This window comes from Mesoplodon densirostris, chromosome 4 (assembly GCF_025265405.1).
Source record: "Mesoplodon densirostris isolate mMesDen1 chromosome 4, mMesDen1 primary haplotype, whole genome shotgun sequence".
Lineage (NCBI taxonomy): Eukaryota > Metazoa > Chordata > Mammalia > Artiodactyla > Ziphiidae > Mesoplodon > Mesoplodon densirostris.
Window position 1 is genome coordinate 61,768,138 of NC_082664.1, and position 144,179 is coordinate 61,912,316.

At 37.4% G+C, this 144,179-nt stretch overlaps 2 protein-coding genes across 3 annotated transcripts; one reads left to right on the forward strand and one right to left on the reverse strand.

Moving 5' to 3' along the window:
* Positions 1–3,679: 3,679 nt before the first annotated feature.
* GEMIN2 (gem nuclear organelle associated protein 2) lies at positions 3,680–23,696 on the reverse strand. Of its 2 annotated transcripts, none has more exons than XM_060096292.1 (10): positions 23,508–23,696; positions 23,009–23,093; positions 21,529–21,618; positions 21,200–21,259; positions 18,668–18,781; positions 16,951–16,995; positions 15,740–15,808; positions 12,324–12,434; positions 10,527–10,585; positions 3,680–4,098 (listed from the first exon to the last, which is right to left on the reverse strand). In XM_060096292.1, exons 1-10 carry the CDS (start codon positions 23,666–23,668, stop codon positions 4,059–4,061), a joined length of 834 nt encoding a protein of 277 aa, XP_059952275.1. In that variant the 5' UTR covers positions 23,669–23,696; the 3' UTR covers positions 3,680–4,058. The 2 variants fall into 2 exon arrangements, with proteins under 2 accessions (XP_059952275.1, XP_059952274.1); XM_060096291.1 differs by having other exon boundaries at positions 23,499–23,692.
* A 10,980-nt stretch (positions 23,697–34,676) lies between these two features.
* SEC23A (SEC23 homolog A, COPII coat complex component) lies at positions 34,677–97,302 on the forward strand. Its single transcript, XM_060096293.1, has 20 exons — positions 34,677–34,851; positions 39,729–39,970; positions 41,731–41,788; positions 41,999–42,085; positions 43,333–43,569; positions 46,914–46,993; positions 47,771–47,915; positions 54,361–54,519; positions 55,621–55,736; positions 59,937–60,060; positions 64,886–64,966; positions 65,984–66,073; positions 67,732–67,838; positions 72,093–72,246; positions 78,512–78,589; positions 81,279–81,440; positions 83,865–83,951; positions 85,574–85,729; positions 87,408–87,473; positions 95,819–97,302. Exons 2-20 carry the CDS (start codon positions 39,750–39,752, stop codon positions 95,906–95,908), a joined length of 2,298 nt encoding a protein of 765 aa, XP_059952276.1. The 5' UTR covers positions 34,677–34,851; positions 39,729–39,749; the 3' UTR covers positions 95,909–97,302.
* Positions 97,303–144,179: the final 46,877 nt, after the last annotated feature.

Here is a 144,179-nt window from a genome sequence, read left to right on the forward strand (position 1 = left end):
CAAAATCCTAGAGCCAAGGTTACATGGTGAATTGTTTTCCGAGTCCTACTAGAATATAGCTGTAGGATGGGAGTTCAACTCAGGCCTGGGTAAGCACCAAACTGATTACAGAAACTGGGATTGGCACAAATTTTGGGGTCAGCAAAGTTAAGAAAGAAACTGGATAGAACCTACTAAAGTTTTTCAAAGCGCTCTTTGAAAAATGAGTACTGTGATCAGATACATTTTATTCATCCTCTTTTGTCAACTTTATTTAATGCACATGAATGGCATGTTACAAGTTCTGAAAAATCAATAATCAGCTTAATTTTGTTTAATCTAGTATTTGATTAGAGTACCATTTTTTTCAAAAACACTAAAGTTCACATAAATCAATATTCTAAGGCATATTATTTAGGAAACATTATTTTTAAAAATCTGGTGGGAATTTGGTAATATGTATAAGAAAATATAATCTTAAAATGGACACAGGTCAACTTGATCTTTCTCAATAATTTCTAACACGTTTTTATATCTTTGTCCCCAGGTGGCAAAACCGATAACCGGAACCACTTTTCATCTAATTTGGCCTCTAACTGGCTTATTCTGCTAAGAGACACAGATGAAATAATCTTATTTCATTTTAAAAAGAAGAAATGAATATAACTTTAATAAAAGTATTACTGCAAGTTAATAAATGCATAATGTCCTCCTGCCCAAAAGAAGTAATGAATCCTTTACGTGAAAACAAATACAGGTGCAATCTAATTTACTTGGTCCATGCTCGCGTGGACCTGATTAAATTACCATTTGGTAGCTATTATTTTCAAAATAACTACCTCTAAATTCTGTATTTAAAGTGTGTAATTTCTCAGTGAACTTAAAGATTTCTACCTGTGATAAGAGTTGGAAAAGATTTTCCTCTTCAATTTCTCATTAAAATCAGAAGATACTTTTAATTGTGAAAGGCTCGATAAACCCTAAAGCTACTGATATATTGGTAGTCTGCATATTTACGATTACATTAGTGGTTTATAATATCTTTTATTTGTTTCTACATTCCTGAAAAATATCCTTATGCCAAGTTGAGTTACTAGAAAAATAAGTTCTCAGTTAAATATTAGAGATCCTACAGCTTGCTGGAAAATACAGATGTAACTGCATTCAAATAATTTCTTATACCACTGGTCTTCTGTACATGCAAAATTGCCTTCTTTTTTATGTTTCTAGTCCTCAGGAATGTTAATTCTTCTGTGTGAGTAGTGAACATGCTCAGCCACTAGCTATGGAAGAGTTATACATAAGTTAAAACAATAAATTGACACTTTACCTTTATTAAATCAGTCCCTAGCCCCACACCCTAAAGATCAAATCGGCAAAGAATACGAGGCTATAACAAGGCTACTTGTGGTACTGGTTGGAAATCTAAACTCTTTATGGTAGACGCTGGCTGCCTACCCAATAGCCCCTCTCCCCTGTTTTCTAACAGAACCATCTTTGGTAGGAGTGCTCACCTAAAAAATTACATTTTCCAGCTTTCTTTATAAGTAGAAAATGTCGTAACTCTGGTAAATGAAATATAAGTTGAGGGTTTCTTGTAACACTTTTCTCCCCTGTTAGGACAACAAGAAGTGGTGGTACCTTTTTATCCTCCCTGGAATGTAGGTTCGAAGTAAGAGATAAAGCAACCAGATCATGACTAAAAAGATGAAAGCTATACACTAACATTGATGAAGGAGAAATCTGGATGCAGCCTAGGATATTTAAGGTATTGGACAGCTGCTGCACCAGCCCTGAATTTCTCAAACCAGAATCAGTTTATGAGAAACAAAAATAAATCCCTAATTTTTAATACCTCACTTAAGTCAAGTTTCAAATGCAATATTAACTGATAGACTCATGACTTGCAACCCAACTCCTGGGAACTTACGGTCAAAGTAAGGAAAGAGTTATGTACGTACAGGTATTCACGGTAGCATTTTCTATATTGAATTAACACTGAAAACAGATTAGATATCCAACAATGAGAGAATGTTTAAATTATGGTAAAATACAACTTAGACTACTAGGCTACCATTTAAAAATCAGCTTTTTGAGGACATAATAGTAGAAAAGATTCAAATATAAAATTACATCTGTTCCTTTCATAAATAGTGGAAAAACTATTGGTTGCCTGATCAACAGTTATTCCCAATCCCCTTTTCCTTTTCCATCTCCCATTAGAAAGACTGGAAAAGCTTACAATTTCATTTCCCCACTTTTCTTGGGGCTAGAGGTAATAATTGTATACACTCATGGCCAACAGGTGAACATATCCACAGTGGATATGTACGAATGACTGTGGATATCTGGAGAAGGTTTTGCTTTTATGAGAACAGGAACAGATGTGGAAGGCTCTGCCTCCTTCCCCGCTTTTCCTGTCTTGAATACAGACACATTGCTCTGCACTGCAGTGGCCATCTTACCATGAGGGAAAAGCTAAAAGACTCTTAGAGAACTTAGTATCGTGGAGTCACTGAACCAACGCCAACTCCCCTAGACTTCTTGTTATGAGATAAAAATAAATTCCTATTTGAAAAATCATTGCTACTTGGATCTTCTGTTGCTTAAAGTAGGAAACATTCCTACCTGATATAGAAATAGGTAAACTGGGACTTCCCTGGTGGTGCAGTGATTAGGAATCCACTTGTCAATGTAGGGGACACGGGTTCAATCCCTGAACCGGAAAGATCTCACATGCCGCGGAGCAACTAAGCCCATGTGCCACAACTACTGAGCCTGTGCTCTAGAGCCTGCGGTCCACAACTACTGAAGCACGCGCACCCTACAGCCTGTGCGCTGCAACTACTGAGCCCACATGCTGCAACTACTAAAGCCTGTGCACACTAGGGCCCATGTGCCGCAACTACTAAGCCTGTGTACTGCAACTACTGAAGCCGTGCATCTAGAGCCCATGCTCCGCAACAAGAGAAGCCATTGCAACGAGAAGCCTGAGCACCGCCGCAACTAGAGAAAGCCTGTGCGCAACAATGGAAACCCAACACAGCCAAAAAAAAAAAAAAAAAAGAAAGGAATAGATAAATTGTAAGTGATATGAATAAAAGATGTGACAGGAAAATTAAAACAGTCGACCTTTTAGGGTACTACTGAAAATTACTTGTAAAGAAAAAGTTTTGTTTATACAAGAAAACATTTAGGGGCTTCCCTGGTGGTGCAATGGTTAAGAATCCACCTGCCTATGCAGGGGACATAGGTTCAAGCCCTGGTCCAGGAAGATCCCACATACAGCGGAGCAACTAAGCCCGTGCGCCGCAACTACTTAGCCTGCACTCTAGAGCCCGCGAGCCACAACTACTGAAGCCTGCGCACCTAGAGCCTGTGCTCCACAACAAAAGAAGCCACTGCAATGAGAAGCCTGCGCACCGCAATGAAGAGTAGCCCCTGCTCGCCGCAACTAGAGAAAGCCCACGTGCAGCAATGAAGACCCAACGCAGCCAAAAAGAAACAAAAAATTTATAAAAAAAAAGCATTTAAAAATAAAAGTATAGAGCTTAAAGGGAAAATGTTAAGACTAATTTGTTGCTGACTATGAATATACATGCCATAGAATCTAGATTACCTTAATTCTAATGCTAAGGACATTTATCCATTGTCTTTTGTTATGTTAAATAGTCAAACAAAATTTAGTAACCAAAACACATTTTCAATAAAATTTTATATGTGTATATGTGAATAAACAATGAAACAGCACCAACGACCTCTGTACAATTTCGTCATACAGTTTCTGTGCAGGATGCTTCACCAATAAATCATTCAATTTGTTTTAAAAGCATGTGATTACAGAAAACTATTTAAACTGTTCAGCAAAAACTGGGTAACATCTTTCAAAGAAACCTCAGATACTCATACCAACACAATCTATCTTCTGAATATCAACTTGAGTTGCACAGGTTAAGATGAAGACGCTTCACATAGTGCTGAAGATGTGATGCAATCTGTACTTGAACTGGCATTGCACTTCCTCAGACTTAGGCTGTCTTCATTACAAATATCTTCTATCCCTGAGAAATCAGCTATTATCAGGATGGCTCATCAGCTAAGTCACGTTGGTCAAAATACCTGGTGAAAAAAAGAATTTACACAACAAAGGAAACAATAAGCAAAACAAAAAACCTATGGACTGGGAGAAAATATTTGCAAATGATACGACCAACAAGGGTTTAATTTCCAAAACATACAAACAGCTCATACAAGTCAATAACAAAAAAAAAAACAACCCAATCAAAAAATAAGCAGAAAACCTATATAGACATTTCTCCAAAGAAGACATACAGATGGCCAAAAGACACATGAAAAGATGCTCTGGGCCTCCCTGGTGGTGCAGTGGTTGAGAGTCCGCCTGCCGATGCAGGGGATACGGGTTCGTGCCCCGATCTGGGAGGATCCCATATGCCGCGGAGCGGCTGGGCCCGTGAGCCATGGCCGCTGGGCCTGCGCATCCGGAGCCTGTGCTCCGCAACGGGAGAGGCCACGACAGTGAGAGGCCCGCATACCGCAAAAAGAAAAAAAAAAAAAAAAGAAAAGATGCTCAACATTGTTAATTATTAGAGAAATGCAAATCAAAACTAAATGTGGTATCACCTCACACCAAGCAGAATAACCATCATCAAAAAGTCTACAAATAACAAATGCTGGAGAGGGTGTGGAGAAAAGGGAACCCTCCTTCATTGTTGGTGGGAATGTAAATTGGTGCAGCCACTATGGAAAACAGTATGGAGGTTTCTTAAAAAACTAAAAATAGAATTACCATATGATCTAGCAATCCTGCTCCTGGGCACATATCCAGAGAAAACTCTAATTTGAAAAGATACACATACCCCAGTGTTCATAGCAGCACTATTTACAATAACCAAGACATGGAAGCAACCTAAATGTCCATCAACAGATGAATGGATAAAGAAGAGGTCGTGTACACACACACACACACACACACACACACACACACACACACACGCACACACAAATGGAATATTAGCCATAAAAAAGAATGAAATATTGCCATCTGCAGCAACATGGATGTACCTAGAGATCATCATACTAGATGAAGTCAGACAGAGAAAGACAAATACCATATGATATCACTTATATGTGGAATCTAAAAAATGATACAGGGCTTCCCTGGTGGCGAAGTGGTTAAGAATCCACCTGCCAATTCAGGGGACACGGGTTTGAGCTCTGGTCCGGGAAGACCCCACAAGCTGCAGAGCAACTAAGCCCATGCGCCACAGCTACTGAGCCTGTGCTCTAGAGACCGTGAGCCACAACTACTGAAGCCCGCGCACCTAGAACCCATGCTCTGCAACAAGAGAAGCCATTGCAATGAGAAGCCTGTGCACCGCAACGAAGAGTAGTCCCTGCTCGCCACAACTAGAGAAAAGCCCGTGCACAGCAACAAAGACCCAACGCAGCCAAAAATAATAAATAAATAAATTAATTAATTATAAAAATTTAAAAATGATACAAATGAACTTATTTACAAAACAGAAACAGACTCACAAATATAGAAAACAAACATAGCTACCAAAGGGGAAAGGCGGGGGAGAATAAACTAGTAGGAGTTTGGGATTAGCAGATACCAACTACTATATACAAAATAGATAAACAAGGTCCTACTGTATAGCACTGTGAATTATATTCAATATCCTGTAATAAACTATAGGGGAAAAAATCTGTAAAAGAATATATATATGGATAACTGAATCATGCTGTTGTACACCAGAAACTAACACAACATTGTAAATCAACTATACTCCAATTTAAAAAAATTTAATGTATACTTAAAAATATTAACTGCAGCACTACTTGTAATAGCAAAAGACCACAAACAACCCAAATATCCATCAATAAATGGACTGACTGAATGAACTATGATACATCTACACAGGGGAAGACTATGAGGCTTTTTATTAAAAAAAAAAAAATGAGGAAAATATCTGCACTGCTACCATGTGATTTCCAGGATCTATTAAGTGAAGAAACAAGGTACAGAATGGAATGCTTAGTATGTTATGTTTTGTAAGCATGTGCAGAAATGCAGATATATTTATATATATTTGCTTATATTTTTTAAAAGAACAGTGAATGGAAGGATAAATCAAAAATTAACAATAAAATGGATAACTACAAAAGGGAGAAAAGATGCTACAGAGGATAAAGGTGGATGCTAAAATGCTCCAAAATGTACCTTGAATTATAATTTTAACTTTGGAACAATGTAAATATTTTATGAAATTATAAAACAAGATTAAATAAAAACAGAAAATCACCAAATGAACTTTCTCCTATACTAGGTTGGTGGCATAACCACACAGAGGAGGATAATTTCAAGTGATCTTAAACATGATGTTCTGATATCCCTAGTGAGATATAGCAGTGACAAAGAGAACTGCAAAGAATTTTTTAAATGTACAGAGTGAAGTCAGAAAAACAAATATCATATATTGATGCATATATGTGGAATCTGAAAAAACTGGTATAGATGATCTTATTTACAAAGCAGAAATAGAGACACAGATGTAGAGAACAAACGTATGGATACCAAGGGGGGTAGTATGAATTGGGAGATTGGGATTCATATATATACACTATTGATACTATGTATAAAATAGATAACTAATGAGAACCTACTGTATAGCACAGGGAACTCTACTCAGTGCTCTGTGGTGACCTAAATGGAAAGGAAATCCAAAAAAAGAGGGGATATGTATATATATATACATATAGCTGATTCACTTTGCTGTACAATAGAAACTAACACAACATTGTAAAGCAACCAAGAAAAAAAAAGAATTCTTAAACTGATTTCAATAGTTTTATTATCAGTAATATTGTTAGTATTATTCTGAAACTATTATGTGAATATTACAGGATAAAGCCAAAAATTATGTTAATATTATTAGAAACCAGAATTTTGAGCACAGAAGAACAGAAATAAAACATTAAATAAAAATCAAGTAGTCTTAACTTAGAACTGAAATATTAATTTGAACTCATGATTTTATTTTTCTCTTTCTAAAAACTACATAACTTCCTAGCTCTGTTCAGTGAAAAGGTCTAAATGCAATGACCAAACGAATAACAACTAGCTTCCCTAATGTCCAAATTGTGGACTCTAGACACCATTTTCTACTTTAAAACAGGAACCAGCACTCCCAGGAGAAAAGAAAAGACTGATTCCAGATCTGGAGCCAAGTGTCCAAGATACATCTGAGTCATTCTGGCATACTAGAAAGGAAGAAAGCCGTAAAATAAAAAAGACCACTAAGGTTATATAACAAAAAGCATAGAAATTGATCTGAGGGGCTCCCACTGTCCAAAGATGGAACAATTTGAGCATCAAAAAGAATAATGACTGCAATATTCCTTTACCTGAATGCAATGGTCAACTTTATCACCACTAAAAGTGGGACAATTAGACATTATATGCTTCCTGATGTGACACAATAGCACGCACACATAGAGTCTTGTCAAACAAACAAACATACACATTACATATAATCAAGCCTCTAGACCTACCTACCAGTTTACAGAAAATATAGAGGATAGATGAACCATTAAATACCATCATGAAGTTAGCTGTCAAAACCAGAATGTGGGAAATTTTATAAGTCAAAGGACCCGGCTTCTTTAACAAGAAAATGGCAAGAAAAACCCAAGAGGTTGATGGGGATACTTAAGAGACATATTAGACAAATGTAATGAGTGCATTGCACTTGGATCCTGATTTGAACAATTCAAATGTAAAAAGACATTCTTGGGACAATTAGGGAACATGAAACATGGACTGGACATCAGACGATACTATGGAGTTATTCTTAAATTTATTAGTTATTCAATAAATTTGTGATACAAATACTACAGTCATGTGTTTTAAAAGCCCTTATCGGGCTTCCCTGGTGGCGCAGGGGTTGAGAGTACACCTGCCGATGCAGGGGACACGGGTTCGTGCCCCGGTCCGGGAGGATCTCACGTGCCGTGGAGCGGCTGGGCCCATGAGCATGGCCGCTGGGCCTGCGCATCCGGAGCCTGTGCTCCGCAACGGGAGAGGCCACAACAGTGAACGGCCCGCGTACCGCAAGAAAAAAAAAAAAAAAAGCTCTTATCAGTTAGATACACTAAAACAGGAGAAATGACATGTCCAAGATTTGTTTAAAATACAATAACAAAACAGTTGAAGCTGGGTTATGGATTTATCTTGGGGGTTTATTCTACATTTTTATGGTTTAAACAACTCCATAATAAGAAGCTTAAAAAAATAATTACCATTGGTAAAACAATTAAGGCAGCTAACAGTTACTGGATCCTTTCTGAATGGGATCCCACTCAACTAACGAGGTATTTCTATGAATTAGCAGTTCTTGCCTTAAAGATACACAAACAAACAAAACCAACAATAAAAAACCCTCTTGGGTTTTCTGTCATAACAATGACAGATACTTACATTGAAGCTGTTACTGCAAAGAGTCAAGGCCTACGTTATCTTTTTTCCAAGCTTGCTATAACCTTCTATAAGTTTTCCTAAGTGAAGTCTATAGAACTGTCCTAGAACTTTTCTGTCCTAGAACTTTTTTCCATTTTTACCTTTCTGAGGAAAAAAAAAAAAATCATGACCCAATACACTTGGACATTTCTTCTCTCATAATTGTATAATATTATAAAATATCAGTCAGATGATTTTTTTTTTTTTTTTTTTTTTTTTTTGCGGTATGCGGGCCTCTCACTGTTGTGGCCTCTCCCGCTGCGGAGCACAGGCTCCGGACGCGCAGGCCCAGCAGCCATGGCTCACGGGCCCAGCCGCTCCGCGGCATATGGGATCCTCCCAGACCGGGGCACGAACCCGTATCCCCTGCATCGGCAGGCGGACTCTCAACCACTGCGCCACCAGGGAGGCCCCAGATGATATATTTAAGTTTCTGGTTCCATTAAGTACTAGCTTACTGAACCATCAATTATCGATACTTAATCTTTATGAACTGGTGTCCACATCTGTAAAGGAAAAAAACCCTGAGTTGTTTTAAGAATTAGAGATACAGTATATTTGCGCCTAGGGCAACACTGTATCCTCTCATTTAATCCTTACTACCAACAGATGAGGTAGGTATTAATTTTGTTTGTGATCAGCATAGTTAAGGGCTTAGTTCTGGAGTCTGGATCTTAGCTCTGCCATTTACTAGTTCTGTGATGGTAAGAAAGTAGTTTAACCTCCCTCTGCCATGGTTTCCTCATCTGTAAACTGATAATAGTACCTACCTTCTAAGGATTAAATGAGTTCCTATTTTGAAGCACTAAGAAAAATGCCTGGCACAAATTGCCAAGTAAGTGTTATTTATCATCATTAGCATAATTACTGTAGATAAAGAAATTACATGCTGAATGTGTGTACACTCTAAAAAAGTGTCTTGTCTGGGGGAGGGAAAAATGAACACAGGATTACTTACCCTCCCAATATTAAAAATACTATAAAGCTTTGAAAAGTTATTGGCATTGGAATAAAAACACTGACAAATGAACAAAAATATCAAGTCCAGAAAGAGACCTAAAATAAATATGTGTGTGTGTATATATACACACACACAAGAATTTAGAATATGAAGACATTTTCAAATAAATTCCACGTGAAATTTTAATGTAAGAAATAAAATCAAATGTATACTAAATAAAAACATGCCCTGACTGAAAATGAACAAAGGACAGTAGCAATTAAAAAAAACTGCAATAAAACATATTCTACCCTTACTGATAATCATACAAAAGCAAATAAAAATAATTTGTATCTTTTTATTATCAGAATGGAAATATTTATATCAACTGAAAACGCCCAGTGCTGAATAGGAGATGGGCACTCTCATTGACACTTCAGTGGGAACACAGAGTGGTATGATCTTTCTGGAAGGCAAACTGGCAATAAATATATCGGTTTTAGAAGTACATGCAAGCCCTTGGGACTTCCCTGGTGGCAGAGTGGTTAAGAATCTGCCTGCCAATGCAGGGCACACGGGTTCGAGCTCTGGTCTTGGAGGATCCCACATGTGGCGGAGCAACTAGGCCCGTGTGCCACAATGACTGAGCCTGCACTCTAGAGCCCGCAAGCGACAACTGAGCCTGTGTGCCACAACTACTGAAGCTCATGCGCCTAGAGCCCATGCTCCACAACAAAGAGTAGCCCCCGCTTGCCGCAACTAGAGAAAGCCCTCGCGCAGCAATGAAGACCCAACACAGCCAAAAATAAATAAATAAATATAAATTAAAAAAAAAAAAATAGAAGAAGTACATGCAAGCCCTTTAACTTATTTCTAGGAATTTATCCTTTGGAAAATACAGAGCTGTATGTACAAGGATCTTCAATGCAGCATTATTTATAGAAAAAAACTAGAAATAAAGGGAATTGTGATAACACAATACTGTTTCCTTATACCTCAACTTCCTCATTGTAAAATGGAAACAATACTCTCTACGTATCATAAAGCAAGAAGCCAAGGATTACTTACCTGCTAACCAAGCAGATTAACAAATTCAAAGCAGGAACCCTCTCATCATCTTTGCTGTCCTAAAAAAAAAAAGAAAAGAAAAGAAAAAAGAAAAAGTTTAAAATGTAGTCTGTTATCCCTTAATATTTTTGAAACAAGTTTCAAGATGGAAAACATGAGCATTTTATTACAGGATAGTAATAATCACAAGGAATAGAAAATGTCAAAGAAAAAGGAGAAACTGTAGAGTTAATGATTCCTTGGGAAACATCTAAGATCATCTTTTAAAGAAAGGTCCTGAATAGGTCCTGAAAAGAAATAAGAGTTGAGGGCTCTAAGGAGGATAACTTGGGAGAGATCTTCTTCCTGGTTCCAAGTAAAGGAGCAAAAAAACCCTGTGTCCTAACTGGGCACGAAGGGAAAAAAATTATATAAAAATACTTTAAAGAAAATATCCCAGATGAGAGTTCTCAATTACGATGGAAGTAGTTCCTGAACTATACATTTTATAAAGTTCACTTTAAATATCTGTTAAAATGACAGACCTAAGACACATGGAAGGTAGTCTTACAGAGTATGAAATTTATTTTTATACATTTCAAGGAATAGCCACAATAACTCACTGAGTAATGTTATAACAGACATGTCATACATTATTCAAACTTGGGATACACTTCAATGATGTCAGCATATTCAATTCCTTTATGTGCCAAGAACTTAACAATATAAATAAAACATATTTCCTGCTGATAGCACAGAAGAGGAAATATCCATATCAGCTTTAATTAAAGGAAAAATGTGTTAAGTGTCATAAAAAAGATACAAAGCATACTGGAAAAACAGAGGATTGAAGAGATTCTTTTTAATTGTGAGGATTAGGGAAAGTATCACAGAAAGTGATAGGATATGAGCCAGACTGTGAAAAGTAAATGGTATATAGATGCAGATTAGAAGAGAGTGAAAAGGCACTTCTGGAGAGGGAATAAAGTCTAGGAACATAGCTTAGGGAATATTTAATGAGTAACAAGTACATTTTGCTCAGAGTACAGGCCATATAAGTTAGTTTGTGCCATATCATGGATATTTAATGAAAATATTTTGTAGTAGTCAATGAAGAACAAGTATACATTTTTGTGGAGGAGTAAAGAGGAATACAAAAAACTCAGAAGTGGACTTAGTCTGGCATCAAATTAATTTATATTGTAATGCTGCAGGTATGAGTTAGAGGAAGGGTCTGACTGGAGAAATTCAAAATAATTATTATGCCAGACTGTTAGCTGACCACTTTGGCTTCTTGACTCCCCTTATTATTTAGCTAATGAATCTCATTTTTAGCTGGGCACACTGCCACCCAACTAAAGTAAACATTTCCCATAGCTCTTTATGGCCATGTGACTAAATTCTGGCCAATGAGCTATTTTGGCCAGATGTGTTTGTAGAACCTCTAGGAAGGCTCTTTGGAGGGGATGACCTTCTTCTCTTCTTTCCAGCTTCCTATAGTGAAATAAAATGGCTGAAGCTCCAGCAGCCATCCTGGATTATGAGGTGAGCTTGAGGATGGAAGCCACATGTGGCAGAACTCAAAGGCCTGGGTCGCTGCCACCTTAGATCTAATCTGCCTACCTTCAGACTCCCTTTGTCTGAGAAAAGCACTTATATTTTATTTAAGCTACTGTTATTTTGGACTCTTCTATTATGTAACTAAATCTAATCCTGACTAATCAAATATTCCATGTTTTCCTGTTTCATTGAAATCATTCTTTACCATTACATAAATTGGTGAGCGCTTCTGATTTGAAATATTAAGTTTGAACTTACCACTGAAAGCCTCACTTCAGAGCACCTTCTTGCAAGCTGCCGAATCAGTGAATGAGCCTCCGGTAATAAAGGTTTTTCAAGACAAGCCAATAAAGCATAAAGCCATCTTCCCTATATAGAATTTAAAAAGTAATAAGTAAGCAAACTGCATCATAAGTTTAACTTATAATCACTGAACTGTACCTCAGAAAGGTCATATCAAATTATGTTTCCACCAGCAGTATATATGACTGAGTTTATTCTGAGCAACACATCACTTTAGGGGAAACCTGAAGAATATTAGAACAAAGTTTAAATAGCAATTTGTGTAACACACTAAGTTAGCTCCTCAAGCAACCCCAAATCAACAAGACTTTTTCTTAAACAAAAAGATTCACATCTGGGGGTGGGTGGGATAAATTGGAAGATTGGGATTGATATATATATATATACATATACTATTGATACTATGTATAAAACAGATAATGAGAACCTACTGTATAGCACAGGGAACTCTACTCAATGCTCTGTGGTGAAGTAACGGGAAGGAAATCCAAAAAACTAACACAATATTGTAAAGCAACTATACTCCAATAAAAATTAATAAAAAAAATAAAATAACATTAAAAAAACGATTCACATCCAGGTTTCTTTTATAAAGAGTGAGCGGGACTCTCTCCTACATGAAAAAAGCTGGTATACATTTAAACTTGACTCAAACTTTCTGGGATAAATTTACAATATAAAGCTGGCATTCAGGTATTCAAATGGCCTCTACACTTAGAAGGTGCTTAAATCTCTACTGATTGTCTAAGATGTATCTATACTGAAAGATTCCTTTTCTCAAAGTCAGCGAGCACACTGTGACAATACTAAAAAATAAAAGCAAAACTAAACAGCTGAAAACCTTCTTCAATAACATCACACTTAGTTGGCAAAATAAGGTGGTATTTCTCAAAAAATATTAGACAAGTAATCCCAAGAAATAATTAAAAGGTCCCTTTTTCTTTTTGCTAGTTTATGATAAGCAAACTTCCTGTGACACAAGTTTTTTTTTTAAACATTGGTATTCTCAGTACTAGAGTTCTAATGGTATGGTTACTTAGAGGAATTGAACACTGGTTGATTTAAAAGACAGATTACTCAAAATAAAACTCAAAAGGATTAATCAGGTTAAAATTTAGTAAATCAGCTATCACTGGTTCAGAAACACTTTAAGGGTTCCTCTGGCAAATATAGCCACACTTTTCGGCAATACATTTTCATTAAATTAACATGGAAAGCCAAAATTATCACCCTCTTGAGTGGGTAACCTTTAAAAGCTAAAAAAAAAAAAAGTCCCAAAAATCTTACAATAGAGTTAAAAAAATAAAGACTAAAGGAAGAGAAGGAAAATACGTCAGATAAATAATACTGCTAAAAGGTCGCTGCTATCAGACAGGAAGAACTGATATAGAATTTAAAACTCAATATCTAGATTCCAATGAAAAAGTAGCCTAAGAATATGAACCAAGTTATCTAATGAAGATGTAGCTAATATATCAACCCATGGAAAAAGTTTTGCTTCACTGATAACGAAAGAAACATAAATTATATTTACTTTGAAGTACTACTATATATTTACTAAATTTGAAAAACCAAAACAAATTATAAAGTGATAGCTTGAACCACATGGAATTGTTGAAAATCAAAAGTTTCTAACCTACAAAAAGGGCAATTTCATATGGTTCAACTTAAAGTAGGGTTGTAGGGAAGAGAAATTTAAGAATCCATTGCTGATGTCATTATATACAGGTTCAATTCTTCTGTAAAGCAAGCAGGATGTAACAAAAGCTTACAAAACCTTGATCCAATAATTCTATTCTAGAAATATCCTGAGAAGTAATAAAAAAGAAAATCAGTATAAATGTTTATAATTTAGTCATGACTGTAAAATATAAGGAAGAATCCAAATGGTCAATAATGAGAATCAAAGTAAACCACAGACATTTAGACAACAGCAATTATGTGAATTACATTATCATATAGAAATATATATGTGAAATGTGAGCTAACAAACCAGAATATAAGGGCTTCCCTGGTGGCGCAGTGGTTGAGAGCCCGCCTGCCGATGCAGGGGACATGGGTTCGTGCCCCGGTCTGGGAGGATCCCGCGTGCCGCAGAGCGGCTGAGCCCACGGGCCATGGCTGCTGGGCCTGCGCGTCCGGAGCCTGTGCTCCGCAACGGGAGAGGCCACAGCAGTGAGAGGCCCGTGTACCGCAAAAAAAAAAACCAAACCCCCCCCGCCCCCAGAATATATACATTAGTAACAACTATGTAAAAGATATGTCTGACCACTCAATCGAAAACAGTGACTTAAGCACGGATTTTTTTCCCCTTCAAAATTACATGTTATATCGTAGAGACTTAAAAGAATGAAAATATAAAAATAAAAAATGAAAATCCAGTGATAAAGAATATAATCATTACACTTATGGAAGAGACTTATCTAAGCCACCTGGCTGAATGGCAGGCTGGGAAACTTATACACTGTACTGTAATGTTGCTTTATCTGTCTCTCCCAGCAGACTATAAGCTTCCGGAGGGCAAAGATTTTATCACCTATTTTGACAGGAAGTTTTGGAGCCTCAGATACACTCTTTTGCAAATATCCTCAATTGTGAAAAATATTTTTAAATTAAATCTAACTCCAAAGGATTATAAAATTTCTTATTAGGGGATTAAGTGGGTAATTCATTTATATAATGTCTACCAAATTTACCCAATTTTGAAGGTGAAAAGTAAGCTGTGAGTGTAAAGCAATAAAATAGAGGGGTAATACAGCACAGTTGTTGAGAGTATAGCCTGACTGCCAGGGCATGAGTCTCAGTTCTGCCAGTTATAATCTGTGTAACCTCAAGCAAGTTACTGAATTCCCATGTGCTCCAGTTTCCTCATCTGTAAAATGGAAATAACAGCTCATAGGTTATCAAAGGATTCAAGGAGTTATTATATATAAAATCCTTAGAACAATGCCTGGCACATATATTTGCCATTATTGGTATTTCTGATATTCTTTTGTGAACTGGATTTCAAAGCCATTTTAGAAAATGCATTTCAAAGTTCTTTAGGTCAGTGCTATTTGAAATGGGGTCTGCAGACTGGCCAGTCTGTTTGTTACTGATCTGTGACAAGATAAGCAGCTTCTCCCAGGATATAAATCAACATTTAGTTGACTTTTTTTCCCCAATGCAAGACTATCTCAATGAAGGAAGTAGTATGTTGATTTACATTCTAGTGTAATTTCCTTATTTTACTGCAAATAACCATTGCTTGCGTTACACATATAGTTGTATGTATATGTATAATACATATATATAAATAATGTAGAGCCATATCTTATATATAAGTATATAAATTTTGTCTGCATTATGAAAAGAAAAAGATGCAGTACTACCAATTCTGGAGTAAAGTCTCTTTCTCCAAACCAATTTATCAGATATTCCAAGACACTAGTTACTGTTGCCTAAAAAAGGGGGGAAGAGATGAAAGAACAGTATTAGTAACACAACACTGACAAGTTCAACCTGAGTTTCATTAAGTTCAGTTAGAAAGCAACTCTTATGTTTAAAATGGCCTCTTCTTTAGGCTTCCAGAGAAACCTGTGACTCTAGTAATTTGATTAGATGGCACACTCAGTGAGAAGAGGCTTTGTAGACAAATATTCTTATATACTTTCAATTATCAATACCTTGGTTTAAATCCTAGGATTTAGTTTGTAACTACTAATTTAGTTCGGAACTACTTAAAAAAAATTCCACATACTCTTAAAAAAAACCTTTGCATAAATACCTTCAGCTTGTTTTCATTAAATCAGAGTACAAATCTAAAGACAAAGTTAGCTAGAGAAAGATCAGTTTTAAGCTATATAGATAGAATTATCAAACTGTTGAAAATATTCGTGGGCTTATTCAAATATAAATGGACACTTACAAAAATCACTCTCATCAAATTTAGTATAACTACTACAGCACCTTAATGTAAATGATCAAGTAAGTAAAACTGTCAGCCAGTATATGATTTACAACAGAGTATGACTGTTATCTTCCAAGAGTACCCAATGCTATGTGAATGCAAAACAATCAAAGTTTTTATTTGCTCCTTAAATGGATAACAGAGTTCCTAGTTCTGAAAGACTGAAGAACCAAAATCCATATTTCTCCCCTTTTGATCCAAGAAATTCAAATTTCATTCTTAATGAAGTGTGTAGGACATCTGGAACTAAAAATAGCAATCTAACCTTAGTATTTATTTCAAATCCCAGAATCTAAGACTTATAACTGAAATGTATACATGTGAATAGTTTAGCACCATGATCAAGAGCATGAGTTCTGAAATTAGATCAACCTGGGATTGAATTCTAGTGTTGCCATTAAAACTTGCTGAAAAACCACCTGCAAGTAACTTAATCTCCAATTTTGTTTCCTCCTCTAGTAAAAAATGGATATTAATAATAATTTCCCATATAGGGTTGTAGTGAGGATTAAATAAGAAATGTTAAAGAGTTTAGGACAGGGTCTCGCATACTGTAAATATTTAGTAAATGTATTCAAATACCTTAACAAACATTGCAAACAAAAGAATGCATAAATTCTTATTAGATTTTACCTGATTCATTCTGCTAACAATACTAAGCAAGGGAGGAAAACCAATCTGAAAGAAAAATGAGACTGAAATTTACTAAATGGTATTATGGAGGCAGGGGGTGCATTTTTTTCAAACTGGTGAATTTCTCAACACACTGTTTTTTAAAAACAAAAAACAGATAAAAGTAAATTCTTTCATTATCCATTACAATAAAACATTCCATGAACTATTATGTTGGTAATGCCCAAGAAAATAATGTCTTGAAATTTGAATATGTAAATTTAAAAATAATTATTTTAGTAATTAGGATGTTAAAGCATGAAATTGAAAAAAATGATACTAGGATATTAATATGTTGTACACACTTAAATCTTTAGCTAAAGCTAACATTTTTAGGAATTAAGGGCACTTGAATGAGTTCTTTCAAACCTAATCTGCTTCAATTAAAAAGTCCTTTGGAGTTTAATGTTGGGAGCCTTGATTATGAAAACAGTACTGACTTGTGAGAAACTTAAGAGGACATGCATTAAACTCTTGTGTCCTTAAATGGTTCTTTCATGTGGTATATATTTCACTTGTATGTATTTTGAAATAACAAACTAAATAAATATATATTCATTCTTTGTCAAATTAAAACATTTTGAAATGTAACATACGTTAGGGATATTATACAAAAGAACGTATGTTGTATAAGAAATAGTGTTAAACTAGCTCCCTCAGAGATCTGAATCTGTCTACACTCCCACCACCATGTGTAGGAGGGCCTGTTTTCCCAGCCCTTGTTAACACAGTGTGTCAAACTTTCTTTACCAGTATGTTATCTGAAAAATGCCAGCTCAGTGGAGTTACAAGCAATATTTTTATTATAAGTGAGTTTGGGCATCTTCTCATATAAGAATAATTTGTATTTCCTTCTTGTGAGATGTCTCTTTATATCCATTGCCTTTTTTTTTTTTAACTGGGGTCTTGGTCTTTTTTAGTGATTTTTGGAGGTTTTACATTTGCAGGATAAACTAATTTTAAATGGGAAAAACACAATGTAGCACCACATAGAAAACAATAAATACCTATTCAACAGAACAACATAGTATAGGGAGTTACCAGTAATGCAGATGTGTTCAGTGGGTTCCATAAGAACATCTGCAAACTTGAGGGCAGGTGAATCCTGAAGGACAAGAAGCAGCTGGCCACATAATTTATGATTAAAATAAAGCCATGTGAAATTTAAATATACCCTCAACATTTTACCTCCAGAATATGCAATTTACTAAGCATTTTTAAATACCTAGTTGTGTCATATGTTTTCCTTTGTTTCCCTGACTACTCATAACTCATTGTTTGACCCACATCTACTCATTAAAAAAAAAGAATCCTAACTCACAAAATTATTAAACAGCTAAAACATACACTGTTTTAGAAACTAGGCTGCCAATTTTTAAGTCAAAAAGACAATAAACTAAGAGAAAATATTGGCAAATATTTTCTGTAGAGAGCCAGAAAGTAAGTATTTTAGGCTTTGTAGGGTACACACTGTCTCAGTCACATATTATTTATTTATTTATTTTTAACAACCTTTTAAAAACATAAAAACAATTATGTTTTTATGTTTAGCTCATGACTATACAAAAAAAATCTGCAGACTGGATTTGCCCCAGGTTGTAGTTTGCTGAGTCTTTATACTAAATCATGAACCAAAATTATGACCTTTGTTTGTTTGTTTAGCCACATTATCACCTACTTGTACATAATCGATTCCAGGACTTTCACTTGCAGCTGGTCCAACAGCCCCTTCAGCACATAACCTCTCACCCAGACAAAATTTTTTCCAGCCTTCTTCATCTTCAGATTTTGGCTAAAAGAAAAAAAAAAAAGAACTTATTTACTCCTATGTATTTTTTTTTTTATACTGAGCAGTGAAAAAAGAAGTGAGGATTCCTCCATATTCTCACCACCTCAACACAAAGATATAGTGCCTGTTATGGAGTGAACTGTGTGCCCCCCAAATCTGTATGTTGAAGCCCTAACCTCCAGAATGGGATTATTAGGAGACTGAGCCTTTATAGCAGAGACTAAGTTAAAATGAGGTGGTTAGGGTGGGTCCGAAGCCAATCTGACCAGCGTCCCTGTAAGAAGAGGAAGTCTGGACACAGAGACATCAGGGATGGGCGTGCACACAGAAGACCACGTGAGGGCACAGCAAGGAGACGGCCACCTGCAAGCCGAAGAGAGAGGCCTTGAGAGAGACCCACTGACACCTTGATCTTAGACTTCTAGCCCACAAAGCAGTGAGAAAATAAATTACTGTTTGTTAAGCCACCCAGTCTGTGGTGTTTTGTTATGGCAGCCCTAGGAAACCAATACAGCACCCAAGTGGTCACACCATAGATGGGACATGTTTAGTTTGGATCATACTTTAATGGACACTGACAAGCAAGAATGTGTTCAAAGGAGGGTGATAAAGATGGAAATTGGTATGGAAAAAAAATACACTAAGAATGCTTACAAGAATGAAGGATGTTCATGCCCTGGAAGGAGACATGATTACATACCCCACATACTGAAAGGGCTGTCCAATTAAAGGAGTAGATTTATTCTACATTGTCAGATGAAAAAAAGTAGGACCATTCAGCTCAATATGGCTACCTTAACAGAACAATTAAAAATTCTTTTTCTGAAAAAATTTATTAATTAATTTATTTAAGTACAGTTAATTTACAATATTGTATTAGTGTCAGGTGTACAGCAAAGTGATTCAGTTAACAGAACAATGGGTTTATTTGGGCACATCACCTTGCAAATTATTTTACATATATGTGCAGTTTTTCCCCCACCCCGAGGATAAACAGCTTTCATTAGATTCTCAGAATGAATATGAGACCCCTAAAACATAAAAACCCATTGTCCTGGAACAATTCATCTTTTCCCATTACTCCACTGGTCAGAGACTGTTTCTGCTTCAGGTAGCATTGAAAACCCTAATTATTAAATATAGTGGGTGCTTAATAAATGATTGGATCAATTGATCAATCAATGTTCATATTTACATAGTTACTATCACCGCATGCTTTAAAAATTCATTTTATTATTTACATAATGTTTACATCTGCCATGATGAACATATGTTATTGCTACGTAATAGTCTACTGTTTTGATGGATGATCTTCATTTATTGAATCAATTATGTTCAGTCATTTCTTTCTTGACAAAATTATATTGTCATAATGTTACTAATGAGCTTCGTTTTGAATTAGTAAGTATGTACCCAAAAGTCCTTAGACTGAGCAAGAAAAAATATATCTACCTACCTACTGCCCTCTCTCTCTTCTTACTAGGAGGCCTCACAGCACAGTGAAAGGCTTTAGAGTCAGACAAAGTTCAGTCTGAATCTCAGTTATACCTTTTATGAGTTAAATGATCTTGGGCAAGTGATGTTAGTGCCTACCACACTTTTCCTAGAGCAGAGCTTCCAACTGGTATACAGAAACATATAGAGAGGTTACACTGAATCTCTTAGCTTTCAGCTGGTAGTTTAGGCTATGGGAGCAGCCTCCTCCATTTATCCCAATGTGTCATCACGTAAAAGATGTCAGGAAGCACTGCCTAGAAGAAGCTTCTAAAATCTGAAATCTATGAACCACCTGAAACAGTAAGCAAAATTGTATGCGTAGGTACATTTTTTCCCTCTGAAAATAAATACCTTTCATTTGATTCTCAGAAAAACTATAAGACTCCCTAAAAGGTTAAAAGGACTATCCTGGAACAATGTGTCCACCTCTTTCCCAACACCCTTTTTTACCCAGTAGTCCACACATAGCATATTTACTAAAAAGATTAAAATTATATCTAGGATGATAAAGTAAGAAATACTACTTTCCAGTAAGCATGGCCAGCTTTACTGAAATGTCACTCACTGATACTGGCACCATTACCTCATGAGGCAAATCCAATAAGCCTTTATTCAATCTTTTTGTAAATACTGAAAATGTATTTAATTTCCTAAAAAGCAAATGTCTAGAAGAACCTTTAAAAACTTGTTAAGACCGATCCAAAGTGTCTCAAGATGTAGATTAAAACTGTCATAAAAATAACTTGCATTACTGACTCTATCCTTTTCAGGCTACTAAGATAATGGAACTGTTACTATTAATGATACATGGGAGAGAATGAAAATAATATGGATTAAACAAGTGAACCTTTAAGAACTGGAAGTAAATATGGACTATATTAAATAGTTATATACTGTACAATCTAAACAGAGAAACTTACATACCATGGTCACATTACTATCCAACTGCTGTGATTTCCAGTGACTTCTATGTCTGTTCACACTCTAAAGGAAGATAAGGTAGACAAATGATCTTCAGAGAATGGATAACTCAAAAGAAAGCAATTGCTGCACAACATTCTAACAATTCTAAAACTTGGAAAATATGTTCAACTGTATTATGTCTAATGATTATAATAATTTGGTAATTGATTCATGAATATTCTTATCTTTATACACTAGAAACCCCAGTTTTTCCAACTACAGTCTAAGAACAGAAATAAGTCTGAGGGAGGGAGGGGTTTAATTTGATTAAATGATTAAAGTACACCTACCTGCCGAACAGTTGAAAACTGTGCCACTTGCTGCTGTTGCCACTGAAGAGTGGGGGAATACCCTTCAGGAGCAGGCTGGCATCCTGAAAGCTAGAGATCAGTTCATAAATGTTAGAATCAATGTTAGTGTTATAACTAGAATCTCATACCCCTGCAAAGTAAAAGCAGAATCAAGATGAAAAGCGGATAATAAAGCAAATAAGACGATACAAGAAAGAGTATTTTTTGCAGATGTAAAAAAGGAGGCAACTCACTTTACTATTTACGTCTGAGTTTAAAACATTAGGAAAAGACTCTTATATAGTCACTTTAGTAAGAGCAATCTGGAATGGTTTAGAGTTGGAGTTTCTAAGAAATCCACATGACGTGAGACTCGAAGATATAATCTAGTCCTACCTTTCTACTGAATATAATAGCAAAACAGTTTGAAACAAAGAGAGATATAAACCAAATAAACAATTTTGGTATAAGCAGAATGTACTCAAATAACTTCAGATGCTTGACTTTATAAGGGCTACTTCTACTTTCCAAAACAGCACAGAGGTCACAACTGATCACATAATGCCTTGAAATAAAACTTAATGTGGTCACTTTTTAAAAGCCAGGTATACAAGATATCATCTTCCATCAACTAAAAACTTCTGAAAAGGAATTATATGAAACATTATAGTGTCTGAATTTAAATCTCCTGATTATAAACATCAGATAAAGGAATTACTTAGAACATAAAAGAAAAAGGAATTATCACAATTTAAAAATTGCTGCTCTCCTTCCACCTTTGGTTAAATAGCACCTCCTAAAACAGACCTTCTGTGGCTACTCTATCTAAAGTAGTTCTCCCAGTTACTTATTGGTCATTATATGTTACTTTTTTTCACGACAATGGTCGCAGTATGTAATTAATTTGTTTTTTTTTTTACTGTCTTCCTCAGGAGAATGTAAACTCTACAAGGGTAGGGACATTTTCTGTCTCATCCTCTGTTGTATTCCCAGTGCCTGGCACAATATAGTTGTTTAGTAAAATATGTGTTGGATAAATAAATGAATGAAAAGGTTCACAGTGGGCAAGTAGGTAGAAAAGTGTGATATTTGGGTTTCTATTTTTAAAAAACAAAACCCAGTCAAATTCAAAACATGCAAACTACACTAAGATTAAACATCAGCCTGATAATAATTATGAACTGGAAAAAGGTACCTTAAAAATAAAGGATAGCATAAGTAACCTATTGAAAGGCTCCTTTAGGATTGGATCATGTTCCTGAAGTATTATGAGCAAATCTCCACGAATTCCAGGGTTACTGAAAGCCTCTCTGGAGGCAGTAAATGCCAGCTGTCCGTTTGGGGGGAAAAGTACAACTTAGTACGGAGTAGTCAAATCTTACCTACATCGTAACTGATACTGTCTGACACTATAGGAGAGCCTTGGTCTTTTAATTTGTGGGAGGGAAAAAAAAATCCCCTGACGGGTAATAAAACTCACAGAAACATTCACACTTTGCTTCCTTTTCAACTTCTTTGGGTCAATTTGAGCTACCACAACATCTGGACATTGAGCTGCTTCGATCCTACAAATAAGAAATAAGTACAAAAAACGTGATTACTATTGTTCATGTGTAGTAAAACAAGCAATCCACTTCTACGGTTCATTATAAAATCAGAAAAAAAGTTCAGAATTGCAATCGAGGTACTAAACAATGTATTTCTGAAATTATGTTGACTGAAAGCAAGATTTCTTATGTGGAAGAAATCTAAGAGCACCTATATTGTCACAAGTAATCAGATTTAACAAAATTAAGTTCATAGAAACTCGCTCACGCAAAGATGTAATCAAGGAATTTTGTTCCGACAGTGGATGGGGGACGGGAACAGAGGTGGGGCTTTATCACACTTAAGGATCGAGCGGGGCACTGGGCGCTATGCCCAGGGGCGGAAGGACAACCAGCCCACCCGCACAAGGTCAAATCACTCACTGGACCCGCCTTAGGTATTCTTGGGGAGTCCTCGGAGGTACGTTTGGATCAAAACTGTCTGTCAAGTCGCAGGGCTCCACTGGCAACAGCCGGGGCATCAACTCTTCCACTGCAGACTCCGCAGGTACCCACGCCATAGTTTTCAATCCAGCCTGTCCCACCCAGCGCATGCGCCAGGTCTGGGTCACAGCGCAGGCGCACATGTTGTCACCTTTGGCGCTGAGTTGAGCAAGAGGCTGGGCTTAGGGAGCGTAACTGCGCATGAGCGAACCTGCTGATTGTCGTAAGGTTAAGGCTCCGGTTGGGTAATGAAGACTGCGAGGCTGGTTCCTAGTAAAAGTAGTTCGGAAGTTTTTCTGGGTATTACGCTCTATACTCTTCTAAGACTGAGGGTTATTAACTTTTATGCATCCCTAGTAGTGAGGGAACTTCAAATGTTTTTTAAATTAATGACCAGGTTACTGTGATTATCATTTATTCAGCTCTAAATTCTTAAACCGCTGATAGACGCATCACATGCATTTCCTCATTTAAGTTTTACAACCTTTTGACGTAAGTTGTATTATCCAGGTTTTGTAGGGAAGGAAATCGACCGAAAGAGGGGTTAAGTACTACAATCGTAACTTTCTCCGAAAAAGGAAAACCAATTCAAACCCAGATTTATCTGACGCCAAATGAATGTAAAATTAATTTCCCAGAGTAATTTCTTGTGCTTGGCTGAGCCAAAGATCACTTTATATTTATCTGAAGTGAATATTACTACTAGAGTAGCCATCACTTTTTCAGAAATATCTCTTTCCTTAGTGCAAAGAATAAAGTTAATGCCAACACCTAGAAGTTATCATTATTTATCTTAGGGCCAATCTTGTGAGGGGGTACTTTATTTCCATTTTGCAGGTGAGGAAACAAGGCAGAAACGGATTAAGTTAACTTGTGCTGGGTCACAAATTGCAAGAAACAGTCACAGTACTATATCTCAGTTTTTCTAAACAAGCTGTGAGTGAATACAATTGACTTGTTTTCTAAGGTTTGTTTGTTTTTAAGGCTTTTTTTTTTCTTTTCTTTAAAGCACTGTCTTTAGCTTGCAAGCAATCGATTTCAAAACCAGAATGTAACTTTCTAAATTGGAGACAAACTAAGGACAGTCCTTAGGTTAAGAGCGAAAGAACTAGAGCTTATGAATGGTAACTAAACAATTGGGAGACCTGGAAAGAAACTGCTTGGCTTCAAACTAGAAAATTATTTGATTAAAAATTTTACTAATTTTGGAAGAAACAAACTTATAAGAAATATGGAGAAATGCTCCTGTCACCAAACGTTTGGGAAATGATCAAGAACAAATTAGAAAAAAAACAGTGTGTCATTTCTGGACTTTCCTACAAATATATATACAAATATATATATATATATATATTTGAAACTATCTTATTAGCAAGAAATATGGAGAAATACTGTCACCAAACGTTTTGGTAATGATTAAGAACAAATGGAACAAATTAGAAAAACTAAACTGTCATTTCTGGATTTTCATACAAATACTCTTTTTTTTTTTTGAAACTAGCTTATTAGCAATTTATCCCCATTTTTCTGGAGAAAAGGACCTAGTAGACCAGCCACAAGGGAACAATTCTTAATACTGGACTCCATGTATAAGTGCGTGGCAGAACTACACAGGGATGAAGGGAACAAGGAGAGGAATAGCAGAATGGAACAAAGGTTGTCCTGGGAAATATTAAGAAATTTTTTTCAAAAGAAAATGTGAGTTATAAAGTACATCAGTGATTCTGAAATGGTGCTAAAAATTTAAGTACACAGGAATAAATTCATTCAAGAGAGAGGAAAGTAAAAATTTATAAGGGTTACTTTCTACTCATTAAAACTAATCTGACTTAAAAGAATTAAGGAATGAACATTGGGACACATTTTAAATATGCTTATAATTTGGAAATTGCACTAAGTATTTTTGAATGTTTCAGTGAGATATGGGACAGTTGAGAAGAAACTATATTTGGTTGATGAAGTTATTCTGAAAAAAACTTAATTTTTAGAAAGCTGAACTTCTAAAACTATAATAACCATTTCATTTAGCCTCTTTCTAGGAAGAACTATTCCTAAGATACCAAACTGCTTCTGGTGCCCCATTTTCAAAGATTTCCAGTCACTTCTTAGTTTACAGTGGAAAGACTTTTCTGTTTCAGTGTTTCTCACATTGGTGGTTGGCTGTAGGAGTAGTATGAAGGTTGTGAGAATAGAGCTCAATGGCTATTTATTGACGATGATGGCATCTGCTAAGTCAAAATTACAGAGCTATATGCAAAATTTGTCCCTGTATTTTATATCCCTTTAAGCAGCTCAGTTATTTTCAAATGTTAGTGTATATAAGAATTATCTGGAAGAAATTATTTAAAATACAGACTCCTGTGTCCTATAACTCTCTTCCTCCAGTTTCTGAGTCTGCTTATTGGTTGTAGGACTCTGAAATTGAGATTTTTAAGAAGCATTCCAAGTGAGAAACATAGCTTAGCCTATCTGTTTAATCTTTTCCCTCCCTATTCTTTAAGATTTACTACCCTAGAATTTCTCCTACGTTACCATACTTTGTCAGTTCTTTTCTCCTTGGCTACAGTCTAAAATTTCACTTGCCTCTTTATGCCGTTGAACTTTAATAAATTCAGTCATTCAATTAATGTTTATCAGTTTTCTATTATGTGTCAGGCACTGTGGTAAGCATTGGGCTTTATTAGGTGATCTGGGGACAGTGGAGCTTTGCTGTCAGGAAATGGGGATAATTCTGAGGAGTCCAGCTCCTGGTTAAAAACCTATGTGTGGGGGCTTCCCTGGTGGCGCAGTGGTTGAGAATCTGCCTGCCAATGCAGGGGACACGGGTTTGAGCCCTGGTCTGGGAGGATCCCACATGCCGCGGAGCAACTAGGCCTGTGAGCCACAACTACTGAGCCTGCACGTCTGGAGCCTGTGCTCCGCAGCAAGAGAGGCCGCGATAGTGAGAGGTCCGCGCACCGCGATGAAGAGTGGCCCCTGCTTGCCACAACTAGAGAAAGCCCTCACACAGAAACGAAGACCCAACACAGCAAAAATAAATAAATAAGTTAATAAACTCCTACCCCCAACATCTTCTAAAACAAAAAAAACCTATGTGTGTTTTTTTTTTAGGCCTGACTATACGCAATTACAAAGGCTTTACCTGGCAGGATTCACAGGGAAACCTGCCCTCTCCACACCAGACTTGATGCTCCCATTCAATACATTGCAGTCTCTGAAGGGAATTGCAGTCAACAACCCAGCCCTTCCTAGCCAGCCATGCTCTAATGCACTGCTGCATTCCTAGCTCAGGTGTTTCCACTTGGAGGTCTGCTTCTTGGGAAACTTCACCTCTCTGGGTCAGTACCCAGTACTTTTCCACTCCTAGGGCTGCCCCCATCCCCACCCCCAGTTCCATAAATCTGCAGGAGTCTTTTGCTTGGGACCCCCTCAACAGTAATATGACCCTGAACCAGTCATGCCATTCCATGGGGGTAACGGAACAGGGGGAGTCTGTGCTTTCACCAGGTTTAGACTCTTGCTTATACAATCACAGTAAGTGATTACGGGCTTCACTTTTGCATTCATTTTGGCTCATTGTTCCTTTGATTGGCTTCTCTGACACCTGGGAGCTCAGTTCTCTCTTCAGCTCGTCTGAACACTTGACAAATTCTGTGATTAGGTATTTTAATCACTCTTATCTAGAAAATAGAAGAAAGAAGGGAAGCTAATGGTGTAATTGGTAAAGAAGCAGCAGTCACTCATATTAGCCAGATTAGGGAGGTATTCGGTCATTTTGTGGTTTGGACAATCTTCTTGATTTTGTCAGACTTCAGAGACACGATTACAGAGTGGTCTTGTTTTTGTCATGATCCTTCAGGGTTCCTGAGTATTCTTGTCTGATGTTGGTGTGCTGTGATATGGTTTAGGTTCAACAAAAGAATAATGTGGCCTGGCTGTGAGTGCCTGGGCAGCTCCTAACAACAGCTGGGGCCCACTGATAGAGCCAGGCCAATTTCAGGCTCTCAGAAGCTGCTTTTTTCTTTCTTAGGGCTATATGGGGCCAAATGTTTTATATAGATTATCACATTCAATCCTCACAATGTATTGTTATTCTAAGTGGTAAGTATGATTGTTATCTTTATTTTCAGATGAAGAAACTGGCTCAGAAAATGTTACATACCATGCCCAGGTCATACAAGTAGGAAGTAGATGGAGCTGAGATTCTATCTTGGGTGGTCAGACTTATGAACCATTGCTCTAAAAATTACTATGCTCCACAAGATACAGCTCAGCACAAATGAGAGGCTTTATGGCCCACTGGTTGTAGATTAGAGAGAGGCAATTAAGTTAGAAGCAAGGGGATCCTAGTCACACCCTCTGGGCATGAGCAGAGTCAGTCTCTTTATCTCTGTCTGAGAATGCTGTTCTTAGGCTTTGGAGTCCAGATCCAACAAAGCTCACTGATGCCAGAAAATTAAGGTGAAGTCTAGTTTAATTATGGAACACAAAACCCAAAACTTTACTCCTCTTTTAAAGTAAAAATACAAATCTAGCTCCTTCCTTTTAAAGTAGGAGTTCCGTTCTTTGCTACATGGTTTTAATAATTCTTATGTTCTTTACAAATCAAATAAACATTAGATAAAAAGAAAAGGAAAAAAACGTCTGTAGATAACCATGTTTTGTTTCTCTAGCTATAAATGGTTTAAGAGCAGATCATAGGATTTCATTTGTTTAGTTCAATTAAATGAACTCAGTAATAATTCTGGAGTTGGTCAGAGTGGCAGAATGAAATGGTATTGGAGTATAATACTGGTGGGGCACTCCGTGGAATAGAAGCAATTGCTGTTTGAACAAGAGCTAGAAATTTTTTAAAATTTATTTATTTTATTTATTTATTTTTGGCTGTGTTGGGTCTTCATTGCTGCGTGCGGGCTTTCTCTAGTTGCCGCGAGTGGGGGCTACTCTTCATTGCAGTGCGCAGGCTTCTCATTGCGTTGGCTTCTCTTGTTGCAGAGCACGGGCTCTAGGCATGCAGACTTCAGTAGTTGTGGCGTGCGGGCACAGTAGTTATGGCTTGCGGGCTCTAGAGCACAGGCTCAGTAGTTGTGGCGCATGGGCTTCGTTGCTCTGCAGCATGTGGGATCTTCCCGGACCAGGGCTCGAACCTGTGTCCCCTGCATTGGCAAGTGGATTCTTAACCTCTGAGCCACCAGGGAAGTCCCTACATTATTTATTTTTGGCTGCGTTGGGTCTTCGTTGCTGCACGTGGGCTTTCTTTAGCTGCGGCGAGTGGGGACTGCTCTTCATTGTGGTTCATGGGCTTCTCATTGCGATGGCTTCTCTTGTTGTGGAGCACAGACTCTAGGCGCATGGGATTGGTAGTTGTGGCACATGGGATTGGTAGTTGTGGCACATGGGATTAGTTGCTCCACAGCACATGGGATCTTCCCAGAGCAGGGCTTGAACCAGCGTCCCCTGCATTGGCAGGCGGATTCTTAACCACTACACCACCAGGGAAGTCCCTTCTGCCCATTTTTTGATTGGGTTTTTTTGTTTTGTTTTGTTTTGTTTGTTGTTGTTGAACTTATGTGTAATTTATTAGTCTTATTTACTATTATTATACCTGATATGATTGTAGTCATTGTGTGTGCAGACTACAACACCAGACAGATATCATATATATGGACTTGACACTTTGTCGATGCTGAGTATTACTCTTTGTAGTGAGTAGTCCAAAAATAGTTGGCTAGTGCCTTACAATGTCACTACCTGAACAAATGGAAGAGAATCCATCTTAGAAAAAACTGCAAATGCTTTATTTATTCCCTGGTGGTCTAGTGGTTAGGATTTGGCGCTTTCACTGTCATGGCGGGAGGGGGGGGGGTCAGTCCCTGGGCGGGGACAAAAACAAAAGCGAACAAAAAAACCCAAAACCAGAAACTGGATTAAACCAAAAAGTAGAGGCAAAAGCTCCATCTGGTGTTGACCATATAAAATTCCAAGGAATTTGCATTATCATACTTCACCTGACTGTGTAATACTAGAATCTCCAGTTTAGAAACATCTGTGGATTGAAAAGTAGGAAGGAAAATACTGGCTGTTACACATTAACTAGTGATTAAGATGATTAATGACTGAAGAAAAAGTCATAGGTTGTTCAGAATACTTGCCCCCAGATAGTCCCTGAAAAAAGTCCCAAGGTCAAATATCTTTGGGAAATGTATGCAAATGCCACTCTTAAATATTCACAGTGAATATTAGCATATTAAAACTCTTGACAAGTCAAGAGTCCTATTTTACATAATTTAACTGGTATTTGACCACAGGACCTCTCCCTCTCTCTCTCTTTTTAACATTCTCTGGCATTTTCAAGAATACCAGTTTGAAGAAGTAATTATCTTAGGAGTATTTGCTTTAACAAAAAAAGACTTTTTCGGCAGGGGGGAACTTACGTCAGATTTTATAGTTTTACCATCCAAATACATCAAAATGATGATGATAAAAACAATGTTCTGGCTTCCCTGGTGGCGCAGTGGTTGAGAGTCCGCCTGCCGATGCAGGGGACGCGGGTTCGTGCCCCAGTCTGGGAAGATCCCACATGCTGCAGAGCGGCTGGGCCCATGAGCCATGGCCACTGAGCCTGCGCATCCAGAGCCTGTGCTCCGCAATGGGAGAGGCCACAACAGTGAGAGGCCCGCGTACTGCAAAAAAAAAAAACCAAAAACAAACCAATGTTTTATAATTGTTTAGGTTTTCATGCTCAATTCAAGAATACTTAGGGAACAATCATTTTGTGCCAGGACCTGCACAAGGTGGTGTAACTGAAAGCAAACAATTATAATCAGTTGCATGTTGGCAAATGTTTAACAATAATCCTTCAGGTTCACAGATTGATCTAAAATGCCTTGGTCCAGGGATGTCTATAATTAAGTTAGAAAGCCAGTAAAGGGACTTCCCTGGTGGTCCAACGGTTAAGACTCTGCGCTCTCAATGCAGGGGGCCCGGGTTCGATCCCTGGTCAAGGAACTAGATCCCACATGCTGCAACTAAAGATCCCACACAAGGCAACTAAGATCCCGTGTGCCTCAACTAAGATCGGGCACAGCCAAATAAATAAATTAATTAATTAAAAAAAAGAAAGCCAATAAATACTGTTTTTGGAGGTTCTCCTTTTTTCCAATTCATAGTCTGACTCCTTTCTCAGGAGCTCAAGAAATTTTCCATTCTCTAAAATGGCCATACTACCTAAAGCAATCTACAGATTTAATGCAATACCTATCAAATTACCAATTACATTTTCCACAGAACTACAACAAATAATTCTAAAATTTATATGGAACTGTAAAAGACCAGCAATCCTGGCAAAAGAACAAAGCTTCAGGCATAACCCTCTCAGACTTCAGACAATACTACAAAGCTATAGTAATCAAAACAGTGTGGTATTAGCACAAAAACAGACATGTGGATCAATGGAACAGAATAGAGAACCCAGAAATAAACCCACACATCTATGGTTAATTGATCTTTGACAAAGGAGGCAAGACTAATATACAATGGGGAAAAGACAGTCTCTTAAGCAAGTGGTGTTGGGAAGGCTGGACAGCAGCATGTAAATCAATGAAGTTAGAACACACCCTCACACCATACACAAAAATAAACTCAAAATGGCTTCAAGACTTAAATATAAGACAAGACACCATTAAAATCCTAGAAGAGAACATAGGCAAAACATTCTCTGACATAAATCTTACCATTTTTTTCTTAGGTCAGACTGACCTAATCAAAAGAATACATATACATATACATATATATGGTATATATTGTATATATTATATATATATGTGAATCATTTTGCTTGACAATAAACCAGAAACTAACATAACATTGTAAATCAACTATACTTCAATTAAAAAAAAAAAGAAAATTTCCATTCTCTCTCTATTCTTCCTCAGATGAAAACCTCTTAACTTTCAGTATACTTGAAAAACTAGTCTTCACCATTTACCATCTGGGTCCAATGGATCCTTTCTAATTTTTATATCTTTAAGTCATTTCATGGATAATTTATATACATTAGAGTAAAGGGATATTTAATAAAGCTGTTATAAAAAAGAGTAAAGGGATAATGAAAAACAACTTTATTGGACATTTAAGTATCTAAACATAGAAAACCCTAGTTTTTATTCCACATTTTCCTGGTTTTGAAGATATATCCAAAATGGGCAATGTCCTCTAAATGCAACTACCTACACATTAGCCATGATGCTGAGTCTGGAGCATATTCATCTTGTAAATAGTGACTGCAGATGCCAAATACATCACTACTACATACTAGCTTATTGTTGCTTCTGGTTCATTTTGCAGTTGCATTATCAAAACACAAGACTTGAAGAATTTTTTGAAACCTTTAAAGGCTCATCATTTTGTTGAAGAGAGGACAGCCATCTTCTTTGCTACTTAGTTGCAAAACATTTGTATTTTTAGTTTTATAAAAGAGCAACTCAAAGAATTTTTAATTTCTAGATTATCTATTTCCTTCTTATTATCTTTGTATACACAACTGCCACTAGCATTTGTGCACTTAAGAATCATATCAAGTAAATGTATCCGTATAAACATCATAAAAGATGAAAGAATACTATCATATGTGCTCTTAGCAAAATGAGATTATCCAGATGTTTGCTGCAAAATCTTGTGGAATGGAGTTATTCCTTTTGAATGAGAAAGTAGATGAGAATACCACATTTTCTTTTTGTCCTTAGAAATATATTGTTAACTAATTAATTCTTGAGTTTGAAAAATTCATTTAGGAGGTGGTCATCTAAAGATTCTTAGTTTAAGGTTATTAGGGTCTAGAGTGCTGTTCTCTATCTCTGCATTAATCTTCTGAATTCTGAATTCTCAACTATATTCAATGAGAGCTAAAGCATAGTACAAAGATCTAGAAAGATGATGCAGTACTTTGAGCATTGCAAAAAGAAAACTGAAGGATATTGCAGTAGTGATGACTTACTTCACTATTCTATCATCTTAGGTAATTCTATCATTTTCCATTTTCTTATTATTTTAGTATATTTTGAAGCATGGTTTGGAACAATTAATGAGTAATGATGAAATAATTCCATGGATGATGAAGTAGGTGAATGTTGCAAGACATAGGAAAAATAAGATCAGTAAGATTCCATGATGTATCCTAGATTTACAAGAGTCCAAAGGACCCATATGACCACTGCAAATAGAGAAACTTTTATCCTATTTTTTTAAAATAAGTTTTCTCTTTGTTTTTTGGAAGACCTTTAAGAAAGAATAAAAGTCATGAAAAAAATCAATCCTTACAAATAGCACTCCCAAAAGAGGAAATCTCAGAAAACTAAAGTTTGGGTCTAATAGATCCTGATGATATGTACAAGGGTTAAATTCTTAAACTCATTCACCTTTAAGCACATAAAGACAGATATGAATGAATTTGTTACCCATCATAACATTTATTTCATTGTAACAGGAAACAAAAGCCTTTTGTTCAGCTGAAAACATAGGCATTATGACTTCTTAGACTTCATTGAGCTGGATGGCAAAGATCCCTTTCTGCGGACCATAAGATAATGAAATTACCGAAGGTGCTATACTTTGGTGTATTCCTCACTGAATTCCAGGATCCTGGTGGATCCTCGCATCTATGTCTATTTACCCTACTCATTCCTAGATCTTGTTTCTTTTTGCGAATGTCCTTATTCCACCTTTATATCATTGTCTACAGCTATTTACTTGCTGTACTTTCAGCCAAGAAACATTGTTAAGGTAGTATCCTGAGCCCACTTTATTTGCAGGCCTATACAGAATTTTGGATTTTGATTCCCATTTCCTCTTCAGGATTGTATTAAAATTTGATAAGCAAACTAATACTCTTTTACCTTACAAAACAAGCTTAGAGGAAGTAAAATATATGTTTGTTGCATATCTTATTTCTTGTGAATATAAGCTTGAAAGAACAAAAAATTGATCTTTTTCTCTATTCCATAAAATGCTTATAGGGCTAAGCTTTGCAGGATTTTAGGTGTTGTCTTATCTGGAAATAATTCCGTGAGCAACCCCTCACTGAAGGGTGGGGTTGCCTGAGACCACCAAGCTCGAATGCCTTTCCAGCCAGTTTCTGTCTGTCCCATTTTGCTCAGTTTTTTTCTTGGAAAGAGAAGCAGAAAACACATCAAGATTAATCAGCCAAAGATTGTAGTGTGTATGTATGTGTGTGTGCGCGTGTGTGTGTGTAGGGGGAGAGGTGGCAGAGGCAGTGTAGGAGGAAAGAGGTAAACTGACTAGGAATACATGAATAGTGTATAAATAGTATATAAATTCTTCCAGACCAGACGTTTGGCTGTTTTGCCTACATCGTATCACAGCATCGCTACTGTGCCTGGCACAAAGTAGATAGATGTTCAGTAAATGTTTGTTGCACTAAGTGAAAGAACGAACTTCTCACTTTGCTTTTTCAGGGGCGATGCAGCCTGTGTTTCTTGGAATCAACCCGGGCCCTAGAGGATGTCCTAGAGCAGGGGTCCCCAAGCCCCCACCCTCACCTGTCTGCGGCCCGTTAGGAACCCGGCTGCACAGCAGGAGGTGAGCAGCGCGGAGTAATGGACGCTTAATCTGCCGCTCCCCATCGCTCACATTACCGCCTGAACCATTCCCCCTCCACCCCTTATCTTCCACAGAACCGGTCCCTGGTGCCAGAAAGTTTGGGGACCAATCTCCTAGAGGACACCTCCATTTCTCTCAGCAAGCTGAGGAGTCTGGCGACAGAAGGTCACACATCATGAGACCCACGGGGAGTGGGAGCCGCCATGGCTCCGGGGAGAGGGAACCGGAGCGCCATGGCGCACCCCACCCTCGCGCTCCAGTTCCACCAGGTCCCGCGCCCCTCCCCGCCCCTCCTGAGTACCCCTGTTAGGTTTGTCATTGTCACCCCGCCCCTCCAGCTCTGGTCCCCGCCTCTTCCCCTCCCTTTTCCCCTCCCTATCCCCTCCCCCCGCCCCGCCCTGGTCCCGCACCCTCCCCTTCAGTTCCCTGGCCCGGTCGCCCCGCCCCCAGAACCGTCCCCTCCCCCTCACGCCCCCTCACGCCCCGCCCCTCCCCCCCTTGACGTGGCAGAAGCGGCACCAGCCATGTTAGTCCCGCAGAGTTCTGCGCCGAGGCCGGGGGCGGGGCGGTGCCGGCCCTGATTGCGGTGCCACGGCTGCTCTGGCTCGGCGGAGAGGGCGGATTTTGTAAGGCCGAGGCTGAGACAGTCGCGGATCTCGTACGTGGTGGCACTGTGGTAAGGATCCACTTCAGGGCTGCCTCCTCTCAGCTCCCTTGGGGGTCCGCGGGCGCTCAGTGGGAAGCGGGGGAGGGGAGGCTGTGTGGCGGCGGGTCCGTGGGCAGGGGTCTCAAGGGTGGTGCCTGCTCTGCCGTCTTGGTGCCCCGGGGCAGGCGGGGTGCGCCGGGGCTGCGAGCCGGCCCGGCGGGGCCGCCTGGAACCCTGAACTTGTCACCCTCTCACCCACCACCCTCTGCTTAGTTCTCTCTGGGCCTGGGAACCTGGCCCCCTCACCCACCTGCCCTGTATCAGGTGCGAAAGATGGGAGTCGGGTGAAAAACAGCAGTTTGGGCATCTCCCCCAGCACCCCACCCTCCGCTCCCGGCCGATCTGCCTTCCCCACCCCACCCCATCACCACTTCTGGGTACTTTGACTTCTTGGTTCATTCCCTCCCTGAGCTGAAGAGCCCTAGACTTTGAACCGAGGTGACTTCGTCACCCGTAGTTCGGCCTTGGGAGTTAAAGGGGATAAGGAGAAAAGTGCCAGGTATAGCTAACACCTTGGGCCTTGATTACAAATAGACTTCAGTTATCAGATTAGACCAATTGTACCTACTTCATTCAGCCCTAAGTGTTTTCCCGTTTTGGTGGGAAGGGAAAAGTCATAGTTAAATCTGCATGTAATCACTGGATTGAGTAAGTTGAATTCGTGTTTTCACGTGAACTTCCTCAAGTTACACCTCTCAAAGTCGTGGATAACTAGCCAAGTTAACTTGGTTAGAAGAAGTTTTAGATTTAAATATAGATTTAAATATAAATGCGTGTTAAGTCTTCCTTCTCTCCCTTCTCCAGTAGTCTAATGGACATCATTTTGGAAGTTCAGTCATTTTTAATAGGCTCAGAATTTTAGATTTAGAAGGGGTCTTGTAGTTTTCTAACCCAAACCCCTGATCTTACAGATGAGAAATTGAGGATCAGAGGGGTTAAGCTATTTTTCCAATATAATAAATCTAGTCATGGGAAGTAGTTGAAGACACTTCATTGAAGATTTTAGGACAGAAAAGTGGGAGAGGCACATATAATTGTTAACAAATATATCTGATTGGAAGGAACTCAAATTTTACTTGCAATTTACAATGTTTTGCACTTAGTTATCTATAAATGGGCTAAAATCGGAATATTTAAAAACTTTTAATTATTATTGAATAGGTAAAGCCTTTTAAAATACTGTGGGCACATATCTGATGTTCTAGGTCAAAGTGACTTAATGCTTCTTTGCTTTTAGTTATACCATGAGAAAGTATTTAACTAAAGTAACTCCCAATGATTATAAGTTGTGCTGAAAAATGAGACATTTCTTTAGAATGGTCTTTTGTGTTTGTGCCACTTAAAAAAAATATAACGACTAGTATATTAAGTCTGCATCCTAATATAGTGTTTGAATCGTATTTATTTAGTTTTATGATTTTAGACAAACATAATATCAGGGGAGAGAATGCTTATCAAATAATGTCATTTTATAAAAAGCTGGTTTATAAAAGGACTTTATTTCAAATATGCTATTGTTGAATCTGGGACCAAACCTGGCAAAATTTGTACTAGAATGAGTGATTTTAAGATTGAGTAATTTCTCCCTTGGAAAGGTGAGGGAAGTTGGGGGGGTGTTTTGCATGCCTATGTAATTGGACCAGTTAAGAAGCAGCAGGTGGGACTTTTGCAAACCACTGCTGGAAAGTGAGAAGGTAAGAAATAATTGTGATTTAGTGAACAAATATGATCTTAGAGCAGAGAGACTGAGAAGAAAAAGAGTGAGGAAGAGGAGGGGAATTGTACTCAAATATCACTCAGGTGATATTTAGTATGTCTCAATAAAAAGTAAGGATGTGGAGTTACAATCCAGGTTTGTTACCTGTTGTAGAAATTTAAATCTGGCTATTGCCTGTGTGTAGATGTCTCCATGCTAAGTTTCATAGAGCCTTTCTCTACTAGGCTCCCAGATTTTAAATTAAGCCCTAGAGTCCTAAGGAAGTGATTCTCAAGACCTCATTATACTCTTTTTGTTTTTTTTAAAGAATGGATGCACTTATAAATTTATTTATTTTATTTATTTATTTTTGGCTGTGTTGGGTCTTCGTTGCTGCGTGGGCTTTCTCTAGTTGTGGTGAGCAGGGGCTGCTCTTCGTTGCGGTGCACAGGCTTCTTATTGCAGTGGCTTCGCTTGTTGCGGAGCACGGGCTCTAAGTGCATGGGCTTCAGTAGTTGCAGCATGCGGGCTCAGTCGTTGTGGCTCACAGGCACGGCCTGTGGGATCTTCCTGGACCAGGGCTTGAACCCACGTCCCCTGCATTGGCAGGAGGATTCTTAACCACTGCACCACCAGGGAAGTGCCAAGACCTCTTTATACTCTTAAGCATTATAAAGCATATAATACTTAAGAGTATTAGAGGATCCAGAAAAAAAAGAAAAACCTGGCTTAATAGAAGACAGGTAGATTTTTATATCTACTGCTTTGCAGTCTATTGTAATATGTTGTTTTGGTTGAATTGTGTGAAGGAAGTCTGGCTTCACATAGGTACGTAGTTGGAAAAAGGAGAGATACTATTAATAGCTTTTTCGTATTAAAAAATGTGCATATTCTTGGATACTATACCCAAACTCGACAGTTTTAATTAAGAAATCAAGGGTTAATTGCAGCGTGGAGTCTGAAACCTTAAAAATGAACTTTTTGTACTTATTGCGTTATAACCCATTGGTCTGTCCTACACTTTGAATGGATTATTTACCCATGCATGATTTTGTAACATCATGAAAAGATCATTTGGGAGCTCTTGCTTCACTGAATAATGTGTATCTTCCAAATGTTGGCATGTTTCATTATACAATATATAAAAAAATCATATTATTATCACTACTGGTCTCATCAGCAAAATCTTTACATATTAGGAAGTTGTGAAGCTCATGGTATTAGATACAAGTTTTAAAATTTTTTAATTTTTTAATTTAAATTTGAGAAAGCTCAGATTTTATCATTGGCAACAAATACTGTGAATGGTTTTGCAGGTGACAGGCTCACTTCATCCATTTTTAAGAAAATATATAACAAATACCTAAGTACTATATACTGTTCTTGGAGAATTGAGAAAATAGTCACTCAAAACATTTTTTGTGTTTTGTCGTTCAAATGAACAACCCTGATTGGTTGAGTATATTTTAATAGTCTTTTGATGCTTTTTGGTGATGCATTTTAGATGTATCTCAGATTATAGATGCAATTAAGTAATAAACAGAAAACTTCATTTGCTTTATGTTCTGTAGAAATAATGGGAGGGATTGCATACTCCTAGAATTTATACTCACATCTGTAGCATGGAAGCTGTTGCTAAAAACCATTTCTCTCCCAGAGGAGGTTGTTTCTCCTCTTACTGTTGCCTGTGTTAAAACTGAGGTTGGCATCTTCTAACTCCTCTCTGATTATCCCAGACCTTTATTTTATCATTATCTTTCAACAGCCACTTTTTCTTGAAAGCTCATATTATCTTTCTCAAAGCTGTCTTCTGTATTTAGCTTTAAGATAATCTTTTCTAAACAAATCTAGATATCTTAAGATTTCTCTCTACCCTTTATCAATCTTTGAAAAATACATGATCGCTTTTGAATAGCATAAAATTCCTTAGCTGTCTCTGAAATTCTGATGGGAGGAAATACAGTGTTTAATTTTTATTTTATTATTTTTTAATTGAGATATAATTGACATATAACATTTCTTTTAGAGAAGGGAAAGGTCTTAGCTGCTTAAGATACTTCAGATTTGTTAAGCTTCACTTTCTGTAATTTGTATTACTAAAATATATTTGGACATTTTTCTAAAATTAAAATTGTTATTATATCTAATAATACCTTTTCTTCCCTTACTTACATTTTAGAATCAGTTCCTCATCCCATTGTTGTTCTTAGCTACTTCAGCATCCATGTTGCCTCTGTTGGCACCCTACCTTCATAATTCTTCGGTTCTTGATGCCATTCATCTCTCCCACAAGTCTTTTAGCCAGCCACATGGTACTTGAAATGCTATCTTCTCAGACCTTTAAATTTTACAGTTTCCTTCCATCACTAACCACCGTTGCATTTTGAGAGCATGAGATAGATAGAACTGCTTCCCAGGTAGGAAAGCTGGCATTCTAGTCTGGAAGCTAAAGAATAACAAGATGGAGATGTCTCTTGATACTGGGCACTAACCATAGTGGCATCTCCCTCTTCCAGTGGTAAAGTTAAATGATTATATTGAAATTATATATCTCAAATTAGAGTTGAAATGCTCTCAAGTTGGAATGTTAAAAGTATTCTGAATTAAGTTTCTGCAAGAGAAGTTAAATGATGCATGATAAAAAATTACCTGTCTAAAATAGAAGTACCTAGTTTTAGAAAAATATTTTTGTTTTGCACCTTTAAATATTCTCTTCTAGCAAGTTTAGTGGACACTTACTACTTTCTGGGTAGAAAAGCATGTGAGTTTTAGAATTTAATGTTTTTGACAATCTACTTATTAGAATAATGTAAGGCTGATACGGAAAACTTAGGATCTAGATTTTCCCCCATTTTTGCCTTAAATCAATAGGACATCTATTTTATTATTTATTATTTTTTGCCATAGTTTTTTTGGGAGTGAATAAAAAACGATAAAATACCTCTCATTGGGCCTAATAGGCATTGGGTTCTGTTGAGCCGTTCACTATTTTGTTATAATTGTGGTCATTGTTGTCTGCTAATTTTTTTTGAGATAAATATTTTCATTTGGTTATGATTTCTAATGGATTAATATTGCTGGAAGTGGTAAAAACATACTTATTTTGAATTTTCTTAAGAGGATTTAAAAATATCCTTTAATTTTGTTGCAGAAATAAGAATCAAGCTCTACAATGACAACCTATTTGGAGTTCATCCAACAAAATGAAGAACGAGATGGAGTCCGATTTAGTTGGAATGTTTGGCCATCAAGTCGACTGGAAGCTACAAGAATGGTCGTTCCAGTAGCAGCCTTATTTACACCACTGAAGGAGAGACCAGATTTGCCACCCATTCAATATGAACCTGTTCTGTGTAGTAGGACCACTTGCCGTGCAGTTTTGAATCCTTTATGGTAATTAAAGTATACGGAAAAAACTAATGTGTCACTATGATTTAAAAAAATGTAGTTTCTTTCTTGCTCATTTATATAAGAATATCTTTGTTTTTGTTTATAGTTATTTTTTCAAATTAAGGTAGTCAGATCCAAAGAGCTATAAAATTTTAGGATCATTCTAGTTATAGAGAGTTGATAAGAAACCAAATGCAAAGTTGTGACTGTGTAAACTGTTAGATTCTATCAGTATTCTCTAGATACTGATGTTGGCAATCAACCCATCTTGTGTCATTTGAAAAGTCATAATTGAGTGGTATGGTGTTTGAAAAATGTTATGATTTCTTGTTACATAAGCCAGACTCTCAAGAATTAACTTTTATTACTCTTTCTGCTCCCTCTCTCTCCACTCAGTCCACTAGCAAATCTGGTCGATTCCATCTCCAGAACAATCAGGATTCTGTCTCTTACTCCCTCCTAGAACATGGTACTTCAAAATATACCATCTTTTTTCCTGGATGGTTTCATTATCCTCCTAACTGGTCTTCCTGTTTCCGTTCTTGCTTTTCAGCAGTCTCTTCTCCACTCAGAAGCTAGAGTTTTATAAATGGATATCAGATTATTAAAATTGTTCAATAGCTACTTATTACGGAATGAAAAATCCATAGTCCTTATCAAAACCTATAAAGCCCTATATGATCTATCCTCTGTGTATTTCTGCCTTCATCTTGTATCATCCATTTTCTTTATTTTCATTTGCATTATACCTTACCCTCTCTCTTATCCTTGGATATACCTAACTTACTTCTACCACAGACTTTGTGCAATAGCTATATGTGCTGTCTGGATTGCTTTGCCCCCAGATTTTCCTGTGACTGGTTTCTTTTCATTCTGATTACATGTCAGTTTATTTTTTTATTTTTATTTTTTTTGGCTGCGTTTGGGTCTTCCTTGCTGTGCGCAGGCTTTCTCTAGTTGCGGCGAAAGGGCTTTTTGTTGTGGTGCGCAGGCTTCTCATTACTGTGGCTTCTCTTGTTGTGGCACGCGGGCCCTGGGGTGTGTGGGCTTTAGTAGTTGTGGTTCACGGGCTCTAGAGCACAGGCTTAGTAGCTGTGGTGCACGGGCTTAGTTGCTCCACAGCATGTGGGATCTTCCCGGACCAGGGATCAAACCTGTGACCTCTGCATTGGCAGGCGGGTTCTTAACCACTGCACCACCAGGGAAGTCCCTCATTTGTTTATTAATGAAGGCTTTCCTTTAAAGTAACCCTCCCAAATACATTCTCATGTCCTGCTTTGTTAGCTTTAATCTTTATTATCACTATCTAAAAGTATCTTCTGTGTTTATGCATTTACTTGTTTATTGTCTTTCTCTTCTACAATATAAACTCTGTAATAGCAGGGACCTTTGATCTTGTTTACTTCTTTATCATCAGCACCTAGAATAATGGCATTCAATAAATATATTTTTATTGAATAAATGCTTTCTAGGTCTGAGTTTAGAAGTTACTGAGCCATTTGGAGAAAAAAAATAGGATTATCTTACTTTTATTGTTGACATTTGCTATATATTAGAAGTTACAATATATTCATTTTGGTGAACTTGGATGTGTTAAAAGTATGAATTAAGTATTGGCAACACCTAAAAATACATGGCTTTTAAAGATTGCTTTGATATCAATTTGAATGTATTCATTTTCAGAAAGAAATTAATTTTATTGAAATTAGGATTATTGTACAATTTAACTGAACCATGCGCTATTGTATCTTTTCTTAAAACAGTCAAGTGGATTATCGAGCAAAACTCTGGGCTTGCAACTTTTGTTATCAAAGGAATCAGGTAAGAAAACCCCTGTTACAGATGTTAATGCTATAATACTGCTCTAAATATGCAGAAAGATGCATACTTAAAAATAATGATGAAATAACTTTATATATGATGAAACTATCTTTTTAAATAATTAAATGATCAGGAAATAATTATTTTCAGTTTAAAATTTCATTACTCACAAATAATTTGTTAAAAAAAATTTTGTTTTTCTACCTGCAGTTTCCACCTACTTACGCTGGTATATCTGAACTGAATCAACCTGCTGAACTTTTACCTCAGTTTTCTAGCATTGAATATGTAGTTCTGGTAAGAACATAAGAGTAACTCTTTAAGAAATTTAAAATATCCAGTAATTTATACCAAAATAACTGTTAAATTGAGCTGACTTAAAAGGCATCATTCTTTTTTTTTTTTTTTTTAAGAAGATGTTGGGGGTAGGAGTTTATTAATTAATTTATTTTTGCTGTGTTGGGTCTTCGTTTCTGTGCGAGGGCTTTCTCTAGTTGTGGCAAGCGGGGGCCACTCTTCGTCGCAGTGCGTGGGCCTCTCACTATCGCAGCCACTTTTGCGGAGCACAGGCTCCAGACGCGCAGGCTCAGTAGTTGTGGCTCACGGGCCTAGTTGCTCTGCGGCATGTGGGATCCTCCCAGACCAGGGCTCGAACCCGTGTCCCCTGCATTAGCAGGCAGATTCTCAATGACTGCGCCACCAGGGAAGCCCAAAAGGCATCATTCTTGATTCTCACATTGAATTGATTGAGAATTTCAAAGGTAACAACTGTCAAGGTCAGTTTGAGTAAGGTAATTTCTGTTGTAGTTATTTGAAAGGTGGCCAAGGTATTGGGTGGGGTGGGGTGGTTTGCTATACCGAATAGATCAATAAACAGTAAAGTATCAATTTTGCTTTGTTGTTGGAAGATCAATTACAAATACTTGGTCAATATGATGCTAGAGGCTAATGATATATTCCCAAGTCTAATAATGAAATTACTCTTGCATTGGCCCTTGTTAGGAAAATCATTTTTCTTCCCTTTCTGAACAGCTTTACATAGTTATTTACATATTTAAGTATTAAGGTAATATTTTTTATGAATGTTGTAGAGAAACCAGATATGGTTCACTGAGCCAGTCAGTAATTTGTCCACTCTGGCTAGTTTCCAGTTCTCTTATAATCCAATTCAGGGTTAGATAATTATTTTATAAAAATCACCTAATTTTGCTTTTAAGCTTTATAGTTTCTATTTTCTTATTTTAAAAGAAATAAGTGCTTATTATAAGAAATGAAACCTCATGCAGTTAAGTAAAATTGAAAGTGAAAATCTCCTTCATGTAACTATAAATAATGTTTTTAAACTGAATTTTTCACTTGATGATGTCTTGTATATCTCTCCATGCATATATAACCTGTTTCATTTCTGAAATGGCTTTATTAGGATTCCATTACGTAAATGTATTGTAAATTATTTAATTAGTCCTCTATTAATTATCCTGTGTATTGTGCTGAAGTGTTAATACTTTTAAAACATTTTTTTTTATTGCAACATTTTTTAAAAGCGTGGTCCTCAGATGCCTTTGATATTCCTCTATGTGGTTGATACTTGCATGGAAGATGAAGACTTACAAGCCCTGAAAGAATCTATGCAGATGTCATTAAGTCTTTTACCACCTACGGCTTTGGTTGGCCTAATTACTTTTGGGAGAATGGTGCAGGTTCATGAACTTGGATGTGAGGGCATTTCAAAAAGCTATGTCTTCAGAGGAACAAAAGATCTGTCTGCCAAACAACTGCAGGTAAACAACAAGAATGGTAGTTTTAGCCTGTTTGTGCACATCACTCTATGTATGTCTATAAATGCCTTCTAGATACAAGTTTCTAGAAAATATTATGAATGACTAATATAATTGTATTATAACAAAGCCTTTAAATTTAGTGTTGGCCTCAGCGTTCTTTCATTTGCCTTAAATTGTTATTGTAGAGATTGAAGACTCTTCACTTTTGAAGTATCTTTAAAATTTAGAGTGAAACTGAAGCTATTTTACTAGAGATTTGAAGGGCTTATAGAAGAGTCATGCTGAAGACTGAGAGAAGGCAACCACAGAATTTTAGCTTTTGTTTCTTTACATCTCACTTAGGAACTAAACACTGTGTTTGGCAAGGGGACATATTTTAAGGCTTGAGAGTTAATAGGTGAACCATGAGTATATATATTTTTTCACACACTAGGATATTTTTATCTTTGGGGCAAATTGAAGCTTTGTCTTCCAAGGCAGGGAGTTATGTGTAACATACTAGGATCATCTTGGTGTATTTTTCAAAATCTTTTTCTGTCCAGAGATTTTGATAGATCATAAGAGAGTGAGTGAATATGTGCTTCAACTGGAAGATAGTTGAGAGGGTAGAGATTGTTCATGTAAGAGTTTTGAAAAACTTTCTAAGTGATTCTTTTTTTAAAATTAATTAATTAATTTTTGGCTGCATTGGGTCTTCATTGCTGCGCGTGGGCTTTCTCGAGTTGCGGCGAGTGGGGGCTACTCTTCGCTGCGGTGCGTGGGCTTCTCATTCAGTGGCTTCTCTTGTTGCCGAGCATGGCCTCTAGGTGCACGGGCTTCAGTAGTTGTGGCACGTGGGCTCAGTAGTTGTGGCTCACGGGCTCTAGAGTGCAGGCTCAGTAGTTGTGGTGCACGGGCTTAGCTGTTCCGAGGCATGTGGGATCATCCCGGACCAGGGATCGAACGCATGTTCCCTGCATTGGCAGGCGGATTCTTTTTTAATAAATTTATTTATTTATTTATGGCTGCGTTGGGTCTTCATTGCAGTGCACAGGCTTCTCATTGCGTTGGCTTCTCTTGTTGTGGAGCACGGGCTCTAGGCCTGCGGGCTCAGCAGTTGTGGCTCGTGGCTCTACAGCGCAGACTCAGTAGTTGTGGCGCACGGGTTTAGTTGCTCCATGGCATGTGGGATCTTCCCGGACCAGGACTCAAACCTGTGTCCCCTGCATTTCCAGGCGGATTCTTAACCACTGTGCCACCAGGGAAGTCCCTCTAAGTGATTCTTGTACAACCCCCAGTTGAGAAATTACCCTGATTGATAAGCCTGGTATAAAGTAGACAGATATGAAATCAGACTTTGGAGGCATCCAGGTAGCCCAAAATGAAAAAAAAAAAAAAGATTTTGAGGATGACTAATTTGAAGCTTAGCAGACTAGGATAGTGGTGCTGCAGTTAACCGAGACAGAAAATACTGGAGGAATATGCAGGTTTGGAGGGGGAGGATATATGAACAGTGAATATGATAGTGAATCATAGTAGTGATTAAGATTTGAGGAAGTGGGGAGAATTAGAGTCTGTGTTCTTTCAAGAGGTTTGTTGTTGAAGGTAGGGAAGGAGATAGTGTGAAAGTTTGAGAGAGAGAGGACAGAGTTAAAGAGGTTTACTTTAGGAGGGACACTTCCATGTGTTTATACACAAAAAGAAAGAGACCAAAGACGGTGAGTGAAAGCAAGAGTGAGATAAGGAGAGTGAGGTTTCACAAAACATGACAGGGATTCCTTCAGGAGCATAAGAAGCAGAGTACCTTGAAGGGGAGGATCACTTGTTTCCATGAGACAAGAGAGAGTGAGCAAGTTTTAACCTCTGTGTACCTTAGTTTTTTCATGTGTAAAGGGAGATAATAATAGTATGTATCTTACAGGGCAGTCATGAAAATTAAATGGATTGTGCTTTTAGATGTTTGCTATTACTGTTATTTTTAAACTGTAAATTTATTTAAAGTAGTTTATTTCTAGTTCTGAATGTAGAATACATTTTACTTAAATTATGTAATATATATGTGATACATAAAACATCTGCCTTTTTGAAAGAATGAATGCATGCAAACTAAATTTTTTTCTTCATCATAATGTTTTTATCTTCCTTCTCTACCCATCTTGTTGAAGAGAGCCTGGTCTTTGTTCCCCAAATAGTTCTGGATTCAAATCTTAAACTCTTATAGTTGTGTGATCTTGGGCTGATCTCTTTGCTTGTTTTCTCCTCTTCTATGGAAAGGAATAAACAATACCTATTTTACCAGATTATTTTATTTTAATACTAAATGAAATAATGTAAGTGAGAACACTCAGTGTAGTGTAAACTCTTTCAGGACTTTATAGCAAAATCTGGATTAATATCTTGCTTTGCTACTTACTAGTTTTGTAACCTTAGGCAAGTTACTTAGCCCTTCCGAGTGTCAGTTTTCATTTGCAAAGCAGGAATTTAAAAATCTACTTCATTATATTTTGTGAGGAAATAGTATATACAAAAAGTTTAGCACAGAATCTGGCATGTAAGTCCTCAGTAAAAAGTTGCTGTTCCTTCTAGCAGTGTAGGAAATACTGCAGGATTGGTTCAATTTTTTTTTTTTTTTTTTGCAAATCTTTAGACTTTCTGATTTTCTGTTATATACTTTTATTCTATTACTTTATGACTAAGCATTTCTAGATTCAAGAAAATTTTAGTAAAATAACATTATTTTTATGTGTCTAGAGAGGAATTCTGCACACATCTAAAATTCAGAACAAAACTGGCAGTTTGGTTAGGCATTAAGTCAGAAAATTAAGAATAGATGTATAAGGTATGTGTACCTTATAAACCCCATTAATACAATTCCTTGTATCTCTCCTTTATATTTATTACAGTTGCAATTTTACACTTATTTAGCTAATGATTTAAGTCTTGTCTGTTTCATCAGATATAAATTTCCATACGGTCAGGGACTATATATTTTTTTCAACATTAGATGCCTGGCACATTGAGATATAGTTGCTGAAAGGAATGAATGAAGACAAGTTAAGAAATATAGACATTCAAGTTACACAGTAACTTATTTTTACTTAATTAGAAATAAAGTATTTCTGAGCTAGTATCCCTCTTTTTTGCTCACATAACACCTTGTACTTTGCTGTCTTATGATGATCATTTCATTGTATTACTGTTTACCTGACAGTCTCCCCAACTAGAACTTTTGCTTTCTGAGGGAAGAGACTGTGTTCTTTATTTCTGTGTTCCTAATGCCTACAGAAGCACCTTGCATGTCATAAATATTTGATACATCTTTGTAGGAGTAATTAAATGGATATCACAAAAATAATCTCTTTTAGGAAATGCTGGGGCTCTCTAAAGTACCAGTTACTCAAGCAACACGTGGTCCTCAGGTACAGCAGCCACCTCCTTCCAACAGGTAATAAATACGGCAAAGAGAATTTTACAATTCATGTGGCTATTTTAAGCATCCTATATCATTAACTTGAATGTAGGGATTCAGTGATACTATATTGTTAAACATTTTTAGGAATATAAATATTGCATTAGTATACTTTTTAAAGAGTTGAGGTAGAATCACGTCGCTGAAAAGGTTGGTTTTTCATTATTACAATGTAAGGAGTTTCTTTAGTTTTGATATATTCTTGATTTTCTAAGTTCAGAAAAACTTAATTTTTGTGGTTGAGGGCAGCCAAGCAAAAATAGTGCCCGCACAAGCTTTTCATTTTGCCTCCTTAACCTTGTAGTAGCTTTTTCCACTAAACTTACTAATCAGAGGTGGTCCTACTAAAACTGAGTTGATGTTATCTTCTCATAATTAATTCAGTAACCTTAAAACTTACTAGATTGGTAAATGGAAGATGCAGTCTCAAAGTAATACTTGGTTTGAGTGTTTTATTTATAGTAGTTGTACTCAGTGTGGTTCCTCACCAGTGGGCAGCATCACCTGGGAACTTATTTGAAATGCAAATTTTTGGTCACCACCCCAGACTTACTGAAACAAAACTCTGGAACCAGCAATCTATGTTAAAACAAGCCCTCCCACCAATTTTGATGTACACAAAAGTTTGCGAACCATTCGTCTACCGTGTATTCAAATTATTTTTCTCTATTTTTAAGAAAGTGGACAATTTGTTTCTTAAACCCTCACCCACAAACATTTATAAATGGCTTTTTATTTAATTTTGTTTTACAGGTTCTTACAGCCAGTACAGAAAATAGACATGAATCTCACAGATCTTCTGGGAGAACTGCAGCGAGACCCGTGGCCTGTACCACAGGGAAAGAGACCTTTGCGTTCCTCTGGGGTGGCACTTTCCATAGCTGTAGGACTACTTGAGGTAATGACAATAGCTTTCTTTTGGAATGTAAATGTGTATGTGTGTGTGTATGGAATGATATGTACAAGATAATGTTGGGTGGAAAAATCAGGTCATAGGACAGCACATATGTGATTATATTTAAAGTTTGAGCTGTGGTACATCCTTTTGTGTATAGAGAGGCTTCTGGAAGGATATTTACCCAATTGTTAATGGTGGGTTAAGGAGAGTTTTACTTTTAAGTAGAATTTGAAAATTTTACACTTGACGTATCTTAGCTTTGTAATTAGAAGAGTTTTTTTTTTTAATGTTTTTTAAAATTTGAAATGTTATTAAATTTATAGAAAAGCTGCAAAGGACTTTTTTTCTTAACTATTTGAGATTAAGTTGCTGAAGTGATGTTACCAACCCCTTGAATACTTTAGTTGTATTTCCTATAATCCAGGATATTCTCCTACATAACCATAATACAACTTTCAAAGTCAGGTTTTGAAATATATGATACATACACTTATGTACTATACAATACATAACACTGATACATTACTACCATCTAATTCTCAAAACTCATTCAATTTTCGCTGGTTATCTCAATAATTTCTTTTACTGAAAGGATTTAATTCAGAGGCATGTATGTAGTGGTCATGTCCGTTTAGTCTCCTTTAGTCTGGTATAGGTCCTCAGCCTTTCCTTACTTTCATGACCTTGGCACTAGGCCAGTATATAGAATGTCTCTCAAATTAGGTTTGCCTTGATGTAGCCTCACAATTAGATTGAGGTCTTGCATCATTGGCAGGAATATCACAGAAGTAATGGTCTGTTCTTATTGTATCCTCTCAGGTGGCACATGATTTTCATTTGCCCATTATTGATGATTATGACTTTGATCACTCATTTGATCACTCAGGGTGTGTCTGCCAGGTTTCTCCACTGTAAAATTACTCTTATTTCCCCTCCTTTTGTAATTAATAAACATTAGATGATGAGGATCTTTGAAACCATGCAAATATCCTATTCCTCATCAAACTTTCAATTTATTCATTTATTAATATCACTGTGGATTCATGGTTTCCTATTTTTTACAGTGAGTTATCTGTTACTATCATTTTTTATTCTTTTTTTTTTTTTTTTTTTTGCGGTACACGGGCCTCTCACTGTTGTGGCCTCTCCCGCTGTGGAGCACAGGCTCCAGATGCGCAGGCTCAGCGGCCATGGCTCATGGGCCCAGCCGCTCTGCGGCATGTGGGATCTTCCCGGACCAGGGCATGAACCCGTGTCCCCGGCATCAGCAGGTGGACTCCCAACCACTGCACCACCAGGGAAGGTTCATTTTTTATTCTTCTAACTTTCTACTTTGACATAATTCCAAACACATGGAAAAGTTACAAGAATGGTTCAAAGAATTCCTTTAAACCTTTCACCCAGATTCCTCAAATGTTAACATTTTATTACATTTGCTTTATCCTTCTCTCTCCAGATATTTATATAGATAGTGTGCTCTCTCTATAAATATAGATGTAGCTATATATAGCTATCTATTTATATGTTACACACATATAAATTTTAAAAAAACATTTGAAAGTCGTTACAAACGTGATGTCCCTTTACTTCTGAGTTCTTTAGTGCGCATTTCTTAATTACATAAGAACATTCCTTTGTATAACCGCAGTTCATTTAACAATCATGAAACTAACATTGATATAACACTGTTTTCTAATCTTTAAACTTTATTCAGATTTCACCAGTTATCCTAATAGTACTGTGTATTGTATTCAGTTGTCATGTCTCTCTGGTGTCCTTTATTCTGGAACAGTTCCACAGTTTTTGTTTGTGTTTCATGACAATACTTTTTAGGAGTATAGGCTAGTTATTTTGTAGAAGGACTCTCAATTTGGGTTTATCTGATCTTTAATCATGAGTAGATTGAGCTTATGCACTTTTGGCAGGAATATTGCAAAACTGATTTGTGTTCTGCTTAGTGCAACATATCAGGAAGTTTTATTATTACTGTTGTTACTTAGCTTTGATCACTTGGATAAGGTGGTTTCTGCCAGGTTTCTTCACTGTACAGTTACATTTTTTTCACTGTAGAGTTAAGTATCTAATGGGGAGATACCTTGTATATTCATCAAACTTTTACCCAATAGTTTTAGCATCCATTCCTGACTCTTGCCTGGTCAATTATTATTGTGATGGGTGCTAAATAGTGACTTTCTAATTCCATAACTTCTACATTTATTAGTTGGCTTTCTACTTGAGGAAGAGCATTCTGTTCTTCCCCATTTATATATTTATATTGGTGTGGATTCTTATTTCATCCAATGGATTATATTCCTTTACTATCATTATTTATTTTGATACTCAAATTGTCCCAGTGGGAGCCCCTTCAAGCTGGCTCCTGGGTCCTTATTATATGTCCTTATTATATGTCATCATTGTTTGAACATTTGCTTGCTTTCTAGTACAATAAGATGTTCAAGGCTCATCTTACACCTGCCCTGGACCTGATATCAGCCATTTTGAAGCCCTGGTTTCTTTTAGCTTTGGTTCTACCAGGCTGATCTAGATGCTTCATGTGCTCACTGTTACTGGAATGTCATTGTTTGTATGTCCTAGTGGATGGAGCTAAGAAATATATGTATGTGCATATGTATATGCATGTATATATGTTTCTATAAATGTATATATACACACATACCTATATAATTATGTATGTGTGCATATATACACATATATCTAAGTACCCCTGCATACATCTATGTCTGTCTCTATTAAAACCACAAACACTATATATTAAAAACCAAGAGTTCTTTCAGATATATCTAATTCCAATTCAGTACCACAGGGTTTATTCTATCCTTCCCATATTTGTAACTTCCTTCTCTGACCACAGGAAGCTGGTTCAGACTATTCAAAATATGTTTACTTATTTGCTCAGTCCTAGAATACACATAGAATAGTTTTAGAATTTCTAGCTCGGACCCCTGAAAAAGAAGCCTAGGAGTTAGAGCTCAGTATTTTTTAACATTCTGAGGATATACAGGACAAAATATACTGTACTCAAAAGTGAATGGGGTTAGTTATCCACAACCTCCCTCCTGTTAGTGTGGTTATGTTTTTCATTTGCTGTACATTCTGTGCATTTCTTTTTTTAAAATCCCATTCTTGTTTTGCATGTGTATATATGTGTAGGGAAACATTAACATGATTCCAAATCAGAGTTGTACAAAAAGATATACTCAGAGTAGTCTCAGTCCCTTTGTTGGGTGAAACTTGTCTTCTAATAAGTTTCTTAAGAAGACTTAAGGGTACAGAATTTCCTAACCTGTCGAATGTTTAAACTGTTTTTCTGTGGCCTTTTTATACTTGAAGGATAGCTTGGTTGGATATAAAAAGCCTTGGTTCTCACTTTCTTTCCTATAGTTTTTGAAAATGATGCTTCATTGTTTTCTTGCTTTGATGTTGTTTTCGAGAAGACTGATGCCAGCCTAATTCTCTTGCCCTTGTAAATTATTTGATCATTTGCTTGGAGTATTACTAGTATGTCTTGTGGGTTAATTTTCTCTAGTGCCTGGTGATCCTTTTCTATATGTGTATTCAAGTATTTTGTTTCTATAAAGTTTTCTTGTATTACAGTTTTAAGTGTTAGTTTTTTCATTGTTTTGTTTATCTTCTTTAAGAACTCCAATTATACATAAATTGGATCTTTGCTTGTTTTCTATTTCAACCACTTTATCTCTGATCTTTTATTCTTATTTATTTCGTTTTCATGCTCTTGATTATTTTCTAGCTGTTCTTTAGTGCCCCTTAATAAGTTTTCATTTGAATCTGGCAGTTGTTCTGTGCTGGCTGCTAGCTTCCTTCTTTCTTCCATGTACTTTTCCCCAAACTGCCCTTGCTTGTGTGAAGGCTTGCATGGGAGATAGCTCACTGGGACTTAGTGTTGTTTTTTTTTTTACTTATAAGTAACTTGAAGTTTGAATGCTTTTTGAGTTCTAGGTATGAAGGTGTGTGGTTTGTGTACTTTAATTTGTTCTTGTTCTTTACTGATGTTTCAGCTTTACATGACTGCTGTTACCTCAGCAGTATGATACCCAGTATGAAAACAGTATTTTTATTTGTTTATTAATCTAGTTTAAGAATGTTATAGAACTAATAAGTATACCTGATAAAAACATTCAAACAGGGCTTCCCTGGTGGCGCAGTGGTTGAGAGTCTGCCTGCCGATGCAGGGGACACGGGTTCGTGCCCTGGTCTGGGAGGATCCCACATGCTGCGGAGCGGCTGGGCCCGTGAGCCACGGCCGCTGAGCCTGCGCATCCAGAGCCTGTGCTCCGCAGCGGGAGAGGCCAGAACAGTGAGAGGCCCGTGTACCACACAAAAAAAACAAAAAACAAAACAAAACAGAAAAACCATTCAAACAATATGCAAGGATGTATAAAAATGAAAAGTAAAAGGCAGTTTTCCTTGCTCTTGCCTAGATTTGTTAATCACGGATTTTTTAAATTAGCCTCAAAGTATATATCATTGACATTCTTTTCTGAAGCTATAATGTAGCTTGAAAATGCACTGTGTATTTTTGTTCAATAACTGCTTATAGAAATTAGAAATAAAAGCATTTCAAATATGATATATAAATATTGTTAATTGTGGAATAGAGTGGTTATACACATAGAGAAGGAGATGTAATTCTTTGTCATTGCAGTTTTGCTGCTTGCTGGGGAATCTTTCATGTATTAAAGTCATAGGATACCTTTAATTTTTTTTTTCTAGATTCCCTGTTTCTTTTGGATTGTACTCAGTTCTTTTGTTTATTATAAATCTTCTGAGTTCTTGCATGTCTAAAAACGTTTTTTAATTTTTCCCTCTCACTTCATTTGTACTTTGGGTCCCTGTCTTCAATAGGATCTTTTTTTTTTTTTTTTTTTGCGGTACGTGGGCCTCTCGCTGTTGTGGCTTCTCCCGTAGTGGAGCACAGGTTCCGGACGCGCAGGCTCAGCAGCCATGGCTCACGGGCCTGGCCGCTCCACGGCATGTGGGATCTTCCCAGACCGGGGCACGAACCCGTGTCCCCTGCATCAGCAGGCGGACTCTCAACCACTGCGCCACCAGGGAAGCCCTTCAATAGGATCTTTGAGCCATTCCTCGCTAGTATTCTAACAGATAGTTTATTGGATAATTTGATGTAGTCTCATTCTTAGTCCTTTTCAGGAAACTTATTTTTCCCACTGAACATTTTTAGAATGTTCTCTTTAATTTTAGAGTTCTGAAATTTCATTAGGCTGTGTTTAGGTTTGATTATTTTTCATTAATTACATTTGGTTTTTGGTAGGTCCTTTCATTAAGACTCCTGTCATTCTTCAGCTTACTTTATTTTTTTCTTTTTTATTCTATATTCATTAGATTGATGTTGGACTTCTGTATTTCTTCATATCTTTATTTTTTTTCCTCATATTTTCCTTCTTTGCTCCTATTTCTTAGAGGTTTCTTCAAGTTTATTTTCCATATCTCTAACTTGGTCTTCAGACATGCTTTTTAGCCCATTCCTTGAGGTATTTTTACTTTTGCCATGATTTTCATTCTAGAAACTCTTGAGAGTTGTCATATTTATTTTGATATTCATTGTAACATGTGTTCTGTTCTGTATCTTTCAGCCCCCAATTTCTATGCTAAGAACCTTCTCTGGGAAGATTGCCTACTTTTCTCAGAGAGCTGTTCTTAGGAATTGCTAAAATCTGTTGTCATTAGCTGCTGTTTCTGGATCTGACTGCACTTCTTTGGCCCATTGCTGCTTTTTGTGTTTTTTCGACTCTAAATGTAGAGTTTTTAAGATATTCCCTTGGGAAGATCTGGCTTACTTTTGGTATATATATATATGTACATATATATTTTAAATTATACATAATATATATAGTTAAAATTCTTTTGTCAATCCAGTACAATCTGTTGTTAGGATTCCTCAAAATTTCTAGTCTGCTGATAGTACTCTTTCTCGTTTATTTTTTAAACAGTACCATTTATATCATTTCACTGGCATCTTGGGAAGAAGGGGGAGGTAGATTGAAGTACTCAATCCATCAGTTTGAATTAGAAATATAAGTTGTACATGTATTTTAAGCATAGAAAACAAAAATAACAACCAAACAGAAAAAGATACCCTCTTTTCTTCTTCTTTTCCTACTCTTCCCTATCTAGTACTAGTTAAGCAGGAGGAACATCCTTGCTTATAGGGATCAGGTTTATAGATTATTTTAAAATTAGGAAGGCATTGCTATTAGAATAGGATTTCAAAAGAAAGATATTCACACAAACATCTTGTTTTAAATTTTGTTTTAAACAGTTGATTATTCTTGGAAAATGTATGCTTCCCTGTTTTCTAGAAAGAATATATCAAAATTCACTATCATAAATGTATATCAATATGTTTTCCTTTAAACTCTTCTCATGAGTTACTTTTTCCTGATAGTGTACTTTTCCCAACACTGGTGCTCGTATCATGATGTTCATTGGTGGTCCAGCCACTCAGGGGCCTGGAATGGTGGTTGGAGACGAATTGAAGACACCCATAAGATCATGGCATGACATTGAAAAAGACAATGCCAAATATGTTAAAAAGGGAACTAAGGTAATTTTGGTTTTTAAGTCTTTTTGCCTTATTAAAAAAATTCATTTGATGGAAGAGGAAGAATATAATTACTTTATGATAAATCTGATATTGTGATGATCCTGCAACTGCTCCTCAGAATTAGAGAAATAGTCTTTTTCTTCCTTGATAATTTGTTATATTTTTTCTGGTTTTAAATAGTTAAAAACTTAATAGGGGGCACCAATAGGTGTCTCTTTAAAAACTACTCCTGAGAGAAAACCTGTGTGTCTTTTTTAATATTCATGTTAAAGAATGTCTTTCCCATCAGGAAGAATTTCTTGAATTTTCCAATTTCTCATTTCCAGGAGGCTGCCCTTTAGATATGTATATTGTTCATAGCTTGAATAGTCCGTCATTTTCTCATAAGTTGTTCTCTGTTCATGTAACTTCAATTTTATCTGGGTTTGTGTCAGTACCTTTTCACTACTGTTGACTCTTGATACCCTTGTATTGGTTCTGCTTGTTAATGTCCCATCCCTCTCCCCCTTTTTAAAAAAATTGTCTGGAGTTTACAATTTTAGTTTAGTTGTCCTGTATTATCTCATATTTCTTTTTGGTAGTCATTATTATATTTTTAGGGTGTAATTAATAACAGATAATTTTTGTCACTATTAATGGATGCTTTTTTCCTGTCACCTAACTTCCCTTTTGAATTTGGAGTATTTCTTAGAGCTTCAAAAAAAGTTTTATATTTGTTTATCTTAATGCTTTTGCTATTGTCTATTTTTCATGTTACTTGAGTATAGATTTATCCAGGAAAAAGAGTTCTGTGTTGTTCTTCCATCATGTGTATGTATGAAGAGCAACATGCCTTTCTTCAAGGTTAGCTCGAAATTTAGGAGTTCATTTAGAATGAATGGCGTTTAAAGAAAAGAATGTGAAAGTGTCAGACTCATTAGAAGTTATCGTATCATTTTATGAGACGTTATAGAAAATTAAATTAGAACAAATCACATTTAAATTATTATGGATTATTCTTTTAGTATTTCTTAGATCATTTTGATTTATTAATGGCAAAAGATTTATAGGATGATTAAGTTTGTACATTACTTTGATTTGATCTTAAAAAATCTGTTGTAGCATTTTGAAGCATTGGCTAATCGCGCTGCTACGACTGGTCATGTTATTGATATCTATGCATGTGCATTAGATCAGACAGGTCTCCTGGAGATGAAATGCTGTCCTAACCTTACTGGGTATGTATATACATTTTTACAAGTATGGCAGTTATAAACTAATAACGACACTTTACAAATATAAACCGATAATGGAAAAAAAAATAGTCATGATCCTGCCACTCCAGGGCAACAGCTATTAACAGTTTTTGATACTCCTTTCAGTAAAGCTTACTTTAAATTTTTTCTAAAATACAGTTAAAAAGGCACAAGTTCTGTTTGAAAAGATCATCTTCATACCCTTCAGTCATTGTTTTATATTATTATTTTGGTAGCTTTTTTGAGATATAACTCACATACTATAAAATTTACTCATTTAAAGCATGTAATTCAATGTTTTTTCTTTTTTTTTTTTAGTACATTCTACCCATCACCATAGTTTTATTTTAGGACATTTACATTATCCCAGCAAGAAACTCTGTACCTATTAGCAGTCACTTCCCATTTCTCCTTCCTCCCCCTCCCCCTTTCAGCCTAGACAACCACTGAACTACTTTCTGTCCCTATATATTTGCCTGTTCTTGATATTAGGGGGAAACCATTTTATCCTTCACCATTAAGTATAATGTTAGCTGTGGATTTTTGTAGATGCCTTTATCAGGTTGAATATTTTCCTATTCCTAGTTTGTTGGATTTTTCTTTTTTCTTTCTTTTTTTTTTTTTTTTGCTGTACGTGGGCCTCTCACTGTTGTGGCCTCTCCCATTGTGGAGCACAGGCTCCGGACACGCAGGCTCAGCGGCCATGGCTCACGGGCCCAGCTGCTCCGCGGCATGTGGGATCTTCCCAGACCGGGGCACGAACCCGTGTCCCCTGCATTGGCAGGCGGACTCAACCGCTGCGCCACCAGGGAAGCCCTGGATTTTTCTTTGAGTGAGATGGGAAGTCATTAGAGAGTTTTCAGGAGAGGGGTGATATGATCTGACTTAATGCTTTAAAAGGATCATTTGACTTTAGTTGTCTTTAGTACGTAGAGGGACACAGGAATATCAAGTGGTGGCATCACAGCTGGTGAGAAGTAGTTGGATTTGGGGTATATTTAGAAGACAGAGAATTTGCTAGGAGGTTGGATCTGGTGTTTGAGAAAACCAAATGAGCCTAGAAGGATTGAGTTGTCCTTTATTGAAATGGGTAAGACTGGGAGGAAGAACATTTGGGGAGAAGATTAGGAGCTCAGTTTTGAACATGTTTGGTTTAAGATAACAGTAGACATCCATGGGGAGAGGTTGAGTAGGCAGTTGGATATTAGAACCTACAATGCAGAAGATAGGTCTGAATTTATATCTAGAGATATAAATGCGGGAGTTGTCAGAATATTGCTGTGTTTTTTGTTGTTGTTGTTGTTGTTGTTGTTGTGTTGGGTTGCTGTGCACAGGCTTTCTCTAGTTGCAGCAAGTGGGGGCTACTCTTCATTGTGGTGCGCAGGCTTCTCTTTGCAGTGGCTTCTCTTGTTACAGAGCATGGGCCCTAGAGTACATGGGCTTCAGTAGTTGTGGCACACGGGCTTAGTTGCTCCGCGACATGTGGGATCTTCCCAGACCAGGGATTGAACCTGTGTCCCCTGCATTGGCAGGCGGATTCTTAAGCACTGCGCCTCCAGGGAAGTCCCTATTGTTGGTTTTTTAAAGCAATAAAAATGGATGAGATTGTAAGATTGTGTAATTTAACACTACGAAGGTCATTGGTGACTTTTCCTAAGAGCACTGAAAGTTGACTTAGAGTGAATAAGAAAAGGAACAGGAAGAGGGGATCGGAAGCAGCTAACATAGACCAGAGCTCCTCAGACTTTCATTTCACATGTACAAGTCAGTTGGATATCTTGTTAAAATATAGATTCTGGATTTAGTATGCATAGGATGGGACTTGAAATTCTGCTTTTCAAACAAGACCCTTGGTGATGCTAATGTTGTGGGACCAAAGGCAACACTGAGTAGTAAAGGTATAGACAGCTATTTCATAGAGGTTTGCTGTAAAAGGGAGTGGATAAGTAGGGTATGGTATACGTTGCCATTAATTTAGGATGTTTTACTAGGTTTAGTGATAACATAGATCATTCTAGATGACATGTTTGCAAAAGTAGAAAATCTGAAAAAAATCTACATGCAAACTATTAGAATTAGTATGTTAAGTTCTCAAGACTTCTAAATCAAGGTCAGTGTACAAAATTCAACTATATTTTTGTATAACAGTAACAAATACAGTAGACCCTGGAACACCATGGGTTTGAACTGCACAGGTCCACTTATATGTGGATTTTTATCAATATATACATACTATAGTACTACATGATCCTTGGTTGGTTGAATCCAAGGAAGTGGAACCATGGATACAGAGGGCTGACTATAAAGTTTTACACAGGGCTTCCCTGGTGGCGCAGTGGTTGAGAGTCCGCCTGCCAATGCAGGGGACACGGGTTCGTGCCCCGGTCCGGGAGGATCCCACATGCCGCGGAGCGGCTAGGCCCGTGAGCCATGGCCGCTGGGCCTGCGCGTCTGGAGCCTGTGCTCCGCAATGGGAGAGGCCACAACAGTGAGAGGCCCGTGTACCGCAAAAAACAAACAAACAAAAAAAGTTTTACACAGATTTTTGACTGCACATAAGGGTCTGTGCCCTAAACTCCGCATTGTTCAAGGGTCAACTATAAAGAGCAAACAAAATTTAACAGCATACTATCTATAATAGCATCAGAGATAACATAAATTAGGACTTTAGCAGTATCAAAAATAAAATTTCCATTGATTAATTATACCACATCAGTTTTTTTCTTTTGCCTAATGTAATTTTTGATTGTTTTATTGTTGTTTTAAAAACTATTTAAAATATTTTAAAAATATGATGAGGAAATACATGTAAATGTTTGTACTCAGGTTGTATATGGATATATGTATCCGCCTTTTAATTTAAACAGTAGAAAGTTTTACATAGCTTCCCCTACTTTGCATTTTTTACTGATATCTTGGAAATGGGTTTATAGTAGTACAGTTGACCCTTGAACAATTTGAGGATTGGGGGAACTGACCCTTTGCATAGTGGAAAGTCTGAATATAATTTTTAGTTGGCCCTCCATATCTGTGGTTCCTCTATATTTGCAGTTCTGCATCCTCAGATTCAACCATCAGTGGATAGTGTAGTTCTGTAATATTTACTACTGAAAAAAATCCGCTCATAAGTGGACGCACGCAGTTCGAAACCTGTGGTTTTCAAGGATCAACTGTATATTACTCCATTGTGTGGTTGTACCGTATTTTATTCAGCTAGTCTAATAGATGGTCATCTGGATTGTTTCCAATCTTTTATTATTATAAATAGTACTTCAGTGAATAGACTTGTGCCTATATTTTGCTTTTTGGTTTTTGTTTGCCCGATTATCTTTGGGATAGATTCCTAATAGTGGTGTGGCTGGATTACAGAGAAAATACATATGTAATTTTGTTAGATACTGTCAAGTTTCCTTGCATTGGATTTGCACCATTTTCCATTCCCATAAGCAATTATGAGCATGCCCGTTTTTCCACAGCCTCATCAACAGAATATGTTGTCAGACTGGTTTGCTGATTTATTAGGGTGGAAATGGCATCTCAGAATAGTTTTTATTTGACAGTTAGTGTTTTTTAAAACTTAAAAAAATTTATAAAGGTACATGGTTCCTGAAAAAAATTTATAAAAGTACATGGTTACTGAAAAAAATTTAACAGTACTTAGGTGCATAAAGTGAAAATACTCCCAAAATATGCCTGTATTCTCATTCACTGGGTATAACACTGTTAAGTTCAGTGTGACACACAGAGACAATATATGCATATACACGCACTACACATGGAGATATTTATTTTTAAGAATGAGAATGAATGCTGTGAACTGTCAGATGTCTTCACCAGTAGGGAGAACTGGGTAACTGGGATGGGAGAGACACATATATTACTATGTACCCTTTTGTACGTTTTGAATTTTGTAATGTATAGATGTATTACCTATTTAAAAAAGAATTTTTAAAAATTACTGAGGACAGATACAAGTGTTAGGGGCACTCAGGTACCCTCAGAATTGAGATTATTTGTGGCGTGGGGATATTTTCATAGAATTGAGTTTTTAAAATTAATGTTACTATCACACATTTTGGGAAATATCTTTAAAATTTTGTTGGTAGTGTTGAAAAATAATTTACTTTTCTGGTTTTACACATGGACCCTTGTGTCACATTGTTTTTTGCTCTTTCCATGCAGAGGATACATGGTAATGGGTGACTCTTTCAACACTTCCTTATTCAAGCAAACTTTTCAAAGAGTTTTTACCAAAGATATGCATGGACAGTTTAAAATGGGCTTTGGTGGTACATTAGAAATAAAGGTAAGAACCAAAACTTGACATGTATGGTATGTTACCAAGAGAGAAATTTGTAGGCTTGATCATAATTTTAAAACATCATCAATCAAATTCAAGATATGCTTTAAAAATAGTGGTTATTTTGTATTGAAACCTGGAGTTAGAGATTTGTTACCAGAAGAATGTTCATCGTTAAATGTACAATGAAATTTTACTTGAGTATCCCTAAATAATTGTTAAAACAAGAGGAAATTATATAAGTAAAATTTCCTTTAACTCTATTTTTTGTTTATATAAGGTTTAACTTTTTAAGTATAGGCATACCTCATTTTATTGTGCTTCGCAGATACTGCATTTTTTTACAAATTGAAGGTTGTGGCAACCCTGTGTGGAGCAAGTCTGCTGGCACCATTTTTTCAACAGCATTTGCTCACTTCATGTCTCTGTGTCACATTTTGGTAATTCTCACAATATTTCTAACTTTTTCATTATTATTATATTTGTTATGGTGATCTGTGGTCCGTGATCTTTGATGTTACTATTGTAATTGTTTTGGGGCGCCATGAACCGTGCCCATTTAAGACAGTGAACTTAATCAGTAAATGTGTGTGTTCTGATTGCTCCACCTGCTGGCCGTTTCCTGGTCTCTCTCTCCCTTTTCTCAGGCCCCTCTATTCCCTGAGACACAGCAATATTGAAATTAGGCCAATTAATAACCCTACAATGGTCTCTAAGTGTTCAAGTGAAAGGAAGAGTCCCACATCTCTGACTTTAAATCAAAAGCTTTGTGAGGAAGACATGTCAAAAACCAAGACAGGCCAAAGCTAAGTCTCTTGGTGCCAAACAGTTGGTCAAGTTGTGAATGCAAAGGAGGAGATCTTAAAAGAAATTAAAAGTGCTACTCCAGTGAACACACAAAGGATAAGAAAAAAAAACAGCCTGATTGCTGATATGGAGAAAGTTTTAGTGGTCTGGATAGAGGATCAAACCTGCTACGATGTTCCCTTAAGCCAAAGCCTAATCCAGAGCAAGGCCTCTCCTCCCTTCAATTCTAGGAAGGCTGAGAGAGGTGAAGAAGCTGCAGAAGAAAAGTTTGAAGCTAGCAGAGTTGGTTCATGTGGTTTAAGGAAAGAAGCCAGCTTTGTAACATACAAGGGGAAGCATCGAGTGCTGATGTAGTAGCTGCAGCAAGTTATGCAGAAGATCTAGCTAAGATAATGAAAGAAGGTGGTGGCTACATAAAACAACAGATTTTCAATGTAGATGAAACAACCTTCTACTGGAAGAAGATGCCATTGGGAACTTTCATAGCTAGAGAGAAGTCAGTGGTGGGCTTCAAAGGACAGTCTGACTCTCTCATGAGGGACTAATGCGGTCGGTGAGTTTAAGTTGACCTAATACTCATTTACCATTTCTCGAGATCCTTGGGCCATTAAGAATCTACTCTGCCTATGTTCTATAAATGGAACAACATAGCCTGGATGACAACATATCTGTTTACCACATGGTTTACTGAATATTTTAAACCCACTGTTGAGACCTACCACTCAGAAAAAAAAGATTCTTTTCTAAATATTACTGCTCATTGACAATGAACCTGGTCACCTAAGAGCTCTGTTGGAGAGGGACAATGAGATTCAAGTTGTTTCTATGCCTGCTAACACAGCATCCATTATGCAGTCCATGGATCAAGGAGTAATTTCAACTTTCAAGTCTTATTTTTTAAGAAATACATTTCATAAGGCTATAGCTACCATAGATAGTGATTCCTCTGATGAATCTTGGCAAAGTAGATTGAAAACCTTCTGGAAAGAATTCACCATTCAGATGCCATTAAGAACATTTGTGATTCATGGGAAGAGGTCAAAATATCAGTCTTAACAAGAGCTTGGAAGAAGTTGATTCCAACCCTCATGGATGAATGTGAGGGGTTCAAGACTTCAGTGGAAGAAGTAACTGCAGATGTAGTGGAAACAGCTAGAGAACTAGAATTGGAAGTAGAGCCTGAAGATGTGATTGAATTGCTGCAATCTCATGATAAAACTTGAATGGAGAGGAGTTGCTTCTTATGGATGAGCAAAGAAAGTGGTTTCTTGAAATGGAATCTATTGATGAAGATGCTGTACAGATTGTTGAAATGACAACAAAGGATTTAAAATATTAAATAAACTTAGTTGATAAAGCAGTGACAGGGTTTGAGAGGACTGACTCCAATTTTGAAAGAAGTTCAACTGTGGGTATATCAAACAGCATTGCATGCTACAGAGAAACTGTGAAAGGAAGAGTCATTCGGTGCAGCAAACTTCATTGTTGTCTTATTTTAAGAAATTGCCACATATATCCAGACAAAAGTCTAATTCAAAAAGATACATGCACCCCTATGTTCATAGCAGCACTATTCATGATAGCCAAGACATGGAAACAACCCAAGTGTCCATCGACAGATGAATGGATAAAGAAGATGTGGTACATATACACAATGGAATACTATTCAACTATAAGAAAGAAAGAAAGAATGCCCTTTGCAGCAACATGGATGCAACTAGAGATTATCATACTAAGTGAAGTAAGTAAGAAAGAGAAAGACAAATACCGTGTGATATCACTTATATGTGGAATCTAAAATATGACACAAAGGAACCTATCTACAAAACAGAAACAGACTCACTGACATAGAGAACAGACCTGTGGTTGCCAAGGGGCAGGGGGCTGGGAGAGGAATGGAGTGGGAAGTTGGGGTTAGCAGATGTAAGCTATTATATATGGAATGGGTAAACAACAAGGTCCTACTGTATAGCACAGAGAGCTGTATTCAATATCCTATGATAAACCATAATGGAAAAGAATATGTAAAAAAGAATGTGTATATTTGTGTAACTGAATCACTTTGCTGTACAGAGAAATTAACACAACATTGTAAATCAACTATACTTCAAAAAACAGAAACAGAAAAAAGAAATTGCCACAGTCACCCCAACCTTCAGCAACCACCATCACCCTGATCAGTCAGCAGCCATCAACATCGAGGCGAGACCCTCCACCAGCAAAAAGATTATGACTCACTGAAGGCTCAGATGATAGTTAGCATTTCTTAGCAATAAAGCATTTTAAAATTAAGCTATGTATATTGTTTTTTAAGACATAATGCTATTGCACACTTAATAGACTACAGTGTAGTATAAACATAACTTTATGTAACGTAAAGTTATATAGCATAACTTTGTGGGAAATAAAAAATTGGTTTGATTCTCTTTATTCTCAATATTTGCTTTATTGTGGTGGTCTGGAACCAAAACCACAATATCTCCAAGGTATGCCTGTATGTTTTTTTTAGTGCTAAATTTGCTTATGTTAGTGCTAGATTCTTTAATTGCAGGAGTTGGTATCTAACTTAAGAGAAACATTTTCTGTTCTATTTGGATAATCAGTAATTGTTTTTGGTAAGTTGTTGATATTATTCAATTCTATCATTCATTTCAAATTTGGGATTCAAGAAACCCAAAGGCTTAGTGTTATTTATAAGTGTCTTACAAGCACATTGATTTTGAATTATTAAATATTTCTTGTTAATCTTCTTATTTCATCAAATGCTTGCTATATGTCCAGCATTAAGCTAGGAAATTGTAGAGATCTCAGGGAATATCTAAGGCACAGGTATTCTTATAAAGAACTTATTCTTGATAGAAAGACAAGATTAACACATGTGATTGAATGAAACAATAGTAGATTATAAAAGAGCTGTAAAGGTTTAGGGAAGAAAAATGAATGTATGCAGGATACAATTTATCCTAGATGGTTTTACAGTGACTTAGAGTGGTTTTTGAAACATGGCAGAGTTTAACTTGGTTGAGGAGAATGATTTTAGTTGGGAGCCCAGTGTGAAGAGAGGCACAGAGGTGAGAATCAGCATGGTATGTTTGGGAAAACTGCCCAGTGAGAGTGGATGTTTTGTATTGGAATGTAAGTGAAATAGTTTTAATTGTGTGGTTTGGTTGTAGTTTGAAGATGCATGTGTAGGCAGAAGAAGCCCTTATAGGTTAATGAAGACCAGTGCTTGGGGTAAAATTTGTCTTGATAGTGGTATTCAGGATTTGTCAGGAAAAAGAATCTCATGTTAAGAAAACTTGAGTTGGGCTTCCAAATTTTTAGATAGAAGATAACATTAGCTTAAATTTTGGGGTTAGTGGAGATTGGAAAGAAACCAGTCTTGGTGACAGATTTTCAATGAGAGTTAAAATAGAAGATGGTACACCAAAGTGTACTAGAGTCATTCCTTGGTATTTGTAGGGGGACTGGTTCCAGGACACCTCCCCCACACCACCACTGCAGATGCTCAAGTCCTCTATAAAATGGTGTAATATTCTTATGTAACCTATACACATCCTCCCACATACTTTATTTTTATTTATTTTTTTTCTTTATTTTTTTTTTTTCTTTTTGCGGTATGCGGGCCTCTCACTGTTGTGGCCTCTCCCGTTGCGGAGCACAGGCTCCGGACGCGCAGGCCCAGCGGCCATGGCTCACGGGCCCAGCCGCTCCACGGCATGTGGGATCCTCCCAGACCGGGGCACGAACCCGTATCCCCTGCACCGGCAGGCGGACTCCCAACCACTGCGCCACCAGGGAGGCCCCGTCTCCCACATACTTTAAATCATCTCTAGATTACTTATAATACCTAATAAAATGTAAATGCTATGTAAATAGTTGCCTGTGCACGGCAAATTCTAGTTTTGCTTTTTGGAACTTTCTGAAAAACTTTTTTTCAAGTATTTTCAATCCGAGGTTGGTCGAACCTGCAGCTGTGGAACCTGCTGATATGGAGGGCTGACAGTATATTCTTATTTTGCAGACCTCAAGGGAAATAAAGATTTCAGGAGCTATTGGGCCCTGTGTGTCTCTCAATTCTAAAGGACCCTGTGTGTCTGAAAATGTAAGTCATCTTTATTCTAGAAAGAAAATACAGTTAATTCTCAGGACAGATCCAAGAGAGACCTGGGGTGGCAGTCTATAGCATTCCTTTCACAATTATTGTGTGGGCTGTTTTTCAGTAGAATGTGGCTCAGCTTCCATTGGTATACCTCTATTTGTTGTTGTTCTTTCCACATACCCCTTTTCCCATCCACCCCTAAATTAAAACTTTTGTACTGTCACCAGTCTTCTATTTTTTATGCCTAAGTTATTCCTTGCCCAGCGTGCCTGAAAAAACAACAACAACTATGATTTGGAAATTTGGAGACTCATGAAAGTCAAAATTAATTCTGAAATCTTTTTCGTTAGTAGAATTTCCGTCAAAGTAGCCAGCAGATTTAAGCTTTTAAGCTTCAATTCCTTTCTTTTCTTTTATCACATCTAGTGGACATATAAGGCACTTTGAAATGGTAGAATCATGTAGCTGTGGAGAGGATGATGGGACAAATAACAAAGTGTGCAATCATCTTTACAATGACAGAGTTTAAAAATTAATTTTAAGCAGTTTGCATGGAAAAATTTATATCTAAGAAGTTTTCTTGGGAATTAGACTGCTTAAATTACACAGTTCTGATCCAGAGAACCTATATTCATATATGCGTATGTTATATGTTAAATCACTATCTCTTTACACAGATTAAATAGTTGGATAGAAGGATAATGTTAGTTGTAATTACTTCATTAAGTGGTGTATATTTTTAAAGTCTACAATATGAAGAACTTGTATCAATATTTTTGTAATTTACTTAGCAAGAATTTGAATTAATTATAATTTTATTTGTGTAAAAATTGCTTAAGTTTATTTCATGGTATATTTATATGAGCTTAAAAAAATCTTAAACCTCTGACATTTATTGAATTAGAAACCTGAAATAGATTTTTTCTTATTGGTATTTTTTTCCACTTTTTCACCTTAATATATATATAGTAATAAACTATATTCTCTGGTTTTCAAACATACTATGTTTTATTTTTACAGGAGATAGGAACAGGTGGCACTTGTCAATGGAAGATATGTGGACTCAGTCCCACTACAACCTTAGCCATATATTTTGAAGTTGTCAATCAGGTATGACTTTTTATATTTGAATATTGAAATGTATATTTGAAAAAAATACTTAGTTTAGGCCATGAATATTTCCAGAGCTTATGACCCAAAGCTTATTCTGTTTTGGAGTTTTTGTTTGTCATTTTCAGTTTCTCAAGGCTACACTCCTTGGTGAGAGCACACACTGTAATAGAGATGTCAGGGAAACCTGCAAATGCCCAACCTTGGGCAACCCAACTTTTAGTCTTAGTTTTCTTTTGTTTTTAATAAACAATTGAAGCATAAATAGAATCTTAAATTCTGTTCTAGTTATGCATTTTTGTAATTAGGTATCTAGTTCCTCCTAGGTGTCTCAAGGTATATAATATTTGAGTACTCCTACGAGAAAGTTTAGTATATCAAAACTTATAGAAAAAGATTGGAAGGTAAAGATGCCAGTATTTGGAAAGATTTTTTTCTGCTGCTGCAGGAAAAAGTTATCATATTAAAGAATGATATAATGGATAAATTATTGACTTATATACCAATAGTTATTAGGCATAAAATGAACCACAAAGTATTAGTAGTCAGCCTTCCTAAGACAGGTGCAGGAATTTGTTTTTACAATTAAAATTTGTGAAAAAGATAGTGGCTCTTATTGACAAACAGTTACAACAACAACAAAGCAAGAATGCTGTCAAAGGGCATGAAGAAAGTTTCCCTATTGACCACCCCACTATTTCTTTCTGAGGATCATTATCATATATTACTATTGGTCTCTTCTCATTAATGGTTTTCTGTTAGTCATCTGTTCATCATGTGATTATCTTCCTCAAAGCTCTGTTTTCATCTTATATACCTAGGGGAGGAGAACTTAGCTCAATTTCTTTTTTTTTTTTTAATTGAATTGTAGTTTATTTACCATGTTGTGTTAGTTTCAGTTGTACAGCAGAGTGATTCAGTTATACATGTATATTTTTCTATTGTTTTTTCAGATTCTCTTCCCTTATAGGTTATTATAAAATATTGAGTATAGTTCCCTGTGCTATACAGTAGGTCCTTGTTGGTTATCTGTTTTATATATAGTAGTGTGTGTATGTTAATCCCAAAGTCCTAATTTTTCCCCTGCCCTTTCCCCTTTGGTAACCATAAGTTTGTTTTCTATGTCTGTGGGTCTATTTCCATTTTGTATATAAGTTCATTTGTATCATTGTTTTTTTAGATTCCACATATAAACCATATCATATGATATATGTCTTTTTCTGTCTGGCTTACTTCACTTAGTGTGATTATCTCTAGGTCCATCCATTGTTGCTGCAGAAGACATTATTTCATTATTTTTTATGTTAGCTCAATGTCTTTTTATCCAGTTACTATTAGGCAAAATTGCCTCACTTATGCCTTTTCATATCTGTTAATTTCTTTACACTTCTCCCTTCATTTTGTTTTTTCATGTTTCTCTGAATTATATATTACTTGAAATTGATTTCCTAGCTTGACTCACTCCATAATTTTTCTCCTCTCCCAAATCCATTTCTTTTTCACGTGGCAGATCACCACTGTTTTGTATGCACTGGAAATAAGCATCCTTCTGATAGATTTTAGAATGAATTTTGTTAGTGCTAGGATATGCAGTCCATGACTATATGACAACAATGTAATAGATCTTGCTTAGATTCTACTCTTTTATATTTATACAGCATAATGCTCCAATTCCTCAAGGAGGACGTGGTGCAATCCAGTTTGTGACTCAGTATCAGCATTCAAGTGGGCAGAGACGTATCCGAGTGACCACCATTGCTAGGAAGTAAGTTGTATTTGTTAGAGATTTGATTTACATATCAAAACTATTCTGGGTCGTGCTCCCAAACTGGCTTCCTATTTTGAGTGATGTTTTGGAATGAAGTTAGTCTGGAAAGGATTCTTAGATAAGGTGAGTCTAGAAGTGAGCAGGCTTTTGGTCTTTTTCTGTTTGTTTTGGACTTGATTGTCTGGGTAGGAAAAGTGCTGGTCAGTATAAACTTAACCTGATTTAGGCATAGCCTAGAAAATGGACACTGAAGGCATCGTAACTCTCATTTTATTGAACTGTATTTAAACTCTAGCTTCATTTCTGAAACCATGAGACTATTCTGGTGAGTGACGGACATGGCCTAATGAAACAGTGTTGTGTTGGATGGTCTGTTACTTAGCAGAGGGTAGTATGTAGAGAGATTTATTGTCCTGCTGTAACTTTGCTTTGGCTTAAAATCCTAGATGAATGTTAAGGGAATACATTATTCCTTTGAAGAAAAAGTGCCCCCTGAGCTTTCCTTTAGATCTGTTCATTTGCACATCTTGAACTTGGAAGTATTGATTCTTGGCGAACATGTCAATTTATTTATGGCCCCTCAGCACACACCCCCAACCCCATATGCACGTATAACTTAACTTGGAATTCAAAACATTTACTTAAGGAAACAACTGGACATACCAATTTGAGGGATATTTTATAAAGCCACTGGCTTAGACTCTTCAAAAATGTCTTAGAAGGCAAAGAAAGTGTTAGTAACCAGTTCAGATTAAAGGAGACTAAAGAGAATTACAACTAAAGCCAATATATGATCCTGGATAAAATCCTGTCAGGAAAATTTTTGCTATAGAGGACCTTATTGAGACAACTGGGGGAATTTGAATATGGTCTACATATAGGATAATAGTATTTTATCAATGTTTAATTTCATTAATTTAGTAATTAATTGGGTCTATATAAGAGATTTTTTTTGTTCTTAGGATACACACTGAAGAATTTAGGGGAAAGGGTGATGTATCTGTAACTTACTCTCAAAAAGTTTGGCAAAAGAAAAAGTGTGTGTGTGTGTGAAGGAAAAAAGAACGATAAAGCAGAATGTTACAGTGCTAAAAATTGATAAATCTAGGTGATGGATTTATAGGAGATTATTCTACTTATAGCTTTATGTTTGAAATATTCTTAAAGTGAAAAGTTCTAAAAAGAGTTAAGTTAATCATTCAAGAGAAAGGGAACTTTTGTCATGAGAAATTTTTCATGGGTTTATATATTTTCAGTTTTTTACACAGAATTTATGAGGCTATTTGTAGAGAGATACTATGTGTGTTATGGTGCCATTTATATCATTTTGTCTCACCAAAGCACCCACTCTTTCAAATTAACTTATCCTGACCATTTTCAATAATCAAGGCTTATTTTTTTTCTTTATTTATTAGAAATATGACTTTAGGGGCCTAGGCAAGTGCATTTGTTAAGTGAATAAGCCATATGAAAATAAAGGACTCAAGTTCCTGAGATACAGTCAAAAGTTATCCTATATTTATAGAGAAAATAACTTCGATCTGGAAAGTTTGGTTTGAAACTAGTTGTAAGAATCACAGTGAAGGGGTACTGAAAATACAAAAGACAGATTTTACAATGTGAACAAACCCTTTAAACTTTAAGAGCAAAATTTTAAATTTATGGCTAAACAACTTTTAAGTAGTAAATTTTTATGTGCTTACTTACTAATTTATTTTCACTACTGAACCATTATATTGATATTTTCAGAAGAAAAATGTCACCTTTATGTTTCAGTTTGAAGCAAGCGAATACCATGGTCATACAAGTTGGGAAAATACCAATTTAAAACAATTTTGTTTTTGGGAATTCACTGGTGGTCCAGTGGTTAGGCCTCGGCACTTTCACTGCCATGGGCCCGGGTTCAATCCCTGGTCGGGGAACTAAGATCCCACAAGCCGTGCAGCGTGACCAAAGCAAACAAACAAAACCCAGCTTTGTTTTTAGCTCTATGATATTTTTTTAAATAAAAAATTAAAAAATAGGGACTTCCCTGGTGGTCCAGTGATAAAGAATCTGCCTTCCAATGCAGGGGACGCAGGTTCGATCCCTGGTTAGGGAACTAAGGTCCCACATGCCGCTGGGCAACTAAGCCCACGTACCACAACTACTGAGCTCGTGCGCCTCAACTAGAGAGCCCGTGGGCTGCAAGCTGCAGAGCCCACGCGCTCTGAAGCCTGCACGCCACACTAGAGAGAGAAAACCCACACGCCACAACTAGAGAGAAGCTCATGCACCGCAATGAACAGCCTGTGTGCGACAACGGAAGATGCTGCATGCCTCAATGAAGATTCCACGTGCTGCGTCTAAGACCCGATGCAGCCAAAAAAATTTTTAAAAAATAAAAAAATAACTAAACTAAACTATTAGTATAATCACTAAGTGTTCAAATTGCACTAAAAATAACTTTTGAAATTACCAGCTCTTGGGTCTTCCATGGTGGTCCAGTGGTTAAGAATCCACCTTCCAATGCAGGGGATGCGAGTTCAACCCCTGGTCGGGGAACCAAGATCCCACGTGCTGTGGGGCAACTAAGCCCATGCACCACGACTACTGAGCTCGCACACCTCAACTAGAGAGCCCGTATGTGCAAACTACAGAGCCTATGTGTTCTGGATCCTGTGTGCCACAACTAGAGAAGCCTGCATGCCGCAATGCAGACCCAGTGCAACCAAAAAATATATATATATATATATATATTGTGCTTTTCATGGTGTATCTTTTTAAAAAATAATTACCAGCTCTTATTCCTTTATTTATTCTCATTCTTTTATGCCTCTTGGTATTTCGTTAGACTGAGATAATTCATGGGTTTCAGTCATCTGGAAAATATTTTAAAATTTTTCGTCTATTTGAAAAAAATTAAAAATAGAGGAAGAAAGGAGAAGAATTTTGAATGTTGCTGCCGGGATTTTCTTGGGATCACGTCTTACATCTTTTTTTTTGTTTGCGGTACGCGGGCCTTTCACTGTTGTGGCCTCTCCCGTTGCGGGCACAGGCTCCGGACGCACAGGCTCAGCGGCCATGGCTCACGGGCCTAGCCGCTCTGCGGCATGTGGGATCTTCCTGGACCGGGGCATGAACCCGTGTCCCCTGCATCGGCAGGCAGACTCTCAACCACTGCGCCACCAGGGAAGCCCAATGTCTTTCATCTCTGAGTCATGTAAAAGGGGTTCAGCTTTTCACGAAGTCTGTAACTATGCCAGAATTGCTTAAAGTGAGGTACTGTAGAACTAAGATCAGCTGAAGTATTACAAAACTCTGTGAAATGTTAAACAAACAAACAAAAGTTATTGCTGGGTCTACCCAGGATCAGTTTGGATTAGATTTATAGAACATGTGAATTTAATAAATTACTGCTATTTTGTATGTAATTTCAAATTTATCCCTTAGACTAAAATTTTTGCTTATTAATTTTTGATTGGCTTTAGTGTGTTAATGTGGAGAGAAAAGAATACATAATAATTTTAATTATGTAATATTTATCACTAATAATTGAATTAAAGACCAATGAGAAAATATTCTGATACTTTATTCATTTTCCAGTTTAGTAAATGACAATTACTTAGTCTGGGAGAAAACTTTATTTTTCTATTTCCATATTTTTGCTTTTATAAAATTGAAGAAGTGAATTTTTAAAGTATCTATGTGCATACTTTAAAAGTATCTATGTGCATATGCACACACATTTTTACATGTAAAAATCTTAATGTTTTAAGGAATATGTTTGGAAATAGACCTTTACAGTTATTTTAGAGAATTTTATTAGGTTTGGATATATTTTTCTGAAAAACAGTGAGTACTATACTGAAACTACTACTAGTGATTTTTTTTTTTTTTTGCGGTATGTGGGCCTCTCACTGTTGTGGCCTCCCCCGTTGCGGAGCACAGGCTCCGGACGCGCAGGCTCCGGACGCGCAGGCTCAGCGGCCATGGCTCACGGGCCCAGCCGCTCCGTGGCATATGGGATCCTCCCAGACCGGGGCACGAACCCGTATCCCCTGCATCGGCAGGCGGACTCTCAACCACTTGCGCCACCAGGGAGGCCCTAGTGATTTTTTTTAAAGCTAATTTTTCTAGGTAATATTGGAATTTTGAAATATTGAAGTAATTTTCTGTATCTTTTAAATTTAAATCTGTGTGACAGCCAACTATGATATCATGAATATAATAATTTAGCAGCACTTCTTGTTTTCTTCTTCTTGACTTTAGCTGGGCAGATGCTCAAACTCAAATCCAAAACATTGCTGCATCTTTTGACCAGGAGGCAGCTGCCATTCTTATGGCTCGGCTGGCAATATATAGAGCAGAAACAGAAGAAGGTCCAGATGTGCTTAGATGGCTAGACAGACAGCTCATTCGACTGGTAAGAAGTAAACATCATACTTTTCTAAATCCGTATGCATTTATTCGTAGTCAATTATTTTCTGATAATCTCTTTCAAGGTACTTGACAGTGTAACTGAAAGTCCATATGAGGGACTCCTAATAAAGTTGCTGAGAAAGGCATAGTAATGAATAGCAGAGTTAATTTATCTCTTCCAGTAAATGAAAATGCCTTTTTTCCTTAAAATAAAAGAGTGACAATTATATAACCTATTATTGTTATTATTTTGGGGGGCTGATATGAAATTAATTCCCAATTTAATCCTAAATTACTATATCTGTTTTTACTGCTTTTTTGCATATTTTCCTTCATTGCTGTGGTTTAAATTTTCTATTTTCATTTTAATGGAAATTTTAAGAGAAATTAATTAGGATATAAAAGTTATACACATTAACATATAAAAATATAGGCAAGTCTTTTTTATCTGGATCTAGATTACCAAAGTGTATGTTAGTAAAGTTATTGATAATGATGATTTACTTGAGCTTTTAACATGTCAGGGGCCCATTACTTTCATTATGACCTAGAATGCTTAGTTCTGTTCTTTTTTTTTTTTTTTAATATTTATTTATTTATTTATTTATTTGGTTGCACCAGGTCTTAGTTGCAGCACGTGGGCTTCTTAGTTGTGGCATGCGAACTCTTAGTTGTGGCATGCATGTGGGATCTCATTCCCTGACCAGGGATTGAACCCAGGCCCCCTGCGTTGGGAGCTCAGAGTCTTATGCACTGTGCCACCAGGGAAGTCCCAAGTTCTGTTCTTAATGCTTCATTTTCACTCAGCAAATTCTGGCCTATAATTTCCTTAAAAGTACTTCTTCAGTTCAACCTTCAGCTCAAACAGCCTGTTGAGAACTCTCTCTGCTAAGCTATCAAATTTCTGTTTGTAATGGGAGGTTTTTGCGCCCTTTGTCTAGATTTTCACACAGTTTTTAAAACATTATCGAGGGAACTAGTCTTTAATAAAGTTAGCCATTTTTTGTAGCATCATCCAGAGCTTTTATTCTTTCATTTCTGAGGGTGTTTTTACACTAGCACCTCTTTGTGAATAAAGCAGTCTTATGACGACATCAGCCTGTCTTTTTTTAACAATAGGCATAAAACCTCTCTTGGAGTCAACCACTGATTGGACACCATCAGTACGAATGTCAACATAATTCCTCCAAGGTGGATTTTTGTTTCCATATAAGAAGATGAAAACATTAAATATATTTTGACCTTTGCTTGTTTAGGGCAGCAGAAGAGTTCTCTTGAATTTCACTATTATTTAGCAACTTGACATGACATTGGTGAAATCCGTTGACTCATCAACCTGAATAGAGAAGCTGTTATTTTTCAGCTAATTACACAAAACTCTTCAGCATCATGTAACATGTCATGAATGCATCCACTTGTTATATTGTTTTAAGATGGAACCTTTTCAATTTCTCAGACTTCATCTTGTCCTAGCATTTTACTTACTGTAATTTTACATGTCATTGTTAGCACTCATCAACTATATGACTTTTCCTTTTCTAGATAATAAATTTTGCTCTGAAGTATCTTGCTTCCTGAGCCTTTTCACTGATTGTGACTTTGTTTTAACAAACACTTTATTGTTTTGAGAGTATAAAAGCTGTTTGAAGTAATCAGTACCTTTATTTGTCAAATGGTTATGATTTGTAGTAAAGTACTTTTTCCATTTTGCTGGAGCTATTACTACATTTGTAGGTTATGACATGACACAAAATTGGATAGTACAACTTGGCTTATCATCCCCACATAAAACCCACTGATAAGTAGCTTTCAGTGTGAAGATGGACTTTTTCTGTGTTCTGTTTTATGGGTTTAGTGAAATGACTCAGAAGATTGTAATTCTTCAGAATTCTCTGTAGGCTTCTGTCTAGAATCTTTCTCTTCTCACACCTCAGCTTCAAAAATTGCCATATTGTTTGACATGCCTGTAAACAAATGCTAATAAAATATAACATAGACTGGTCTTGTAAATAACTGAATGAGACAGTTGCAAAAAGTATAAAATGATAAAAATCTCACAATATAATTCAATTCTAAGCTACATATCCTGCAGTTTGCACCATTTACAACAGCAGCAAGTTGAGGGTAGAGGACAGGCAAGTCATGACATAATGAAAATTATACTCTGATCGTCTGTCACAGCAGTATAGCTTGTCTGTTCCCATGAGTCAGTTGGCAACTGTGTGTAAGAGGGGATTGGTGGAGGTAGTTTCCGAGGGAAAGGCTGACATCATCAGACTATTGCCATGCTTTCTTTGCAAAACAGCTTTCATCAATTATCCATGACCCGCCCTTGTCTTGTGTCAAAAACTGAGAATGGAGTTATCCAAATGAATATAGTCCTACTGCCACGTGAGACTAAAAGATCTGCAGTGAAACTGCTAACAGGATAACTTGGAAACTGCATCACTGTGGCTGGCATCATATGGTGTGCAAAGTTCAAAAAATAATTTTTAAAAAATCACAGTTTCTTATAGAAACCCTAGTGGCTAATATATGGTAAAAGTGGTGGGAATATGGTTTTTACATTCTTTAATTGGTTGAATCAAATTAGTGTACAATTGAAGTAAAGTTTCAGGTGATGACAGATGAACCTTAGTTATAGAAGCTATTCTAAGTAGCTAACATAGTGTAGCCTCATTTTTTAATTTTTTAAAATTTTATTTATTTTTGGCTGTGTTGGGTCTTCGTTGCTGTGCGCGGGCTTTCTCTAGTCGCGGAGAGCGGGGGCTACTCTTCATTGTGGGGTGCGATCTTCTCATTGTGGTGGCTTCTCTCATTGCGTAGCATGGGCTCTAGAGTGCGTGGGCTTCAGTAGTTGCAGCTCGTGGGCTCAGTAGTTGTGGCCTCGCGGGCTCTAGAGTGCAGGCTCAGTAGTTGTGGTGCACAGGCTTAGTTGTTCCACGGCATGTGGGAACTTCCCGGACCAGAGATCGAACCCATGTCCCCTGCATTGGCAGCCGGATTCCCAACCACTGCGCCACCAAGGAAGTCCCTAGCCTCATATTTTGTACTGATTCCCTATTGCTGAATTTTCAGCTATAACAATGATAGCAACACAAACAGAGAAAAGATTAATACCTCTTAGGTACTACACTTTTCTAATTTTTTTCCTAATGAAAAACCTGTGAAATTATGCTAACAAACTTCTTTGCCTCAATTTGGTATAGTGAATATAACTGTTTTCTTTTTTTCTTGATGACTAAGAGTCATTTTAATTAAAAATAAGCTAGTGGGAACCTGCTGTATAGCGCAGGGAGCTCAGCTCGATGCTCTGTGGTGACCTAGATGGGTGGGATGGCGGCAGCGTGGTCGGGAGATCTAAGAGGGAGGGGATATATGTATACATATAGCTGATTAACTTTGTTGTACAGCAGAAACTAACACAACATTGTAAAGCCACTATATCCCAATTAAAATAGATAAAATAGAAGGAAAAAAACAAATAAACATCTTTTTAAAAACCATTTTGTAGCTAATGGGCATCATATGGCCAGATTGGTGCTGGTACCTCATTTGCTTCTGACAGCTTTAATACAAGCTTTCATTCTCCTTGGTCAGAATCACTTAAGATATCGGTATCAACACATGATATATGCTGCTTCCATTCTCAGACTCTTGTTTGGGTCCATCTTGTGTCTGGCTTCATGGATCTGTTCCTTACCTTTTTGGCTCCTGACCTTTTCTACTGAATGACATCTTTGTATAACTTAAAATTACTATTTGATTTTTTTCATCTTTGACCTTTGGTTTACCCACTAACTACTCCCTTCAGCTGTGCTGCTAGCTATGATGGATAAACAATTCATCTCTCAGGAAATCATTTCTCAGGAAATTTCATTCCCAGGAAATCTCTCTTGTTTAAGACTCTTGGGGCTTTCCTTGCAAATTTTATCACAGCTAGGTTTTCTTCTTGCTATACCAGTGGGACCAGGCACTTCAGTTGTGCTGTTTTTAAGGAGGACCACTTTTGTCATTACCATTTTCTTATAGAGGTTATGCTTTGACCCTTAGGGCCCATTTATGTGGATGGCTTTATGCATAACTAATTGCTGAATTGAAGACATGACTAAACTTCTTGCAAGTGTTGTTATTTTCCTCAAGTAAATGGTATTACTGATGCTTTATCTGCCCAATCTTATTACTTCTAAATAACTCGAACCGTGGATCTTTGATATACCTCCTTTATGCTTCAATCTTTTTTCTCATTTGTATTAGTGTTTTGGTTGGGTTGTAAGTAAGGACTACTCATGATTCCAGTAATTAATGCTGGGGCATTTGATAAGTGTTCAAAAAAATTTTAAGAAGTAACCCAAAGATTAGGAATTTATGTATGTTTATATTATACAAAATTTATATTGTTATCTTTGGTAGAGTATAGATGATATTTATCAAAAAATAGGTTAATATGTGTTTAACCTCTGGATGCAGAGGATTTAAAACATGAAAGGTAAAATCAGGAGCCATTAAATAAAAATATTAAAAGATTTTATTGCATTAAAATGAGACAAAAGTCTGTGTGGTAAAAACACTATTAGCAGAATTTCATGCCAACATTTGTTATATGTATGACAGAATGTGAAAATTTTCATGTACAAGAGCTGTTACAAATCAGTAGTATTTGGGCAAAAGATGAGCAAAGGTGATGAGCAAGGAATTAGCAAAAGAAGGAATGCAAGTGACGAATAAACATATGAAAAAGTTACCAATCTTATTTATAATCAAATCAGATAATCCACAAAATCTTTTCAATGTGTTTGATATTCTAGATCTCAAGTGTATTTGATATTCTAGATCAGCACTGTCCAAGAGAACTTTCTACAGTGGTGGAAATGTTCTGTGTTCGGCACTGTCCGTTATGGAACTACTACTCACATGTGGCTCTTGAGCACTTGAAATATGGCTAGTGCAACTGAGGAACTGGATTTTAATACAATTTAATTAATTTAAATTGCATCATGGCTTTCATACTGGACAGTGAAGATTATTATCCAAATCTATAAGTTTCGTCAGTGAAGTGTTATTAGGGGGCTTTGAAGACAGAAACATTCTTATTCCCACATACCAAGATCTATTTTCTGAGGATTAGTGCTACTACTATAGCTTTTCTATCCTTTGGATAACTGTGGTTCTGAAATGATTTTTCCTGGAAGCCAAAAAATGTGATCAAACCAATTAGGCCTTTGTATGTGCTCTTTAAGGCACAGATAACTACATAAATTATTTAGTTGAACATTTTAGGCTGTAAAAGTCCTGTACTACTTGCAGCAGTGAATCTTTTGTTATTTTTTGCTTATTATTTTTGCCCTTGATCATATTCAAGTACTGATAAATGTTGCCAGGAAGTAGACCAGTTACATAAGTACTATAAACACTTTTCAGGTCAGAGACTTTGCTCAAGAACAAGAGGAAGCTAACATTTATTGAGTGCTTAGTGTCAGTCATTGTGCTAAGCACTTTCTCATGTGGATTATCTCAGTTATTTAGGTGCCTTTTGTCACATTATCATAGAGGGTTTACTTCTCTGTTGCTAGAGTATGTGTCTCCTTGATTTCCTTCCCCTTTCTGCCTTTGCATTTCTTCTTTACCGGTTTACCTGTTGATCTTGATTTTCTTCAACAGTTCTTTCTTTTTGGTCTTGTTTCTAGTGTACCCAATTTTATACCATCAATTTGCCTTTGGAGCCACTATGGTATTTTGATAGTGCATCTTTCTGTCAGTAGACTATTGTCTTTTTTAAGTAGAGTCTTAGGGGGTGCCTGTTGAGCTCTTCTGGCCATCATCCAAGAGCTCCTTTATTTGCTATCAGAGACACTTAGTTTAAAAAAATTCAAACATTTTAAGATGAGTTGTTTTGCATTGGAGCAATGTATTATTTGTTTCCAAAATTCAAGTTTATGTCTTTGGTTGTAATCATTCTCTTGGTAAGTCTATAAGTAATATTCCAGTTATATCCTATATCAAGTATATTACCTCCTAAAGAGTAATAACTTTAAAAATAGAGTATGCAGCTGATGGGACATATTTGCTCTGTTTAATTTGTGTCCCAAGCAATTTTGTGTGTTATCATACAGAACAGATTTGGAAATTCTTTTTTTAAACAGAATTGTTTATGATTGTTCATAGTTGCTGAATTAAAAATGACAAACATTCAAAAAATAGAGTATGCATAGACAAAGTTTTAGCTCTGTGTCAGGGAATATATTACTAACATGTTTTATTTTATTCAGTGTCAGAAATTTGGAGAGTATCACAAAGATGATCCAAGTTCCTTCAGATTTTCAGAAACTTTCTCCCTTTATCCACAGGTAAGTAGATAAAAGGTCCGTGTTCTTAGTGTTGACATTAGCATTGGGTTTCACTTTTCCTGTTGTCTTTTATTACTCATTTTATAGGGTCATTCTTTTGGTTAGGTTTTAAGTTTTGAGATAGTTAAGAAATTAGTATTATGCTTGAATAGCTAGTGAAAAGTCTGTAGTATTTTTATGATGGCCTTGCAGATAGCATTTATTTGTGTTGAGTAGAAATTTACACTGGAACCCTACTGTGGAGTAGAATTAGGTATGAAGCAGATTAGCTTTCCATCTGATATAAGGAATCTAACTAATTACAGTAGTACCAAAAGGAAGTAATTTTACAAATCAGCTAGTCTTATAGCATGGTCTCATTGCCTGAGAACAACTTTATGGGGACATCCCAGATAAATAGAAAAGAAGCTAATTTGATTTATCTTACAGAACCTTTTCCACTTGGGTAGTGGAGTCTATCTGTTGTTTTGTTAAATATTTTTAAAAGTCTAGGTTGTTTATATGATGAGTAATAGAGATAATATTTATTCAACTGAGTATATACTATGTGCAAGGAATTTAGGAGAATAAAGATGGCTGACATGGATCCCACTTTCAAGGAGCTTTCATTCTGAAGGGTGAGATATGAAATATACATGAACAACACAGAAAAGAAAGTGAGAAATACTATGAGAGATATATAATATTTAAAGGAAACTTTAAAGAATCCTTCCAAATGGATGATTTGATACATCTTTATAGAAGAGGTAGTGTTTTGTTTTAGCTCAGTCTGGAAGGATGATTAATATTGAGATGTGGAAATTCAAATTTTGGCTCATAAAAAATTTGTTTAAAGCTTCAACTTTATTAAGTTGAAGTATAAGAGCTATACTTATTTTTTGAAAATCTTTTAGTGATCTGTAACCTAGAAGCTCCATGTTTATAGGGGGAGACTTTCCTAAATCTCTGGTTGAGGTTTTGGGGAGCTAGGAACAGGCAGGGTCTATCTGTCTTAAGGGAGGCAACCCTTTGTGTTTTGGGAATTCTCAGGCCTCATCTTCATAGAGAAACTAATAGGAAAGGGAATTGAGGGCATTAGTCTAAGTATTTGACTAAATTCTCCACACTTTCCTTACTTTCTCTTCTCTCCCTCTCCAAGCCTTCTCTTTGGGCTTTTGGATCTTTCAAGAGATCTGGGCATCCCATCTTTTCCTCTCATTGAAAGTAGAGAGCTAGAGGACCCAGAAGTTCTTTTTTCTTTGGGTTTTCAAAGCCTTATGATCTTCTAAAAGGTGACATAAACTAAATCTAAGGGAGGTCTTCATTTATAAAATATTTACCCCCAGATTTACCAATTATACATTTTTGTAAGTAAACAAGAATGATTGAAGTGGTAGGGGATGAGAGAGCCTCTCAATGAATTATGGATCACCGAAAAAAGGAACAGGAGGGCTTCCCTGGTGGCGCAGTGGTTGAGAGTCTGCCTGCCTATGCAGGGGACACGGGTTTGTGCCCCAGTCCGAGAGGATCCCGCATGCCATGGAGCGGCTGGGCCCGTGAGCCATGGCCGCTGGGCCTGCGCATCTGGAGCCTGTGCTCCGCAATGGGAGAGGCCACAACAGTGAGAGGCCCCTGTACCGCAAAAAAAAAAAAAAAAAAAAAGTACAGGAATAAGAATTTCAATGAGTGACATGTGTTGGGAGAGAGCTGTGGAATGAGTCCCAGGCAGGGCAGCATGTAGGCACTTGAGACCTGAGGGCTGAAGGAAGTTGAGAGAAGTAACTAAAAGACAAATGGGAGTATTTTGGAGCTGATCCTATTGATTATATCAAAGACCCCTGGTGTCAAAGGACAGTGTAGCTGTCCTTCATTCAGGCCTGATTCACCCCCTTTTTGATCTCTTTCACATGAGGATACGTAGAAGGGGAGAAAATGAAAGGAGAAAGAAATTATGAAACAAAGTCTAGAGAATGTTTCTTAAGGATAAAGGAGACCTTAAACATTAAGAAATAAGTGGGGGGCTTCCCTGGTGGCGCAGTGGTTGAGAGTTCACCTGCCGATGCAGGGGACGTGGGTTCGTGCCCCGGTCCGGGAAGATCCCATATGCCGTGGAGCGGCTAGGCCCATGAGCCATGGCCGCTGAGCCTACGCGTCCGGAGACTGTGCTCCGCAACGGGAGAGGCCACAACAGTGAGAGGCCCGCATACCACACACACACAAAAAAAGAAGAAAGAAATAAGTGGATATATATAAGTCCTTTTTTTTTTAAACCAGTGCAGTTTTGGGAATCTATCTGTTAATCTATTTTTATGTTCTCTTAGAGTTTTTTGGTGGTGGTAATGAATAGAAATAAAAAAGCTCAGAGATGTGGACAGAGAGATGAAGAATAAAAACAAAGGTTGCTGCTAATGCATCACCTAGCATCAGTCTCTAATAACTTAGTTCTGAGCAAGGGGTTTTTGTCCCTATTCTTATTTTCCTTTTGAGTCACCTTTTTTGCTTTAATTTTTAAGTTGTTGTTGAATTACATTTTTAAGTAACTGATAAATATCATGAGTAAGATTCTTTCTGAGAAATACAATTTAGAATGTTCTTATTGTAAGGTGCTGTTTTATTGTGTTAATGGTTGTAATCAAATGCTTTTGTAGTTGTAAACTTCTGTTGTAATATTAAAATCAGTAAAAGCTATCTCACATGTTTTATCTTGTAGTTTATGTTTCATTTAAGAAGATCTCCTTTCTTGCAAGTTTTTAACAATAGTCCTGATGAGAGTTCATATTATCGTCACCATTTTATGCGTCAAGATTTGACCCAGTCTCTAATCATGATTCAGCCTATTCTGTATGCATATTCTTTTAGTGGACCACCAGAGGTAAGAGGGGCAGAAAAAGAAATTGGTTTTGTTACTGTGATGTGTGCTATTAAAAAAATAAAACAACTAGGTTTTTCTTGAAATATAGTTATTAAATATAAGAATTTAATTCAAGTGTAGTTATCTTAAGTTATTCATATATTCACTTAAAAATATTTATGAGTGCTTACTATATGCTATATACAATGCTAGCCTGTATTAGGAAATCATTAAAAAATAAAACAACAATGAGGTAGAAGAGACTTTTTAAAGATCATTTTGTCTAGTCATTTAGTTGATTAAATCCTATAGGGCTCATGATTATTCTTATGTCTTTAACAATGTCTAGAGGTAGTGATGATTCTAGAAACTGTATTCCAGAGTTTACTGTCTGACAATTAGGGCATTCTGTCTAAATAGAACTTCTTGTTTTAATACAGTCTCATTCTCCTATAGTCTTTTTGGAACATAAGATACAGTTGATTATAAAGATATACTTAAAAAGTGATAAAATCATCCATTTTGCCTTCTTAGCAAACTGTCACACTTATTTTAACCTATTATTAAAGAGTTTTTCCGTTCTAAGGTTCAGATTATCTATTTCACTACTTAAAAGTATGTAGTGACTATATTTGAAAATAATACTTTAGGAAGGGTTATCATAAAGAGAATATTTATAATATCTACTGATTAATGATCTCTAATGAGGCCTTTATTCACTGTTTTGTAAAAAATAGTGGGTAAAATGTTGTATTTTTAAAATTTTTATTTATTTATTTTTTATTTATTTGTTTTTGGCTGCGTTGGGTCTTTGTTGCTGCACCCAGGCTTTCTCTAGTTGTGGCGAGCGGGGGCTACTCTTCGTTGTGGTGCGCAGGCTTCTCATTGCCGTGGCTTCTCTTGTTGCGGAGCACGGGCTCTAGGCACCTGGGCTTCAATAGTTGTGGCACTCAGACTTAGTAGTTGTGGCTCAAGGGCTCTAGAGCACAGGCTCAGTAGTTGTGGCACATGGGTTTAGTTGTTCCCGTGGCATGTGGGATCTTCCCAGACCAGGGCTCGAGCCTGTGTCCCCTGCATTGGCAGGTGGATTCTTAACCACTGCGCCACCAGGGAAGTCTCCTAAAATGTTGTATTTTGTTACTATAATTTTTTAAGTAATTTGTCATAGTTTTTACTTTTCTAGAAAATGCATTTTTAATATGTTGGTCTATATTTGGTCTTGTAGTTCTTTGAATCAGGAAAAAAGTTTTAGAAGTAACTTTTTTTCTTATTATCATAGTAATGTATGTAAGTTGTAGACATCCGGAAAATATAGAAAACTGTTTAGAAGAAAATTGGAATCCCACTGCCTACTCCTATCAAATTTCAAACTCTCTGTTTAATCCATGAATCCCATTAGCTTCCTTTGTTAAGACTTTGCTTTTGAAGTTATCCTCCTTCTCTTCTGCATCATCCCTTTCTCTCATCAGGATCATTCTCATTAACATAGAAACCTTAATATTGCTCATTTTAAACAAAAAGCCCCTGGACTTCACATTTTCTCTAATTGCCACCACATTTCTCTGGTCCCCATCACAGCTAAATGCAGAAAGTTACTTGTCTATATGTTCCCACGTCACATTCTCTTCTCAACCTATATTAGTCAAAGTCTTGTCCCTAATTTTTTTATTTTTTATTTTTTTTATTTGGCCGCGCCGTGCAGCTTGCGGGATCTCAGTTTCCTGACCAGGGATTGAACCCAGGCCACAGCAGTGAAAGTTCAGGATGCTAACCACTAGGCCACCAGGGAACTCCTCTTGTCCCAAATTATACTGAAACAACTCTTATCAAGGTCACCAAAGCCTTCATCTTGCCGGAACTCTCAACAATATTTACCTTGAGGATTCTCCTTGAAAACCTTTTACTCTAGGCTTCTCTGACACCTACAACACCTACTGGTTTTCCTCCTCCTCACTGCCTGTTCCTTCTCAGTCTCTCCCTGCTGGCTTCCCCCTTTCCGACCTCTAAGTGTTGGCCTGCTCCGGGCTCAATCTCTGACTTCTTCTCTAGCTTCCCTTTCTCTAAGTGGTGCAGTCTCACCATATAGCTTTAATTACCATCTTTATGCATGTGATACCCAAGTTCAGGCCACTTCCTTCTATTTCATATTCAGTACTATTTTTCCATCTCCAAATTTGTTCTTTCCCAAGCCTTTCCCCTCTCACTCAGTGGTGCCACCATCAGTTAGGACTCTTTCCTCTTGACTGGACTCTATTTTTCAATTGTTACTTCAGTTTAGAGATTCCTCAGAAAGTTAAATTGAAATATACTTTGAGAATTCATAATACCAAGATGTTTTATGTAATAAGGTAATAAATTAAAAAATTTAAAATATACTAGAAAGATTGATTTTATGTTTTTAATTATTTTTTCCTGCTTCCTCTTTCATTGTTTTCTTCGTGTCAGCCGGTTCTTCTTGATAGCAGCAGCATTCTTGCAGATCGTATTCTCCTCATGGACACATTTTTCCAGATTTTGATTTATCATGGTGAGGTAAGAGTCCATAGCATTTAAAGCTAAGCACGTAGGTTCAGTAAAGTCTTTTTATTCATAGAAGCTTTCCCCCCTTTACTATATGACTAGTGTTTCCTCTATGATAAGCTTTATTTCCACTTTTATAAGATATGTGTAAAATGTGATTCTTCCTTCTACAAGTTTTTAGACTTAATTTGCAATTGACCCATCTGTGGTTATTTTGTCTGTTTGTCCACACATAATTGGAGAAATGGATTTTATACAAAGCATAGTTGTGAAAGTAAGAGTGTTAGTTAGCATATCATACTTTTGGGTTTTACCTGAAGACATTGAGAGGGGAAAAGTCAGCCTTTGTCAGTAGGAAGGCTTTCCTTTTCATTATTTCATGTAACCATTTAAAAAGTATTCCACATGAAGTATTTAAAAAAATATTTCACTTGATCTTAAAAACTCATTTAAAGCACAAATTAATTAAAATTTATAACTTCACTTAATTGGAATGGTAAATGAAAAGAGCAGAATATCTGAGTATCAGTTAAACTTTAATCTAGGTATTTAGCATAACTCTGTTCATTCCTGTATTTATTCATTCAGCCAGTATTTAAGTGCTTCCTCTGTATAAGAAAGCACTGAAATCTAGATTCTTTGAGAAATACAGATCTCTTTTTCTCACAAACCTACACTCAAGCTTATAGTCTAGTATTCTAGTAACTTCAGCAGATATATTTTTCCAGTGTTTTAATTGTAAATGATTTTAGATTTGTACTGTAATGGTGAAGACCTTATTCAAAATATTACTTTAAGTGATATTATCCAGGACTTTTAAAGACCTATTGATTATTATTTTTAATTGATACCAGTTACTAGTGCTGTTTACCTTTTAAGAATAATGCCTATGATATGACAGAGCTAGGTTTTTTGCTTATATCTTTTGTCTTTTTGTACTTTTGTTTCTTCAAATAGCTCATTAATGTGCTTAAATGAGAAATCAGAAAGGCAGATGACTGTTCCTCTGTTAAATACGGAGATATAAAGCAATATAGAGTATACATTGATTGATTCAGTTAACTTAGAAATCAAGCCAGGTTTAAATTTGTGGATGATTTAATTACATGGTTTTTGGAGTCATTTTCCTTAATAAAAGAATTGATTCAATGTTCTTTTACAGGTATATTATTTTTATAATATTATTGCTATTATTATTAAAGTTTTTATGTTTATGTATTTTGGGAGAATGTAACTCCATTGGTACAGACTTCATAATAGTAGGTCATTAATTTTGAAGTCTCTAGGAAATCTTCTGTAGTAAAAATCCCTCTTATTTATCATAAACTTAGGTAGATAGCTTTTAGCTAACATTAATATGATAAGTATAGTGTTTTACAATTTTTCTGGCTGAATTATTATTTCTTTCTACTTTTAAAGGAGAAGAAATATCCTAATTTTGCATCTGTTTACTCAAGAATACTGAAATTAGTATTTGTAACTTAAAAAAATTTGTAACTTAAAAAAATAAATAGGATAATGTTCTATAATTTTCTTATTTTCTGAAGATTGCTTCATTTGAAAAAAAATCTTCTCTTAAAGTTTTTGGTTAGGCAAGAAAAAAAGTCATAATTTTTTAACTGTTGTAAAATTAGACCATAGCTCAGTGGCGTAAGTCGGGATACCAGGACATGCCAGAATATGAAAATTTCCGCCACCTTCTGCAAGCCCCAGTGGATGATGCACAGGAGATCCTTCATTCCAGATTTCCAATGCCGAGATACATTGACACTGAACATGGGGGCAGTCAGGTAAGTACTGTTAATTTGTTTGTGTGTTTGTTTGTTGCTGGTTTTACGAGTTGATCCTACTTGCCTTCTGACGTTAATTTGAATAGACTGCTTCACCAGGCACATGAAAAAGGAAGGAGATGGGCAGATGGTTTCCAGGGAAAGGTATGCTTGCTTTTTGCTTTAGCTTTGAGAGCAGAGCAGTAAGATTATTGACTAGCTGTTTAAAGCTGGTGGTTTATCCCATCTTCTTCCTCCAGCCCAGCTCTAGTAAAGAGCCAGGATGGCATTATGGTGGTATGCAAGCTTTAGTTGAGCAAGAAGATAAGAACAACTTGGGAAATAATTTAGTGTACTTTTCTTAAATCTGTTTACTTACTGGTAAAGTCTATGAATATGAAGTTTGTGGTAACATAATGTTTTTCTGTTTTCCTCATTCTATAATTTCAATTTTCTAGGAAATATAATAGGAAAGCATTATGGCATTGTAAAAAGGTGTGTAATTTTTAGAATTATGAGGATTAAATAAGATACATGTACACATAGCCCTTTTGGGCCTTACAGAAGACTCAGTTAGGACCCCTTAACATACACTCTTAAAACACTTTTACTGCTCCCTTGTAATTCTTATTAGAGTTATATAAATTAATTATAGATTATTATAAGTTTGTTTCACTTGTTCCTTAAAAGCACAGATGTTGCTTTGTTTATTAATGTATACCTAGTGCCTAGCACAGTATTACATAGTAGGTAATAAATATCAGTAACTATTATTCAGAAATGATAGCAATTATTATTAGGGTTTTACTATAATAGAAGCTACCCTGTATTGAGAATTTGCAAAGCTGATAGTTAGCACTTTACATACCTTCTCTCATTTGATTCTCATAGCAGTCCTATTGTTACCTCCATTTTACAGATAATAAAACTGAGACTTAGGATACTTGTGACCAAGGAAACATAGTAAATGGAGGAACTGGGATTTGAATCCAGACGTTCTGACTCTTGAGCCAGTGCTCTTGTGTTTCTACTTTTAGAGTAGAAAAAGATTTTATATGGTACTAAATTTCAAAAGACAGGACTGTCCTTCTTCTTCCAACATGTAATAATAATTTATGACTGGTTCTCTCATTGATGTTTCACCACATGTAGTGCTGTCTTCCTCTTTTATTCTGGTTATTATTTAATGATGATAAGGCATAGTGGATAGATGGGTAAAATGTTGGGTAAGTGCTCTCATGGAATAGCCTACAGTTTTAAAAAGTTTGAGAGTCATTGTTTAAAGTAAAAGAACATGTATAGGTTTTCATGGTTTTTATTTTTATCATTTTTGGGGACTTCCAACCTCTGATGACGTTTCAGACCAGGTATTTGGTAAATGTCACAGTAACCTTGTCATAATTGTTGCAGACATAATCTTTATATGCTGAGTTTTGGACTCAACAATTTGTATTTGTTACTATGAATGTTATTATGTATGTATGATTTGGTGAGAAGAGGTTACATTTATTATTTATGTGTAACATATAGTGGCCTATTTCAAAATTTAGTTCATTTTTTTAAAGTTGCATTTTAATAAAGTTAATTTGACCAAAACATATTAAATAAAATTGAGTTTAGATGGTATAATACATTTGTTTAACCTATATTGACCAGATCTATTTTTGATGGATAATGTTATTTCTTCTTTGCTTTTAAGGCACGTTTCCTGCTTTCGAAAGTCAACCCTTCACAGACTCATAATAATATGTATGCCTGGGGACAGGTAAGTGTAAATAGCAGATGTTGGAAATTATTTCTTTGTGTTATTATAGTTTGTTATTTTAGTGAAAGCTACATTTTTTCCTATGTATTTGGTAATTTCTGTTGGAAAAGTAATAAAAAAATAGGAGTCAAAAATAGAATTAGCATTTGGTGGCACCACAAAAAATAAAAAAGTGATTATATCAAATAGATAGAACCCCTTCATATTTCAAGCTTAACACTTTACCCTTGAGACAAAAAGCAATAAAATGTATAATATGAGATAGGAGGTGATGATTCAAGGTTAATGCTAGGCTATGCACCATAAAAGGCCACAGTAAGCTGGGAGTGGTCAGGGATTGTGGTTGAGCGGGAGAGGCTGGAAACCTGGAAATCATTATTAATATATTTTAATTTGGTGGAAGTCCTACCTCTTGATACAATATATCAACATTTATCAAGTGTTCCAATCTTCATGACTCTATATTGGTACTTTAAGATCCACAGTGATCATCCCTGCCTTTGAAGAGCTTGTAGTCTAGTATTAGAAATAAAATACATACCTAAGTAGTTAAAGTACAAGGCAGAGTGGGCTATGTGCTTTTAGGAAGATTTATAGTATTACAGGGGGATAGATGAGGAGGAGTGGAAGAGGTCACATGATGGCAGCAGGAGAGGGTGTCAGAATAGAGCTCAGAAAAAAGAGACATTTCCTTTTAGAGTGGTTATTAATCCAGTAAGTAGAAATTGTATGAGGAAGGGAATCCTAGGTAGAAGACAGTATGGAGTAAGGTAAAGGGTACACGTAGGGATGAATAGTAGAACTATAAATTGGCAATATATTGTGCAGCCAAATTGTGGAGGCTCTTGAATGCCAGGCTGAGGACTGAGGAGCTGAGTCTTTATTTGGTAAGTAATGGAATGTTATTGAAGATTTTTGGACAGAGGGGCAAATTTGAGTCTTAGATAATACAGTCAAATCTTAAGATTAATTGGGAGCAGTGTGTAGGTTGAAACTGTATCTATCAAAGTAATCCAAGTGAGAGAGAAAGAAGACGAGATGGTGAAAAAGAGTAGATTTGAGCGATATTTCAAAAGTAGACTCAGTGAGACTTGATTAGAAGTTGCAGGAAAGGAAAACTTACTCTAGGACAAGACAGCTGTATGCAAAATGTGAATTCTGACTGAATTTTGGATTAGAGAGAGTGAACAGCTTATAAAGAACATAATCGGGATGATTTGTGATATTTGAATGTGGACTATATGTCAGATACTAGTATAATATTATTAAATTTCTTGAGTGTGATAATGGTGTTGTGGTTATGTAGGAGATTGTCCTTGATCTTGAGAGATATATCCTGAAGTGTTTGGGGGTAAAATATCATGATGTCTTCAACTTGCAGAAATTATTTAACAAGAAGAAAAAGAAAAGGAAAAATACATATAAACATAAAGAAAATGTGGCAAATGTTAATCGGTGATTTTACGTTTAGAGTATGTGGGTGTTTGTTCATTGTACTTTTCTCTAGGTTTGAATTTCTGAAAAATAAATAGTTGAGGGAGAACAAGGTAATATGGGGTTTTGAGCCTGGGTAACTGAGGAGGACATGTGCCAGTAAGTGGGAGGGTGGAAAGAAAATGTTTGATTTTATTTATTTTTTATTTTTTGTTTTATTTTATTTTTTTGCCACATTGTTTGTGGGATCTTAGTTCCCTGACCAGGGATTGAATCCTGTCCCTTGGCAGTGAGAGGGCAGAGTCCTAACCACTGGACCACCAGGGAATTCCTGAAAATGTTTGGGTTTAGACTTTGAGTTTGAGATACCATCTAGATGCCCAAATTGAGCAGATTGTTGAGAATTTGGGTTTGGTGATCAGGGCAAGGATTCATAGACAAGTGATACTTAAAGTCATCACAGTGGATTCTTGTCCAAGGAGAGAATAGAGAGGCAAAGCAAGGATGAGATAAAACCTTGAGAAAGTACAAGTGGTAGGAATATTTTATAAATAATCAGAGAAGTGAAAGGAAAATTAGAAGAATACTACATCCTAAATGATGAGGGAGGACGTTATAGAAGGAAGAAGAAGGGAGTAGCAAATATTGAGGTACTGCAGACACTTGATTTGATGACTAGGAGGTTATTTTTGGCCCTTGGTAAGCAGTTTTAATATAGTGGTTGAGTAGCAGATAGATTGTAAGGAATTAGTAGGTGGTAAAGAAGTGGAGGTCATAAGTGTAAATGATTCTTTGTGTATGTGTGCGTGTGTGTGTGTGTGTGTGTGTAAATGATTCTTTTGCAAATTTAGCCTGAGTGAAGAGTAGGATGATTGTATTAGAGTAAGGGCACAGAATTTATTTGTGGACCAAGTGTAAGGAGCTAATGTAGGGGAGACACAAAAGAACAGTGTATAGATGTTTAAGATGCTCAAAAGGAGACAGTGTGATCACACGCATTGTATGTTAAGCATTGGTAAGGAGGCAGGACATTTCTTTCTGCAAAAGCAAAGCGTGAGAAGAAGGGTGAAGACAGAGAAAGATTTTGAGGTGGAGAGAAAACACACTGGATAAGCCTGTTTCTTTTCAGTAAAAGATTATTTGCTAAGAGAGAGAAATGCTGGGGTTAAGGACTAGAAAATAGAAAAGATTAAAAACAGATATAGGGAATATAAGAAAGCAACAGAAGATGAATAAAAGACTTTTACAGCATGGTGAGGGTCCATTTTATTTACTAACAGTTTCTTGAGCATGCTTCTGTAATGTTCTCTAGCCGTGCTTTGTAATTCAGACATTGCATTGGGGCTAATTTAGGACTGGAGATAAGAAAGGTGGACACAGCAAAGGGAGTAGAATAATTGAGAGTGATGTTAGATAAATGACTATGGGGTCCAGGCTGGTTAGAAGAGAAACGAACCAGTAATTGGGATTAAGGCCCTTTTCCTTTGAATATAGAGGTGCCTCAAAAGTTTGCCTTGAATTCTGTATATTCACTGTTTCTCTGGGTGATTGTATCCACTCCTATGGCTTCATCTTTCATCTGAGGCTAACTTGTAAATCTCCATCTTTGGTTTGGCTTCACAGTGACCTATAGACTGGAATTTCTATAACTGCCTGCTGCACAGCACTAGAGTTTTCTGTAGACATTTCATAAGTAGCATGCCCCAACTTGAACTCTTTCACACTATCTTGTACTGACTGACTTTCCTATTTTTATAGAGGGCCCCACTGTTCTCTCAATTCCCAAGGCTTGGAACTTTAGTCATTTACATCTTCTCTCTTCTGCCCCTAATTACTGACTTATTTTCCCTGTCCATTCCCTCCTTTCCTTGTCACTAATCGAAGTCAAGCCCTTGTTACTATTCACATAGACTGTTGGAATTACCTGCTCTTGGTGCTTCAACCTTTTGCTCCATTTTGGCACTGGCCAGAGTGGTCTCCCTAAAGCCATTCTAAGTCAAAGCACTGCCTAGATATCTTTAATAACCCCCTACTAAGTTACATAGAAGTTCTATATTGCTATTCAGGGTCCTTTATGGAATGCTTCAAATAGCTTTGTCCACTTTTAGCTACTCTTTAGTCTTTTTAGCCAAACTGGACTTCTTACTCCACTCTGAATACACTGAGCATGTGACTTGTCCCTATCACCAGTTGTAACACATCATAGCCATTCCTCAAGGCTCAGTGCAAAGTTTACTGACTCCATGAAACCTTTTCTGTGATTGCATGACTGGATATTGTGTAATCCCCGCCCCCTTTTTTTCATCTATTTCTGATGGCACTTAATTCTCCTGTTAGATTATAAATGACTTAAGGGTGATAACTGTGTCATTTTCATCTTTGACTTTCCACAGTACCTTAAACATAGCATATATTGACTATAATAGATCTGGACAGGAGAACAGAGAGATGCTTTAGGAGTTAAGAAGCTTTCGTGATATAGATAAATAAATTGAATTCACAGTCTAAAAGTCCTGAAAAGTGAGGAGTTTTTTATAGCAAAGAAAGGAACTTACTCTTGGAAGGCGTTCAAAGGTTACACATAGCACATGTGAGAAAAATTTGTGCCCATATAATACATATACGTATAGACTCTCAATATCACCCCTCACCCTCTTCCAGTTGCTGGGGGAACAAAAAGCCAAATAGTACTGTGATGTGGAAGTTTGGAGTACAGGATGTACCATGAATCAGCCTTTCCATTATACTTAACTCTAGTTAACTGAGTATTGGTTTTGGTTCTGGATCCCACAACTTAAGAAGAACTTATTTAAGAAAAGAAAATTACAAGAATATAGAAAAGTAGCACCAATAAATAGAGTTAATGGAAATGGTGAATAATCAATATGAAGGGGAGGTTAAAGGATTGAAGAATACTTTAAAATAGTACTTGTCAGGGGTCACATATCACATGCCCCTAGGGACCAGGTGAACAAATGAGTGAAGCTGGCTGCATATAAGAAAACTTGACTCTCAGTGTCAAAAAGCAATACCTGGGGGCAGCGGGCTATGGCAGACTAGGGTTTGTGGGGAGGGTACACAAATCCTTTTCTAAAGAGGGTAGTGTTCCTCTCCTCCAGATGATTGTTGCCATACACATAATTCAATTAACAAAATGTTGTGAGCTCACATTATGAAGACCAAATAAAACCTATCTCTTTGTGGCTGAATTTCTGCATTAAAAAAGCATGGTTTAGTTCATGGAAATAATGGCTTGTTCCTTGTTTTGGGAGGTTTAAATTACAACATGGAGAGGTAGATGGAAGACATATAAAGTAAAGAACTTGTTGAGCTGTTAAACATGGAGAGGCATCATTCTGGGCTGGTAATTGAAAACTCTGCAGGTTACTAAACTTCCTCTGCCTTCCCTTCCTTGTCTGTTATAGAGTTTGATGACACATACTTGATATGCCCAGTAATACTCAGTAAATATTAGTTATTAGTTTTCCTTGTTATCACTGGAAAAAAAGTCTCTCTAAAGATATTTAAGATAGGAAAGAAAACCTATTTTAAACTGAAGTTTAATTATTACTGCCTGGAAGTCAGGGCATTAGAGACATAAACAAGAGCTCTGACACTTAAGCCAGACCCTGAAAGACGGAGATTATTTCATTGGGTGGATATGATGGAGAAGGAAATCCCAGGCAAAGGAATAAACATGCATATTGTTTATCTGATTCACTCATTTGTTTATCCATCCACCCATTCATCTATTCAGCACTCAATTTTGAAAGCCATCACCTTTGGAGAAACTTAAGTGTACTTACTTGTTATTAAGTGAATTCTTTTTATTGATTTGATAAATAGTTGTTTAAATATTTACAGTCATTAAGTTAAATTATGTCCTTATACTATATGGTGGTTTTAATTACGTAGTTGTCAGGTCTGTCTCTCCTTAGATTTTTTGTAAAGTGTTTTCCTCAAAGAGGCAGTTGAAGACAGTTTGGGTTTCTTCTCATTATTGCATTTTGGAAAATATAATCATCTTTCCAGGAATGCACTTTAAAAATTTTTGTAATTTTTTGGCCACTCCACACCACACGTCCTGTGGGGTCTTAGTTCCCCAAGCAGGGATCGAACCTGCTCCCCCTGCATTGGAAGTGCGAAGTCTTAACCATTGGACTGCCAGGGAAGGCCCCCAGAAATGCATTTGATTTAGCAAAATTTAGGAATTAGTTACAGCTACACCTTTGGGGGAAGCTGACATTTGATACTATCTTTTATGAATAGATTCTTACAAAAACAAAACAAAAAAATTTCTATAGGATTTTACTTAGACCATTTCTTTTTTTCAGATTGGTTCCAACCTATTTGAAAAATCTTTCATTTGTATTAAACTTGTTCATGTGTCTAAAAACAATGAAATTTTGGTCTGACATATTTAAATCAGTGTTTCTCAGTCTTCATATTTTGTTAAATTTGAAAACATCCCTTTCCTGTAATGCTGTTTGAAATGTCAAAATTAAATAAATATGTTAATTAGAAGTAAGAAAGAAACCAAGAGCCCTAAGGTCTTTTTTGACCTATGATTTTTGTAAGATAAATTATGTTAATGTTTTTATAGATAATAATAGCTAATAAGCTGAATCTGTACTGTGTTTTAGTCATTATGCTAAGATTTTCATACACTTCTATTTGTTAAAACACTCCTGTGAGGTGAGTACTATTAATCCTATTTTTCAGAAGAGGAAATTGAGGCTTATATAGGTTAAGTTAACTTACCTCAAATCACACAGCTAAATTGTGACAGGGTCTGGATTTGAACCTAGGTCATTCTAACCCCAGAATCAGAATTTTTAACCATTAAGCTAAATTGATGATTGAAATTTAGGGAGTTAACATGGTAGCCAAGCATTTTACTAAAAATTATGGAATTTAATACCTTAGTTTTCTTTTTGTCAGAAATCAAGTACCCAGTGTAAGTATTATCCACGAATGGCCTGAAGAGGGCACCACTGCAACACTGCTTCTGTGACAGGGTGCTGGAGGTCTCTGTTGCTATAGTGCTTCATATACTAAATGATACAAACCTTGGAACTTTTTGCTTAATCCTGGATATATTTTAAAGAGAAAAAGAGTGCAGTTGTAAAATTGAGATCAATCAACTGCAAATTTTTGATAAGATTGAGTTGAGCATTAGTATTAATCACTTCAAATAAGATCACAGTATATGAATTAGAAAATCCATATATATTTTGTCTTGACCAGGAGAAATAGATCTGGGATTGGGTGAATTGAGGTGGAAAATGTGTAAAATGGAAAAAATTCAGGTATAATAATAATAATGTTATATGCCTACTGTGTGTGTCAGGTATTGTTCTATTTGCTTTACAAAGTTTAACTCATTTAATCATTATAACAACCATGTGAAATAGATTCTGTTATTATCTGTATTTTACAAATGAGGAAACTAAGATTCAGAGAAGGTTAAGTAAGTGGCAGAGCCAGGATGTGAGCTCGGCAGTCAGGCTCCAAACTCTGAGCTCTTAATTCCTGTGCTGTTGTCTCCCTTCATTATCAAGTTTTTCAAGTTCTTATAAATTCACATATGAAAACACATAATAAAATTGATTTTCCATTATTCAGGAGAGGTTATGGCATATCTGTGGCTATGCCAGCCTAGAACCACAAGAGCGATAAAGTCAGAGCTCATATTTGCCACTAACTTGCTGATATCCTCTGAAAATTACTTAATTTCCTTGTTTTAGATATTTTATATATACTGGTAAATAAGAAACTGGATATCAGGTGAAAACTTTAAAAATCCAGATATAAAATATTCTAGAAAAAGTTTCTTGCTACAATAAAATTTCGTTATTAGTGGATTGGATTACTAAGGTAATCAACACAGTTTTTATTAAAATAGAAGTTAGGAATTTTCCCTAACCCTTGTTAATTACTTAGAACCCACAGAAATCAAGTAAAATTAATTGAATGAAAATATATAAGTATAGTTTATTTAAAAATGATATAAATTCTCTTCCTTCCATCTGGTGGTTCTGCTAAAATGTGTGAGTGGAATTTTATTTTAGTAAACAGGCAGCAATAAGGGAGACATTTCTTAGTAATGATAAAAACACCAATACATTCAAGACAAATGAACACTTTACTACTTTAAAGATTAAGTTGGGTATGGAGCTATTGTAAGGCCAATTGGTAAACTGCGGTACAAATCTGACTCTGACCACATGGGGTTAGTGCAGACTCCAGAAGTTAAAGGACATGGTCCACGAGACTGCCCCCACTTCAGATGCCAGCCGAAAGTCGAATCCCAGGTTACCCACACTTCTGACCAACTGGCTACAAATCCGTATGTGGGGGGTGGTGGTGAGAAAGGGAGGGTGCTGGGGTGGGCAGTGGGTGGGTAGAGTGGGTGGGGGGTGGGTTCCCATAACCCCTGTTTGATGTATTCCTCAAACAGGAAGCTCCGCTGGGCTTTGGTATCCAGTGGTTTTATTGTTTTTGCTTTTGTTTCTCTTAGGCATGATTGATTGAATATCTAGCCCTGCATCTCTTCCTCCCTGGAGGTCAGGCTCTCTTAAAGCCCAGGCATCTAATTACATGGTTAATCTTTCTGGTGACTGGTCCCTATCCTGAGTCATCTCATCTCATAGCATAAACTCAGGTGTGATCTGAGAGGCTCATGAATAACAGATACTACTATCAGGAAATCCTAAGGATGTAGTTTCCCTCTCAGGAGTCTGGGACAGGAATCTGGGACAAAGGCCAGCAGATTCTTTATTATACAACAGGGAGCATAAACATTATTCTGCTTAAAATGATTTCCTTGTCTATATTTTTACACATTTGCTTATACACTTTAAGGTATCTCCTATGTTTTAATCATAGAAAATATCTTTCTTTTCCTCTAGGAGTCTGGAGCACCTATTCTCACAGATGATGTTAGTTTACAAGTGTTTATGGATCACTTAAAGAAACTTGCTGTGTCAAGTGCTGCTTGATGTGCTAAACATATTAAGAACACTTAAGAAGATGAAATAATATTTCAATTTCTTTTTTTCCCCGTTTTTTCAGTTAATCTATGGAAACCAAGAGAGAGATCTCTCTAGACTCTTTTTGTATTAGTATGGTTTGAGACAACAAATGGAAAAATGTTCATGTTTGTAGATTAAGCTAGAATATAAGAGCAATAAGAACAAATTTGTTTTGCTTGCCACAGTATTATAACTGGTTTTAGAAATTTGAGGTCTTTATAACTTATGTTAAAAAGTAAAAATAGAGTCTGCCTTGTACTATAGAGATATAACTCATTTGTATGTTGCAGACAAATTCAAAGTGGCACTGAATATTCTTGACCTTTTGAAAACTTGTTTCTTAATTTTAACCAAAAAGTAAACAAAATCATCAACAGTAATGATAAATGTGAGAATTTTTGCCTATTCATTGAATATTTTTCTGTGATTTTCAGCACTTACGTATACACTATTTCTGTATTTACTCTGTTAATATTTTTATGATGATTTGTTTAGGAATTATTTGAATTTATATATGGTAATTTTCATGAAGATAATTTAATGTTTTTGGTCATTTGAAAAAATAGTTTAGAGATGAAAGTTTTTTTGGGTAACAATTCCACAGTTGACAACATATGTGAAATTCCCACAAAGTACTCAACTATGTGATTAAAAGTGATAATTTTTTTTATAAAGGGAGATAGAAAATAAACAGTTTGGCACAGTACATTTTAGAAAGGCTTTGCAGTAAAAGGACTTCTGTAACTTCTAAACCAAATTTGGTATTCACTGCATGGTTTTGTTGTTTCCCTTTGTTTTTCTGAGGTAAATTTTACATTATATCCTTCAGTATTTTAAACTATTTTGGGAGTTTACACACTACTTTTGGTTTTTGCTTCCATTTTGTGAACTTTATTAAGTTGTAGTTCTTATTGAAACAGTATTATCTAATATTCTGTTGAATTTTATCATGTGATGCTCAGTTCTATTTTGATTTATTCATTAGTATCATTCACTTTTACCTTTTAAAGTTTACTTGTAGCAAATGTTTACATTGCTAAAGCCAGATATGTTTGTCAATGAAACTTACATCAAGTACTGCAAATAAAAGGTGGTGCTATGACATGGGCCCAGAAGGACAGTGTCATGATTGTACTTGCATGAACACTATCATTTGATGGTAAAATAGAAATTAAAAAAAATTTGTTTATATGTTATATTCAGTTAGAGTAAATAAGTTGCTCTGTTCCATTTTATTTGAATTGAACTGTGCTAGGTCTAAATACCAATAAAATATACTTTTTCTCTGTTTTCCTGCTTATTTTGAAACCTAGTAAGCCTGAAAAGCCTAATGTAAAATTAAAGCATTTATAAAACCTGATATTAGTGGATTAAAAAGTTACTCATTTTAAAAAATAGAAGCTTTATTGAGGTTTAATTCACATATTACACAATTCACCCATTTGAAGTGTAAAGCTCAGTGGTTTTTAGAATATTCATGGAGTTGTGTAGCCATAACCACAATCAATTTTAGAGCATTTTCATCTCCCAAATAGTTATTTGTTTTTGCTATAAGGAACTGAGGAAAATCCCTGTGATGATGATACATGTTTAGCTTGCCTGGCCCCTTAACTTATATCCTTTAAGAATGCATTGTTTTTTCTTCTCTTGAGTGATGAGCTGCTACTTACTCCTAAACTCTCCTCTACTTTTAAATCAGTTACAGCCGAAGGTACTAAAGTATCTCTGTATTTAAGGGTTAAGGATGAACAAATATATCATCATACTCTTTTAGCTTACCATTTGAAAGAAGTCACCCTGGATAATTTTTGTGTATAATTTAGCTATTCCTAAATTGCTAGCTATTTAAATAGACTTGAAGGAAGAAAGTTTAACCCTTTTAACGAACTTAGAGTGGATAACGAATATTTGCTAAATCACTAGCAGCACTGAGAAGCTTTGGTGTGTCCAGAACTATTAGGGAATTCATTCTTCAACCTACTTACCCCTAGTGGCTTTATCTCTAAAAATGACTTTAGATCTCATCTATGCACACATATTTTGTTGTAACAGAATAAATTTATGCTTTTATTGGCTGATTCCAAAAATGATCTGATACTTTCTCTATCCAGTTCTCCACTTGATAAACTTCCCTCTCATATTCCCTAGCCCAGACTGCATCTAAGGAATGTGCTTGTTTTCCAGTCCAGACCAGAAACTAAGGAATCATTTTCAACTCTTACTCTCCTCAACATCTTTAGTAACCAAATTATACCAATTCTGTCTCTGTAATATCTCCCTAATCTGTTTACTGTTCTCCATCTTACTGCTATTCTACCTTCATCATATCTCACCTGGTTTGTTGAAATAGCCTTCTAACCAGTCTGCTTTCCCCAGTCTCTTTTTCTCCATCTTTCTCTTCAATTCACTGAAACGTGGATATGATTATGTCATCCCCTCTGCCCTCATAATGAAATCCAAACACTTTGACCTGGTAACATTGTATACTACATATCAAATCCATAGCTCTCTCCTAGAAACAGTACAAAGGATGCAATTGGAAAGATAGTGCTGGAGAGTGGTCTCTAGTTCTACCTAAGCATTAGTCTTAGGTGTGATGTTTGGGGTCAATATAGTGACAAGAGCAAATGCATTCTTTATTGGCTGTTACAAACTAAATGCTGTGGCTTATTGCACTTGGCTTTTAAAAAGATGAACATATTTTTTCAGTTATTTTTCAAACAATACTGACAAATTAGGATTATTTGTTTTCTAATGTCTAGCTTTACATTTTATATCTTTCCTGTTTCCGATGTACATGCATACATCTTGTACTCTTTTTTTTTTTTTTTTTTTTTTGCAGTACGCGGGCCTCTCACTGCCATGGCCTCTCCCGTTGCGGAGCACAGGCTCCGGACGTGCAGGCTCAGCGGCCATGGCTCACGGGCCCAGCTGCTCCCCGGCATGTGGGATCTTCCCGGACCGGGGCACGAACCCGTGTCCCCTGCATCGGCAGGCAGACTCTCAACCACTGCGCCACCAGGGAAGCCCCCATCTTGTACTCTTATGTGCTCAATTTGTATTCATCTTGAGCATTTTATCAAGTAATTCTAGAGATATTTCTGTTTCTTGTTTGCTTTTTAGTAGTTTACTTTATGAAATTAATACAGTCTCCTTATGTTCATTCTATCTTCTTTGTTTAATATATTGAAACAAAAGCTGGTCTAAGTTTAATGTATTATCTGGTGACTATAATAATAGGTATGCAATACCAAGTATGTAATAGTGAAGTTACATTACTAAATCAGATTTTTTTCTCTCCCATCCCTATCTATGGCTTATACTGAAATAAAGCCCAATTATTTGGTTGAAGATGTGATCCTGGAATATTAAGGATTTTTTTAGCTTAAGTAAACATAGAAAAAATATATAGTAATGCATCTAAAGCATTTGGAAGGTGGATAGAAATATTAACTTTAGGCTTTGTTAGATCAACATAAAATTAGCTATGTATTTTTATTTTATTTTTATTTATTTTTATTTTTATTTTTTTGCGGTATGCGGGCCTCTCACTGTTGTGGCCTCTCCCATTGCGGAGCACAGGCTCCGGATGCGCAGGCCCAGCGGCCATGGCTCACGGGCCCAGCCGCTCCACGGCACATGGGATCCTCCCAGACCGGGGCACGAACCCGTATCCCCTGCATCGGCAGGCGGACTCTCAACCACTGCGCCACCAGGGAGGCCCTGCTATGTATTTTTAAAAGTTAAGGGTAACAAAGATAAAACCAGGATACATACTTTTTAAACCAGAATGTGTAACTTCCAAACAGTAGGGGAAAAGAAGGAATAAAAGTAATTTGATCAGTCAAGAGAAGGCAAGAAAGATTAAGAAGGCAGCATGACAGGGAGATCAGCTTGGTGCTTTGTGACCACCTAGAGGGGTGGGATAGGGAGAGTGGGAGGGAGGGAGATGCAAGAGAGAAGAGATACGGGGATATATGTATATGTATAGCTGATTCACTTTGTTACAAAGCAGAAACTAACACACCATTGTAAAGCAGTTATACTCTAATAAAGATGTTTTTAAAAAAAGGCAGCATGGCAAATGGGAAAGCATGGTAAATAAGAAACACAAAAAGGAAGAAATAATGGATTAATATTTTTTAGTGAATTTTGTGAAAATGGAAAAATATACTTATTGGTCTTTTACTGTAATAAACAATATTACATGTACTATTTTTGAACCTTCTGCAAATGTGTCTTAAAACTTTATAAAAATTGGTCTTTTCATGTACCCATGCTCTACAGAGTATAGCCAGGTTGGTCATTCTTTGTTCATAGTTGATTGAAGAACACTTTTTATTAATTTCAAAAGTTTTTTTTTTCATTTAAAGCAACAGATACACAAATAGGAAAACAAAGATAAGTTTGATAGAGATTCATAAAAATTCCATTTCACAGTAAATTCCTAAATTCTTAAAACTTTTTTTAGGATTTATTTTAGTGGCTTTCAAAAAGCTTCTTGGTCTAAAAAAATTCCACTAAAATATATAAACCAGAAAGTTCAAGATAAATTCCTATTACATTTGGTAAAACCCTCCAAAATTTTTCTTTTGCAAAAAGGAGAGCAAATGGCTCAGTGCTGGTGAACATTGACATTATTTGATCCATTGATTTAGAACAAATGTCCATTTACGGTGAAAATGATCAAGGCATTTGAACATTGCTCTTTTAGTTTCTTTTCTTTTTTTTTTTATTTTACAAATTTAATCAGTTATACATATACATATGTTCCCATATCCCCTCCCTTTTGCATCTCCCTCCCACCCTCCCTATCCCACCCCTCCAGGCGGTCACAAAGAACCGAGCTGATCTCCCTGTGCTATGCGGCTGCTTCCCACTAGCTATCTACCTTACATTTGGTAGTGTATATATGTCCATGCCGCTCTTTCACTTTGTCACAGCTTACCCTTCCCCCTCCCCATATCCTCAAGTCCATGCTCTAGTAGGTCTGTGTCTTTATTCCTGTCTTACCCCTATGTTCTTGATGACATTTTTTTCTTAAATTCCATATATATGTGTCAGCATACAGTATTTGTCTTTCTCTTTCTGACTTACTTCACTCTGTATGACAGACTCTAGGTCCATCCACCTCATTACAAATAGCTCAATTTCATTTCTTTTTATGGCTGAGTAATATTCCATTGTATATATGTGCCACATCTTCTTTATCCATTCATCCGATGATGGACACTTAGGTTGTTTCCATCTCCGGGCTATTGTAAATAGGGCTGCTATGAACATCTTGGTACATGTCTCTTTTTGAATTATGGTTTTCTCAGGGTATATGCCCAGTAGTGGGATTGCTGGGTCATATGGTAGTTCTATTTGTAGTTTTTTAAGGAACCTCCATACCGTTCTCCATAGTGGCTGTACCAATTCACATTCCCACCAGCAGTGCAAGAGTGTTCCCTTTTTTCCACACCCTCTCCAGCATTTATTGTTTCTAGATTTTTTGATGATGGCCATTCTGACTGGTGTGAGATGATATCTCATTGTAGTTTTGATTTGCATTTCTCTAATGAGTAAAGATGTTGAGCATCCTTTCATGTGTTTGTTGGCTGTCTGTATATCTTCTGTGGAGAAATGTCTATTTAGGTCTTCTGCCCATTTTTGGATTGGGTTGTTTGTTTTTTTGCTATTGAGCTGCATGAGCTGCTTATAAATTTTGGAGATTAATCCTTTGTCAGTTGCTTCATTTGCAAATATTTTCTCCCATTCTGAGGCTTGTCTTTTGGTCTTGTTTATGGTTTCCTTTGCTGTGCAAAAGCTTTGAAGTTTCATTAGGTCCCATGTGTTTATTTTTGTCTTTATTTCCATTTCTCTAGGAGGTGGGTCAAAAAGGATCTTGCTGTGATTTATGTCATAGAGTGTTCTGCCCATGTTTTCCTCTAGGAGTTTGATAGTGTCTGGCCTTACATTTAGGTCTTTAATCCATTTTGAGCTAATTTTTGTGTATGGTGTTAGGGAGTGATCTAATCTCATACTTTTACATGTCCCTGTCCAGTTTTCCCAGCACCACTTATTGAAGAGACTGTCCTTTCTCCACTGTACATTCCTGCCTCCTTTATCAAAGATAAGGTGACCATATGTCCGTGGGTTTATCTCTGGGCTTTCTATCCTGTTCCATTGATCTATCTTTCTGTTTTTGTGCCAGTACCATACTGTCTTGATTACTGTAGCTTTGTAGTATAGTCTGAAGTCAGGGAGCCTGATTCCTCCAGCTCCATTTTTCGTTCTCAAGATTGCTTTGGCTATTCGGGGTCTTTTGTGTTTCCATACAAATTGTGAAATTTTTTGTTCTAGTTCTGTGAAAAATGCCATTGGTAGTTTGATAGGTATTGCATTGAATCTGTAGATTGCTTTGGGTAGTAGAGTCATTTTCACAATGTTGATTCTTCCAATCCAAGAACATGGTACATCTCTCCATCTATTTGTATCATCTTTAATTTCTTTCATCAGTGTCTTATAATTTTCTGCATACAAGTCTTTTGTCTCCTTAGGTAGGTTTATTCCTAGATATTTTATTCTTTTTGTTGCGATAGTAAATGGGAGTGTTTTCTTGATTTCATTTTCAGATTTTTCATCATTAGTGTACAGGAATGCCAGAGATTTCTGTACATTAATTTTGTATCCTGCTACTTTACCAAATTCATTGATTAGCTCTAGTAGTTTTTCGGTAGCATCTTTAGGATTCTCTATGTAGAGTATCATGTCATCTGCAAACAGTGACAGCTTTACTTCTTCTTTTCCAATTTGGATTCCTTTTATTTCCTTTTCTTCTCTGATTGCTGTGGCTAAAACTTCCAAAACTATGTTGAATAAGAGTGGTGAGAGTGGGCAGCCTTGTCTTGTTCCTGATCTTAGTGGAAATGGTTTCAGTTTTTCACCATTGAGGACAATGTTGGCTGTGGGTTTGTCATATATGGCCTTTATTATGTTGAGGAAAGATCCCTCTATGCCTACTTTCTGCAGGCTTTTTATCATAAATGGGTGTTGAATTTTGTCGAAAGCTTTCTCTGCATCTATTGAGATGATCATATGGTTTTTCTCCTTCAATTTGTTAATATGGTGTATCACGTTGATTGATTTACATATATTGAAGAATCCTTGCATTCCTGGAATAAACCCCACTTGATCATGGTGTATGATCCTTTTAATGTGCTGTTGGATTCTGTTTGCTAGTATTTTGTTGAGGATTTTTGCATCTATGTTCATCAGTGATATTGGCCTGTAGTTTTCTTTCTTTGTGACATCCTTGCCTGGTTTTGGTATCAAGGTGATGGTGGCCTCATAGAATGAGTTTGGGAGTGTTCCTTCCTCTGATATTGTTTGGAAGAGTTTGAGAAGGATGGGTGTTAGCTCTTCTCTAAATGTTTGATAGAATTCGCCTGTGAAGCCATCTGGTCCTGGGCTTTTGTTTGATGGAAGATTTTTAATCACAGTTTCAATTTCAGTGCTTGTGATTGGTCTATTCATATTTTCTATTTCTTCCTGAGTCAGTCTTGGCAGGTTGTGCATTTCTAAGAATTTGTCCATTTCTTCCAGGTTGTCCATTTTATTGGCATAGAGTTGCTTATAGTAATCTCTCATGATCTTTTGTATTTCTGCAGTGTCAGTTGTTACTTCTCCTTTTTCATATCTAATTCTATTGATTTGAGTCTTCTCCCTTCTTTTCTTGATGAGTCTGGCTAATGGTTTGTCAATTTTGTTTATCTTCTCAAAGAACCAGCTTTTAGTTTGGTTGATCTTTGCTATCGTTTCCTTCATTTCTTTTTCATTTATTTCTGATCTGATCTTTATGATTGCTTTCCTTCTGCTAGCTTTGGGGGTTTTTTGTTCTTCTTTCTCTAATTGATTTAGGTGCAGGGTCAGGTTGTTTACTCGAAATGTTTCCTGTTTCTTAAGGTGGGATTGTATTGCTATAAACTTCCCCCTTAGAACTGCTTTTGCTGCGTCCCATAGGTTTTGGGTCGTCGTGTCTCCATTGTCATTTGTTTCTAGGTATTTTTAAATTTCCTCTTTGATTTCTTCAGTGATCACTTCGTTATTGAGTAGTGTATTGTTTAGCCTCCATGTGTTTGTATTTTTTACAGATCTTTTCCTGTAATTGATGTCTAGTCTCATAGCATTGTGGTCGGAAAAGATACTTGATACAATTTCAATTTTCTTAAATTTACCAAGGCTTGATTTGTGACCCAAGATATGATCTATCCTGGAGAATGTTCCATGAGCACTTGAGAAAAATGTGTATTCTGTTGTTTTTGGATGGAATGTCCTATAAATATCAACTAAGTCCATCTTGTTTAATGTATCATTTAAAGCTTGTGTTTCCTTATTTATTTTCATTTTGGATGATCTGTCCATTGGTGAAAGTGGGGTGTTAAAGTCCCCTACTATGATTGTGTTACTGTCGATTTCCCCTTTTATGGCTGTTACCATTTGCCTTATGTATTGAGGTGCTCCTATGTTGGGTGCATAAATATTTACAATTGTTATATCTTCTTCTTGGATCGATCCCTTTATCATTATGTAGTGTCCTTCTTTGTCTCTTCTAATAGTCTTTATTTTAAAGTCTATTTTGTCTGATATAAGAATTGCTACTCCAGCTTTCTTTTGATTTCCATTTGCATGGAATATCTTTTTCCATCCCCTTGCTTTCAATCTGTATGTGTCTCTAGGTCTGAAGTGGGTCTCTTGTAGACAGCATATATATGGGTCTTGTTTTTGTATCCATTCAGCCACTCTGTGTCTTTTGGTGGGAGCATTTAGTCCATCTACATTTAAGGTAATTATTGATATGTATGTTCCTATTCCCATTTCCTTAATTGCTTTGGGTTCGTTATTGTAGGTATATTCCTTCTGTTGTGTTTCTTGCCTAGAGAAGTTCCTTTAGCATTTGTTGTAAAGCTGGTTTGGTGGTGCTGATACTATTATATTTTAGAAGGTTGGAAAAACAAAACTTGTCAAGAGACAAAAATTATTCTGTACTATTTTTTTCTGTTTATAGATGTGTCATTACATTTCTCTGTATTATTTTCACTTTCGGCTTTTTTTAAGAATTGCTGAACTAGCTCTTGAATTGAGTGAATATTTTAATTCACTCTTTTTTTATATTATTAAGCCATAAATAAACAAAAGAGAGAGTGACTAAAGGAAGAAAATAAAGATATAATAAAAATAACAAGGAAAGCATTTCAGAGAAACATGTTAGAAAATGTTGAAGAAATTTCAATCGAGGTGAAAATAGCTTGAAGGCACTAACACCTTTTCACCTCAGGGGGGCAGCAGCTATTACAAAACTGGAAAGAAGTCATTTTGGTATCTTTCTCCTCCACTTTAAATTCTGAATTTTTCTATTTTCTTGTGTGATTCTTTTATACCAATGCCCATGCCTTAGTGTTTGATTTTTGAAAGCTAATCCTTACTACTGTCTAAAATAGTTGGACCCCCAAAGTGAAAAAATAGTTTGTTGAAAGTGTACAAAATTGGAAAGTATGACTTTAGCTCCACATCATGCATGGAAAGCTTTCAAAATCTGAGTTCCCAGTAGAAAATTACAAATACATGAAATTTAAAATTTTCTCCGTAAATCAATTCTTTTAAAAGTAGCAATTGTGGACTCTATAGCACAATTAAGAGAGGCTAGGTAGGGATTTTGAGGTCACGTTTCATCCTAGAACCTCCAGATGTGACCACGTTTTTGACCTATAATTTCTTGCAGAATATTTAATATTTTAGTCATATTTCCTTTTGGTTACAATCTAAATATAGATTTAAAGTATGATGTTCTTTTTTTTTACATCTTTATTGGAGTATAATTGCTTTACAATGGTGTGTTAGTTTCTGCTTTATAACAAAGTGAATCAGTTATACATATACATATGTTCCCATACCTCCTCCCTCTTGCTGATGTTCTTTTTTTAAGCAAAAGCACAATATCCATAACCAGGGGAATTACACAAAGTTATATTTAGTGGTAGATTCTAAAATGTTAAAAATTCTCTCACTCTTCAGTTTCCTTGCTTGAGTGAATTACTTATCATATGAGTGGATATCTTCTGTGAAGATAAACAGCTTTGGTAAATGTGAGATATAGCAGGTGTTTCAGCTATTTTTAAGCATCAAAGTTTGAGTATTTGCTATTTCCGGTAGGGGTAATCCAACAGTGTTTAGATTCAGAGGTGTTTTCTTTTCTTTTCTTTTTTTTAGTATAATCAGATGTATTTTAATCTAGTAAATAGAGGAAAACAGATATAGTCCATATATTTTAAGAAGAAGGATCCACCAGTGTTGGTATTAAGAACAAATGCAGAGGCCAGAGGGTGGCAGAGTGAGGTGTTTAGGGGCACGACTGCATGGGTTCAAGTCCCAGCTTTGCCGCTCCCCAGCTGAATCACTTTGGGCACATTTTCTAACCTCTCTGGACCTGCTTCCTCAGCTGTAAGATGGGGACAATCATGGTACCTACCTTATAGGGTTGTGTGAGGATTAAATGATTAAGTGCCTGTAGTATGCTTAGAACATTGCCTGGAGCTAACTAAATGCCCCGTAAGTGTTGGCTGTCATCATTGTCATGGGAGGCCTTACTTCCTTCTCTCTGATTCTTCCTTGTCTATTAGGCACCCCACATTATTATCTGCCTTTTACAGATGAAGAAGTTAAGACTTAAAGACCTTATAAAAGCTTGTACAGCCGGTAAGTAGTAAAGTCCATGGATTATACTGTACCGATTGTATACAAATGCATCATAAACTGCAAATGAATAATATACTTAGTAGTAATTAATAACATGAATTGAGCACTCATTTTGTGCCAGGCACTGTTATATGTGCTAAGGATAACCTCTGAGATAAGCACTATTATTATTCCCATTTTGCCAATGAGGAAACCAAGGTGCAGAGTGGTCAAGTAACTCACTCAAGATCACATAGCTACTTAGTGGTAGACTTGAGATATAAGTCCAGGTAGTTTGATCCAGCCTACATGACCTATTTTTATTCTTTTCCCTGAGGGTGATTTAAATTCCTGTGGAGATTGTATGGGGTCCTGAGATCAGGGAAGGATGTTGGAGGAGGTCACTGAACGGCTGTGCCCACTGGTTGAGTGGAGAACTGGACCCGGGCAATTGGATGCTCCTCACCCCCACCCCCATCCTCAGAATGATGTTCTGCTTTCAAAGACACAGCCTTAAGAGGATAGTTATTGAGGGACTTCCCTGGTGGCGCAGTGGTTAAGGATCCACCTGCCAATGCAGGGGACAGGGGGTCGAGCCCTGGTCTGGGAAGATCCCACATGCCACAGAACAACTAAGCCCATGTGCCACAACTACTGAGCCTGCGCTCTAGAGCCTGCAAGCCACAACTACTGAGCCTGCGTGCCACAACTACTGAAGCCTGTGTGCCACAACTACTGAAGCCCACGTGCCTAGAGCCCATGCTCTGCAACAAAAGAAGCCACTGCAATGAGAAGCCCGCACACCACAATGAAGAGTAGTCCCCGCTTGCTGCAACTAGAGAAAGCCCGCACGCAGCAACGAAGACCCAATGCTGTCAAAAATAAAATAAAATAAATAAAATAAATCAATTAAAAGAAAAGAGAATAGGTATTGATGAGACCATCTGAACTGAAAATGTGACAGAACAGAATTAAGGCCTCTATATAAACTTTTAAAGTTCTGGCAGGTGAGTGCAGAGATCTACTTATCTAGTGGCCACCCAAGACGAGCCTTGTGTGTAAGTTCCCTTGATTATTAAAATTGTCACCCAGTAATTTGGAGTGGTCTGCCTCTTTCCTCAGTTTTTGCTCTCAGTGTATGGGGGTCAGTTGAACCAACATGGGCTCATTTGGTCATTAGTGGCTTCTGGCTGGAATGCTATTCTATTTGGTCTTCAATCATCAGCCTTTCCCTCACTGCCTGTTGCTCCTATAACTTGTGGGCTTTTTCTCTTGGTGATGCTTCAGGAGAGCCCAGCCACGAGCCCCTGCTGACAAACTCCCACAGTTGCTCACGTGGGTCCTGCTGACATTCCCAAACTCAGCCTGTCCACACTTTGGCCACTGGCTGTGGGCTTTCATCACTGCCCCATGCTGGGGTGACCTCTTGCTGGGTGTACTGACTTGTGATTTTCAAGTAACTTCTGCATCCTTTGTTAAAGGTTTTGAAAACTTTTGTTGCTCTCTCTAGCTCCCTGCCTGCAGGTATACCTGAGTAGGGGTAAGGCACTGTTCTCATAAGCCTTCTCCACACTGACATCTACTTTATTATAATTGCCTGTTAGAACAGAACTCCAGGCAGGAACAAAGACTCATACTCCTATTGATTGGGGATTTACACTTACCTAAAATCTCTACTACTTATCTCCTCCACCACGCATTTTGATGTTGAGTTGAGGTAGACGGCCTTACACTCGTGTCCTAAGTATCCCCCCTTTACTACTACCCACTTCCTACTTTCCTCTCCCTCTCTACCCAGACTCCTGATTTCTTTAGTTTTAATGGAGGTATAATCTATTTCCAGCACTATCATTACCACCAGCATTGTCACCATCACTGAGAATATATACCATATTCCCAGGCCCTGGTATTATATTAGGCATGTGTTGCAAAGAGACTGTTGGTACCTGCAAGAAAATCTAACTTTACAAGAGTTTAGGGGGGTCATTTCAATTGGGTAATATCTGCTTCTCCCAATTAATACACTGGGAAAATACAGTAGATGAAACTGGTGAGATAAACAAGGGTCATATCTTGAGGGGCCATGTAAGCCAGGTTAAAGAGTTTAGATTTTATCTTGAAGGCACTGAGGATCCCATGGCAGATTTTAAGCAGGACAATGTATGATCAGAGTGGAAAACAGGAAGGTTGGTAAGCCTGGATGGAATCAATAAAGAGGGCAGCTGGGAAGTACCTGTGGACATCTAGGCAAGAGGGATGATGCTGGGAGGAGGGTAGTGGGAGTGACAGGACCTGGAGATTGGTTGCAGGAGGGAGAAGAGACAGGCTATCTCTGCTTGGAGTTATCTCATTTTAGCTAGAAAATTCATACTTACTCTTTATTTTTTAACAACTTTATTGAGATATCTGTGACATATACAAATTGTATATATTTAAACTGTGCAACTTGATGTTTCGATATATGTATATATGGTGAAAATATCACCACAATCAAGCTAAGTAACTTACCCATCATCCCTACATAGTTATGATTTTGTGTGTGTATGTGTAGAGTAGTTTTAAATTAAGATATATCTTCTTAGCAACTTGCAGGTATACAATATAGTATTGTTGAAAATGTGAAATATACATGTATATGTGTACACACACTCAGAGAGGAATATTATTCAGCCTTAAAAAGAAAGAAAATCCTGCCATTTGAAACCACATGGATGAACCTTGAGGGCATTATGCTAAGTGAAATATGCCAGAGAAAGACAAATACTGCATATGTGCTCTTTTAAAAAAATATAATTAGGGCCTCCCTGGTGGCGCAGTGGTTGAGAGTCCACCTGCCGATGCAGGGGACACGGGTTCGTGCCCCGATCCCGGAGGATCCCACATGCCGCGGAGCGGCTGGGCCTGCGAGCCATGGCCGCGGAGCCTGTGTGTCCGGAGCCTGTGCTCCGCAACGGGAGAGGCCACAGCAGTGAGAGGCCCGCGTACAGCAAAATAAATAAATAAATAAATAAATAAATAAATAAATATAATTAATTAATTAATTAATTAATTAATTATCTTTCTTTCTTTTATTTTATTTTTTGGCTGTGTTGGGTCTTAGTTGTGGCACACAGCATCTTTTGCTGCGGTGTATGGGCTTCTCTCTAATTGTGGTGTGCAGGTTTTCTCTCTCTAGTTGTGGCACGTAGGCTTCAGGGCACATGGGCTCTGTAGTTTGTGGCACTCGGGCTCTCTCATTGTGGCGCATGAGCTCAGTAGCTGTGGTGCGTGGGCTTAGATGCCCCGCGGCATGTGGGATCTTAGTTCCCCGGCCAGGGATTGAACCAACGTCCCCTGCATTGGAAGGCGCATTCTTTACCACTGGACCACTGGAAATCCCTGCATGTTTGTTATTAAAGAGCTTACCAGTGAAGCCTTCCCTGACTTCCCATGGCTTGCTTCCATAGCTACCTGTACACATTTGATATGATAAATGTTTTTACTCTTTCTCACTAGAATGTGCTGACCCTAATGAGGGCAGTTATTTTTCCCCAAAGTTTTTGTATCCTCAGGGTTTATTCCATTGCTTGGTACATAAAAGTCTGTTAAATATTTGTTTAATGAATGAATGGATGAATAAACAAATGAATAGACCTATCAGAGTAGTAGGTGTTACTCTGTGGAAAGTTATGGCCAAGCCTTGGCACACAAATCCCCTGACTGAACATCAGTGGGAAACACCTGGATCCTGCAGAGCAGACAAGGGTATTGGCCCAGAACTGGCAGAGCAGGAATGTCAAGGCGTGCAATCTGAACATTAGGCACAGGCAGGGCAACCTGACTTCTTATGCAGCAAAACTCATGTCTGGATTTTAATGTATCTGGGTATAAAAAAATCAGGGATCCCTCCATTCTATACTTCTCTGAGCTGGTGGACTGAAATTCTAGTGTGCCACCATGAAAAGCAAGGGTAGTAAAAGGGAGCCACATCCACCTATCTGCATCTCAGATAGATATCCTTTGCACTACTTGCTGTGCAAAGCAGATCAAAGAGAAAGCAACTTTGAACTACTTTGTCTCCAGTGTTGCCTGTCCTCCAAACCAAAGCAGCTCTCGGTGCATCTACCACACACGTGCAACACTTGTTATTGTTAGATTTTTATGATTTTTGCTAGACAAACTGGTGTGAAGCTGTATTCCATTGTTTGTTCCAGATTTTCCAAACTTTTAATCTTTTATTTTAAAAAAGTTATCATATCTGGATTCCTGATCCTCTACAAGTACTTTCTGTCTTTGCTTCCTGAGATTCAACAGAAATTTGTCCATTTTATTGGTTCTTTCAAAGAACCATCTTAGGGGTTATCATTCTAATATTTTTCTGTTTTCCTATTCATTATTTTCTTCTTATTAATTCCTTTGTGCTTACCCTTGACTTGCTTTATTGCTTTTTTATAAGTGCTCAGCTCATTAAAAATTCTTTTTTTTTATTTTAAAAAATATTTATTTATTTATTTATTCGTTCATTTATTTTGGCTGTGCTGGGTCTCAGCCGCAGCATGCAGGATATTCTGTTCCGGCATATGGGATCTAGTTCCCCAACCAGGGATCGAACCCAGGCCCTCTGCACTAGGAGAATGGAGTCTTACCCACTGGACCCAGGGAAGTCTCTCAGCTCACTTACTATGATGCTTTCTTACTTAATATTTAAAGTATTTATGAATATTTTCCTCTGAGTACCTTGTTGGTGATACTATATTCTTTTATATGTAGTGTTCTCATTTTGGTTATTTCTAAATTGATCCTAATGATGGCTTTGATTTTTTTCTTTTACTTAGGAGGTTTTTAGGAGGTGGTGTTTGGTTTGTGGTATACATAATTTGATCTACATATCCAGTAAGTTGATCTTATTATGTATTTCTTGAAACATCATCCTTTTTTTTTTTTGGCCTACTTGATTTGCCAAGATGCAGATGGTGTCAAAGTTCCCTACTAGTATTGTGTTGCTGAAAATGTATCCTTGTATTTCTAAGGACATATTTCCTGTGTGTGTTTTCAATACAATCCTAGTTGGCATATAAAGATTTGACTGTTATACTAAGGACTGTATCACTTATTAATATAAAATGATCCTATTTGCTCTATGTGATGCTTTTGGCCTTAATAGTCCTCTTAATTTATTAGTATTTTCATCACTGCTTCTTTTTTGTTTGCCTGTTTTTCATACATTTTCCTTTCCTTTAACTTTTTTCTTTTTATGTCACTTGATGTTAGATGGGGCTCTTAAACACAGCAGTTTGGGACTCAGTCTGCAACACTTTGGCTTCAATATGTTTGGTGTTACTTGTCATCTTGCTTCATGTTTTGTTTTCCCATTTTTGTGCGTTTCCATTGTTTTGAAATATGGATCTAATTTTCTTTGCTTTTATCTTCCTTTGGAGATAGTCACACACATATTTAAATTCTGCTAGTGGTACTTAGCTTTCAAAGTTTTTCAAAAGCATTCTTAAACTTACATTCCTCTAACCCCCAAAGAGTAAAACCATATTTTTGATTACCATTCAGAGCAGTTTAACCTACCCTCCGCCTTCTCATTGCTCATTGCCCCTTAACCACCAAGTTCTTCTTAATGATATCTTGGTTTTATTTTTATTTATTTTAAAAAATATTTATTTATTTACTTGGCTGCACCAGGTCTTAGTTGCAGCACGCGGGATCTTCGCTGCGGCATGCGGGCTCTTAGTTGGGGCATGCTGGATCTAGCTCCCTGACCAGGGATCCAACCTGGGCCCCCTGCATTGGGAGTGCAGAGTCTTTAAGGGAAGACTTAAAGACTTCCCGTAAAGGGAAGTCCTGAAGTCTGGGTTTTAAAATTTAGATTATAAAAATTTAAAAAATACTGCATCTTTCAAGAATGTTTTGCTATTGCTTTAGTTTTTATTCTTAAACTATTCCTAGATGATTAAACCTATCTTGGTTTCAGTCATTTTTGGAGCTCTGGAACATACCTATGTTATTACTCCCTAATTTTTACCTCCTTCTAGGCTGCTTCTTTGGTCAATTGAAATTTGTTTTCAAATGTATATTTTTTAAAGGGTTTTAAAAATATGAGTGGGTATACTTTCTAAAATACCTGAATTTGTTTTATTGCTTTCACAGGTGTGAGACAAGTTGGCTGTATGATTGAGAAATGTTGCCTGCCATATCAGTAAACAAAGGATGCTGTGGCCATCAAGCCAGAGGCCACTGCAGCCACACCCAACTGTGCACCCCGAAGGGATTCAGGATGGAGAAAAGCAGGATACTGGCCCTAGACAGCTAAGGTGCCTATCAAAGGAATAATTTCAATGAGCCCAGACTCTTGCATCTTCCCATACAGAGAAAAGCACTAAGTTAATTAACTTGAGAGGTCTGGTTTTCTTTAATGAACAGCAATCTTTCGATGTACCAACTACCTGGTTTCTGTTGCAAAGCTTGTATATACCCTGGCTCCTCTCTTATCTCTTCTAGAGCAGCCCCTCAGAGCTATCTGAGATCCTGACTTCCAGGCTTAAGTACTCAGCAAGTCCACCGAATAAAACATAATTCTCAACTTTCAGGTTGTACTTTTTTTTTTTCAGTCAACAGCTGTGTATAAAATTCTTGGGTCAAAATAAGTTTCCCCTCAGCTGTAGCATTGTGGGGACAGGTGCTGCTAAGAGCAGGCCCCAGACACCTCCACAGACTTGCACACTTGACGGTTGCTCCTCAGCGTGGCCTGGTCCTTGGACAGGCCTCACAGGTGGCCAGGAGGCTGGTGGCCACCTTTTTTTGCCTTTTCCCCGGCAAACACCTCCCCACTGGGCCTTGTCCTTGAAGCTCGGGCACTGAAGGTGAGGAGTGAGCAGAGAGGGTTTGCGGAGGGCTGGGCCCCTGATTAAGGGTCGTCTGGCATGGGGGAGGGGCGACTGGAGACACGGCGGCCCTGGTAGAGTCCCTGTGGCCGGGTAGGCAGCCGACTCCTTAATGTCCTCCGTGTGCTTCACAAAGATGCCGTGGACGACCTGTGTGTTGGTGACGGCCTGCAGCAGCGTCCTCTGCGGAAACTTGAGGCCGTACACCCAGCCGGGATCCGCCTCTGGGCGTCCCCAGCCCCCCAGGCCGCAGCGCTGACCCCGGAACTCCTGCGGGCGGAAGTGGCCCTACGTGCGGAAGCGGCACTGCGTGCTGCGGCTACGCAGGTTATCCTGCCGCTGGCGCTTTGCGATGTAGTCCAGGCGCAGCTCCGTGTCGGCCTCAGTGCTGCGTCTCCGGGCCTGGCCTCCTGAGCCGCCCACAGGAAGTCCCCAAGTGCCACTGGTGCAGCAGGTGGGCCACGTGCGGCCCCTGTGGCTCGCGAGCCCCTCGGGCCTGTGCCCGGCCGGCGTGACGAAAACGCGCAGCAGCGCCGGGGGCTCCAGGCCCGGCCCAAGTGGTGAGCATTTTGTACTAAATACAGGATGGTTTTGGTTGTGCATTATTTCATAACCTAGTTATATCACATAGAGATAAATGATATGCTTTGAAAGGTGTTTCACAAATGAGGGTTTAAAAAAATACATGGTTAAAAAAAACGTAAAGGGGTCATACGTTCTGAGCAAAATAACTAAAATAGCATAATATTTAAGGGTCATTGTCATTGGTTATTTTGTAATTTATTCTGTAGAAAGAGGGCAGAGAACCTAGGAATTACTAGTGTTTCTCAGCAGAGCATATGATTGCTACTCCCAGTTAGTACTGAGGTAAACTTGGCGTTCTTTTGTAGAGAACATTAAGTGTTTTTTTACCCCATCAAGTATGACTTTTATTTAAAGTTTTTATCAGTTTTGGACTCTGTAGTAAATATTGAATACATCTGGTTTTGTAGTAGATGACTCATAGTTGTTTCAGGAAAATCTGTATTTTTAATTCTATTTGGTCTGAATAAATGAGTTTTTAATAAGTGCTTATGGTTAGAAATGGATTAAATGAACTCTGGAAAAAAGCAAACAAAGAAACCAACCCAAAAAACCCCTCAAAACAAACAAAAAATTAGTTTCCCCTTAAACCTTTTAAAAGATTTTTTTCCTGTCCTTTGGCCTTGAATGTTGCAGTACATTTTATTTTAATCCAGGGCAGGAAAAAATAGGGGGCATTATGGTATAGTGGTTCAGAGGACTCACTTTAGTACCTCACAGACAGGGGTTTCAGGCTTCTATTTGCCACTTACCTGCTTACCACTTACCAGTCATAACATTTTGGGAAGGTTAAGCCTCAGTTTTCCCACCAGCATGAGGAAGGAACCCAATGATGGTATTTAACCTCACAGAGTCATTGTAAACATTCAGAGTTAATTTGTATACAGTATTTAGCCCAGTATCTGTTATGTTACTCAATTATTATTTATTTGATTTCCCCTTCTGTCTGTTGGGACTTTTTTCTGGAGATGTCAGTTGTCTGAATTTCAGTCTTTCCTTTTCTTTTTCCTTTGTGGTCATCATCTTACCTCTTATGTTTTCTTACAAGTTTATTCTCATTTTTTCTTTTATCAAACCTCCCTTTTCTCTCAGCCTAGATTTTAATTCTGCTAATGTGTTTCCAAAACGTTTTAAAGTCATGAAATATAATAAACATACAGTAAAATGTATATATCCTAAATGTACACGTTGAGGAATTCTAAGAGAATAAACCATGTGTACCGATTAAGGTTAAGAAACAGAACATGGCAGCATCCCATAGGCTCCCCACATGCCTCATCCCACGGACAAACTCTTTGTTCCTTTTAAAGGTAAACAGCCTTCTGACTTTGATGGTAATCACTGCCTCGTTTTTTTCTTTTTTAATCACTTGACAGCCTGAGTATGCATCCCTAAATATTGCAGTTTAGCTTTTAAACTTTATGTATAAGAAAACAGCCAACATGAATTTTTTTCTGGCTTCTCCACAAGTCACTGTATTTATGGCTTTTTTTTGTGTTGTGCTGAGTAGCTGTGTGCTGCTCATTTTCATTTCTGTATGGTATCTCGTTGTGTACATCACCATACTACCCATCTAGAGGTGGACAGTTGGGTTGTCTATGGTTTTTGGCTACTAAAAAATGCTGCTATAAACATTCTTTAAAAAATTTAAAAAATACAAATTATACGTATTTAAGATATACAACATGATGATTTGATGTACATATACATAGTGAACTGATTACCACAGTCAAGCTAATTAACATATCTTCTCATATAATTTAATTTTTTTTGTGATTAGAGCACCTGAAATCTATTCTTAGCAAATTTCCAGTATCTAATACAGTATTACTAATTGGAAATTTGTATGCTGGTGGACCCTGTGATATTTCTTAGGGTAAATATCCACTGGAGGGTTTGTTGGCTAATAGAGCATACATATAATCAAGTCTACTACATATTGTCAGAACATTCACCAAACAATGCTGTGTGCTATAGTGCTTTTAATTTCTTTAAAAACATTCATTTTACCCTCTCATTTCACCCTGCTCCTTCCTTGTCCAGCTTCTCTTTGTTAGATCCTGTGTCTTTTAAAAAAAAATTATTTATTTATTTATTTATGGCTGTGTTGGGTCTTTGTTGCTACGCGCGGGCTTTCTCTAGTTGTGGCGAGCGGGGGCTACTCTTCATTGCTGTGCGCGGGCTTCTCATTGCATTGGCTTCTCTTGTTGTGGAGCACAGGCTCTAGGCGTGCAGGCTTCAGTAGTTGTGGCTTGCCGGCTCGAGCAGGCTCAGTAGTTGTGGCACATGGGCTTAGTTACTCCGTCGCATGTGGGATCTTCCCGGACCAGGGCTAGAACCCATGTCCCCTGCATTGGCAGGCGGATTCTTAACCACTGCACCACCAGGGAAGTCCCCTGTGTCTTTTTATATTGTTTTTGAAGACTAATCAGAGTTTGGAAATTTTCTTCTGGAAAATAAAAAGAGTTATTTTCAGATGTTAACTCTTTTTTTCTGGTCTCTGATTTGTTGTTTTCTTTTTCTCTATCCTGTATTTTTTCCCCGTAGACTCGTGTTGGTTTTTTCTTCTTTTGTTTCCTTGAACAAGGTGAGATGAATCCAGACTCCATATTTGTCATCAGACAGGGTGAGTAGACTTTTTCTTACCCGCCTCACCCATAACTTCCACAAACTGTATTGATGTGGTTCAAAGATGTTTTGGTATGATCTATTTTTCACAGGACATGTGAAGGGTGGGTTGATGCTTTGCACTTTCAGCCCAGTTTCCCATTTCTAAGTAGGCATTTGTTCAGCTGACATACTGTCTATCTCTGATGCTTGATTCTGTGATACGTGAACCAATATAATGCACAAAGGCTACAATCCCTAGTATTTAGTGTTCATAGCAAGGACACAGGTGTCACCAGTCCCTCCCTGCATCCCCTGCCACCTCTGTACACATACTTATTATGTGTGGATACTTTCCAGTATTTGTAGTCTCTGCCTGGATATAGAGATTTGGAGAAGTGAGGTAGGGAAGGGGAGTCTTGTGTGGTATTGTGTTTGACCCGTAGAAAAGCACCCAAGGAGCACAGAGAACAGCTGCCTTTGTCTCTGGTTGCTCCATTCTTTTGGATTCTGAGTCAGGGGACTGAAAGTGGGGGAATAGAAATATCTTTTATGAATTTTAAACCAAGGTAGAAACCCTGGTCTGGGGGTTAGTGGTTAGCAGGAGCCTGAGGGCACCCTCTGGGCAGCTGGTAATAATCTGTTGATCTGGGTGCTGATTACACAGATGAGTTTGGTTTGTGAAAATTCAATGAGCTACACACCTATGATGCATGAACTTTTCTATATCTATATTTTACCTCAATAAAAAGTTTTTTTTTAAAGGTTAAAAATAATTTTTGTTTGTGTATTTTTTTCCCTAAGTGGCTTCCTTTTCATGAGGCAAACCAGAGTATGTGGTGTGATGAACAACAAATAGGTTTTTTGCAGTGTATTTTCAAATGCCTTGGGCTTTGTGTTGATTCCACTAAGATTGTGGCATGAGGTTATTGATCACTTAGTTGTGTGTGTGGTGGGTTTAGTCTTATATTTTCATGGATTATTTAGTGTGAACATAGGAGCATCTTTATGGGAGGATGTTAACCACATTCCACTTTGACCTGGAAATTATAGAGAGAAAGTAGAGAAACATGAGGGCAAGGTGTGTGTATATATATACATTTTTTGTGTGTGTGTGGTACGCGGGCCTCTCACTGTTGTGGCCTCTCCCGTTGCGGAGCACAGGCTCCGGACGCGCAGGCTCAGCGGCCATGGCTCATGGGCCCAGCTGCTCTGCGGCATGTGGGATCTTCCTGGACCGGGGCACGAACCCGTGTCCCCTGCATTGGCAGGCGGACTGTCATCCACTGAGCCACCAGGGAAGCCCCTCTTTATTCATTTTTAATGTCACATTTGTTGCCATGGCAATTTTGTAGCAAAAGCAATAAAAAAATCAAGAATTTCATTCATTCATTAATTTATTCAGTCAACATATTTTTTCCAAGTACCTTTCCCCAGTTATCTGTTATTGTATAATAAGTCCCAGAACTTAGTGGCTTAAAACAATAAAACTTTATTTTCTAATAGTTCTGCAATATGGGCTCAGCTGGAGAGTTCTTCTGCTGATCTTGCTGATGGTCAGTCTGGTGGCTCATTCAACTTGTGGGTCAGGTCGTGGCTGGATTAAACTGGGACACTAGGTTGACGGGGCCTCTCTCCAGCAGAGTTGCCCAATTTCCCACGGGCTCCCATGGGCTCAAAAGCAGAAGTTCCAGGTCTTTTCAAGGCTTAGGCTGGGAACTGGCACAGTGTCATTGCCACTGCATTCTATGATTAAAGCTAGTCACACGGTGTACCCTAATTATGTGGAGGGAAGCACATGAGTGTGTTTATATCGGGAGTTTTGGGTCACTGGGAGCCTCTGATATAATAGACTATATGACAGTGACTACTGCTGTGGTAGATATTAACAAAGGGGTGGGGATATAAGGAAGTGAAACTGATGTTGAAAAGTTACATTCTAGTTGGAGATATGGTGAATATACAGGTATTGTTAAATAACACTGAATTAAAGCTGTGATGCCTTATACATAGCATCTGGTGTCAGAATCCCTCTTTTCTTTTTGGAATCCTCCCTTCCCCCTTCTCAGTGCCTGAATTTTGGGTAGAACTGATCTTAATCCGTGTTCCAGAGGTGAGCATGTAACTCAGAGCTGGGCCTCCTACTAACAGCCCTAGGACTTCTGCTATGACTTTGGGAAAGAGGGTCCTTTTCTTCTGGGATTTCCAACTGTTAGGATTATATAAGCCACCTTGTACGGAGAGCTTGCTTTAGAGAGAAAATGCACGGAGGGAAAGCAGAGCCAAAGACTTGGAGAAAGAGGCAGAGAGTCCAAAGACACTGATTGAACTTCTGGACACAGCTAGCTGGGCCTTAATTCCTTTTATTTTCTGCCATGGAAACCAATGCAGTTAATTTATTAGATTTCTTGCCAATGAAAGAGAAGACAATGTGGGCTTGAGTGCCAAGGTGAGTTTTATAAACAGAAGGAGGCAGGAAATCAGAGATCAAGATCAGAGGGACCTGATGCAACCGGGGAAGTCGCTCTTGAAGAGGTGGACTTCACTGGGCTGGGAAGAGGGGGGAAATAAGGGCAGAGGAGAAGTGTGTGGAAAGAAAAATTTCTGTTATTGAAATGCAAACAATAAAATGTGATAAAGAGTAGGTTAAAGCAAACTCACAAAGTCAAGTCTGGCAAAAGTGGAAGTTAAGTAGACTTCTTATCCCAGATCTTCATGCCTTCAAACAGTTCTTTTTCTTAGTAAAGGCAGAGCAAGTTTCTCTTAGAACAGTATTTGGAAAGAAAAATGAAATGCAAAGGGAGAGAGACAGTAGTTATTAACTGATTCTTCCAAACAGTAGTTTGGATGATAACAACAACAAAAATGCTTTGCATTCATTTGCGTTGAGCAGGGCACCTCTTCCATTTTTAGTCCAGTGAGTCTCACAGAGACAATAACATCAGATAAAATAATGTCAGATCTGGCCTTTAGCATTTGAAAGCGGAATTTGACCTTTAAGTTTTAAAGGAAATGAGAAAGGGATTACATAATTAAAAATCTGTTTCTGTCTCTTAAAAGCAATTCAATTTAGGTCAGGAGCCAACAGTCTCCCTTTCCTTCTAATTGTTTTGTCTTGGCTCCTGATATCCTGTTCTTGTTTCTCCTGTGAATAGTTTGTTAGTGTTGGGCAGATGTCCCCACTGGGTGTACCATGTTAGTGGGGGAACAATAGAAGAAGTATTGTCATCCAAGAGAAGTTAATACTGGATCCAAAATAGAATGATAAACGAGAATATGTGCCTCTTACACACCTTTTAGTAGCAAATCCTCAGCTGGGGTTTGTTTTCTATTTGACCTTTTTGATAAACCTGCTATTAGGGGGCATGGACGAAAATATTCAGTCCTGTTCAATTGCTAAGGTGCTGAGGCTGTCCCCTTCTATCCAGGCCATCTTACGTTTAACATTTAAAAAGAGATCAAGAGGGTGGGAGGGAGGGAGACGCAAGAGGGAAGGGATGTGGGAACAGATGTATATGTATGACTGATTCACTTTGTTATAAAGCAGAAACTAATAAAAAAAAATAAAAATAAAAAGAGATCAAGTAGAAATATTTTTAAAAATCATGCAGATGTATATTTGAATATAATTAATATTAAAATCAAGACTAAACCACTAAACCAATCACTTAGTTATAATTCTGAGGATACATGATAAAAAGATACGTCATTGAAAAGTACAAAAGACTAATTAAAATTTTAATTTTAGACTAGGTAATGAATTCACAAGTTTCAAACATCAAAAAATATAAAGAGGTTTATCTCTGTCCCCCTTCTACTCAGTGGCTATTCCTCACAGGTAAACACTGTTAAAGGTTTCTTATTTAACCCTTCCAGATAATTTTTATGCACACAGAAGCCAATCTGATATATTTTCTTTATTTTCCTTTCTTTTGTGAACAATTGGCTGCATACTTTAATCATTTCCTGCATCTTCATTTTGCTTTTTCACTTAATAATACATGTTGGAGATGAGAAGACTGATGATTGTAAAAGAGCACTAGATGTGGACTCTGGAGATTTGTGTACAAAGCCTATCACTATATCTGTAGCATAATGTTGCCTCCTTTTAGAAAGAGACATAGTAGAAAAAAGCAAATGCTGGGTAAATACTTGGATGATAATCTTCAGCCACAGCTACTCAGTTTTCTTTATGGCAGCCTTCTTTACTTTTTACACATGTAAGTCATATTTCTTGTAGAAAATAGGAAATAGAAATAAGCAAATGAAAGAAATCATTCATAATTTTTGCCTCTCAAAAATATCCATTTTCATCTTGGTGTTTATTGAGAACCTTTCCTTCTTCCCTCTGTCTCCTTGTAGTTTTCTCCCTCTTTCTCTGTGTACACATACACACTTATTCACAGATACATGCAAACATACATATTTTAAAAAGATCCCATTATACATATAGTTCTGCAACATGATTTTCTCACTTAATGAAAATAGGTGTATACAATAGCTTTATTATTGTTTTAATTCACTCTTTTTAAAAAAATGTTTTATTTTTGGCTGCGTTGGGTCTATTTTTGGTTACAATGCACAGGCTTCTTATTGCAGTGGCTTCTCTTTTGGAGCATGGGCTCTAGGCACGTGGGCTTCAGTAGTTGTGGCACACAGGCTCAGTAGTTGTGACTTGTGGGCTCTAGAGTGCAGGCTCAGTGGTTGTGGCCCACGGGCTCCACGGCATGTGGGATCTTCCCGGACCAGGGCTCAAACCCATGTCCCCTGCATTGGCAGGCTGATTCTTAACCACTGCGCCACCAGGGAAGCCCTATACAATAGCTTTAAATCACAGCCAATTATTCTGCTGCATGGATAATCCATAAATTATTTTACCAATCTCCTGTGGTTGAACATTTCAGCAACTTCAAGTATTTACTGTCATAAACAACTTCACATTCTGCAACATTCTTAAGTGCTTAATGTCTTATTGACAGGAGATTTTCAGATACTTTGCCAAAAGACATTTATTTCCCCTTTATTCTGTTTTTTTCTCCCCTCTCCTCCCCTCCCTAGCTCCCCTGTGTCTTTCTTTTTTTAGAAACACTTTCATTAGTAATGTATTTCATTCTTTCCTGGTAAGATAAGGAGCCTGAATCAGGGTGGGCACCTGGCAGGGAGGCTAAGGGTAGGCTTAACAGCTGGTGGTGAAGAGGAAGAGAGGTTTCTGCCTCTGTAAACTCCCCATGGTCATTAAGGCAGCATACAGCCCTGCCTTTACACATGCCTCCCAAGCTGATGTATGTCATCCTTCTCTGATGATGCCTCTTTTCTCTTTCAGAGTTTGTCTTGACATAGTATTTTAATGAGAGCTCATTGTATAAAAATGCAGCCCATGTGGCCTAAATGTTTAGTGTCCCAAGTTGGTTATTTAGAAAGACAAGACTTATTTGGAGACATAAGTTCTGATATGTTTATTCGAAACAAGAAGCCTCACTATCTTATGGTACTGTTAGGCATTTCACCGGAGTAGAGTTCGTAGGCTGCAAGGGTTGGGAGTTAAGAGTAGCATGCTGGAAATTAAAATAAGGGCCACTTACCTGAGCCTGTTGGAGAAGAAAAATACATTTGAATAGGGTGAGAGCATCCATAATTGTATTATGTCTTAATTTGCATCTCATCTTCCAGGCAGGTCATGCTGGGTAGCAGAAACAATTAGCATTTCATAATGTAGTAATCCTGTATTCTAGAAAAGCAACCCATATGTGAAAGCCAAATTAATTCACAGAATGATGACACTGAACTCACCGGCGCCATCTTTGGTTCAGTCCATGCATGGCTTGTACTTTTTGAGGCAGAAGAAGCAGAGGAAATTTTGGAGATAAGGGCTTCTCTCCTTTGAGGAAGATACACGCTGTTGTAGTAATTTTCCTTCTGCTCTTTCAGTGTGGTGTTGTGTATTTGTGTGTGTTCTCATCTGAGCTTCTGGGCTCAATTCTTCATTCTTTCTCAATTAATTCACAGTTTCTGTGAGCACTACATCATAGAGGCATGAGCCTTTGTTACTGACAATGAGAGACTAGGGTGTGTTTATTTATCCCTTTGTGATAACTGACACATCTTCATCTGCCAAATCACCTGGCCTTAAGGTTTGAAAATTGGGATGTTATTTTCAAGCTGTAGGTTGTTAAAGTAAATAACCTTTCTCCCTTCAAATGCAACTAATTCATGTCTTTCTTGGTAAGTGTTTCAAATTCCTCCATATTTCTTTTTTAAAAAAAGTACTAGGTATATGAGTAAGAATCATTGATACTCAAGACCCCATCTTTCTAACCATTTTAATGTAGCATAACATTTCCTAAACTGCATCTGAGCACAAGAATTTTCTGGAGTCTAATTTTAAAGGTTTTCAGGTCTTCTGGCTAGATAGCCTGTGTTTGCACCTCTGGACCTGCTTTCAACTCTTCTCCGTTCTGCTCCACGTCCCAGCAATGTGACCTCTAGGAGCACTTCAGTGTGCTCCTCTGACTTTTTTTTTTTTTTTTTTTTTTTTTTTTGTGGTACGCGGGCCTCTCCCTGTTGTGGACTCCCCCGTTGCAGAGCACAGGCTCCGGACGCACAGGCTCAGCGGCCATGGCTCACGGGCCCAGCTGCTCCGAGGTGTGTGGGATCTTCCCAGACCGGGGCACGAACTCGTGTCTCCTGCATCGGCAGGCGGACTCTCAACCACTGCGCCACCAGGGAAGCCCTCCTCTGACTTTTGACTTCTGGTTTGTTTCAGCCTTGGCAGGAGGTTGGAGGGAAAGAAGTTGGGGTGTTCACCTCCCCAGCTCCTTCCCTGCAGGCCACAGTGTTATAAATCATGATGAAACAACCAAATGCCTACTTTAGATTAGGACCTACTCACCCCTAGTTCCCAAAGATAAAGAAAAATCAGAGCCTTTTTGTTGTTTCTTTTAATGTTTTTGTTGTTAATTACTATGGAGAGTGACAAAAGTAAATGACATTATGAAAGTTTAAGAAATCTTGTCCAGGTCTTATAATTATTGTCTCTGATCTATAGTTCCTGACTCCTTTTTTAAGTCATAACAAAGTCTTTGTGTTTACTTCATATTGAAAAAAATTATGAAGAATAATAATTCATTTCAAAGATGGCTTCTATATATTTAACCCCAGTAATGGTACCACTCAGAATGTATAGCCCTTGGCCCAGCCAACATGGAAAATATGAATGGATATACATGGCATGGTTGGAATATTCAGTCTGGTCTTTTAACCACTAGTTTGAGGCTCCATAAAATCGATTCAGTGGAGACAGATATTGATCATGAAGACAGCTAATGCAAAGAGATCAACTCTGCCCATTTTTCCTCATTTTCCCAGCAGCTGCTCAAGGTCAGGGAACATGTCTACTTCATTCTGTAGATCTTCATTAGGCCTAGGACAGGGCTGTCCACAAAGGGAGCCCTTCCAGGTACCCTTGAAAGAAGAGAAGATATTAAAGGATTCAGTGAGTTATTTTGACTAAAAGTAAACATGGCATCTTGAAATAGTGAATAGATAAACCTGACTGAGAAAAACATGCATGTGAGAAAGTGGGAGAGATGAGATTGCAGTTGTGGGTTGGGAACAGCCTGAGGAAGGTCTGGAAAACCAGGTCAGAGAGCTGGAACTCTGTAGAAAATGAAAAGGCATTAAAGGGAATTTCAGATGCATTTCTCTTCCTTATGCGGGAAGGAAGCTACAGGGAGCTTGAGAGGGAAGAGAGACAATATAGGAAAACTATCTTTTCTCAATTCTCATCTTTCTCATGTAAATTCTATAAGGGCAGGGAACATATGTTTTGTTCCCTGCTGCATCCCCAGAGCCCATTGCAGTGCCTGCATAATGTGGGTCTTCTGGAAATGCCTGTCTTCCCTTCTTTACAGTTGTTTTTAGAAAACTATAGTAGGAAGAGCTAAACTATGAATGTATTTTTGATTTTATCCGAAATCAGGTGGCATTCTTTACTTTTCCACCGGGATGCTCATAATCTTGATAGCACCTTCATCTGGTTATTATATTTTTCTTTTTTATTTACTCTTAAGGGAATGCATTTGAGGTAGTTTTGAATTTAATTTTTATATTTAAGTTTGATATTAAATATTGTACTCATAATGCTATTTTGTGGCATAATGTAAAAGCTCATTTTAAAAAAGGAAATAAATTTACTTTGTTTAAAGCTTAAGATATCACATTTTTGTATGAATACATTTTGTATATATAGATATATTAATGTCTTGAGGTAGACTCCCAGGGGATTATTTCTGAAGTAAAACCCTTAGGGACATTTTGTGTGTTAAAAAATGTAATTATAGTGCTAAACTATAAGCAAATGTTTTCTTTTCCAGTCTAACCAAGTATGGACCTCAGCTTATATATATATATATATATATATATATATATATATATATATATATATATATACGTGTGTGTATATATATATATATATATATATATATTTTTTTTTTTCCGGTACGCGGGCCTCTCCCGTTGCGGAGCACAGGCTCTGGATGCACAGGCTCAGCGGCCATGGCTCACGGGCCTAGCCGCTCCATGGCATGTGGGATCTTCCCGGACCGGGGCATGAACCCGTGTCCCCTGCATCGGCAGGCGGACTCTCAACCACTGCACCACCAGGGAAGCCCTATATTTTTCATTTTGTTTCAAGATGTATTAGTTCAGTAAAAAACTCAAGGAATTAAGATACACAAAAACAGATTTTTCTTTTGTTACTAAAGCATTGTTAAGGCCAAAAATGACATGTATCTTAGTAATGATAATTTATCTATTCAAGCATTTTAGTCAGAGAGTATTAGTTTCTGAAGAACTTCAAAATTATATAAAGTATAATTCATCTTAAAAACCATATTGAGAGCACTGTTTTTACCTGTCATTTGCACTTTACTTGCCTGTCACTTACACTATTAACCCCGCTGAGGCATATATGCAAAAATGCATTTTCCGTATGACCATCTGGTACTATCACACTGACAATCTCTTACCTGGTTACTACCATACTATGTGGTTGTCCCTTTTTTTCTTGAAAATTAGCTTGATGGGTTAATTTTCAAGGGTTAGCAATACCTTGGGCTGAATTACAAGTTACCACTAAAATAATAAGTCCTTATATGATGGAATCTCTTTTTCTTGCTGCAGAGTCTCTCTTTAATGGGTATCTTCTGCCTAGAATGCCTGTTCCCTTCTTTGTCTAGTTCAGTCCTGCTTTTCTATGTTGCCTGACACCCAGCAGGCATCAAAATATTTGTTTATCGAATGAGTACATTCAATAATTAGTGAGAGAGGAGGTTTTTAAGCCTGAGGACAGCAACAAAAAATAAGTTGGTATAAGTGTGTCCACTAATATTACACACCAGTTACATTTAGATAGGATAAAGTTGTTTGCAGGCTAAAGGGAGCTGGCATTGTTTATTTTCTCCAGGCTAAGGAAGATAGAATCCAGTAACTGCCAGGGACATGGTGGGGGGAAAAAAAAACATAGCAGAGTAGAAGAGATATTGTGAAAGGATCAGAAGGATGTTTCTTTTACCTCTTCTTCCTGCTCCTGCTTATTGTGCTGACCACTGAAACTGGGCCCATGCATGGGATCTTGATCAAGGTGTCTGAGATGTTGTCTCATAGCCTGGTGGGAGTTTGTTATTGATTTTGTGAATTTGCCTGATCAGATATCATTTATTCTGTAGTATATTTGCATAGGTGGTTGTTGAGAAATAATAAATGATTTATCTTTTGTTTAAAAATGATTTGGATTCAGTATCTTATTTATATATGAATTCTGATCGTATATTGTGGAGGTCATCAGGCTTGTCACTGCAAATAACAGCAGTAATCTGGGACTGCAGAAAATATTCTTAGTGAGGATCTTAATATTAAACCCAAAAATCTTAAAAAGAAGATAAATGACCCCTGGGATATTAGAAGAGACCCTCAGGTCCCCAGTGGGTGAGACATAACATGGCATCTGCTGTTTGGCTCTACACATAGTAGTTGCTTAAGAAATGGCACTGTTTTTGTATTTCCAAGGGCTGAATTTTGGGCTATATAATTGCAGCCTCAAAAATAATGTGGTGAATATTTGTAGATTTTTAAAAGAATATTAACATTTCTATTTTTTATTTAAGGGAAGGAACTAAAACCAAACCCTATTACTTATGTTTATTCTCCCCCAAAGCTAGGTTACTCTTTGGTTACACTGGACACTTTGGGGCTCTTTGTTAAATTACTGCTTGGGCTCTTGGTTGGCAGAACGGCAGAGGGCTGTAGTGCATCATTTTGAAAGAAACCAGAGCAACTCTTGACCTTGGGTTGTCAACAATTGTTTACTCTGTTTTTACTTGGCTACTGATGTCATTAGAAGCACATACTATCTTTTGAGTAAAAAGACAGTAATACTCATCTTGTTATATATTAATTTGTCCAGAAGATGTTAATTTATATTATAACCCAGATATTGAGAGAAGAGGATAAATCCGTGGAAATAAAAGTAGTATTTGAAATAAAATTTCTTAAATTCACTGATCCAGTTTGTCATTCTTATTTGAAATGATAAAAAGGTACCTTAGGGAAGAATGCAGATTCTGACTAATGATTAAATCTGAAGGCATCATGGGACAAGGGAGTTTGAAACTCATATCATTTTATTATTGTCAATAGCAGTCACACAGACCGACAGGAACACCTAATAGATACCTCCTTCAATAAATTTATGAGCTAATCTGAATTAATCTTTATAAAATCCTGTGAGCCATCTATACCTGGACACTACACCAAGCAATCCATGAGAGGCCACATGGCTTTATCATAATTAGAAAAGAGAGTTGGAACCTGATGTATTCTATGCAGTCATAAAAAAAAACCTCAATTCACTCTGCTGTGATTAAAACTCCAAGATATACAGAGAAAGAACAAAAAGCTCTATATTAGAATTCTCTGGCATGTTTAAGAATGAATTGAGTAGCTCAGACCTAAAGCTATCATACAGAACAGTGATTAGTCAAAACACAAATGTGAACAGGCCCCAGGCTGTTGTTAAAAAGAATAGGATAGTACCAACCCTGTGCTGAGGGGGTATGGGCACCTTGACTAAATTATGAGGCAGGCAAAATGTGAGACTCAGTTTCCTTGTCTCCAGAATAAGGCTTTTGGATTTAGATGATCTGATAAGTATCTTTTAGGTTTAAAATGTCATGAGGCTATAATTCTGAAATTTAGGGCTTCTCCGTTTTCTTGGGCTCTAAGCTGTCTTTGGGGCCCCCCTTCATCTGTGAGAGGTCAGCCTTTTCTCCCCATCTCACACCTCACTAAGGGGCTTCACCCAGATCTGTCTCTCACCCAGCTCTGGATGTTTTTATCTCCTTTGTACTCTCTCCTCTCATGGATTCTTCTTTAGGACCTCTTAGGCCAGCAACCTGATTTGTTCAAATGATGATTTTAATATGTTATCTCTTCCATAAGATATCTGCACTTACAGAGGGATATATGCATAGTTCCCTTTCTTATTTCCTTTAGCCCTTTCAGCATGAAAATTAGACAGTGAGGTTGAATCCTATAGTTCCAGGGAAGGAAGGATACAAAAAAGCACAGAGAGAGAGAAAGACTTCATTGAGTTTCTGTCAATATATTTTTTTAACATCTTTATTGGAGTATAATTGCTTTACAATGGTGTGTTAGTTTCTGCTTTATAACAAAGTGAATCAGTTATACATATACATATGTTCCCATATCTCTTCCCTCTTGCGTCTCCCTCCCTCCGACCCTCCCTATCCCACCCCTCTAGGTGGTCACAAAGCACCGAGCTGATCTCCCTGTGCTATGCGGCTGCTTCCCACTAAGCTATCTATTTTACGTTTAGTAGTGTATATATGTCCATGCCACTCTCTCACTTTGTCACAGCTTACCCTTCCCCCTCCCCATATCGTCAAGTCCATTCTCTAGTAGGTCTGTGTCTTTATTCCCATCTTGCCCCTAGGTTCTTCATGACTCTGTCAAGATTTAAAACAACAACAATAACACTAGGGGCAATAGATACAGAATTCCTGGATTTTAATAGTAGGTGCTAGTTTCTGCTTCTGGTAATGGCTTAGAAGCTCCTGTCAGAATAACCCTTCCACAAATAACTATAAACACTGCATAAAATGGAAAACACAACCATCCAAAGGCATTAGAGAGCAAACCAAAGTAGGCACATTTGTATGTATTTTGTATGGACATTTAGAGTAAGGGAGCAGCACTGGATGGGTTTCCAGTTTCTTATAGATTTTAGCCTGGAGGTAAGTCCCAACTGGCACACTAGGAAACCAAACCATAGAGAGTAAAACCATAGCCTTACTGAGTATAGGATTTGAGGTGACCATAGCAGCTGAAAAGTAAGGGAGGAATCCAGGAAAAGAGAGAGCCACAGAGAGGGAGCCCCAAATTCTTTGTACAATTGCCCAAATATCTAGATGGGTCCTGAATGACACATATGCAGGATGACTCTAAGCTTCCCAGCTAAGGCTAAATAAGAGAGCTGAGCTGAGATTTCAGTTTCGAGTTTGAGTTCAGCCTAGGTAACTTTTTGCCAAAACAAACAAAAATAAATCTCTCTGGAGAAACATAACAGAATCCAGAGTCTATAATTTATCATTTATCATGTCCAGGTGAATTCAAAATTACTAGACATGAAGAAACAAGAAAATGTGACCCATACAAAACTGACCCAAAGGTAGCTAGATGTTGGATTTAGCAAACAAAGATTTTAAAGTAGTGATTATAACCTTGTAAAGGATATAAAGGAAAATACTTCTATAATAAATAAAGATAGCAAATAAATTGAAATTACAAAAAAGAACAAGATATAAATTTTAGAACTGACAAATATAATACCTGAAATAAAAATTCACTGAATGGGCTTAATAGTTGATTAAAAATGACAGAAGTAAAAGTCAATGAACTCTAGGATAGAGCAATAGAAATTATCTAATCTGAAGGACAGAGAGAAAAAGATTGAAAAAAAATGAGCAGAGACTCACAGATCTGTAGGGCAATATTAGATTAGGTTGAAAATAAATGGATGGAAAAAGATATACCATGTGAACTATAACCATAAGAAAGCTGAGTAAACTGTTTTAATATCAGATAAATTAGGCTTTGAGACAAAGGTTATTATAAGAGATAAAGGGGATTCCATAGTGTTAAAAAGGTTAATACATGAGAAAAATGTAACAGTCATAAATAAGTGTGTACCTAATAGCAGAGCTTCAAAGTACATGAAGCAAAACTGGACAGAATTAAAGGTAATAGGAAACACCAGGCACTTGAGAGTTTTCTAGATCCCCAAAGCTTTTCTTAGTTAGTAAAAGTCAGAGCCTGATGGACTAAGAGTACAAATGAAATGAACCTGAAAATAGAGGGGATGCAAGATGTGGATATTTATAGGGAGATGCCCAGAGCATGAAGATTTGTGCCTTATTTCCGAAAGCACGGTGCAGGAAGATGGAAAGCAAAGGATGAAGAAGTGGGTAAGCCTGGGGCAGCCTCACTTAGTCCTTATGTTCAGATTTTCTGAGCCTGCAGGGCCACGCAAAAGTGCTGAGAGGGCTGGTAGGCTAAAAGAGGGCCCGGGTCTGAATGAGGAAGATTCAGAATGTGCTGCCTTTGAGACTGGATTGGAGTTGAGGCAGGAATTGAACACATTATTTATCAGACGCCTGTGCGTGATGCCCTGTGACCTGGTAGGGTGAGCTACACCATAGATGCTAGTGGACCAGGTGTCTTTCTTCAGCTGCCAAGATTTCTTGTAACACCCTTGGGAAATTATGTTGTTGTCAGAGGAGAAGGAGGATGGAGAGGAGTGGGAGAATCTTGAATTGGTGTAATATTTACCCAGTGAGACAGTTATAAATCAAAAGTGGCAAGACTAAGGGATTAAAAACATTTTTTAATGTTGAAATTTAAGTTTATAAAAGTGCATAAAATATATATGTACAGATTACCAAATCATCCAGATTAAGAAATAGGACATTGCTGGTACTTGAGAATCTTTTAGTATGTTGATTCATGGTCACAGCCCCTTCCTTCTTAATGGTAACCGCTATGTTGATGATTGGTTGTTGTTTCTTTTTTTTTTTGAATAATTTTACTACCTACCATAAGAGCAATCATGCCATAATTATTCTTGTACAGGGGCCATGATTACATGTGCACACATTTCTATAGAACAGATATCTAGGAATGGCATTGCTGGATCACAGGCTATGAATATCTTTGCCTTTACTGAATATTATCACACTATTTTCCAAGTGGTTCTACCAGTTTTCACGCCCTGTAGTGTATGCAGGTTTCTGTTGTTTCACATCATTGACAACTCCTTTTTTTTGGTATGTCAGACTTTAGTGTTTTTTTTGCCAACAATGCTTACAGTATTTTGCAGTCTTCATTCTCAGATGGTGACTTTCCTTTCCATTTCTCCGAGAAAATAGAATAATCAGTATAGATATGCCACTTTCCCATCACTACTTCTACCTGCCTACCTGTGTCAGTGCCCTGTAGTCTGCCTTTCCTCCCATTATTATGGAGGAACTGTCTGTGCTTTTAGCTGTGGCAATCATCCCACTTGTGCCCTAGATCCCATCTTTTATATCTACTCAAGGGCATTGCTCCACTATTTCTGTCCTCTTTCTTCTGCATCATCATTTCCCTTTCCGCTACTGGATTGTTTGCATTAGTGTACAGACCTGCAACTGTTTCTCCCAACTTAAAACGACAACAAAATAATGGTAGTTAATACCACTGCCAGCAACTGCTCCATTTTTTGTGCTTTCCTTTACAGAACTTCTAAAGAGTTGTTTCTTCTTTCTGTCTCCAATTCCTCACTTCCCATTCTCTCTTAAACTCAATCAGATCAAGCTTTCTCCCTTACTATTCCCCAGAACTGCTCTTGTCAGTCACCAGTGACTGCCATATTGCTAACTTCAATGGTCACTTCTCAGTCCTTATCTTACTTGATCAGTCAGCAGTATTTAACACCACTCTTTCTTTAATTTTCCAGGATACTTCATTATTTTTTCTTGGTCATCTTTGCTGGTTCCTCTTCATCATTCTGATCTCTTAACATTGGATACTCTATACCTCAGTCCTTAGATCTCTCCTTATGTTTTCCCTTTCCACTGATAAACTTATCCAGTCTCATGGTTTTAAGTAGTATAATTAAGCTTGCAGCTCCTAAATTATATTTCCTTTCTGGACCTGTTCAGGGAACTCCAGATTTGTGTATTCAATTGCGTACTTGACAGATTTACTTGGATGTCTAATAAATACCTTAACATGCCTGAAACCAAACTCTTGATTTTTCCCAGGGACGCTATACATTTGTTTTATGCAGATTAGAAAAAAGACTTATCTTTCTCTAGACAGAAGCTCCCTGTGTAGGGTGCACAGCTTTGGCTTCCCCCCACATTTTTTTTTTTTTTTTTTTTTTTTTTTGCGGTATGCGGGCCTCTCACTGTTGTGGCCTCCCCCGTTGCGGAGCACAGGCTCCGGACGCGCAGGCTCCGGACGCGCAGGCTCAGCGGCCATGGCTCACGGGCCCAGCCGCTCCGCGGCATATGGGATCCTCCCAGACCGGGGCACGAACCCGTATCCCCTGCATCGGCAGGTGGACTCTCAACCACTTGCGCCACCAGGGAGGCCCCCCCCTTTTTTTTTTCAACTTTCCTTAACTTCCTATAGTGCTTCTTTAATAGCAGCTCCATCTTTCTTGTTGTTTTAGTCAAATATTTTTGAGTTATCCTTGACTTCGTTCTTCTTTCCAACCATGCCCAATTAACCAGTAAGCCCTGGTGGATATATTAAGTTGGATAAGAGGGAAGAGAATCCTAGCTAAGGAATAGCAGCAAGACAGGGAGGCCAAAGAGCTCGAAACACATTTGAGGTAGCTCTCCAGCCTTGCTTAACAGTTCAGCTTTGCCACTGGAAATGTCTTCCTTTCTACCTTTCATAGCCCAGCTCATCTTTTGCAGCTCAGTTCAAATAGGATCTACTTTTCTGAAATTTCTTTAACACTGTTTTTAGCACCAAACTATTCTTTTTACTGCTTAGCATTGTTTGTGTCTGTTTTGTTTTGCCTTGTTTTCCTTATCTGTGTGTAGAATGCAGATATTAATATTACCCAACTCATAGAGTTTTATGAGATTAAATTAATACTTGTAAGGTGCATTGAACAGTGCCTGGCACACAGTTAATACCAAAAAAAGTTAGCTCTTTTGATAAGGTAGATGATGTCACTGTCTTCCTAGTAGATTGTGTATCTCTGAGGGGTCAGTGGTGTTATCTGAGTCATATTTTTTTTTAACATCTTTATTGGAGTATAATTGCTTTACAATGGTGTGTTACTTTTTACTTTATAACAAAGTAAATCAGTTATACATATATATATATCCCCATATCTCTTCCCTCTTGCATCTCCCTCCCTCCCACCCTCCTTATTCCACCCCTCTAGGTGGTCCAAAACACCTAGCTGATCTCCCTGTGCTATGCGGCTGCTTCCCACTAGCTATCTATTTTACATTTGGTAGTGTATATATGTCCATGCCACTCTCTCACTTTGTCCCAGCTTACCTGTCCCCCTCCCCGTATCCTCAAGTCTATTCTCTAGTAGGTCTGCATCTTTATTCTCATCTTGCCCTTAGGTTCTTCACGACCATTTCTTTTTTTGTTTTTTAGATTCCATATATATGTGTTACCATACGGTATTTGTTTTTCTCTTTCTGACTTACTTCACTCTCTATGACAGAATCTAGGTCCATCCAGCTCACTACAAGTAACTCAATTTCATTTCTTTTTATGGCTGAGTAATATCCCATTGTATATAGGTGCCACATCTTCTTTATCCATTCATCTGTTGATGGACACTTAGGTTGCTTCCATGTCCTGGCTATTGTAAATAGAGCTGCAGTGAACATTTTGGTACATGACTCTTTTTGAATTATGGTTTTCTCAGGGTATATGCCCAGTAGTGGGATTGCTGGGTCGTATGGGAGTTTATTTTTAGTTTTTTAAGGAACCTCCATACTTTTCTCCATAATGGCTCTATCAAATTACATTCCCACCAACAGTGCAAGAGGGTTCCCTTTTCTCCACACCCTCTCCAGCATTTGTTTTTTGTAGATTTTCTGATGATGGCCATTTTGACTGGTGTGAGATGATATTGTAGTTTTGATTTGCTTTTCTCTAATGATTAATGATGTTGAGCATTCTTTCATGTGTTTGTTGGCAATCTGTATATCTTCTTTGGAGAAATGTCTGTTTAGGTCTTCTGCCCATTTTTGGATTGGGTTGTTTGTTTTTTTGATACTGAGCTACATAAGCTGCTTATATATTCTGAAGATTAATCCATTGTCAGTTGTTTCATTTGCAAATATTTTCTCCCATTCTGAGGGTTGTCTTTTAGTCTTGTTTATGGTTTCCTTTGCTGTGCAAAAGTGTTTAAGTTTCATCAGGTCCCGTTTGTTTAGTTTTGTTTTTATTTCCATTTTTCTAGGAGGTGGGTCAAAAAGGATCTTGCTGTCATTGATATCATAGAGTGTTCTGCCCATGTTTTCCTCTAACAGTTTGATAGTGTCTGGCCTTACATTTAGGTCTTTAATCCATTTAGAGTTTATTTTTGTGTATTGTGTTAGGAAGTGTTCTAATTTCATTCTTTTACATGTAGCTGTCCAGTTTTCCTTGCACCACTTATTGAAGAGGCTGTCTTTTCTCCACTGTATATTCTTGCCTCCATTATCAGAGATAAGGTGACCATATGTGTGTGGGTTTATCTCTGGGCTTTCTATCCTGTTCCATTGATCTATATTTCTGTTTTTGTGCCAGTACCATACTGTCTTGATTACTGTAGCTTGTAGTATAGTCTGAAGTCAGGGAGCCTGATTCCTCCAGCTCCGTTTTTCTTTCACAAGATTGCTTTGGCTGTTCGGGGTCTTTTGTGTTTCCTTACAGATTGTGCAATTTTTTGTTCTAGTTCTGTGAAAAATGCCATTGTTAGTTTGATAGGATTGCATTGAATCTGTAGGTTGCTTTGGGTAGTATAGTCATTTTCACAATGTTGTTTCTTCCAATCGAAGAACATGGTATATCTCTCCATCTGTTTGTATCATGTTTAATTTCTTTCATCAGTGTCTTATAGTTTTCTGCATACAGGTCTTTTGTCTCCTTAGGTAGGTTTATTCCTAGGTATTTTATTCTTTTTGTTGCAATGCTAAATATGAGTGTTTCCTTAATTTCTCTTTCAGATTTTTCATCATTAGTGTATAGGCATGCAAGAGATTTCTGTGCATAAATTTTGTATCCTGCTACTTTACCAAATTCATGGGTTAGCTCTAGTAGTTTTCTGGTAGCATCTTTAGGATTCTCTATGTATAGTATCATGTCATCTGCAAACTGTGACAGCTTTACTTCTTCTTTTCCAATTTGGATTCCTTTTATTTCTTTTTCTTCTCTGATTGCTGTGGCTAAAACTTCCAAAACTATGTTGAATAATAGTGGTGAGAGTGGGCAACCTTGTCTTGTTCCTGTTCTTACTGGAAATGGTTTCAGTTTTTCACTATTGAGGACGATGTTGGCTGTGGTTTTGTCATATATGGCCTTTATTATGTTCAGGTAAATTCCCTTATGCCTACTTTCTGGAGGGTTTTAATCATAAATGTGTGTTGAATTTTGTTGAAAGCTTTCTCTGCATCTATTGAGATGATCATATGGTTTTTATTTTTCAGTTTGTTAATATGGTGTATCACATTGATTGATTTGCACATACTGAAGAATCCTTGCATTCCTGGAATAAACCCCACTGGATTACGGTGTATGATCCTTTTAATGTGCTGTTGGATTCTGTTTGCTAGTATTTTGTTGAGGATTTTTGCATCTATGTTCCTCAGTGATATTGGCCTGTAGTTTTCTTTCTTTGTAAACATCTTTGTCTGGTTTTGTTATCAAGGTGATGGTGGCCTCATAGAATGAGTTTGGGAGTGTCCCTCCCTCTGCTGTAGTTTGGAAAAGTTTGAGAAGGATAGGTGTTAGTTCTTCTCTAAATGTTTGATAGAATTTGCCTTTGAAGCCATCAGGTCCTGGGGTTTTGTTTGTTTGAAGATTTTTTTTTTTTTTTTTTTTTTTTTGCCGACGCGGGCCTCTCACTGTTGTGGCCTCTCCCATTGCAGAGCACAGGCTCCGGGCGCGCAGGCTCAGCTGCCATGGCTCATGGGCCTAGCCGCTCCGTGGCATGTGGGATCTTCCCGGACCAGGGCATGAACCCATGTCCCCTGCATTGGCAGGCGGACTCTCAACCACTGCGCCACCAGGGAAGCACTGTTGGAAGATTTTTAATCACAGTTTCAATTACAGGGTTTGTGATTGGTCTGTTCATATTTTCTATTTCTTCCTGGTTCTGTCTCGGAAGGTTGTGCATTTCTAAGAATCTGTCCATTCCTTCCAGGTTGTCCATTTTATTGGCATATATTTGCTTGTAGTAGTATCTCATGATCGTTTGTATCTCTGCAGTTGCTACTTTTCTTTTTCATTTCTAATCATACTGATTTTAGTCTTCTCCCTTTTTGTCTTGATGATTCTGGCTTGTGGTTTATCAATTTTGTTTATCTTCTCAAAGAACCAGCTTTTAGTTTTATTCATCTTTGCTATCATTTCCTTCATTTCTTTTTCATCTATTTCTGATCTTTATGATTTCTTCCCGTCTGCTAACTTTGGGGTTTTTTTGTTCTTCTTTCTCTAAGTGCTTTAGGTGTAAGGTTAGGTTGTTTATTTGAGATGTTTCTTGTTTCGTAAGGTAGGATTGTTTTGCTGTAAACTTCCCTCTTAGAAGTGCTTTTGCTGCATCCCGTAGGTTTTGGGTCATTGTGTTTTCATTGTCCTTTTTTTGTAGGTATTTTTTGATTTCCTCTTTGATTTCTTCAGTGATCACTTGGTTATTAAGTAGTGTATTGTTTAGCCTCCATGTGTTTGTGTTTTTTACAGATTTTTTCCTGTAATTGATATCTAGTCTTATACTGTTGTGGTCAGAGAAGATACTTGATACGATTTCAATTTTCATAAATTTACCGAGGCTTGATTTGTGAGCCAAGATATGATGTATCCTGGAGAATGTTCCATGAGCACTTGAGAAGAGAGTGTATAATGTTGTTTTTGGATGGAATGTCCTATAAATATTAATTAAGTCCATCTTGTTTAATGTATCATTTAAAGCTTGTGTTTCCTTGTTTATTTTCATTTTGGATGATCTGTCCATTGGTGAAAGTGGGGTGTTAAAGTCCCTTACTATGATTGTGTTACTGTCGAGTTCCCCTTTTATGGCTGTTACCATTTGCCTTATGTATTGAGGTGCTCCTATGTTGGGTGCATAAATATTTACAATTGTTATATCTTCTTTTTGGATTGATCCCTTGATCATTATGTAGTGTCCTTCTTTGTCTCTTGTAATAGTCTTTATTTTAAAGTCTATTTTGTCTGATACGAGAATTGGTGCTCCAGCTTTCTTTTGATTTCCATTTGCATGGAATATGTTTTTCCATCCCCCCACTTTCAGTCTGTATGTGTCCTTAGGTCTGAGGTGGGCCTCCTGTAGACAGATATATATGGGTCTTGTTTTTGTATCCATTCAGCCAGTCTGTGTCTTTTGGTTGCAGTATTTAATCCATTTACATTTAATTAAGGTAATTATCAATTTGTATGTTCCTATTACCGTTTCCTTAATTGTTTTATTTTGTTATTGTAGGTCTTTTCCTTCTCTTGTTTCTCTGCCTAGAGAAGTTCCTTTAGCATTTTATGTAAAGCTGGTTTGGCGGTCCTGAATTCTTTTCGCTTTTGCTTGTCTGTAAAGGTTTTAATTTCTCCGTCAAATCTGAATGAGATCCTTGCTGAGTAGAGTAATCTTGGTTGTATGTTTTTCCCCTTCATCACTTTAAATATGTCCTGCCACTCCCTTCTGGCTTGCAGAGTTTCTGCTGAAAAATCAGCTGTTAACCTTATGTTTGTTCCCTTGTATGTTATTTGTTGTTTTCCCTTGCTGTGTTTAATATTTTTTCTTTGTATTTAATTTTTGATAGTTTGATTAATATGTGTCTTGGTGTGTTTCTCCTTGGATTTATCCTGTATGGAACTCTCTGTGCTTCCTGGACTTGATTAACTATTACCTTTCCCATATTAGGGAAGTTTTCAACTATAATCTCTTCAAATATTTCTCAGTCCCTTTCTTTTTCTCTTCTTCTGGGACCCCTGTAATTCGAATGTTGGTGCGTTTTATGTTGTCCCAGAGGGCTCTGAGACTGTTCTCAATTATTTTCATTCTTTTGTCTTTATTCTGCTCTGCAGTAGTTATTTCCACTATTTTATATTCCAGGTCACTTATCCCTTCTTCTGCTTCAGTTATTTTGCTATTGATCCCTTGTAGAGAATATTTAATTTAATTTATTGTGTTGTCCATCACTGTTTTTTTGGTGTTTAGTGCTTCTAGGTCCTTGTTAAGCATTTCTTGTATTTTCTCCATTCTATTTCCAAGATTTTGGATCATCTTTACTATCATTATTCTGAATTCTTTTTTAGGTAGACTGCCTATTTCCTCTTCATTTGTTAGGTCTGGTGTGTTTTTACCTTGCTCCTTCATCTGCTGTGTGATTCTCTGTCTTCTCATTTTGCTTAACTTACCGTGTTTGGGGTCTCCTTTTCACAGGATGCAGGTTTATAATTCCCGTTGTTTTTGGTGTCTTCCCCCAGTGGCTAAGTTTGGTTCAGTGGGTTGTGTAGGCTTTCTGGTGGAGGGGACTAGTGCCTGTGTTCTGGTGGATGAGGCTAGATCTTGTCTTTCTGGTGGGCAGTTCCACATCTGGTGGTATGTTTTGGGGTGTCTGTGGCCTTATTATGATTTTAGGCAGCCTCTCTGCTAATGGGTGGGGTTGTGTTCCTGTCTTGCTAGTTGCTTGGCATAGGGTGTCCAGCACTGTAGCTTACTGGTCGTTGAGTGGAGCTGGGTCTTGGCGTTGAGATGGAGATCTGTGGGAGATTTTTGCCATTTGATATTACGTAGAGCTGGGAGGTCTCCTGTGAACCAATGCCCTGAACTTGTCTCTCCCGCCTCGGAGGCACAGCCCTGATGCCTGGCTGGAGCACCAAGAGCCTGTCATCTGCACGGCTTGGAATAAAAGGGAGAAAAAAAGAAAAAGAAAGAAAGAAGAAAATAAAATAAAATAAAATAAAGTTATAATAAAAATATAATTATTAAAAAATTTTTTTAAAAGTGATTTAAAAAAAGAAAGAAAGAAAGAAGAGAGCAACCAAACCAAAAAACAAATCCAGCCATGATAACAAGCACTAAAAACTGTACTAAAACAACAACAACAACAAAAAGAAAAACGAACAAAAAAAATGGACAGACAGAACCCTAGGACAAATGGTAAAAGCAAAGCTATACAGACAGAATCACACACAGAAGCATACACATACACACTCACAAAAGGAGAAAAAGGGAAAAAGAAATATATATCGTTGTTCCCAAAGTCCACCTCCTCACTTTGGGATGATTCGTTGTCTTTTCAGGTATTCCACAGATGCAGGGTACATCAAGTTGATTGTGCAGATTTAATCCACTGCTCCTGAGGCTGCTGGGAGAAATATCCCTTTCTCTTCTTTGTTTGCACAGCTCCTGGGGTTCAGCTTTGGATTTGGCCCCGCCTCTGCATGTAGGTCACCTGAGGGCGTCTGTTCCTTGCTCAGACAGGACGGGGTTAAAGGAGCTGCTGCTTTGGGGGCTGTGGCTCACTCAGGCCTGGGGGAGGGAGGGGTACGGGTGTGGGGCGAGCCTGTGGCGGCAGAGGCTGGTGTGACATTGCACCAGCCTGAGGTGTCGTGTGTTCTCCTGGGGAAGTTGTCCCTGGATCCTGGGACCCTGGCAGTGGCAGGCTGCACAGGCTCCCCGGAGGGGAGGTGTGGATAGTGACCTGTGCTTGTACACAGGCTTCTCAGTGGCGGCGGCAGCAGCCTTAGCATCTCATGCCTGTCACTGGGGTCTGTGCTGATAGCCAGGGCTCACGCCCGTATCTGGAGCTCCTTTAAGCAGCGCTCTTAATCCCTTCTCCTCATGCACCAGGAAACAAGAGAGGCAAGAAAAAGTCTCTTGTCTCTTCGGCAGCTCCAGCCTTTTCCCGGACTCCCTTCCGGATAGCCATGGCACACTATCCCCCTTCAGGCTGTGTTCACGCAGCCAACCCCAATCCTCTCCCTGGAATCTGACTGAAGCCCGAGCCTCAGCTCCCAGCCCCCGCCCTCCCCGGTGGGTGAGTAGACAAGCCTCTCAGGCTGGTGAGTGCCGGTCGGCACTGATCCTCTGTGCGGGAATCTCTCCACTTTGCCCTCTGAACCCGTGTTGCTGTGCTCTCCTCCGCGACTCCGAAGCTTCCCCCCTCCGCCACCCGCAGTCTCCGCTCGCGAAGGGGCTTCCTAGTGTGTGGAAACCTTTCCTCCTTCACGTCTCCCTCCCAGAGGAGCAGGTCCCGTCCCTATTCTTTTGTCTCTGTTTTTCCTTTTTTCTTTTACCCTACCCAGGTACGTGGGGAGTTTCTTGCGTTTTGGGAGGTCTGAGGTCTTCTGCCAGCGTTCAGTAGGTGTTCTGTAGGAGTTGTTCCACATGTAGATGTATTTCTGATGTATTTGTTGGGAGGAAGGTGATCTCCACGTCTTACTCTTCCGCCATCTTGAAGCTCTCCTCTCTGAGTCATCTTTGGATGCCCAGAATTTTTTGGCTTGAATTTATTATTTATTAATTTTATGTAAAAACCTTATAAATGCCCATGTTTATACATGTTGGGAAAAACACTTTTTCAGACTCCCCTAGACAGATTACATTGTGTAATACACTTTTTAGCATGAAGAAAAGTACCCAATATTTTGAGTCCAAGTGCCTAAAAAGTTATGTAATATTTTCTCTGATGAGGTAGTGCTTTGCAATTAGCCTGGAGAACAGCTGTGGTCTCTGTTAATGGGACTCATCATTACATTTGTTTCTGAGTATCTGTGGGGAACTGGTTCCAAGCCCCCTGTGGATACCGAAATCTGAGGATGCTCCATTATGTGAAATGGCATACTACAGTCAGCCCTCCAAATCTGTGGATTCTGAACCTAGGGATTCAACCAATCAGAATTCCATCTGTGGTTGGTTGAATCTGTGGATGTGAATATCCAGCATTTAACGTAGTGCTAAGCACAGAGTAGATGATGGGTACGTGTTTATTGAAGAGGTGGATTCATAGTATTGGGCATGCCGATGTTGTTGGATAGACATATATATGTATGGAGGCAGCAGTGGTGCATTGGAAAAAGGGCTGCAGTTAGATTTTATGGCAAAGCTGTGGCCCAGACTACACCAACTGCATGACCTTGGGCAAACGACTTAACCTTCTGAACTTTAGTTTCTTCAGCTGAAATTAGAGATAATATATCTCAGGGTAATGTTTTAAGGACCACTTGAGATAATGTATGTGAAAGTACTTGGTAATCTATAGCTCATGATGCAAATTAAGGTTGTTTGGTAGTAAGGTTTGTAATTCAAAGTATACCTAGTGTAATTACAAAGCAGTGAGAGTTACTGTAAATTGTATAAGAAAATCAGTCCTGTCATTTAAAACTTACCTTTGTTATATAATGGATCCATATATATATGGATCTCTTTACTCTTTGTGTGGAAAGGTGACACATGGCTTATAAGTACTTTTCGCACATATAATGGAGGCTGTGAGAACGTTTCCACACTCTGCTCCCAGAAGGTTAGTTTCTGGCTTGCTTGAGTAGTCACAACTGAAGTCTGTTGTTCTTTGCAACATGGCTTCTTAGTCGTCTTCTACTTTAGAAAATCAATTTGTGGAAGATTACGTAGGCTGAGCACAATCAAACGTTATTTTGAAAGTAATTTGTAGATTAAAATTTAAAAAATCCAATTATTAATCAGTGAGAATATAGTTTTTTTCAAAATAAATTGCTAGGTGAACAAATCCACACAAAATCCTTGACACTTGAATAGCTTTCTCTTAGGTGCATTTTTATCAGCCAGTTTATGTACAGTGATGAGTGGTCAGCTTGAAATCTTAGTCACATAGAACCCATATCTCCCACATTCCTCACTGCTGTGGGCTGGTCTGCCTGCACTGGTGTTTTTCAGCAAATCTCAGCTCTTAGGTCTAGTGCAGTCCTTGAGCCGAGAGTTGCTGCTCAGACAAAGTTTGTTCTTGCTCGTGCAGCTGTGTCTTACCCCATTTGTTAAGGGTTTCTTCCGTGTCTCCCCACAAAGGTAAATAAAGAACTGTTTTAGTATTCTGCTGTTGCCCTTTAAACCTGGCCACTTTGAAACATAATAAGCCTAGTGTCTATGTTGTAGTATTGATTACATTTCAGGCCCTGGGTATTGGTAATCTGTCTCATCATTTAGTGCTTATAAACATTGATGAAACTGCTTGAGGAGCCATGTGCGTCATCAGTGGCAGTTGCAGCTCTCACAGTCATACTGAAGCTTATATGTTATTGGTTTTTTCTGAAGGATGTGACCCAAACATGACTACCTTGCAACTATTTAAGATATTTTATTGCTTTTAAACTTATTTTGAGACTAACTGTAGTTATGGCAGTTTCAAGAACATTTTAGTGGTGTTAGAGTGACTCTCAGTTGAGATTCATTCAGTTCTTTGTTTCACCCAGAAAGAGTTATATAGAAGGGTCTCTGCTTACTATGTAAGTAGGAAAATGATATCTAATATCATTGAATATGTAGTTTTGTATTTTTAAAATTTAGCCCAAGTTCTCATACACTCTGGATAATTCAAATTTGTGATTGGGGAAAGCAACATGATATCCAATTTCTATTTATAAAGTCAGGTGCCTCTTTAGTTTCTGTTTGTGTGTGTGTGTGTGTGTGTGTGTGTGTGTGTGTGTGTGTGTGTACATTCCATTTCCTGGGGCAGTGAAGACCACTGACTCAGAAGAGGAAAGTCAGGAGTCAGCAAGGAAAACCCTTAGCTTATCTTTCCAAATTGTGTCCCAACACAAGTGGGAGGTATTGCTTGCAGTGCCATTGGCTACAAAGAATATCCTGTAAGTCTTCCTGTAGGAAGTGGCAACTTAACCTAAGTTTTGAAAGATGAGTGAGAATTAACCGGATCCAGAAGGTGGAGGGTGATACTGCTGGCTGGGGGGGTAGTGTATAGAAACATGGCATGAAATATCACATGTAATTGGGGAATTGTTTTTGGACTGGTGGGATCAAAAAGAAAATGTAGGGGAGTGGTGGGAATGAGCCTAGACCCACAGTTGGGCAAAATAATTAAGTTGTTGCTGAAGTAATTGTCATCATGATCATCGTTAACATCAATCATCACCACCACCACCACCACCACCACCGCCTTACTCTCACACCCACCATTGTTGTTATCATCATCCTGGCAAGTAGCATACCAGGCTCAATTAAAGAAGTGGCAGAAAGGGAAATGTTGAGGCAGTCTAATCTGTAGGATTTGGAGACCGATTTGATGTGGGGTGACTTATGCATAGATGGGTTGTTGTACTTGGGCTGCATGTGGGACAGCCAGTAGAGATGTCAAGCAGGGATATGGGCATGCAGGACTGAAACTCAGCAGAGAGGTCTGGGATGCAGACAGACTTTGGGAATCATATCTGAAGCCTTTCTTCTTGTATTTCTTTTTTTGCAAAGCATACAGGAGAGGAAATAAGGGAAGAGAGAGCAAACTATACATTTAGGGGGCTTGAAAAAATGTTAATGTTGTAGAAAGGGAAAAGGGAAAGAAGAGAGTTCAGAAAGAGGACAAAAAGGATTAAAGGGGAGTAGATTAATACAATGAGCAGCTCACAGAGTCACACAGTGTGTTTAAGGGAAGATGAGCAGCTATGTGAGTCTGGAGACAAGGCCATAGGAGGAGGTGTGGTGGGAGATGAGAGAGTTAAGTGCATTCTTTGAGTAACTGGATAACCTTGAAGGAAAATGGCCACTTGGCTTAATACCTCTTGGGTTATAAATACTGATCATGGAGTTCTGTGAGCAAAAGGAGCAGACATGGGAAAATTTGGGAGCTCCTTAAGGAAGGTCAGAGCTAATAGTCAAAATAGATTTACATCACAAAGGCAGTTAGGGTAACCACCCCTTATAATGAAGACCTGAAAAATTAAGAAGTAAAACATGAAGCATTTCCCACATTTCCTAATAGACAAGGTCTGTTGCTATATAGACATTAGATATGATATGTTTCATTTTGTGATTTTTGGCTCCTTGATTAGCAGTATTTGAAAATCAGCTTGAGGGTAACGTTGGAAGCACCATCCAGGTGACTATATTCATTAATCTTGTTACTGTCAGTGAATGGAATGCTCACACAGGCAGCCTCACTGAA

Coding starts and splice junctions, on each gene's coding strand:
- GEMIN2 (XM_060096291.1), bottom strand. CDS start 23,668: ATGCGCTGGGTGGGACAGGCTGGATTGAAAACTATGGCGTGGGTACCT. Junction 23,094..23,498: donor GAATACCTAAGGCGGGTCCA/GTGAGTGATTTG, acceptor TCTTATTTGTAG/GATCGAAGCAGCTCAATGTC. Junction 21,260..21,528: donor AGTTTTCAACTGTTCGGCAG/GTAGGTGTACTT, acceptor ATCTTCCTTTAG/AGTGTGAACAGACATAGAAG.
- SEC23A (XM_060096293.1), top strand. CDS start 39,750: ATGACAACCTATTTGGAGTTCATCCAACAAAATGAAGAACGAGATGGA. Junction 39,971..41,730: donor GCAGTTTTGAATCCTTTATG/GTAATTAAAGTA, acceptor TTCTTAAAACAG/TCAAGTGGATTATCGAGCAA. Junction 66,074..67,731: donor ATTTTGAAGTTGTCAATCAG/GTATGACTTTTT, acceptor ATATTTATACAG/CATAATGCTCCAATTCCTCA.